Source organism: Pongo abelii, chromosome 8 (assembly GCF_028885655.2).
Source record: "Pongo abelii isolate AG06213 chromosome 8, NHGRI_mPonAbe1-v2.0_pri, whole genome shotgun sequence".
Classification (NCBI taxonomy): Eukaryota; Metazoa; Chordata; class Mammalia; order Primates; family Hominidae; genus Pongo; species Pongo abelii.
In genome coordinates, this window is record NC_071993.2 from 117,204,662 (window position 1) to 117,348,840 (window position 144,179).

General features: G+C 40.2%; 2 protein-coding genes and 1 long non-coding RNA gene across 8 annotated transcripts; 1 reads left to right on the forward strand and 2 right to left on the reverse strand.

Moving 5' to 3' along the window:
• The first annotated feature begins 23,815 nt into the window (after positions 1-23,815).
• MXI1 (MAX interactor 1, dimerization protein) lies at positions 23,816-101,662 on the forward strand. Of its 5 annotated transcripts, none has more exons than XM_024253624.3 (6): positions 23,816-24,307; positions 44,308-44,440; positions 60,961-60,990; positions 94,185-94,299; positions 94,924-95,095; positions 99,862-101,662. In XM_024253624.3, the coding sequence occupies exons 1-6, from the start codon at positions 24,034-24,036 to the stop codon at positions 100,023-100,025; spliced, it is 888 nt and encodes a 295-aa protein (XP_024109392.1). In that variant the 5' UTR covers positions 23,816-24,033; the 3' UTR covers positions 100,026-101,662. The 5 variants fall into 5 exon arrangements, with proteins under 5 accessions (XP_024109392.1, XP_024109396.1, XP_063583810.1 ...); XM_024253628.3 differs by lacking the exon at positions 23,816-24,307 and adding an exon at positions 42,230-42,518; XM_063727740.1 differs by lacking the exon at positions 23,816-24,307 and adding an exon at positions 43,163-43,218.
• On the reverse strand, positions 37,058-38,418 carry LOC129048349 (uncharacterized). Of its 2 annotated transcripts, none has more exons than XR_008510620.1 (3): positions 38,344-38,418; positions 37,715-37,811; positions 37,058-37,395 (listed from the first exon to the last, which is right to left on the reverse strand). It is a non-coding gene; the product is annotated as an uncharacterized LOC129048349 (long non-coding RNA). The 2 variants fall into 2 exon arrangements; XR_008510618.2 differs by having other exon boundaries at positions 38,134-38,384.
• Positions 101,663-108,183: 6,521 nt separating the features above from the next.
• SMNDC1 (survival motor neuron domain containing 1) lies at positions 108,184-120,098 on the reverse strand (the record flags this gene model as incomplete). The annotated part of the gene is given in 6 exon segments (NM_001133349.1): positions 108,184-109,416; positions 110,361-110,514; positions 112,701-112,862; positions 113,782-113,924; positions 118,603-118,722; positions 119,883-120,098. Coding segments are annotated over 5 exon segments (717 nt in total). The 3' UTR covers positions 108,184-109,278.
• Positions 120,099-144,179: the final 24,081 nt, after the last annotated feature.

Here is a 144,179-nt window from a genome sequence, read left to right on the forward strand (position 1 = left end):
TGGTGCAGACAAGTACCATGTGCTAGATTCTGTTTCTGGGCAGACACTGGGTCTCTGCCACATGGCCACCTCATTTTTGGTTAGGCCTGGAAAAGAGAAAACAACAAGGGGAACCAAAACCACTGCTGCACTGGGAAAATGTGAATGGGAACCAGGGGGGAGAGCTCCAGGCCCCAGTACACATGAAAGAGAGAACTTCAACCGAAGACAACAGTGCGCAGAAAAGAGAGCTCCTGCCTCGTGTGTGTGTGTGTGTGTGTGTGTGTGTGTGTGTGCGCGTGTGTGTGTGTATGTTTTAGCTGCAGCCAATATTTTATGAAAATGCCGTTAAGGTGAATATAAGCAAATATAAAAATAAGTAAATAAAAAGTAAATTAAACATACAGTGATAACTATTAGAATATAAGAAAGTTATACTGAATAAGTATATTATACCAAACATTTGTGTTAGAGGAACTTTATACAACGCTAATGCATTTTTTTCTTTTTAAAAATTTATATCACAGTAAGATAACTGTAGCTTGTTTTTGGGCAAGAGGCTACCCATGTTGAAGTGGAATAAGGTATATTTTGACACATATATATATATATTCAGCACCTATGAATGGAGGACACAGTTGTGTCTTCCAAGGATAATTTTGATTCTTTCTTTCTTTTTATTTCTTGCCCTATTTTTAAGTAATCTTTTTATTTTGATATAATTGTAGACCTTGTCTACCCTTTACCCAGTTCTCTAATCCTGCAAAGCTGTCATACAATACCACAACCAGGATATTGACACTTCGTACAGTTAAGATACAGAATATTTCCATCACAAGGATTCCTCACGTTGACCTTTTACAGCCACACCTACTTCTCTTCTGCATCCATCCCCTCTATAATGCCTGACAGCCACTAATCTGTTCTTAATCTCTATAATTTTATCATTTCTTTTCTTTTCTTTTTTAACTTTAAGTTCTGAGATACACATGCAGAACGTGAAGGTTTGTTACATAGGTGTACATGTGCCATGGTGGTTTGCTGCACCTATCAACCCGTCATCTAGGTTTTAAGCCCCACATGCATTAGGTATTTGTCCTAATGCTCTCCCTCCCCTTGCCCCCAACCCCTGACAGGCCCCAGTGTGTGATGTTCCCCTCCCTGTGTCCATGTGTTCTCATTGTTCAACTCCCACTTTTGCGTGAGAATATGCGGTGTTTGGTTTTCTGTTCCTGTGTTAGTTTGCTGAGAATGCTGGCTTCTAGCTTCATCCATGTCCCTGCAAAGGACATGAACTCATTGTTTTATGGCTGCATAGTATTTCAGGGTGTGTATGTGCCACATTTTATTGAGCCAGTCTATCATTGATGGGCATTTGGGTTGGTTCCAAGTCTTTGCTATTGTAAATAGTGCTGCAATAAACACACGTGTGCATTTGTCTTTATAGGAGAATGATTTATAACCCTTTGGGTATATATCCTGTAATGGGATTGCTGAGTCAGATGGTATTTCTGATTATATAGAAATGGAATCATGTAGTGTGTAACCTTTTGGGATTAGCTTTTTCTTTTCAGTGCAATTCCTTTGAGATTCATCCAAAAGGTTGTTTGTTTCAGTATTTCATTCCTGTTTAGTGCTGACTAGTATCTCATGGTATGGATGTACCAGTTCGTTTAACCATTCACCTGTTGAAGGACATTTGGGTTGTTTCCAGTTTTTGGTGATTACAGATAAAGCCACTGTAAACGTTCATTTACAGATCTTTGTATGAACACAAGTTTTTCTTCCTCTTGGTTAAATGGCCAAAACTACAATTGCCAGGTCATGTGATTGTTGGATATTTAGTTTTTAAAGAAACTGCCGGCCGGGCACGGTGGCTCATGCCTGTAATCCCAGCACTTTGGGAGGCAGAGGCGGGCGGATCACGAGGTCAGGAGATCAAGACCATCCTGGCTAACACGGTGAAATCCTGTCTCTACTAAAAATCCAAAAAAAAAAAAAAAAAAAAAAAAAAAATTAGCTGGGCGTGGTGGTGGGCGACTGTAGTCCCAGTTACTCGGGAGGCTGAGGCAGGAGAATGGCGTGAACCCGGGAGGTGGAGCTTTGCAGTGAGCCGAGATAGTGCCACTGCACTCCGGCCTGGGTGACAGAGTGAGACTCCATCTCAAAAACAAAAAGAAAGTGCCAAACTGTTTTACCAAGTGACTGTACCATTTTACATTCCTACCAGCAGTGTATGAAGGATTCCATTTCCCCACATCCTCATCAGCATTTGATGTCACTTTGTTTTATTTTAGCTATTTTGATAGGCATATGATGGCTATCTCACTGTGGTTTTAATTTGTGTTGAACATCTTTTCATGTGTTTATTTGCCAACTGTATACCTTCTTTTCTGAAATGTTTCTTCACATCTTTTGCCTATATGCTAGTTGGATTGTTTGCTTTTTTTTTTTTTTTTAACTGTTGGGGTTAGAGAGATGTTTATACATTGCAGATACTAGTCCTTTGTCAGATATGTGGTTTGCGAATCTTTTCTCTCAGTCTGTAGCTGGTCTTTTCATCCTCTTAACAGGATCTTTCATACAGGAAATACTTTTAATTTTGATGGAACTCAATTTATCAGTTTTTCCTTTTAGGAATCATGCTTTTTATGTCGTCTATGAACTCTTTGCCTAGCCCTAGATCCTAAAAGTTTTCTCCTATATTTGTTTCTAGAAGTTTTATATTTTTATGTTTTACTTATAAGTCAGTGATCCATTTGAGTTAATTTTTATAAAACGTATGAGACTTAAGTTGAGGTTTCCTCTCTTTTTTTTTTCTTCCTATAATGCCCAATTGCTCCAGCACCATTTATTGAAAAAGCTATCCTGGGAGGGCCAGTTTCATTTTAAAAAGTATTTTTATACTTTTAGAGAACCACTAGAATTTCTATATATATACCGAAGTTTTAAAGAAAAGTCTATCTTTCCTCCATTGAATTGCATTTGCACCTTTGTAAAAAATCAGTTGAGCATATTTGTTGGTCTATTTCTAGATTCTTTACTGTCTTATTAATCTACATGTCTATTCATATGCCAATACCACACAGTTTTGATTACTCTGTGTGTGTGCATAAAATACTTGATTTTCTTTTTTTTTTCTTTTTTTCTTTTTTTTTTGGAGACAGAGTCTCACTCTGTTGCCCAGGCTGGAGTGAAGTGGCGCAATCTCGGCTCACTGCAACATCTGCCTTCCGGGTTCAAGCGATTCTCCTGCTTCAGCCGCCGAAGAAGCTGGGACTACAGGCACCACCTTCGGCTAATTTTTGTATTTTTAGTAGAGACAAGATTTCACCCTGTTGGCTAGGCTGCTCTGCAACTCCTGAGGTCAAGTGATCTGCCGGGCTCAGCCTCCCAAAGTGCTGGGATTATAGGCATAAGCTGCCGCGCCTGGCCAATTTTCAAGATTTTCTTTTTCTTTCTTTCTTTCTTTTCTTTTCTTTTCTTTTCTTTTTTCTTTTTTTTTTTTTTTTTTGAGACAGAGTCTCGCTCTGTCGCCCAGGCTGGAGTGCAGTGGTGCGATTTTGGCTCACTGCAAGCTCCGCCTCTTGGGTTTACGCCATTCTCCTGCCTCAGCCTCTCGAGCAGCTGGGACTACAGGCGCCCACCACCACGCCCGGCTAATTTTTTGTATTCTTAGTAGAGACGGGGTTTCACCATGTTAGCCAGGATGGTCTGGATCTCCTGACCTCGTGATCTGCCCACCTCAGCCTCCCAAAGTGCTGGGATTACAGGCGTGAGCCACCTGGCCCGGCCAAGATTTTCAAGATTTACTATATATAACAAAGGAAACCAAAAGTGTTGTTGTGCAGGAGAGCTGTGAATGTGAAACATAGGTGGTGGCTACTGGTTCCAGTATGCATGTGTATATGTGTGTCTATATACATACATATATAAATGTGCATAGTCATGTACCATATAACATTTTGGTCAACCATGGACTGCATATATGATGGTGGTGCCATAAAATTATAATACTGTGTTTTTACAGTAACTTTTCTATGTTTAGATACACAAATATTTACCATTATGTTACAATTACCTACAATATTCAGTACTGTAACAGTCTGTACAGGTTTATAGCTTAGGAGCAATAGGCTGTACCATATAGCCTAGGTGTGTAGTAGGCTATAATATCTAGGATTGTGTACGTGCACTCTATGATGTTCACACTATTATGAAATTGCCTTATGACTCATTTCTCAGAAAGTATTTCTGTCGTTAAGTGACACATGACTATATATATATATATATATATATATATACACATACACACAAAGTCTTAAAATCTGGAAATCAAGTAGATTGATACCCATCACTTTATACTTTTTAATTCAAAATTGTTTTAGCTATTCTAATTCATTTACCTTTCCATATAAATTTTAGAATAATTTTGTTTATATCTACAAAAAATCTTTCCAGGATTTTGATAGGAAATGCATTAAATATGTGTCTCATTTTAGGAAGAATTGACATTTTTACTATGTTGAGTCTTCCAATCCGTTAACATGGTATGTTTCTCATTTATTTAGATTACCTTTGATATCTTTCATCAGCATTGTGTCATATTCACCATACTAGTCCGGAACTGTTTGTTGTTTTATACCTAAGCATTTCTCTAAAGAAAAAATTTGTCAATTTTATTGATTTTTTTCAAAGAAACAACTCTTTATTTTGTAGATTTTCTCTATATTTTGTATTCTAAATTTTTATTTCTACCCTTTATTATTTCCTTCCTACTGCTTGCTTTGGGTTATTTTGTTCTTCTTTTTCTAGGTTTGTGAGGTGAGAGCTTGTTGATTTCAGACTTTCCTCTTTCCTAATTTATTCATTTAGAGCTATAAACTTCCTTCAGTACTGTTTTAGCTTCTCCTCACAAATTTTGATATATTGCATTTGAATATTCATTCAGTTCAATGTATTTTTAAATTTCCCTTGTGTCTTCCTCTTTGATCCATGGATTATATGGAAGTGCGTTGTTTAGTTTGCAAATGTTTGAAGATTTTCCTGTTATCTTTCTATTATTAGTTTCTAGTTTTATTCTATGATAGTTGAAGAACACACTTTGTAGGATTTTATTATTTTGTATTTGTTGAACTTTTTTGCAGCCCAGAATATGATCTACCTTGGTATCTCTCATGGCCACTTGAAAAGAATGTGTATCCTGCTAGAGTTGGGTAAAGTGTTGAATAAATGTTAATTAGATCATCTTTGTTGAAGAGGCTACTGAATTCTTCTATATATACTTACTGATTTTCTGTCTAGCTGTTCCATCAATTATTGAGATAAGATTACTGTGATCTACAAGTATAATATTGAATTTATCTATATTTCTTTTCAGTTTTAGCTTTATGTATTTTGCAGCTCTGTTGTTTGGTACATGTACATTTAGGACTGATATGTCTTCCTTGTGTATTGACTTCTTTATTATTATATTCTGCTCTGTCTCTTGTGTTTTTTATCCTCTGAAGTATACTTTATCTGATATTCAAATAGCCGTATCTGCTTTTCATTGATTAATACTTGCATGATATATCTGTTTTCATCTTTTTACTGTCAACCTGCTTATAGTGTTACATTTGAAGTGAGGTGGTTTGTTTTTTGTTTTTTTTGAGACAGGGTTTCACTCTGTTGCTGAGGCTGGAGTGCAGTGGCATGCACTCAGCTCACTGCAGCCTCCACCTTCCAGGTTCAAGAAATTCTTCCACTTCAGCCTCCTGAGTAGCTGGGACTACAGGCGTGTGCCACCATACCTGTCTAATTTTTGTATTTTTTGTAGAGACTGGGTTTCACCATGTTGCCCAGGCTGATCTCAAACTCCTGAGCTCAAGCAATTGGCCTGCTTAGGCCTCTTAAAGTGCTGGGATTACAGGCATGAGCCACCACGCCCAGCCTGAAGTGTTTCTTGTAGACAGCAAGTTTGGTCATGTTTTTAAATCCATTCTGTCAATCTCTATCTTTTAATTAGTGTGTTATACAATTTATATCTAATGTAATTCATGATGTGTTAGACTTAATTCTGCCATTTTATTTTTTGTTTTTTGTTTGTTCTGTTTTCTGTTTGTTTTTCATTTTTTAGAATTTTATTTTGATTTCTCTACAGTATTTTTGAGAATATCTCTTTGTGTAGCTTTTTATGGAGTCTTATTACAGTCTACTCATATCATCACTTTACCAGTTCATATGAAGCAAAGTACCCTTACCTCTCTTTACTTATCTTTATCCTCCTCCATTCTTTGCCATCTTCCATATATACCATATAGTTAAGAGAATTACATATCCTGTGATATAATTATCTTAACTATTTCCTCTACATACATTTAGAGCAATGTCAGACAGTTTTATTTTCTTTCACCATCAAAATATAATTTTAAAAATTCAAGAGGAGAAGGAAAGTCTAGTATATCTACATGTATTTTCACTTACCATGTTCTTTCTTCCTGATGTTTCAAAGTTCCTTTTTTAAAAAAAATTATTTACTTTCTTGTTTAGAGAACTTTTTAAGCCATTCATTTAGGGTATGTCTGCTGGTGACAAATTCTCTTAGCTTTCCTCATCTAAGATGTTTCATCTTAGATGATATTTTCATCTAAGAAGGATATTTCTTATCCTTCATCCCTGAAGGATATTTTCAGTAGGCATAGGATTCTCAAGTGACAGCTCTTTCAGCACTTGAAAAAGATTGTGCCACTTCCTTCTGGCCTGTATGGTTTTGATGAGAAACATACTCTCATTTGAATTGTTTTTCCCTACAGATAAAGTATAATTTTTCTCTAGTTACTTTCAAGAGTTTGTCATTAGTTTTCAGAAGCTTAGTTTATGGTTATCTTGGAATCAGAAGCTTAGTTTAATTATGGTGTATCTTGGAATGAATCTTTTTGGATTAACCCTGTTTGGGGTTCACTAAGCTACTTGAATCTGTAGGTTTATGTCTCTTGACAAATTTGGGAAGTTCTCAATCATTATTTCTTCAAACACTTTTCCAGCCTTGCTGTCTTTCTCCTCTCATTCTGGAACTCCAGTGATAGGAATGTTAAATCATTTATTATAGTTCCATAAGGCTCTGCTCATTTTTTTCAGTCTATTTTTCTCTCAATTGTTCAGTTGAATAATTTCATTGTTCTGTTTTCCAGCTCCATTTTTCCTTCTTCTGTCTCCTCCCTTCTGCTGTTAAACCTATCTACTGAACTTTTTACTTTTGTTATTGTACTTTTTAGTTCTACAATTTCCATTTGGTTCTTCTTTATATCTTCTTTTTTTTTTTTTTTTTGCTGAGACTTTCTATTTATTCATATATTTCAAGTATGTTTGTAATTATTCATTGAAGCATTTTATCGTAGCTATTTCTCTTTCATCTAAGCATTGTCATCTATTTTTAAAATTATTTTTTAAATTGACAAACACAAGTTGTATACATTTATAATGTGCAACATGTTGTTCTGTATATATGTGTATATACACAATATGTATATATTGTGGGATGACTAAATCAAGTGAACTAACATATTCATTACCTCATATATTTATCATCTTTTGTGGTGAGAACACATGAAATTTACTCTCTTAGCAATTTTCAAGTATACAGTACATTGCTATTAACTATAAGCACCATGTTGTAAATTGATTTATTGAATTTATTCTTCCTGTCTAACTGAAAATTTATTTTTTTTGAGACACAGTCTTGCTCTGTTGCCCAGGCTGGAGTGCAGTGGCACGATTTTGGCTCACTGCAACCTCCGCCTCCCTGGTTCAAGCGATTCTTGTGCCTCAGCCTCCCATGTAGCTGGGATTACAGGTGTGCACCACCATGCCCTGCTAATTCTTATATTTTTGGTAGAGACAGGGTTTCACCATGTTGTCCAGGCTAGTCTCGAACTCCTGACCTAAGGTGATCTGCCTGCCTTGGCCTCCCAAAATGCTGGGATTACAGAGGTGAGCCACTATGCCCAGCCCTAACAGAAATTTTATCCTTTAGCCAACATCTCCTCAATTCTCCCTCCTGCTCCTGTCATCTTTCAATTGTCTTTTTTATTTGGTTCGAGATCTTGCTGGTTCATAGAATGACGAATGATTTTTTTATGGAAACCTGGAAATTTTCCTGTTACGTTATAAGGCTCTGCATTTTATTTAGACCTTCTGTTTCATGTGGCTTTCTCTAACACCACCACGGGTGGGGGAAGAAAAGGTACTGCCTTGTTATTGCTAGGTGGAGATAGAAGTCCAAGTTCCCTTGTTGGTCTCCATGGACACTCGAGGGGGCGCTTTGTTAAATTGTGCAGGAATGGGAGCGCCTCTGTGGTCACCACTGAACCACAGTGGGGAGGGCCCTTATTACCAGCTGGTAAGATTGAAGGTCATGGCCCCCTATTCTGCCTTCTCTGACATCATTCTTGTGGAGGAGTTTCGAAGGCGTGTTACAGCCTGGCTAGGGTGAAAGTTGAGGCTCCCCACTTGGCCTTTTCTGGTGAGAGTGTGGGTGGGGTCACACTTTCTCTATGATACTTGGCTGCAGTAGAGTGGTTATTATCTAAAAGTTTTTGTCCTGCTAGGCTGTCCCTTTCCTGGTCCTTTGGCTAGAGAGAATAGGCTTTTGTTGAGACTGTTTTTGCCTCTGCACTTTTTGGTGTGTCCAGGTTACTGGCTTCTTCAGCTCCAAGCCTGGCACATATGAGGCAAAAATAAAATCCAGAGAATTAATCACTGTGTTGTTCCTAGGCTTCTGAGATCTCTGGGCAGTCTTCCTTTCTCTCTCCACCTTTTAGAGTTGTCTTATGCTTGTTTTATATATAATGTCTAAGGTTTGGGGTTGCGCTTAGGTGGAATAGAGAAAAGTATGTCTACCCCTTCTTTTTGAAAGTGGAAATTCTTTCTGCCCCATTTTTACTTACACCTCTTAACCGAAGCAAAAGCCCACTAAAATTTCAGTATCATTCCAACTTTCAGCATAACTCATCAACATTTTTAAGCGATCAAAATCCTTTGCTAATAGAACGTCTCCATGAGATATTTTGGGCCCATCTTTCCAGAGAGCTAATCAGGCCTGAGTTATTCAAGTATCCTTTCTGGGTAAATCTGTTATCACAGTAAAATTAACCCCATCAAAGGATGTTAAATCTCCATAGTTCAAAGAGGGAAGATAGTTTTACATTCCGAATGGCTGTCCTAAAAACACCAAAATGCCCAGCTGTTGGGTCTTGCTTTACCACGTCAAAACTCCGACTGGTGGCTGGTGATGTCCCCAAATTAAGTATCTGCAGCCCACATCCCACTTTTTAGATTTGATCTCCTGGAGATGTGGCCTAAATTCCTATTATGTTTCTTTCAGCAAGGCAAGTGACCAAAATCAAATCAGAAACAAATCTCTGAATATTATTAATAAAGAAATTTCCTTTGAACTAGAGTCTTTTTAACTGTGTTTCCCAGAGATTTCCTGTGCAGCTTCAAAAGGAGTTCATGCCTACTTTGATTAGGACTTTATCTCAAATCCTAATGGAGACAGGCGTTTTCTCAGAATATCCATAAGCATGAATGTTAGCCAGTTATATAGCCTTGTAAAAAAAAAGCAACATAACCTCTCCTTGGGATCCACACTAATAAAATGATTTTCTTCATTAGAGGTGAGAGGCAGCTATTTATCCAGCTCTGAACCCTGTGGCAGGAAAACTTCTGGAAACCCAGAGAACTTTTCTGTTGGTACCATGTTTGCTCTTAGGTTCGTCCTGATGTTGAACAAACATGGACAAAATGCTGTGTGTTGCAAACAGATAATATATTTTCTTTTATTTCACTATTATTTTAGTTATTTGGGGATTTGGAGAAAGAGGATGGGGTGGGGGTTGGTTAATGGAGACAGATGGCCAATGCAATTATCACTTGAAAAACAGGTTTGTCCTTCAAAAATGACAACAGTGGACTCTCAATGGCAGGTGAAATTTGAAAAAGGATTAGGAAAGGATTACCTAAGAGAAAAAGAACAGGTGCATCCAGGGTGCTCCAGTGAGTGGGGAGGGTGAATGACACCCTCAAAATAGTCCTTTTGCATTTCAGTTCTATTTGTACTCTGGACTTTGACAATGATCAGTGCTGGGTGAGTTTGGGCTCATCTTAAAGATGGGCAAAAGACAGAATGAGCAAAGAAGTTTCCCTCCATTCTTTGAAAGGAAAACAGAACTTAAAGATCATATGTTGTACTTTTGGCCGGACGCGGTGGCTCACACCTGTAATCCCAGCACTTTGGGAGGCCGAGGTGGGCGGATCACGAGGTCAGGAGATCAAGACCATCCTGGCTAACACGGTGAAACCCTGTCTCTACTAAAAAATACAAAAAAATTAGCCGGGCATGGTGGCGGATGCTTGTAATCCCAGCTACTGAGGAGGCTGAGGCAGGAGAATGGCGTGAACCCGGGAGGCGGAGCTTGCAGTGAGCTGAGATTGCGCCACTGCACTCCAGCCTGGGCCACAGAGCAAGACTCCTCTTAAAAAAAAAAAAAAAAAAAGATCATATGTTGTACTTTTTAGTGAAACAGATGTACAGATGTACCTGAGGAAAAGGCAGGAAACCCACAACTTTCAAAGCTCTCCACTCGGCGTGAGCCCCAGTTCTCCTCTTCGCAACCCTGGAAATAGGTAGGGAAAGAATATTAATTATCTGGGGAAGGTGGCTGTAAAGTCAAGGCAAGAATTTCTATAAGGGAGCTTATCAAGGAGTATTATGGATGGAAGTGATCATCTGGCCCATACTCATTAAACAGATGAAGAGACTGAACCATAAGCGATGCAATGACCTGCCTAAGGTCATGACAAGTTATTGGCAAAGTCACAGCTGGAAATCAGGGAATCAGGTCCCTTTTATCCACCCCAGCCCTTTTTATGCTATGAGTAATGCTATTTTGGCTAGGCACGGTGGCTCAAGCTTATAATCCCACCACTTTAGGAGGATGAGGAAGGAGGATTGCTTGAGCCCAGGAATTTGAGACCAGCCTGGGCAGCAACATAGTGAGACCCTGTCTCTACAATAAATAAATAAATAAATAAATACGTGGGTGTGTGTGTGGGTGTGTGTGTGTGTGTGTGTGTGTGTGTGTATCCAGGAAGAATGGTGGCTTGCATCTGTAGTTCCAGCTACTTAGGAGGCTGAGGCAGGAGGATTACTTGAGCCCAGGAGTTTGAGGCTGCAGTGAACTATAATTGTGCCATTGCATTCTAGCCTGGGCAACAGAGTAAGACCCTGTCTCAAAAAAATTTTTTTTAAAAAGAGTAATACTATCTTAACAGGCTTGGCCCATGTCTTTCCCTTAAAAGCTGAAAGATGGGAACAGAGGGTTCTGAGCCTACATTCTGTTCAGCAGAGGGACTCCTTGAGGAGCTCCAGGTTTTATAGTACTGCACTCCCACCTGCAGTACCAATGGCCCCTGCTCTCCTGCTACTGCCAGATGTTGAGAGAGGGGGATCTGTAGGGGACCTCTGGGAAAGATAACAGCAATAAAATAATAACAACTACTTATTGAGTGCCTTGTCCATGCCAGACACTGGGCTAAGTAGGCATTTTACAGGCGTTATCTCATTTGATTCTCATGATAATCCTGTGAGGCAAGTATAATTATCATTCCCATTTTGCAGATGAAAAACTGAGGTTCAAAGGGGTTATGTAACTTGCCCAAGCTTATATACCCCCAAAGTAATTGACAGAAATAGAATTTGCACCTATCTCTGTCTGGCTCCAAACTTCAAGCTTTGGACCCTGTGTTGTGTGACTTCTCAAGGCGGACTTCACTCTGAGCTCCCCAAGTCACAGGAGAAATTTGGGTGGCTGCTTAACTCACATACACAAAGGAAATGAAATTTGACATATACTGGCTTTGCTGTTTCTGGATGGAGGTGGTTAGTGGGAAGGTTGATGTCTCTGGAGGGCACTGAGCTCCCTAGAGATGGTACTGGGCACTCTGGTGTGACCTTGAAAACACGATGGCTGCACAGTCCAGCTCCACTCTGACTGTGGCTGACTTGATCTCTGGGATGTGGCCCAGCAGAGCTCCCTGAAGGTAGAACTTTGGGTAGGTGACGTTTGTCACATGTCTCCATTCCTTTCCTACTTAAGGGTTGCCCACTCTGGGCCAAACCCCATTTTCCCTCCTATGATCTCAAAGATTTTAGCTCCCTTCTATCAGTGATTCCCAAGCACAGCTGCCCACTAGAATAACCTAGGAAGCCTTTTAAAATTGTTAGTATCTGGACCGCATTTCAAGAGATTCTGATTTAATTATTCTCAGTTGTTTCCCAATTACGGTTGCCAGATAATATATAGGATGCTCAGTTAAATTTTAATTTCAAATGACAACGAGTAATTTTTAGCATAAATATGTCACAAATATTACATGGACCATATTTATACTAAAACATGATTTGTTGTTTATCACAGATTTAAATTAACTGGGCATCCTGTATTTTCACTAGAAAAATTTGGCAATCCTATCCCCAAGTGATTCTGATGTACAGGCACAGGCTGAGAATCTGCCATATGCGATCCACAGTCCTTGCAAATGCACTTTTGCATTACTCTCCACTTCACAACCTCTGGCCGGGGCAGCAAATACATGCATTTTCTTAGGGTCTTCTGTGGGTAATGGCCTAGTGTCTGCCCTCTAACTCAGCAGTGGGGCTGATCACGTGAAGGGGAAGACAGACACCGTGAGAGGTCACCGTGGGTGCTCATGGGAAGTTGGTAATGTCTGATAAATAACTGGAGGTGCTGCCTACTCCCTGGGCTGGTCCTGTGTGGAGTTCTCAGTAATTAAACAATGCTTATTGGGTAGCTACCCTATGCATGATGCTTGCTAGGCCATGCAGGGGATGCTGTGGATGCTCTAGAAGAACTCAGCCTGGGAAGGGAGAATCCGAGTTTCCTTTACTAGAAATTTTAATCTACAATCTAATGAGGATTAGATTAGAACAAGTACCCCTTTATGCACATAAACCCAATTAGTAAGATTGCATACACTTATACCCAACCAACAGGTGCCTGGACAGAACTGAATGAAGATACGTGCATTGCAAACAGGAAGAAGGAATGTCTTGCCATTTCAGGATGGAGACCAAGAAGAGCTTCAGCTCTACCACTTACTAGCTATGCCATCTGGGTCATAGTATTTATTTTTCTTCAGTCTCCATGTCTTCATCTGTAAAATGGGAATGATGATAATAGGTCATGGAGAGATTATGAAGGTGAAATGAAACTGCATGGAGTATGGGTGCTGGAATACCAGCACACCTTAGAGACGCTGCACTTTTGGGGTTTTGATTCCAGACCACCTTCATAAAACAATTATCACAATAAAGCCGCTTACATGAATTTTTTGGTTTCCCAGTGTACATAGAAGTTATGTTTACATTATACTGTATTTTATTAAGTGTACAATAGCATTATGTCTAAAAAATAAATGCACAAACCTTAATTAAAAATACTTCATTGTGGCCAGGCACAGTGGCTCACACCTGTAATCCCAGCATTTTAGGAGGTCGAGGTAGGCAGATCACCTGAGGTCAGGAGTTAAAGACCAGCCTGGCCAACATGGCAAAGCCCCGTCTTTACTAAAAATACAAAAATTAGCCAGGCTTGGTGGTGTACACCTGTAGTCCCAGCTACTCGTGAGGCTGAGGCAGGAGAATCACTTAAACCCAGGAGCAGGAGGTTGCAGTGAGATCATGACCCTGCACTCCAGCCTGGGCAATAGAATGAGATTCTGCCTCAAAAATAAGTAAATAAATAAAAATAAATAAAATAAAATAAAAAAGAAAGAAACTCTATTGCTAAAAAATTCTAACAATCATCTAAGCCTTCAGGGAGTCATAATCTTTTTGCGGATGGAGGGTCTTGCTTTGATGTTGATGGTTGCTGACTGATCAGGGTGGAGTGGCTGTGGTAATTCCTTAAAATAAGGCAACAACAAAGTTTGTTGCATTGATTGACTCTTCCTTTCACAAAATATTTTTCTGTTGTATGTGATGCTGTTTGATTGCACTTTACCCACAGTAGAAATTCTTTCAAAATTGGAGTCAATCCTCTTAAACCCTGCCATGGCTTTTTCAACTAAGTTTATGTAATATTCTAAATTCTTTGTTGTCATTTCATTATTGTTCACAGCATCTTCACCAGCAGTAGTTTCACTCTCAAGAAACCACTTTCTTTGCTCATCCAGAAGAAGCAACTCCTCATCTGTTCAAGTTTGATCATGAGATTGCAGCAATTCAGTCACATCTTCAGGCTCCACTTCTAATTCTAGTTCCTTCGCTATTTCCACCACATCTACAGTTACTTCCTTCACTGAAGTCTTGAACCCCTCAAAGTCATTCATGAGGATTAGAATCAACTTCTTCCAAACTCCTGTTCATGTTGATATTTTGACCTCTTTTTATGAATCACAAATACTCTTAATAGAGTGTAGAATGGTGAATCCTTTACAGCAGGTTTTCAATTTACTTTGCCCAGATCCATCAGAAGAATCATGATCAGTGGCAGATACAAGCTTATGAAATAATTTCTGAAATAATGATTTGAAAGTTGAAATTACTCCTTGATCCATGCGCTGAAGAGTAGATGTTGTATTAGCAGGCATGAAAATAAGTTTAATCTCCTTGTACATCTCCATCAGAGCTCTTGGATAACCAGGTGTATTGTCAATGAGCAGCAATATTTTGAAAGGAATCTTTTTTCTTTTCTGAGCAATAGGTCTCAACAGTGGGCTTAAAAATATACAGTAAACAGATGTGCTGTTATCCAGGCTTTATTGTTTCATTTACAGAGCACAGGCATAGAGATTTAGCATAATTCTTAAGTTCCCTAGAATTTTCAGAATAGTAAATGAGCACTGGATTCAACTTAAAGTCACCAGCTGCACTAGCTCATCAGCCTCTATCTAGACAGTCAGCCCGGCTTTTGAAGCTTTGAAGCCAGGTATTGACTTGTTCTCTTTATGACTTATTTAACTATGAGAGTCCTAGATGGCATCTTCTTCCAATAGATGGCTGTTTCATCCACATTGAAAATCTGTTGTTTCATGTAGCCACCTTTATCCATTATTTTAACTGGATCTTCTCAATAACTTGCTGCAACTTCTACGTATTATGGAGATGGCTATGTTATTATGGAGATGGCTTCTTTCCTTAAATTCATGAACCAGTCTTTGCTAGCTTCCAACTTTTCTTCTGCAGCTTCGTCACTCCTGTTAGCCTTTATAGAATCGAATAGAGTTAGGGCTGCTTTGCTTAAGGAAATGTTCTGACTGGTTTGATCTTCTATCCAGACCACTAAAAACTTTCTCCATAGCACCCATAAAGCTGTTTCACTTTCTTATTATTCACATGTTCACTGGAGTAGCACCTTTAATTTCCTTCAATAACTTTTCATTTGCATTTACAACTTGGCTAACTGGTGCAAGAGGCCTAGCTTTCAACCTATGTAGGCTTTGTCACTAAGGTTAATCATTTCTAGCTTTTAGTTTAAAGTGAGATACATGTGACTCTTCCTTTCACTTGAACACTTACTTGCCATTGTAGGGTTATTAATTGGTCTACTTTTAATATTGTTGTGTCTCAGGTAATAGGGAGGCCCCGGAAGAAGGAAAGAAATGAGGGAATAGCTGGTCCGCGGAGCAGTCAGAACACACACAACATTTATTGATAAAGTTTGTCATCTTTTGTGGGTGTGGTTCTTGGTGCCCCAAAAATTACAATAGTAAAATCAAAGATCACTGACCACAGATCACCATAACAGATATAATAATTTTTGAAAATTTGAAATATTTTGAGAATTACCAAAATGTGACACAGAAACACAAAGCGAGCACATGCTGTTGGAAAAATGGTGCCAATAGACTTGCTCAATGCAGGACTGGCACACATTTTCAATTTGTGAAAAATGCAGGGTCTTGGGAATGCAATAAAGTAAAGCACAATAAAATGAGATGTGCCTGTATTAAGCATGCTATAAATATTAGCTCTTACAATGACAGCATCTCTAAGACAATATGGGACAATATTACCCATATTTATAATGCACTCAAAAGTGTCCATGTCCAAAGAATTTAAGAATAAAGCTACCAAGAGAAGACCTTTTCTTTAACACCAGTTTAGTCTAGGATTTGATAGAGCCTAAATCTTTGAAGACTGTGAAACGTGACACAGGAAATGGAGAAGAATTTCCCAATTCTAGTCTCCCTGTTTGGTATTTTCTACTAAATTTTACTTTCACAATGATGCAATAAGTATCAAAAGTCTAGAGCGGGTTCTTGCAACTGTATGCCAACATGTTATTCTCATGTGCCTGCCTGTCTGGGATGGGTGTTTTTAGGGTGTAGTTATATGGAAATAGCCTCTGATTATGTTTCTGACTTTTCCAGGTAGGTTATAATTTCAGACAGTTGTTTTGACGTGACTCTTTGGCAAGGCACACATATCTGTGAGATCTTCAGAACTCTGAATTAGAATGACATGAAAAATTTTAAATTATTATAATACATGATGTAGTGTGTCTTGATACTGTTTTGTTTTGTTTTGTTTGAGATAGAGTTTCACTCTTGTCACCCATGCTGGAGTGCAATGGCATGATCTTGGCTCACTGCAACCTCCGCCTCAGCCTCCCGAGTAGCTGGGATTACAGGCATGCACCACCATGACTGGCTGATTTTGTATTTTTAGTAGAAATGGGGGGTTTCACCATATTGACCAGGCCGGTCTCGAACTCCCGACCTCAGGTGATCCTCCCATCTAAGCCTCCCAAAGTGCTCGGATTATAGGCTTGAGCCACCATGCCTGGCCTTGGTACTGTTGTAACAAGCAAAGGGGTCAGCTGTATGCAAACAAAAGTTAATTTCCAGTATAAGCAAGGAGAAAGAAAAGGAAAACATGAAATCAAACAATTCCTCACTTTTATGACTATTTCTGCAGTGTGCGGAGAGGATATAGTCGTCTTTCTGTATAAATCCTGCTACTCAGGCCCTACTCTGAGTTTACATTTCATTGTCTGAAAGACACAGCACTTAAGGGGCCTGTTTTTGTATATACATCTGCATATGTATGCCTGGGTATGAAATAAGTCCTGTGAGGGTGGAAGGTTTTGGCTGTTTGCTCACTGCTGTGTCCCTTCACCTAGAAGAAGCCTGGCACACAGGAGACTCTCAACATCCTCTGATGGAATGAATTAACGTGTATGTAGAGTATGTGCTCCTGGATCTGTTATCCCTGATAAACATACTAACTTCAGTGCTCATCAGCTTTTTCACCCATGAGAACTATGCTTTGGATAAGGAAAGAGAGAGGGACAATTTATAAGCTATAGGTAGGAGAGACAGAAAAAAGAGAAAGAGAAAACAGACTCCAGAGGTGAGGACAGGGTGGGTGGTAGGCAGGTGTCCAGGCAGAAGGTCAGGAACTAGAAGCAGCAGATTTTGTATATCCGCCAATGTTGGGTGGGAGGCTGTCTTCCAGATTATTCAGTCCAGGGGTTTCTAGGCCCCTAGACTAGGAACGAGGCTTCTTCAACTTTTCTTTCTTTTTTTTTTCTTTCCAAAAAAGAACCAATGGGAAGCAGTCTTTTCCAGAGATGAGGGTGATTGGGTGACCTAAAATGCCAATCTTTTTGCCTTGGGCTAGAATTTTACCAGCTCGATGTGGTCACAATAGTTCTCCCATGCTGTTCCAAATACTTCTGGGCAGTGACATCCCAGTCTGCGATTTATGAATATAAGAGAGATGAATTAATGAAGCTTTCTGGAATGGTGGAGAGAGGTAGACTCTGTGGCAATGGAATACTCCCTTCATCAGCGAGGACGCCGAGGCACCAGATGATGAGATTGTTTATTCAAAATTACACAGTAGTTCAGTAGAAGAGTTGGCCCAAAGCCTTGGTCTTCTAATTTCTTCTCCCATCTTCTTGTCATTTTTGGTTTTTTTTCCCTAAAAATCTTCCAGGACTCTTGTAGCCTGATTCTATCCTGACATGCACACCATTGTTTTTTGTTTTTTGTTTTTTGAGACGGAGTCTCGCTCTTTCGCCCAGGCTGGAGTGCGGTGACGTGATCTTGGCTCACTGCAAGCTCTGCCTCCCGGGTTCAAGCAATTCTCCTGCCTCACCCTCCTGAGTAGCTGGGATTATAGGCGTGCACCACTGTGCCTGGCTAATTTTTTTGTATTTTTAGTAGAGATGGGGTTTCACCATCTTGGCCAGGCTGATCTCAAACCCCTGACCTTGTGATCTGCCCGCCTCGGCCTCCCAGAGTGCTGGGATTACAGGCATGAGCCATCGTGCCCAGCCACGCACACTACTCTTTATAGTTTCAAAAGTTTCTTCATATATACCCCTTCAGCAAGGCAAGCATTGTTCTTCCCACTTTGTCGATGATAACACAGATTATCTGAGAGGTTAAGTGACTTACACAAGTTCAGCTAGCTGATAATCAGGAGGAAAACCCTTTGCCACTTGCAAACTACTTTGCCCCTTCATCTCTTGATGCCTAATATTTTACCATTATAATTTTATTCCTGAAAGCTTAAGGCACTCGTCATCTTTAATTCCAAATGCCTCCAGGGAAAGTCATATTTAAGCTAGTCAGTCACTGATACCTGCCACTTTAATGTACATAAATTTAGAAACTTTTGCTGAATTAATTAAAAAATATGGAGATGTTAAAGAACTGGGGCCTGAAAGACTGAGAAGACACTCTAGAATGGGGGAGATGTGAGAAAAGCTCCATCTGACTTCTAATTTAGTCTCAGGCCACTGCCTTCACCGCCTGGTGATTTCTGAAAATTCTCCATTAGAGGCATCTTATAACACAGGAGATGCATCTTGTCACCAGATCTGTCACCAGCAGTAAGGACAGGGGAAAGGGCAGCTGAGTCTCTGCACTTTTTTGTAATGGAACCTCAACCATCTGGCTCAATGGGTTTCTGGCTTCTCCACGGAGACAGCATTTAGATATTTAAACTTTAATATGAGTGACTCAGGAATAGTTTTGCAGACAGCATCAAATGCCTCTTCTCACCACTGGAACAAGAAGCCATGAACGGCCAGCACCGAGGCTCTGACCAGCAGGGAAGGGCACTCATGCCTTTGACCCGTGACCTAAGCCCCAGTATTATGCCATGCATGTGCTAGGTGCCAGGGCCTGGCGATGCTAGGAGGAGCAAGGCGTGCTTCCTGCCCTTGATGAGCTCATAGTCTAATGAGCCCTCTAAGTACTGGGTGTTGGACAGGAGAAGCCCAGGAGTCTGCTGAACCAGGAAGAGGCTGCCAGACTCACAGTTCTGGGAGAAAGGAGGGCAGAGTCCAGGAGAGCTGAGATAATGCCTCCAGGAGCAGGTGACACCCAGTGAACTCCACTGTAGGGCGGAGGCTACTTATCCCCTGCCCATGTCTATACCCACTGGTGAGTGTGTGGGTGGTCGGGGGGGGTTATGGGCAGTGGTTAGAGGAGGGCTGGTCAGCGCTTTTAGGCCATGGCAGAGACAGAGTCTCACAGTTCTCCTTGTTCCTACCATTCTGCTTGTGTCTTACAGTTCCTAACCCTCTATTCTTGGGCTTTCTATGGGGCCACTCCTTTCTAACAAATGAAAGCAAGAGTCAGGCCCCCAAGGAGAAGGAGCTGTGAGCCAGTTCCTCATCTCACTGCCAGATGATTCCTTTCCAAAAGGGAAAGGTACCCAGGAAAACTGTGGCTGGGAAAGCTCTGACAATTAGGACTCAGGTGACAAGGGAGGGGACAGAAGAGCACTTCATGGTGTTTGCCAAGTCTGAGTACAAAGACCACAGGGCAAAGAGCAAGAAAGAACCTGACTAGGACATTTTGGCAAGGTCCAAGGAGAAACTAGAAGGTGGAGGAGTGACGGATTTAGGCAGAAAAGGCTGGTGAGCGGGGAATAGATGAGGCAGGAAGAGCAAGGCTAAGGAACCCAAGAGAGCCAAAATGGTCCATGACAGAGGGAAGAGCATCCCATCCCAATGCAAGGTGGGGAGGTTTCGATGGCAACGCATCCATCGCCTTCTCAGTAATTAACCAGCCTCTGTGTACATAAAGACATAATTATAGGCCAAACAACTCCTTTGATGTAAGAGTATAGAATGTCTGCGGGGAAAGGGGCAAATAAAAGAAAGAACAATCTTGCTTTAATATACAAACAAGGTCCATGGAAAGGTATTGCCAAACAAGCAAATAAGCCAAACAAACAGATGAAAAGAATGTTGGGAAAGCAGGACCCAGGCCAACTGGGCACCCAAGATATCCCGGGCCCTCTGAGAGCATTCTAGCTGACTTCATTGGGCATTTCTGCTTTTCTTTCAAAGAGTTCACATGTGTTCTCATCAGAATGGCTGTATTCACATCCCCTACCTGTTCTATGCAGAAATTCTCAGCATTTCCAAAGGGGCCTGTTTACTTCTGGAATCAAAACCCCAAAGAAAGGGGGGTTGCAAAGGGTTTGAATGGCTCCTCCTGGGAAGCAAATCTAATCGGGAATGGAGCTGAGCTTGTAACCCAGCATCCTGGATGCCTGACCTGTGATATAACCCCTGAAACACCACTCTTTCTGTTGGGGCCAACTTTATTAGAGAAATCTGTTAATTGGGGAACGGAGGGGGAGAAGGGAGAGAGCAATGGGATGTTAATATGATTTAACACTTGATGGGCTCTGAAAACAAATAAGGAGGGGGCTTCGGGCTTTAGCTTGGCACATTCGTCGTTCCACATACGTGTTACCAAAATGAATATATGCAACTAAACTATATGCGAGACTCTGGGGGCACAGTAACACAGACTTTGTGAAACAAAAAGGCATTTCTCCTGCTTCCACTGTGTCTCTTGTGGTGCCATTGTCTGATGCTAAGAACTCACATAATAACAAAAAACAATGCCCCTATGATGGGGGGAAAACTTGATTTGGCACCAGCCGTGGTGTTTTCCATGGGAATGATGGTGGGGGCTGTGGCCGACTGTGGGAATAGTGCAAATCAGCACTTTTTTGTAGATTTTCTTCAAGCCATTGTTTATTTTGGCTTTGGTCAGATCCGTGGCCCAGCTTGAAGATTCCCACTGGGCTTTCTGAAACTCACAGACCTATGAGAGATGGAACAGGGATAAATAAATAATTACAAAACACCCTTCCCCCACCATGGCACTCATGCACGCGTGTGCCTGTCTTGGTGGTGCGTGTATGTTGCAGTACTATACATCTAACCCATGCCACCAATGGGCAATTAAAGACAAAGCAAGGTTTTCCCTGGGCTTAGCTGGTTCATTGTCTCAGTACCATCTTTCATTTGGGGCAAGAGAGATCAGAGCTGTTTCACACAAGGGCCAGTTTTTGTAAAATGGCATTGGAGAAAGCTTGTTTGAAACTGTGCATACATGAGGTCTTCCTAACATTTTTAGATGTTTACAGGCATTTGAACACAAATAACTCAGGTTGTGGTTCTCACAGAAGCAAAAAAAGTCAGTAATTGTTCTAATAATGGAAGATAAAATTTTTTTTTTTTTTTGAGATGGAGTCTGGCTCTGTCGCCCAGGCTGGAGTGCAGTGGCACTATCTCAGCTCACTGCAAGCTCCGCCTCCCAGGTTCACGCCATTCTCCTGCCTCAGCCTCCTGAGTAGCTGGGATTACAGGCGCCCGCCACCAGGCCTGGCTAATTTTTCTATTTTTTTAGTAGAGATGGGGTTTCACCATGTTAGCCAGGATGGTCTCGATCTCCTGACCTTGTGATCTGCCGGCCTCAGCCTCCCAAAGTGTTGGGATTACAGGCATGAGCCACCGCGCCCAGCCAATGGAAGATAAACTTTTATCTCCAGCACTTAGAAGGTTCTACTCTATTGTAGCTAAAGAATGCAGTGATCACCCAGGCAAAATTTGTCACAAGATGGAAAATGAGCAAAGAGTGTGTGTGGTATAATTATATTATGGTCCAAAATGGGAATACGTTGGCTTTAAAATGAGAATTGCTAATTGTTCTTCTCATATCAGCAGCACGTTATTATGTTTTTAAAAGTGCACAAAGGCTTTCTTGAAGGCTCTGGGAGGGGCCGTGCATGTATACATATTCTGTAAGTTTTATACAGAGTATTTCACAAAGAAATGTATTTTCCTTTTTTTAAAAAAAAAAAGTTTCCATGACCTGTAAGAGTTTTTTTTTTTTCTTTCTTTCTTTCTTTCTTTTCTTTTGAGACAGAGTTTCGCTTCTGTTGCCCAGGCTGGAGTGCAATGGCACAATCTCGGCTCACTGCAACCTCCGCCTCCTGGGTTCAAGAGATTCTCCTGCCTCAGCCTCCCAAGTAGCTGGGATTACAGGCATGCGCCACCACACCCGGCTAATTTTGTATTTTTGGTAGAGACAGGGTTTCTCTATGTTGGTCAGGCTGGTCGCAAACTCCCAACCTCAGGTGATCCGCCCGCTTTGGCCTCCCAAAGTGCTGGGATTACAGGCGTGAGCCACTGCGCCCGGCTATCAAAAGTTTTTATGACAATGTGTATGAAGCTGCCTCTGAGTAGGGTGGCTGCATCGCACACCTCCAGGGGGCAGCATTGTCTTTGTCCTCTATATAAATGGTTCCCCTGGAGGAAAACTCCAGGTGACCTTGCAAAGTAACCATATTTAGATGGGCTTGTCATAGAGATATTTTCCAAGGAAGTGCAGAAGAGTTTTGTTCACTACATCTTGTTCTTTTCTTAGATACAAGTTACATCAGAATAGAGGACTCAGGCTCTTGCCTGGGTCTGGATTGGAAAAAAAAGAGTTAACCATGGGCCAGAGTATGCTAAGTCAGATACAATTTAATACACAAGCATCTTATCAGACATTTCAATGATGTGGAAACTTAGGCCAAGAGAGGTTAACGGACTTGTCCAAGCTCACACAGTCTGTATGCAGCAGAGCTGGGATTTGAACCCTTTCCTATGGCACTCTAGAGCAGCCTTCAATTATCCTCTGACGCCTCCAGTACTTCCCAGGGCGGGAAAGCATCCATGATTGCTGACAGCAGTGGCAGTGAAACAATGTCAGCTGGGGTAGAGGTCTTCAGAGGCAAAAGATGGAATTCAGCTGGGGAGGGGGGTGGTTCCTGAGCTGCCACTTCTGCCTCTCAAATTAAAGGGAGCCAGGTGTGGAGGCATCCTGGTGTGAGCTTTGCACAGCTGAACCAAGGCTGGGGAGAGGAGTGTGGAGAGGGATGCTGACATCTCCTCCCACTTCTGGAAAATAACTTTGCATTTGAAGGGAGAAAGGCGTGAGTAAATCTGTAACTCGGATTTGGACGGCCTGGGATTTCATTTGGCTGTGTGAAGGCACACACAGGTGCCTGCAAGTGTGTGCGTGATTACGTATGTATGTGTGTCTGTAAGTAGAAGTGTTTGTGTTGGGGGTGGGGGGATCTTCTGGTTACACACTGGTTCCCTTCTTCCCATTTGGATTGGGGGGCTTTTATTTATTTATTTTTAAGTCATAGCAGCCACCATGTATGGGGACCTAACTATGTGCCAGGCATTGTGCTGGACACTTTTTGAGGCATTATTTTTCTGTGAAAAAAGTAGTTTGTTTTTATGCAGGTGCACCCACAGACATCAGGTATTTTGTTTCATTCCGGTTAAAACACAGTGTTCCACTCTGTGGTAAGTCTTGGGGAGAGGCAGGGAAGGCTGTGGGGACGGGCAGGGGCGGTCCCTGCCTCGCTAGTCTCCACCTTTTATTTTGACCGGTCCGATGGCGCCAGGCTCGCACTAGGACCCAGGCGCCAGAGTGCCTCCGTCTGTCCTGTAGGTTCATTCAATCTCCCATACACACAGACCCACAGCGAGACCGACACACACTCCCATACACTCACACACACAACTGCAGGCAGCGAGGCTCGGGAAGTCAGGCCGGCTCTTCGCCCCGGCGCCTTCTCCGCTCCAGCCGGCCGGGTCTCCCTGGGGCCCGGAGCTCGGCCGGGCCGCGCAGCTCCGTTAGAGGACGAGCTCGGCGGACCCCCATTCCTCCATGGGCAAACGCGGGCGGCCGCGCAAGGAGGCGCGCTGCGAGGGCACGGGGCTGGCCCCCGCCGCGCCCCCGGCTGTGCCCCCCGCCGCGGCCGCGCCCCAGCCCCCGGCCCTGCCCGAGGAGCCCGCGGGGGCCAAGCCCAGGTGCCCCTTCTCGGACATTTTCAACACCAGCGAGAAGTCGATGGAGAAGCACATCAACACTTTTCTGCAGAACGTGCAGATTCTGCTCGAGGCCGCCAGCTACCTGGAGCAGATCGAGAAAGAAAACAAAAGTAAGTTTGGGGGCCCCTGCTCTTCCTCGGCGCCCGGTTCTTTCTCGCCCACTTGGGCGACCCCTGTCGCGAGCTCGGCCCGTCCCCCCCCCCCCCACCAAACATACACATCCAGCGCTTGGCAGTAAAGCAGATGACACCGGAGAAAGGACACACACGCACAAAGCTGCTAAAGATGTAACAAAGACGGGCGAGGGGGAGAGAGGGGCCTTTCGGTGCGTCGGTCTGTCCGTCTCCGGCGGGCTGGGGCTGGGAGGATGGCCCAGCGGAGGAGCGGGGGAGTGTTGTTGTTTGCTGACAACTGAGCCGAGAGCTCATCTCTTTGAGGTCGCTTTTCTTCCTTTTTTTTTTTTTTCCGGAGCCTTCTCAGGCAGACAAGTGTTGTTTTTCTGTCGCTGGTTCCTGGGTGGGGTGGGGATTAGAAGCCGAAAAGTTGGAAACCATAGGCAGAGCTCAGAGGTTCCAGAAAGAAAACACACAGACACACACTACAACAATAACAACCAAACAGCTCTCCACGGCGTGGGCTCGGCTCTGTCTCTCTCTTTCCCTCCTACTTCGCCTTTTTCCTTCCCTCTCGCAGCAGGACTGGGCTCAGGCCATCACGTCTACGGACACAGTCCCCCTGCACCTCCGTTGCCCTGGGGTGCCACTGCCGCCCCCCCAAAGAAGGAGGCCGGCGGGGCCAAGCAACGCCAGCAGCTCGCCCCGGACACGCCGTCCTGAGCCCGGGAAACTTGGCCGTGGGGACGCGGCTAGAAGGAAACTTTGGGATCTTGGAGAAACAATAGTTGGGGAAGAAGGTTGTGGGCTGTTGTGTGCTTTTTCTTTATTTTCCGGGAGACGGCTCCTGAGTGAACGCACAGGGCAAGCAAGGCAAACGCCTTCCTGGTCGATTTCTACCTCCCCCCCAACCCGCCCACCCCCAGATTCACGTGGAGAGTAGTGCGTGGGTGGGGGTGTGCTGGGAACCCCACCCTGGCCTGGCCTCTTTTTTGTATTTATTTGTTTCATTTTTGCCACTACCAGCCAGGTCCCCCAGCTTTCCCCAGGCAGTCGACTCAGCGCCCTAACGGGGGCACGCGTGTGCAGCGTATCCAGCACGGTCCTCAGAATAATAGCTGTGAAAAGGAGGAAGGGAACTAGGCAGACAGACCGACAGATAGGGGGAAACCGGGATGTTTAATGTGTCCAAACAAGTAAGAAGATCAATGAGGCGCCAGTGTGTGTGTGTACGTGTGCGCGTGTGTGAGAGAGAGAGAGAAAGAAAGAAAGAAGAAAGGTCCCGATTGCAACGTGTCAGATCTTGCAACCTTCCCCCCACCCAACACAACAACCCTCAGACACAAAAACACCATTGCTGACCGACACCCCAGGTCTTCAGGGTTAAAGTAACCGTGTGTTGGCAGCGCAATTGTGCAGATGCTGTAAGGCCAAAACAAGATTTGTGTTGTGAGGTCGGTGGTGCGTTCTTTTCTTTCTCTTCTCGCCTGTTTTCCCGGAGTGCCTGGGTTGCGAGAAAGGCGCATCGCAGGCTATGCAGCCGAATCGCTTCGCAATTATTCATGCTGGTCGGAGGGGGATGGGGGGGAAAAGCTATGTGTGCATTTGTCTGGAGGGTAGTTTCTGAAAAGCCAGAGCTGGTGGGGAGCTGGGTGAAGACCTGGTTTTGTTTGGTGTGTTTGCTTTTGTTGCAGGGGGGAGGGGCGCGATTTCTTTAGCTACCCCCATCCCCGGCTCCCAGTTCTCTGGAGTCTGTCCCGTGGCGTTGGCTCTGACTAGGGGTACACCCCATGAGGGCACGTTGGCAGTGTGTGGCAAACCTGGCTTGCCCCCCTACCCCAGCCACCCCCCCCCTCACCAGCGAGATGTATGGAGGAGGCGGTCGGAGATTCCTCAGCGTCCCGCCCCCCACTTCGCACCCGCAGACAATCGGAGACCTCCCCCCGCCCCACCCCCCACCCCCCACCCCGCCGCCCTGGCCGCCGCCACCTCGTTGTTTACCCCGTGCCGGGGCTCCGGCGTGGCCACCAGTCACGTAAGCAGAGAGCCGGGCGCGCCGCGCTTGGGCTGCCCCGCGCGGGGCGGGCCCGTGGCGGCGTAACCGGGCTCCAGAGGCTGCTGAAGCCTAGGGGCTTCCTCCCAGCCCATCGCCCGAGGCGTCCGCCCTGCAAATCTGCCAGCCCCCGAGAGGGGTTTGGAACCTTAGCACCCAAGTCTAAGTCAACTTCATGTGCGTAATAAGTCCCTCGGCCCCGCAGCCCCCCTCCTCCGGCCGGCTCCCGGCGGGAGTATTTTTAGCTCTCTTGCCTCTTTTCGCCGCTGCTGTTTGGCTCTAAATGACGTGATGCCAACGGCCCCCAGATTTCCCCGAGAGCTTGGGGCGCCGCGCTGTGCCCAGTTTGGCTGCAGAGACCCCGCTCCAGGCCCTCGCCCCGTCCCCAACAGCTCGAACAGGCTGGGGTGACCTCCGGCAAACTCCGTGCGACCATCCGCCAGGCCCTCTGTTATCCCCCTTGCAAAGAGAAGCGGCCCACGGAGGCCACTTTATCCCACCCCCTCTCCTCCCCTCTTCTTGCCCAGTCTAGGTCTCTGGGTACGGAAAACGGCGGGCCCTACATCTGCCTCGTTTTATGGGGGGCGCTTCTTCGCGCTGGCGGCGCTCGTCGTTGTTTTCTGCTCGCTGCACACAATGCCCGCGCGTCACGGCAATCCGCGTGTGCACAGCAATAACGCGAGTCGGGGGGCGGGTCGTGCGTGCGCCCGGCTCGGGCACTGCGGGTCGCTCCGCGCGCGCGGGGCTTGTTTTGCTCCAGAGCTCAGCTTTCCGAAACGCTTACATCATTCAGTCGTTGGGGGAGGGAGAGGGATCTGGGCGTTCCGATAGGATTCCAGCATCTACCGGGTCCCTGGTTTCTGGAAGGAAGCAAGGACCCTAGCTTTTTAGTTATTATTATTGGGGGTGGGGTGGGGTAGTTTGTTGTGTACGTCTTTTTTTTTTTTTTTAGGTCACTACTGCAAAAGGGCATCGCTCGCCGACTCAGGTGCACAGCCTCCCCGCCTTCGTTTCAGCGAGTTCCCCTATAATCACTTGATCTCGGTTTCTCCGCCTTCTCCTCCTCCCCCTCCCAGCTAGAGACACATGGTTTCCACATGGAGACAAACTTCTTTCCTCCGACTGGACTTGACCTAGCTGCGTCGTTCAGCCAATTGGCAGCTCCAGCTTCTTCTGACGTCACGCGTTGCTGAGGCCGGAGGCTGGGGGGGTGGAGCCAGGCTGCAAGCCAGGAAATCTCTGGGAGCTGTAGTGCGGCCAGCTGGTCCAGTCTCTTCTTAAAGGGACTCTCTTCTCTCCGGAGATGAGTGTCGGGCCCCGATTCTCCTTTTCGGGTTCGGTGAGACCTTTCTGAGATGCACGGTGGACCCTGGTCACGAGTTAACACGTTCCGTTTTTACTGCTGTTTCCAAAGTACTTACTTGGCAGGAGCTTGCCTTATTTTCCATCGTAGCCAGAACTGCTTTTCGTTCCCTTGTTGAGGTTTCCGTACTGGTAGTGTTCACCAAGTTGTGGCCACATTGCTGAATTATTTCCAGTGGAGAGGTTGAGTTTTCTTGGAGGAGGGGTTCAAATTAAGTCACCCATTGTTGACTGTCTGCTGTGTGCAAGGCAGGGGGGATTCCCTAGGAAAGGCAGGTACATTCTCCCAAAACTCCAACTGATGTGAATCTCTATGGATCACAAACTGAAGGCCTCCAGAAATATTAATCATGAAGGCTGTGACCCTATTACCACAAGTTCAGAAATTATATGTAAATAATCTCTGACATCATCACCTATATGCATTTTGAGTCCAGTGGAAGGGTGGGAATTAAGGACTGACTAATAAGTAGAAAAAGATTTTGGAAAAGGTTAAAACTAAAAGAGAAGAAGAGATCCATAAAGGGATGTTATGTGCATAAGAGCCGACTGGCAGGTAAGTGAAAGAAGCTGTGAGAGCAGGTAAGGTCTGGAGGAGAGAAATGGCCTTCCTAGTGTCTGGGGGAGGTTGCTTTGGAGGCAACACTTAAGATAGGAAGGACGATCAGATGAGAGTAGAAAGCCATAAGGCTCCTTGGAGTGGATCACCTGGGTTTGAGGGTGGGGTGCTTTCCTAGGGGCACGGACAGCCCAAGAAACAGCCTCTTTCTCCTGGTAGGGGAAGCTGCTGTTGTGTGGTGTCATTTGGCCCCACCCTGCCTTCTGACTTAATCTCCTCTTCCTTGCCCTGAAACCTCTGTGTCTGTGCGGCAGATCCACCAGCAAGCAGGCTTCACAGTCGAACCTCTGTGCTCGACTTAGACTCTTCCACTGTCTAGAGTGCCTTCATTCTCTTACTCCCCTCGGGATATCTGTATCCTACCTTCTCTTCAAGACTTAGGTCAGTTCCCACCTCCTCCAGGAAGCTTCCCCTAGCTATTTCAGCCCATTTGGCTCTATTTCTAAAGTCATTGTACTTGAGAGAATGAAACCTTTGCAGTCACATGGAGCAGGGCCCAGCTTGCTTGCTACTCTACTGCTTATTGGCTTTGTGACTTTGGACACAACTTACTTAGCCTGAGGTTCCATTTCCTTTTTGCAAAATGGGGATAACAATAGCATGACCCTCATATAATTGTCAAACAACTCAATGAGGCACTGCGCTTAAATATTTAACGTACCCGAAATATAATAGGTGCTCAATAAATAGCAACTTCTCTGAGCTTTGATAATCAGTACCATGCACTTCTCTACTTGCTTCCTGTGTGTTAGCTTTACCTATACAAGAAGATTATTAGTAACTTAAGAGAAAAGATCACTTACAGTATTCAATGCATGTTACCCATTGCATATAGCACACCACTGGGCATACAGTAGTAGATCCTTAATATAAGTGTTTTGATTGGTTAGATTTGTCATTTACTGATAGCTGTGGCACGAGGATCAGGTTTGGAGGCCAGGGTACACATGGTAGCCTTTCCGAAGATTTGGAGACGAGTCAGAAATACTGATCTCCAACTCCCTTGGGTGGTGAGACCAATCCCTGCAAGAAGATGATAGTTCAGACCTGAAGAGCTGAGACTGCATCCTGTGAACAGCTGTGACCCTGAGAAACAAATAAGAAAGAAGGAGACTAGAGTGACTTCTGCTGAAATCGAGGGCTTTGATGGCAACTAATGTTCAAGCTGGTCACATTTTTGCATGGCAACAATCTTATGAATTCATACATTCTTCAAATGTACATTGAATGTCTACTATGTGCAGATGCTTCTTTCTGAAAACTCTGTAGGTTGAAGTATGGTGGGGGTGGAGTAGGGTATTTGTCTTTAGTGGAGTTATGTGAAGAGCATTCTTAAATCAGGCCCTATTTCCTCTGCATCCCAAATTATGTTCCCCAGATTCAACTTATTTCTTCCATTTTTAAATATGATCTCTGCTGACTGGTAAATACCAGAAGAAGGCTTTTTTGAGGATATTGTTACGGCTTTCAGAGTCACAGAGCTCCCAAGGACTGTGTGCCCTGGAAAGGAGATCCAGGGAAAGGGGACAGGGCCTTGGAAGTTAGAGAAGCTGAATTGAGCCATTCCTGGTTTGGGAGCAAAAAGGAGGCTCCATTAGCTACCAAGGCAAAACAGTAGCTGCTCATCCATCTCTCATCTCTGATCAAAACAGTCTCCCACTGACACATCCAGAAGTGGGGATTCATCTGGGGATGCCTGGGCAGAAGTCTAGAGGTGAAACTGAGGAAAATGAAGAGGGTGCCGGCATGCAGCAGCAGCAACTAATTGTATGGCATAATATCAATAATGGCTACAATTTATTGCACACTGACTATATTCCAAGTATGGGGCTATGCATTCGTTGTCTCCCCTGAGCTTCACAACGACCTTCTGATGGATGCAATTTTATTACCCCCTTTACGGAGGAGGGAACTGAGGAGCAGGGATGCCAGGTAACTTGCCCAAAGGACATATAGCTAGTAAGTGGCAGAGCTGAGTTTTGAACTTAGGCCTCTGATTCCAGAGCCTGTGCTCTTAACCATACACACATGTACTCATTTTACAGCCAAGGAATGAAGTCCAGAGAGGTGAAATGACTTACTCAAGGTCACCCAGGAACCTGAAGCAGAGCTGGTATTTGAAACACCTTGTTTATTGTCCAAGGTCTTCCTACACACACCTTGCTTAGAAAAGGTTTCGAAGTGAGGCGCTGGAGTCAGAAGAGCCAACCAGAGAGGCCTTTTTTTTTTTTTTTTTTTTTTTTTTTTTTTTGTCTTTCAGAGTTGTTCAACTCTCCTGGCCTTCACTGAAGTTTAGGGCTCCTAGGAAACACCACCCCCCTCCTGCTGCCTTTCCCAAGTCTGTCCTCTGGGCATATTAGAGGACTTGGGGCTGTTGCTATGGTACTGGGGCTAACAGCAGGTTCATCAAAAGTCGGGTCTTTTGCCTTTTGAAAAAAAAAAAAACTCAGCCCTGCAGAAGCGAATTGGCCACAAAGATTTGCATCAGTCATTGTGGCTTGTTCTGTTTTAGATCCCCCTGCCTCCCTACCCCACCCCCTCCTCCCTACCACCACCACTTTCTATAAATACAGTTGGATAAATATTGATTTAAACTGGGTTTCTGGAGGAGAAGCACATGCTTGCCCTGGCTTGGTCTTCACTTAGATACCACCAGTATGTCAGGCCTGACACACCTAACCCCCGACAGCTCTGGCTTCCAAATGTCCTGTTTTGGGGAGATGAATTGTGGTTTTGTGGCTTTTGAGTTTTTTTTTTTTTTAAAGGAGAGAAAGAAAAAGAAATAAAAAAGTAACAACCCAGCAAGAAATGGGAGTCTTCCTGCAGAATGAGGAAAGCAATTTTCAGCAGACAGAAATGGGGGAGCTTTATAGTAATATGGCCTCCTGAACCATTCTTCTCCCTTCCCATTTTTCTTTCCGCTCCACTTCAGTTGTTGTTTTTTTTTTTTTTTTTTGAGATGGAGTCTCACTCTGTTGCCCAGGCTGGAGTGCATTGGCACAATCTTGGCTCACTGCAACCTCCGCCTCCTGGGTTCAAGTGATTCTCCTGCCTCAGCCTCCCAAGTAGCTGGGACTACAGATGGTTGCCACCACACCTGGCTAATTTTTGTATTTTTAGTAGAGACGGGTTTTCACCATGCTGGCTAGGCTGGTCTTGAACTCCTGACCTTGTGATCCGCCCACCTTGGCCTCCCAAAGTGCTAGGATTACAGGCGTGAGCCACCATGCTGGGTCCAGGTTTTGTTTTTAAAGGAGGCAGGTATTAGCACAGAGCATCAGGGCCAGAAGGAGCCCCAGAGGTCACAGAGCATCCATCATCTGTACAGTCATGGAGTCTGAGACCCAGAGAGGGACACTGGCTTGCCCAAGATGACACAGCAGAGGCAGAACCAGGTCCTTCTGGGCTGTGTTCCCTCCCACCTGATATGAGAATGGGTTCCAGGTAGAGTCCCAACCTGGCCATTTGTTTAACAGGTCCAGTGCTCATAAAGTCAGCAATTTTCAAACCTGGTTTACAGATCTCAGGGTGTGTCCGGTTATTGCAAAGGTCGTTGCAACATTCTCAATAGTCTTTCAAAATGAAGCTAATTTCAATTTGCCATACTTAGAAAAATGCTGTCTTTTACATTTGGGGGGTGGGAGGCGGGAGGAGCTAGAAGGTGGTGGCAGTGATGAGGTGGCTATCCCAAGCCTTGACTGAGGAGTAGGAATTCAAGTCTTGGGGGATCCTTCTGGAGGTGGAGCTCTAGGCTCACAGTGGGGAGAGAGAAAAAAAAAGAGGGAGGGAGGATGGAAGGGAATGGGAGAGGCTTCAATTCCCTGTCCTAGGGACAGACACCTGCTCTCTGGCTCTTCTAACTTAAAGGAAGCAATTGTCTCTGATGTCATTGTACCCGAGTGGCCTGGCTAGAGGTGTTAAAGCTGTCAACAGCTGACTTGATCTTTGTGGTAAAAAATAATGGGCATTTGCCATCATCATGCTGAGCAGGAGGCTCCTTCTTTGCTTCCTCATCTTGGCAGAAGTGTGCTGGGCCCCTTGCTTATGAAATGTTTTGAAAGTTCAGGTGACCCTTGCTTTGAGCAGTACACTCCAGGGAATATATGTAAACAGAATCCTTTTTCAAAAAAATTTAGAGAAACTCTCTTGAAAAGCCCTTGTGGCAACTATTTTGGTAAGATGTGGAATTATGTTGTGAGCCATTCTCCCTAAATTTGTGTTTATTCATTCATTAATTAAACCAGTACATAAGGAGTACATACTTGCTTAATGGGAGGCACTGTGCTAGGTCTTGGAGGTAGAGTCCCTGCCCTCACGGAGTATATTATTCCAGTGCCAGGTTTTAGAGGTAGAGTTCCTGTCTTCATGGAGTGTACTATTCCACTGCCAGGTTTTAGAACTTCACTTGTCTTAAAGTGAACCCCAACAATGCAGGATGGCATTTGACTTGAGGTTTTTTGTCTTTGGTCTTTGGTTCTAGCCATCATTATAGACAGAATAAAAATTTAGCCTGGGCTTCCACAAGGAGTAGTTCCTTCCCTCCCTGTCTCCCCTATCTATGTTTAAAATGTTTTTTTTTTTTTTTTTTGGAGACAGGGTCTTGCTCTGTTACCCAGGCTGGAGTACAGTGGCACAATCTCAGCTCACTGCAACCTCTACCTCCCGGGCTCAAGTGATCCTCCTGCCTCAGCCTCCTGAGTAGCTGGGACTATAGGTGTGTGCCACCTTGCCCCACTGATTTTTTGTATTTTCTGTAGATATAAGGTTTTGCTATGTTGCCGAGGCTGGTCTCGAACTCCTGGGCTCAAGCCATCGACCCACCTCGGCCTCCAAAAGTGCTGGGATTACAGGCATGAGCCACCGTGCCCGGCCTACAATCCTTTGTGTTTTTGTGTTTGTCCTTGTAATTTCTACAGATTTTTTTTTTCTTTCACTGCCTGAGCTTAGGAAACTGTGTAAGCAACCTTGTAAATAAATACATTCCACTCTCAGTTCTTTACAGATAGGGGCCTTCTGCACTTGGAGGATTGTCCACACCAGCATTCCTCCCAAGTCCACTCTCCTGTACAACATGCTCTTGGCCACAGACCTCTAATATCCAACTCCAGTGTCTGTAAGGAAATTTAGACACAGCAAAATTAGAAAGATAAACACACTGTCCTGAGGGAGAGGGAGATTGAGAAATTCAAACTGAAGCCAATTAAAGGGGATTTGGATTACCTACTATTTGAAATTTCTTTTTCTGTGTCTTTATTGCCATTGGCAAGGATACTTGAATAAAGATGATTTGGGAGTAGGAAGGCTATTGTATTAAAGTGGAGGACATGCCCAGGGCTGCTCTGGGCAAGTGAGAGCTGGTGTGGACTTTTGTTTTTATTTCTACAGGGGCCCAGAACTACCTTATGGTGCCCATGTGTTATCTCCCTCTTACCTCCACCACAGCTTGACCGTCCTGCCATATTTCTTGGCTCCCAAGACTGTGTATGCCTTGCATACAACTTTCTTTCATTTTTTTCTACCAGTTGTACTGAGCTAAGTTTTTGTTGAACTGAGCTAAGTTCAACAAATAATTTCTAAAACCTGCCAGGGAGCCAAGCTCTGCGCTTGGTGATTCCAAAGTGAAGCATGTATGATCTCCAGTTCCAGGTCTATCTTCTAGTTCAAATGATAGACAAATAGAAATCAGTCAACAATTCTTGTCTGTCTTCTGGGAGTGTGGTAACCTGTCCTCAAGAGAGCTGCTGACAAGTGCAATGTCTTCTCTGTTTTCCAAAGGAATAGTGATAATGGCTTCCTATTATTGAGCATTTACTATGGGCCAGCACAATGCTCTGCGCTTTATATTAAATTCTCACAAACATCCAATATGCAGGTGCTATAATAACCCTCATGTTGTAGATGAGGAAAGCCTTAGCTTTAGCAAGACTAACTTTCCCAAGGCCACAGGCTAATAAATAGTGGAGTACAGACTAAAACCCCAGATTTTTCTTTCTTCCTAGAGAGACCTTAGGGCTCTGGGAAAAGCCCCGGGGAGTAAGAAATGTGCAAGAGGCAAGAATTGGAATCTGGAGGCCGGGCACAGTGGCTCACGCCTGTAATCCCAGCACTATGGGACGCCGAGGTGGGCGGATCACGAGGTCAGGAGATCGAGACCATCCTGGCTAACACGCTGAACCCCATTTCTACTAAAAATACAAAAAATTAGCCGGGCATGGTGGCGGGCGCCTGTAGTCCCAGCTACTCGGGAGGCTGAGGCAGGAGAATGGCGTGAACCCGGGAGGCGGAGCTTGCAGTGAGCCGAGATCGCGCCACTGCACTCCAGCCTGGGCGACATAGCGAGACTCCGTCTCAAAAAAAAAAGAATTGGAATCTGGAATGTTTTAAGTTAGGCTGAGGGTGCCCTTGAGGATGCCTCCCTGGAGGGACTTCCTTTTTTCCCTACTCTTGCTAGGGTAGAGAGTGGGCTGTCAGAACCTCCAGGGCCCTTTGGGCATTGACAGTGGAGCCAAATGGCTCCTTTCTCTAGACGGAGATGGTCTAGGGTGTCACTGCTTGCACCTGCAGTAGTACCTTGCCCAGCACCCCCTGGGGAACTCACCCAACCAGTAGGTCTCCTGTGGTTCTGCATACTAGGGTGTCAGGGTGTGAATCCACACCCTGTCAGGCTGTATTAGGCTTCCTGGAGGCGCCCGAGCTTGTAGGGCAACTGGGCTGGCCCATACATGGAGCCAAGGGCTTCTGCCAGGGAAGCCAGAGGAGAGAGGCAAGTGTGAGCTGCAGAGATGAGCATTAGGTCCTCGCTGCCACCGTGACAGTGTGGGCCAGCTGGTTCCAGTCAGACGATGACATAGGCCAACCTCTTCCTCTCGCTGATCCAGAGCTAGGAAACAAGGGATCTTAAATATAACTGGGTTTGGCTGGGCGTGGTGGCTCATGCCTGTAATCCCAGCACTTTGGGAGGCCGAAGTGGGTGGATCACCTGAGGTCAGGAGTTCGAGACCAGCCTGGCCAATATGGTGAAACCCCGTCTCTACTAAAAGTACAAAAATTAGCTGAGCACGGGGGTGGGTGCCTGTAATCCCAGGTACTTGGGAGGCTGAGGCAGGAGAATTGCTTGAACCCGAGAGGCAGAGCTTGCAGTGAGCCAAGGTCGTGCCACTGCACTCCAGCCTGGGAGACAGAGTGAGACTCCGTCTCAAAAAACAAAAAAACAAAAAACCCAAAATATAACTGGGTTCCTATTACTTACTTTTCAAAAGCTCTTCAATAGTTTCTTTCCTGCCTCACTTAAAATAAAATCCAAACTCCTTGTCATGGCCTTCATCATTGCCGTTCAGAGTGAGTGTGATTGGAGGATGAAGAGCCTTGGTACCCCCTGGGAGCTTGTCAGAAATGAGACTCCAGGTCTGCTGCAGCAGAATCTGCATTTGCCACAATACCCAGGTGATTTGTGTGCTCCTTGAAGTTTGAGAAGATGTCCTAAACAGTCTTTGTGATCATCCCAGAATTCCTCACCCAGCCACCTAACCTTACCCCATTTTTTATCATTTATCCCATATCCTGCTCATCACAATACACTTACTCTACTTGCTTGTCATCAGTCTGGAGGGCTAGAATATAAGCACATAGGGGACAGGGACCATAAGTAGTTTTGTTCATTATTTTATCTTTGGCATCTAGCTTAGTGCCTGGCACATAACAGATGCTTAAGGAATATTTATTGAATAAATGATTACTTTTCTGTCTTTATCTTTCTGACCTAGTGTTTCTCAACACAGGAGCTGTTGGTGTGACAGTTCTTGTACAGATTAGTTTGGAATATGGCAGGATTTAACATCCTTGGTTCCCACCCACTAAATGCCACTGGAACCCCCCCCCACCCCAGTCATTGTGACAATAAAAAAGACACTCCTACAATGTTTCTACCGCCTCCTAGTGTGATGGGATTGCCCTTGGTTGAGACCATTGCTTTAACCAATTTCGTTTGACCTTACACAATTGAACATAACATGATGTATGCTGTAGGGTCCAAGGGTCAGAAAATTCAAGTTCCAATCTGTTCATAGCCTGTGTGACCTTGGGCAAATCACCTAACCTTTCTGGGCCTTATTTGTAAAATAGGAATCTCAGAGGTGTGCTGAGGATTAAATGAACTGACTGGAGGAGCAGCACCGCGCATGTTGGCCCTAGTTATGTGGCAGCTAGTAGGCAAATGGATGCGTATTGTTCTAGGATCTAGGGACAATCCCAGCTTCCTCAAATCAAAACACTATTGCTGGAAGAGCTGGTGAGATCAGCTATGCCTTGGACAGGCAAGAGAATGGTATTTTTATTATAAGTGCTGCATCTGAGGCTGAAAGAACTCAGATACAAGGCGGCAGGAGCTGGTTGTGTGGTTTAGTGTTCAGGGCCTGGCTAGACCTAAGTGTGACCTCCACAAGTTTCTGCTGCCTGGAAAAGGGTGGTGATGCCAAGGGGTGGGGGCAGGGCAACTCGAGCCCAGCTCCTGGCAGGGGAGGGAGGGTTACCCAGGGCTTTGGCAAGAATGTGGGGCATCCTCTTAGCAGCAGGAGAAGGCCTCTGGCAGTCTTTTTTTTTTTTTTTTTTTTAGGCTTTAAAAACAAGTTACATCTCACTTTGAAAGAACAGACTATTGCAATACCGACATCTAGTAAACACAACAAAAAATACAGTTTACTTTTGCTTTCAAATATAGATGCAGAAATCCTAAACAAAAATATCAACTCTTGGAACTGAACAGTGCTTCAAAAGAGTAACACACCATGGCTGACCAGGTTATTTGCCAGATATTGCTGAAAGTCACAAAGTCTACCAGCATAAATGATTACAGGCACAAATTAAAGAATAAAATGTTGATTACACAAATGTTGAAAAGTATTTGGGAGGCATTTCTAATGAAGAAAACTACTTCGACACAACAAAGATTGTTTCCTGTGGTTGGTCTTTTAATTATAGTGGAAGGGTGAGGTTGGGCCCAAGGCTTGCGGTCATCACCAGGAGTGAAGGAGTTGACTCTGATGGCAACCTTTCCTTGGGGAAGAATGAACCATGAACAGAAAAAAACAGCATTCAGATCCTTTGGGAATGTAACTTGGTCTTGATATTTAAAGGATTGGGCCCCACGGGTTTAAAAAAGCCTGAGTTCTAACCCTTATTCCATCAGTTTGATAGATAGCTGTTGGCCTTGGGCAAGTTACCATACCTCTCTGAGCCTCAACTTTCTCAACCGAAAAATGGGGACTGTATTGAGAAACAAGCTTAATGACACAAACTTCTATGACATAAACCTTGAAATGTTATTTGGGGAAATATTCACTTGGCATGGCCCTAGCAAAATCCTCCCAAATACCTTATCAGTAGCACCCCGGTGTCACCCCAAGTGGGGTGCTCCAAAGTAAGCAAGCCACTTAGATGTGCATGTTAATTGAGTCCTGCAATGCAGATGTCTTCTTGGATCCAAGTTCATGCAAAAAAGAAGGAAAAGGACATTTGAGAGATTAACACATCCATTGTAATCACTGAAATAGGCTGCTGTAATAACGGCCATTTAATAAAATGTAAGAAGCCCTTTTCTAAGAGGGAAGAGATGGGTCAGGATGGAAGTCAAGTGCAGCTGTTTGAGCCTTTGCCAGTGGTCTGATCTCACTAGTAAAACTGGAGTTAAAAAACAACAAACTTCCAGATTCAGCCGTCTCAGATAAACACTGCCTCCCCCTGGCGTTCCCCCCACCCCATGTCCTTTCCTTTTCTCCCCAGCTTGGGCAGCACCTGAGTTGCTTGGTGCATTTCCGTGTGGTTGGGATGTCAGCCGGCAGCCCTGGCGACAGGAGCCCTGGGAGGCGGCAGCTACCTCTCGGGTTTAGCATTACGTCATCCCTTCTAGACCCAAATTTATCTCGGCTGCACACAGACCCGCAGCTCTGAGCTGCCGCTGACTTGAGGAGAGCTTACGCATGAACTTAGGCAAGGCTGACTCACTGCGCGAGGGAAAGGTTTTCTGCTGTTCTTCACGTTTCTGGGCTCTGGGGGAAGAGGAGAGGAGGAGGCTGCAGTAGTCATTTTGGGGTGGGGGATGGAAAAATGTATAACTGTTAACGGTTCTCATTTAAGAGCTTGGAGTTCACCTCCCGTGTCCCCAGTGTTGATAATTTGAAAACGCCCATCCTTAAAGATAATTGCAGAAAACAGTGCCCTACTCAGTATAACACTTTGCAGTTTCAGGGAAGTTCTCCTAAGTGCAAGGTGTCATCAACACAGTAACTTTGGACTTGTAACTTAACCTCATGGCCCCTTCCCCTCTCCCCATCTCTCCTCCCTGAAGAAAAGATACAACACATCAGCCTCTATTGTTTATGAATCTGCAATAAATCACTTGGAAATTGTCACTAAGTAAACTGTGCTGAGAAAGGACCCTTAAGAATTGAGGGCTTTGCCTGCTTCCTTCAGAAGGCAGATTGTCCCCATCCGTGGCTGTGATTGTTATAGGCCTGGGGGATTCTGGGGGACTTTTTCCATTTTCAAATGACTCCCTTGAGAGAGAGATATACTTTAGGGAGAGGACAGAACAGAGACTATGGGTAGGATTCCAGGTTCTTATGTCAGTAGACTTTGGAAGCCTTGCTTTTCCTGTTTCCCCATCTGCATTTGTAGTGCAAACTAGTTCATCGGAGCAAAAGAAAGGCTATGGCTGCCTCTGGGTTCCTCCGGGCTGAGACTGTTGCTGAGGGATGGTTTGTGGGTAGCATTACTTTCCCGTGGATAGAGCCCTAAGCTTTGTGCTGGAGAGGCCCTTATAGCTGATGTCCAAGGAAGGACTCCAGGAGGCAGGCAGTGCAGGGAAAAGGAAGTGGCACCTCAATTGCTTTTAGAAAAGGCTGGAGATTTCTGTACATGAACCAGCCCTTAATACTGCCCACCATGATCATCATCTCTCCCCTTCTTCAATGCAGGTGGCCTTTTGGTGAGTCTCGCTCTACTTTCCATGTCCTCATCTCCCTCTTGGCCATGGCTCTAGAAGAAGGGCTCTAGGTTAGTTCACCTGGAGGTCAACTGTGGAAGGCCATGCATAGGCCCCAGGCCTCTTGCATGTAGCCATCTCTTCCTAACCAGCTATGGTTCTATGACCTCTGGAATTAAAGCCATCTTGAATTCATGTATATTTTCAGTTTGTACTACTTTTCTTGATTGCCCGTCACACAAGTTTACCTCCTATTGGGAAAAGTAGAGTTGTATTTGTCCTGGACAGGCACACTTTGGGAGGCCAAGGTGGGTGAATCATGAGGTGAGGAGTTTGAGACCAGCGTGGCCAACATGGTGAAACCCTGTCTCTACAAAAATACAAAAAATTAGCTGGGTGTGGTGGCAGGCGCCTGTAACCCCAGCTACTTGGGAGGCTGTGTCAGGAGAATCGCTTAAACCCGGGAGATGGAGGTTGCAATGAGCCGAGATCGCGCCACTGCACTCCAGCTGGGGTGATAGAGTGAGATTCCAACTCAAAAAAAAAAAAAAAAAAAAAAAAAAAAAAAAATTCTACTCTCAACTAACAGATGTTCTAAATGAATGGTATTTTCTTTAAAATAATCCAGTCCCACCCCTACCCAACATGGCCCTTGTTGAGGGTGAAGGGTGGTTGTTACCAACACCCAGTGGGAAAGTCCAGATCCGAAACGACCTAGTCAACAGCTAAAAAAACAGTCCCTTTTTGAAAGCCTTTACAAAAAAAAAAAAAAAAAGTTCTTCTGTGGCTTGCGAACACCTCTCATTTTGGGTCTGCTTGCATTTGATGGAATGTCTGTTTGGTCTTAAATGTGGTGCCAAGTGTAATATTTAAAAGGACTGGCAGAATTTTGCAGCTTGTGACCTCACTGGAGATTTTGTTCACTTTACCAAAAAAAAAAAAAGAAAAAAGAAAACAAAAGGTATGAGGGAAAGGTATGTAAAAATGCAGCATGAAGCCGATACCATTTTTAAGAGGGTAAGATTTCCATCTCAAGATGGTATTTTCTGCAGGAGCCAATGGAATGACCACGGGAGGGGGAAACTCCCCCATCACCAGGCGCTTCCTGTTATTTTGGATGTGATGTCAAGCAGCAGGTTAATATAATTGGGGTGGAAAAAAGTTATGGGTATGTTTGCACGGTTCCCAGCTTGCTCCTAGAGCATTCAACAAGTACGATCCTCTTGTTCTTCCTCTCCCTAGATCCCTTGTTCCCAACTGGGGGACAGGGGAGGGATTTTGTGCCGCAGGAGACATCTGGCAATGTCTAGAGGCATTTTTGGTTGTCACACCTGAGGGGTGGTGGTGTGCTACTGGCATCTAGTGGGTAGAGGCCAGGGATGCTCCTAAACATCCTGCAAAGCATGGAAGAGAGCTCCTGCTCCAAGGAGGAATTACCCAGATCAAAATGTCAATGATGCTAAAGTTCAGAAGCCCTGGTCTAGACTTTGAGGATTTTTTAGATGGAAGACTTAGAAAGAGAGTGGCCATGAGAGCAGTCAGTGGCCTTTTTTTTGTTTGTTTTTGTTTTTTGAGACTGAGTCTTGCTCTGTTGCCCAGGCTGGAGGCTGGAGTGCAGTGGCGTGATCTCGGCTCACTGCAACCTCCACCTCCCGGGTTCAAGCGATTCTCCTGCCTCAGCCTCCCGAGTAGCTTGGATTACAGGCACCTGCCACCACGCCTGGCTAATTTTTGTATTTTTAGTAGAGACAGGGTTTCACCATGTTGGCAAAGCTGGTCTCGAACTCCTGACCTCAGGTGATCCGCCCACCTCAGCCTCCCAAAGTTCTGGGATTACAGGCGTGAGCCACCGTGCCCGGCCAGTGGTAGTCTTTTAATGTGGTCTCCGCTCTGTAACTCCCTTTTTAGCTACAGAGGAGAGCATAAGAGAAAACATCATCATCGCTTCTATTTACTGAGTGCCTAGTATATACTAAGTGCTGGAATTATTGCATTTAATTTTCGCAAAAAGCCCTACTGAATACCCAAACCTCGAGAGCAGGTCTGCGTCTGTTTCTCTCTTACTATGCAGACTAAGTCTAGTACAGTGCCTGGCACATGGCACGCCCTCAAGGCCGTGGATATGATCATATCCATTTTATACATAAGGAAAATGAGGCTGGAAGAGTTCACACAGGTCTCAGTGTAAGCAGCAGAGTCAGGATTTGAACCAAACTGTTCAGCACCAGGGAGAATTTTCTGGCGTCTAAAAGCACTAGTGAGGGACTGAGGGAGGAGAAAGTTTTAAAAAGTAAGATTAAAGAAAAAAGTAACTACTTGTCTGTGTGGAAGCTGAGGTGGAAGAAGGGCTTCATGGAAGCCCTCTCTGATGAAATCATCCCTCGTTTTTGAACAGCAATTTTGGCTTTTCCAGTTTCTGTGTGCGCTGTTGGTGCAGGTGTGTTACTCTTCTCATTTTGCAGATGAGGAAACTGAGGCACATAAGTTACATGAGAAAGTAGGAGATAGCGGACTGGAACATGATACTTCGAATAAAGAATGTCTCAACCCCTGGGCAACCGCAGGGAGTCGCTGAGAAACAAGTTTCCCCGGGAGTAGACTCCCAGCTCGCTCAAATCCTTCCCATTCCACATCGTGTCTGGAGGGAGGAAAAAAAAATTCTTCCCTCCCAGAAGCAAAGTCCCGCCACTTCTTAGTCTTCCCTAGAGACAGGAAAGGAAACCCAGCGGGACTACACCTTCCGACGACCTTTGCGAATCTTGCGGCACGCAGGCGCCCTGAAACGCCGTGCGCACTACGATTCCCGGCAGCCGCGGGCGGGTGCGGGACTACATTTCCCAGGGGGCAGAGGCAGGGGCGGGAGGGGGCGGGAGGGGGCGGGCCGCGGCGTTGCTCCCGCCCCTCCCCCGTGCTCGCGGGGAGAGGTAAACAAACCACGCGCGGGCTGCCCGCGGCACGGCGGGCGCGGCTGGGGCGGCGGAGAGCGCGCCGAGCCGCGGCCGGGCTGGCCCGCCCGCCCGTCGCACATGTTCCGGGACGGCGCCCGGCCGTAGCCGCCTGCGGCGCCTCCTGTCGGCCCGGGAAGGGAGTGCGGAGAGGCGCCGGTCGCCACCCGCGGTGCCCATGGAGCGGGTGAGGATGATCAACGTGCAGCGTCTGCTGGAGGCTGCCGAGTTTTTGGAGCGCCGGGAGCGAGGTAATGGCTGGGCGCCGCTGCTTGAGCCCGAGCGCTACTAATCTTTGTCGGGAGTGCGGTGCGGCCGGTAAGGGAGGGCACGCGTGTGAGGTGCGCGCATGAGGTGAGGTGTGCGCGCGTGAGGGTAGAGGAGCGCGCGTGAGGGTAGAGGAGCGCGCGTGTGTGGGGAGGGGCGTGTTGGGAGGGGAGCGCGCGTGTGAGGGGAGGGGCGTGTGAGGGAGGGGACGCGCGTGTGAGGAGGGGCGTGTGGGTAGGGGAGCGCGCGTGTAAGGGGGCGTGTGAGGGAGGAGCGCGCGCGCGCGAGGGGAGGGGCGTGTGAAGGAGGGGAGCGTGCGTGTGATGGGAGGAGCATGTGGGGAAGGGAGTGCGCGTGTGGGAGGGGCGCATGCTTGAGGGGAGGGGCGTATGGGGGAAGGGGCGCGCGCGTGAGGGGAGGGGCGTGAGCATGTGAGGGGAGGAGCGTGAGCATGTGAGGGGAGGGGCGTGTGAGGGGAGGGGAGGGGCGTGTGAGGGGAGGGGCGTGTGAGGGGAGGGGAGCGCGCGCGTGAGGGGAGGGGCGCGCGTGTGTGAGGGGAGGGGTGAGTGCATGTGAGGGGAGGGGTGCTAGCATGTGAGGGGAGGGGCGTACGCGTGTTGGGGGGGCGTGTGAGGGGAGGGCCATGCGTGTGTGTGAGGGCCATGCGTGTGTGTGAGGGCAGGGGTGCGCACGTTAGGGGACGGGCATGTGAGGAGAGGGGCACGCGCGTGTGAGGGGTGCGCGCGTGGGAGGGATGGTGCGCGAGGGGGGAGGGACGTGTGCGGGAGGGGCGTGCGCGTGTGGGAGGGGCGTGTGCGGGGAGGGGCGCGCGTGCGTGGGAGGCTCGCGCGCGTGAGGTGTGCGTGGGGAGGCGTGTGCTGAGATCGTGAGTGGAGGCGTGTGTGGAGAGGTCGCGCAGGTGCTGGGGGAGGTGCGAGGGTGCGCACGGAGGGTGGGGCTGTGGGTGTGCGGGGAGCGGGAAGGAGACGGGTGGAGGGAAGTTGGAGAGAGGGCGGTCAGGGGCTGGAGAGAGGGCGGTCAGGGGCTGGAGAGAGGGTGACTGTGGAGAAGCCGGGAGGGCCCCGGAGCGGGAGGGCCCCGGAGCGGGAGGGCCCCGGAGCGGGAGAGGGTGCTGGGAGATAAGAGGAAGGAGGAACGCGGATGCTGGGGGCGGGGTCAGGGGAAGAGACGAGGCCGGGAGAACACTGAGCGGGGGAAAGCCGGTGGAGAGGGGCCTCTGAATCCCTGCGGGGTGATGAGATGGGGTCCCTTTAGCGGTGGCAGCCCAAGGGGCTGTAGAGATGGGGCAGAAAGAGCAGGAACTCGGAGACTGTGGTGTCGAGAGAGAAAATGTCTAAGACGTGTTCGAAGTACACAAAAATATTGGGCTTAAAGAGACTCTTTAGAGCAGAGAGAGTTGAAAGTAAAGGGGAATTTTTGAGGCAAGCGAAATCAATGAGGTGAATGGTAACTAGTCACAAAGTTTTTGTTCTAAAGCATCTGAAATCTCAAAAAAGTGCTTGGGAGAGAAGGATTTTGTAAAGGGGGGATAAACTCTTTGGTTTAGAGGAGGTATCAAAACACCTTCCAGCTGGTGGGGTGTTACAGGATTGATGTCCAGGCGAGGGACATTAATCTTCTAACCAAAAAGAGTGGAAACAGTTCACCTCTTTTTCTGCTTTCAAAAACCTCTTACTGCAAAGACCTCAGATTTGCGGGTCAATGGATTTGGGTACTTCTTCTTACCGTATCTTTTTTTCTTGCTTTCTTCAGAGTGTGAACATGGCTACGCCTCTTCATTCCCGTCCATGCCGAGCCCCCGACTGCAGCATTCAAAGCCCCCACGGAGGTTGAGCCGGGCACAGAAACACAGCAGCGGGAGCAGCAACACCAGCACTGCCAACAGGTAGCAAGCTGGAAACGCTTAGAAGAGGGAACTGGAGGGAAGGAGCACATTTCTCCTGTAATCCCAAGTCTGAAGGAGCAGCACTTGATGGGTTCCTTTACCACTACCCTGGGGATTTGGCCGTTTTAAAATAATGAAGTCTAGAAATCATAACTTGGTTTTGCATGGAAGGAAAGGAATAGAATCTGGAAAGACAACCAAAGAAGTTCTTGCTGGGATTATTAAGATGGCTATGACTGAGAGGACAGTAAGTTGAGAGACTTGGCAGCATGTGTCCATGCTTGCAGCCACCTGCTAAAAGTAATTGTGGGCTGGCTTTCAATATTCTGGCCAAGTTTAGGACAGTCCAAGAAGATTAAAAAAAAATCAGAAATAGGTCCGGCAGGGTATAAAGCAGAATCAAGTGTTTGTAAAAGGAATAAAAATATTTAGGTAGAATTGGTAGTGAGCGGATGTGGTTATTTGTTTAAGGAGAAAAGGGAAGACCATGCTGTGAAAGTTTTGCCTCTTTAAATGATAAGATCGGATTGGTTGGTGGGCTCTTAAAGCAAAAATGAAAAAAAAAATCTGTTTATCTTTCAAGCAGAATAGATCTTTTAAAATATACTTGTCTAGATGTACTTGGAAAGGCTGGGCCTAGTGGCTCACGCCTGTAATTCCAGCACTTTGGGAGGCTGAGGTGGGAGGATTGCTTGAGCTTAGGAGTTCAAGACCAACCTGGATGACATAGTGAAACTTTGTCTCAAAAAGAGAAAAAAATAGATGTACTAAGATGTAGTTGACTTCCATTTTTGAAAACTTTTGAGTAGTATGTGGCTATCTCTTTGGTGTTTTTATTCTAGGGAGCCAGTGAATTCCTAGGATTCATCTCATGAAGTTTTCAAAAGGCCTTTCTTAACAGAAGATTAACAGATGGCTGCCTTTTCCATTGATAAGGGGAATTAAATGAGACCTTTATTTCTGTTTCCCAGGGCTTTGTCTAGAGAATATAATAAACATTCATTTTGGGGAGGACAGAGCAATCCCTGGGTAACCAAATTTCCCTGAAGGCTTTGGGGAGCTTCAGTCAGGTGGTTGGTTAGTCATTTGGGACAGCAGATTGGGACAGAATAGGGCTCTTGATTCAGAAAGCCTGAGGCTTCTACAGGTAATTGGAACTCATGAGGTTGGATCATCCCACTCTGTATTTCAGACATCACCGAGGAAAAACTAGGATTCACTTTTCTCCTTTGACTTCTCTGTAGAGCTGCATGTTTCCTTTTTTAGCTTCTTTTCATTAAGACTACTATACAGTTTTTAAACTTAATTTCTTAAGTTATAAAAATAATTAACCATAAGCTTGATATACTATCTGTGTTGTGTGTGGGTCTAGAGATTTTGTTGTAGTATGGTGTATTTGAGATGAAAATATGTAGTATGATATACAGCATTTTAAAAAATGTACATTTGCTTGCCCTTACGGTTTCAATGTTTAAGCTGTCAAGAATTAAGACCTGTTCAGGAATTTATGTATCTTTCAATCCACATAGATTAAAAAACTTTTTTTTTTTCCAACTTAGAGACGTAGGAAGAGTACACTTAGGAAACCAGACCTGGGTTCTGTCATGCTGCAAGTATTTAAGCCTTTCCTATTTTCTAGAAATTAGGTATATAATTTCAGTACATTTCCCATCCCTTACTATATTCATCTATAAAATAAGATGCATTAGAGTCTCACCAAGGTCCCTCGTTCTCCTGAACTTCTGTGACTCTGATTTATTGACAGTTTTAGAGATTGGTTACTATATTAGTAATTTAGTATGCCTCCCATCATTGCAGATGTGACATTTTTAGGAACTCAAGGATTATAGAGGCATAAATAAGATGCACATTCCTAAGTTTTATCAATTATGTTACCGGTCATTAATAAGAAACTCTTAGTCATCTGTTGACTTACGCTTTGCTCAGCTTGGGGTTTGGGCTAAGTGATGTTTCTCTTTCATGCTAGTGTCTCTGTTAGGATTCTAATATTATGTGTGGGACCACAGTGCTAATTACTGTGTTTTAGCATAGCATGTTGGAAAATTTGTAAAACTGCAAGCATGCCATATTGTTCTGATAGTGCCCAAAGGAGAGTATGTGTACATTAGACCACCTAAAACAGAAGAAGATACTTTTTTTATGGGAATATAAGTAGGAAGAGAGAGAGAGAGAGAAAAATATATATTTTAGAATATATTATCTCAAGATCCACCAGTGTGTGGGGTTTGGGCTGGGGCTTATGAGAGAGAACTAGTATGTTAAAATGACACACTAGAAATTATTTCTCCTTTGCCACTTATTTAAAGTGCCTGCTTCGTGGAAGTAAGGAGAGCTGAGATAGAGATTCCAATACTGGGGTATTTGGACAAGTGTTGGTCCATTTGAAAGAGGACACTGTAGGCTTCTTCTTAATTTTACTATTGGATTTTAATGAGATTTTATTATGCTGGTTACATAAAGCAGAAAGTTAGAAGACTTACAGAAATTTCCATGTGTTTATCATCTGAAACAAGGAAAGGAATGGAGTTCATAAGTATATATGTCTTATTTTTTCCTGATCAAAAAGCTACTAGTGTGGAAGTAGCTGTTATTTTATTACTATACATCTTGAACACTGATGTATGTTATAAAATGACAATTGTTTCTCTGACATCGTAGCATCTTTAAGATATAATGGTGATTGACTGTTTTACCACTGATATTCTTAGGTATTATATGATATGCCTAATAAAATGTTACTTTAGGCAGGGTGCAGTGGCTCACGCCTGTAATTCCAGAACTTTGGGAGGCTGAGGTAGGTGGATTGCCTGAGGTCAGGAGTTCGAGACCAGCCTGGCCAACATGATGAAACCCTGTCTCTACTAAAAATACAAAAATTAGCCAGGTGTGGTGGTGTGTGCCTGTAATCTCTGCTACTTGGGAGGCTGAGACAGGATAATTGCTGGAACTTGGGAGGCGGAGGTTGCAGTGAGCTGAGATTGCACCACTGCATTCCAGCCTGGGCAACAGAGCGATAATCCATCCTCCCCCCAAAAAAGTAACTTTATAAATTTATGCTGAAAGTTAACTCCTAATATTATAAATTCCTATTCCCCTTTCCCCCATTCCTTAAAATCTTATTTTCAAAGAAGTAAAAAGGAGAGAAAATAAATGATATAATGTGATATTACAAATATGTTCCTTGCAAATACCAGTAATTTTATCATTTGGGATCCTTCTGATAGTTGGAAGTGGCACCTATAATATATAATTGTTTTTACAATAAATGCTTGATTTTACTGTGGTCTTGGTCACAGCCTTCTGGCACACTTCCAAAAATCAACATTGCTAAGATGTTATTGCTGTTAGAGAATGTGGCTGCAATAGCTATCTGGCTTTTTGGGGAGCATCAGATTAGCTCAAATTCCAGCTTCTTTACTATTTGGTACCACAGGTGAAAAATCTCAAGGTCTGTCATCCTTAAAACTCTACTAAATAAGCCATGACTGCAGTGTAACACTGATTTCTTCCTAAATATCTTTTCAGTCGGCCTTCTTTCCTGTTACTTTCATTACTATCCTCCTAATCTCAGCTACCATCATCTCTTACCTGGATGACTGCAGTAACTTCCTACCTGGTGTCCCTGCAACTACAGTTTTTTTTTTGGTCTGGTTCTGTTGCCCAGGCTGGAGTGCAGTGGCGCGATCTCGGCTCGCTGCAAGCTCTGCCTTCCAGGTTCACGCCATTCTCCTGCCTCAGCCTCCCAAGTAGCTAGGACTACAGGTGCCCGCCACCATGCCCGGCTAATTTTTTGTATTTTTAGTAGAGACAAGGTTTCACTGTGTTAGCCAGGATGGTCTCAATCTCCTGACCTCATGATCCACCTGGCTCGGCCTCCCAAAGTGCTGGGATTATAGGTGTGACCCACCACACCTGGCCAGTTCTTATGAATTATATTGGCCAGCCTTCTTTCGATTCCTTCAGTATGCATTTTCTTCTACCTCAAGATCTTTGCATACTTTCTGTTCCCTGCGGGGAATCATTTTCCCTCCCCCTTTGTTATCTCTGTTGAATAACACTCTTCCTTCGGCTCAATCATAAGTTCCTCAGGAATGTTTCCTCATCTGCCGTAGTAGATCAGGTCTTCACATACTTCATGGCACCCCTATTTTTCCTTCATAGTGTTCATCACATTTGTAGATATACAGTTATCCAGTTGTTTCTTAAATTTGTGTCCTATTCACTGGATTAAAAACCCTGCGAGGCGGGCAGGGATTGAGTTTCTTCTGCTTAAACATTTATCCCTAGTACTTATCACAGTGCCCCGTAAATAGTATGTGTTTCTTAAAGAATGGAAGGTTTTCAAACTCCAAGTAGACTGTCTTAAATTGAGTTTCTTTTTTGTGCTGAGTACCATATTAGACTGGAAGGAAGGGTGATAAAACCCCTGCTTTGGCAAACTCTGATTACTTTGTGTTCCAAGGGATGTTAATGATACATTTGGAAAAACAGTATGTAGTATTTAAAGAATAAAAATCTCTAAACTGTCAATTCTTTTAAACAAGTAGGCTACAGAATGCTACACTTAATTTTGAAGAACATTCAGTGTCATCCTATGTCGTGAAAATAAAATAATATCAAAACTTGCATATTGAAAGAACCAGAAGTCTGTCAAATATTGGCAATAAATATTCATATGAGCCTGTGACACACACATAGTAATTGCGTTGTTTTAAGGTAATCTGAGAAGTAGTAAATAGCCAATTTATGCTTTAATTTCAAGTTGATATATTTCTTCTCTTTAGTGTCCTATGGATACTAAAGAATCTCATAAAAGCAGTATCTCAGTTCCACCTTCTAAGAATGAGGACACTAAAAAACAACTTTTCTGTTTCTTATAAGGCTTTAGTTTAATTTTTCTTAAACTATAGAATAAAGAAATGCTTTAGTCTTATTTTAGATAGAATTATTGTATTGTTATTTTTTAGCTTTGCATCCTTTTCGGCTATCTTCATGGATTTTTAGTTTTTCTGGGGAGAGGGATGGTGGTGAATTATTTTCCTAGGATAGTTACAAAGGATTTTTTCCAGTAGTAATTTGAGATGCTTTATCTTCTCTTTATTCTATGTGAACCTGTTTGTTCACAGAAGAATTGAATGAAGCCTTATTTTTATTTTTGTGTAATTTTTTTCTACTATTCTGTGTTTTTCAAATTTTTTTATATTAAAAAATAGTTTCTGGGTCTTTGTCCCATAGAAAACTCCCAAAGTTTCAGGACAAAAATGTAGATTAGTAGCAGTTAAACTCTTAATGATGTTGTTATTATTCTTAAGTATTTTCTGCATTTTGAGTGATTAACACATCCAGTGAAATGTGTTTTGTGATAGTCTGTCTTCTACCAAAATTGGCTTAAATGAAAAATTCCCAAGAATTACTTACATGCCTTATACTAAAAAAACTCAGGCTTTCCTTTAAATGCTTCCTTGAAGTGTAAGTTTGCTATTGCTGGGTTTCTTAAGGTTATATTCCTCTATGGAAGTATTGAAGGAAACTTGTATGATCATGCCTTGTAAGTCAGTAGGACAGCTGTTTCTGTTCCTAGTCTATGAAAGGCATTTTTGTCAAAATATTGAATATATGATGTAGAAGATCACAAAATGTAGAAAGGGAATTCTTCAGTACAATTCTCTGATTTATGAAGACAAAATATTATCACTCATTTTATGATTAAAGCACATGTGGCTTAGAGATGGTGATTGCTTAAGCCTTACAGCTGTAGATGATGGTTGACTTTATTGTCAAGCTGGATTTTAAGCAATATATGCATCATTGTTATAATCAGGCAGTACTGTTGACTGGAAGAAAGCTTTCTCTTCTAGATTTCTCCTTACAAATGAAAGAACATTGCCTGCTTTTGAATATAGCATGATTCTTTGTCATTTCTTCAGTAAGGACAGTTTTCTAGATACTAATCTAATCAAAGAGGTCTGATGGTATGCTTTGACAGAGTGTATTCCCAGGTCCCATTTTTAGTGTGATTTTATAGTGCTGATGAAATATAAACATGCATTTTTTGTTAGATTGTTTTTTCGTTTTGGTTTCCTACATTTTAAAACACAGTCAGTGGTACCATAATTAACAGCATTACCCATAATATCAAGCCTATTTTTTTGAAGTTGCTCCTAACTTTTATATTATTATTAATATACTCAGCTCCTCTTCATAGATGCAGGTGTTATACATCTATGGTACCACTCATTTTTCCCCCAACAGTTATTTACTGAATGTTTATTTCATGCCTGACTCTTTCTTAAAATGGAAGTCAGATGAGTTAGGAAATTGTTGATATTTTCTGTACTTTTAAAGGTTTTTTAGAGTATTGCTCTGTAATAGAGTTTGTTGTTAACAAATGAAGTAGTCTAGATAATTAGTTGTTTATCTTAATGTCTTTTTTAACTTTGAGAATATGTTTAAGAGCAATTATTTTAACCTTCAAAATTCTCTGTAGTTTCTAGTGTTGCTGCCTTACCTAAGAAGTATTATTTTACAAATAATATTTAACTTTAGAATGTATAAGATGCTTCTTAATTTCTGCTGCTACCAGGTGAACTAGTTATTTTAAATTCTTAACATTTTATAAAAGTAATATATGTATATAGTTTAAAAAGTCAATTAATACTAAATAGCTTATAAAGGAAAATAACATCCCCTTGCCCCACTTCTCTCCATCCAATTTATGCTTCCTAGAGACTACCACTTCCGAGAATTTCACAGCTTCTTCTGTTGTTTGCTTTCGTATTTCTAAATGAGAAGCTTTTCTTGCTATAGAAGGTGAGAATTTGACTGTCATACTCTTTGACTAACAGCAGATTAATATGCCAGAAATGAAGATTTTTAAAAAGTACATGAGAGCAAATATTCTCCAAAGGAATGATGTTTCCAAATTACACACTTTGTAGTACTGTTTATTATTAATCACCTACAGGAAAACATTGATATTTTACTCTCATTTCTGAGTACTTTATGGTAAATTATTGCCTCAGTTTCATGATGAGGTTTATTAGTTTAAAAAAATAAGCTTGGCCAGGCACGGTGGCTTACACCTGTAATCTCAGCACTTTGGGAGGCTCAGGCCAGCAGATCATGAGGTCAGGAGATCGAGACCATCCCAGCTAACATGGGGGAAACCCTGTCTCTACTAAAAATACAAAAAAATTAGCCAGGCATGGTGGTGGGTACCTGTAATCCCAGCTACTTGGGAGGCTGAGGCAGGAGAATGGTGTGAACCCAAGAGGCGGAGCTTGCAGTGAGCCGAGATTGCGCCACTGCACTCCAGCCTGGGCGACAGAGCAAGACTGTCTCAAAAAAATAAATAAATAAATAAATAAGCTCTATTGGCCGGGTGTGGTGGCTTATGCCTGTGTTCCCAACACTTTGGGAGGACAAGGCAGGCGGATCATGAGGTCAGGAGTTCGAGACCAGCCTGACCAAAATGGTGAAGCCTGTCTCTACTAAAACACAAAAATTACCCAGGCATGGTGGCATGCGCCAGTAATCCCAGCTACTTGGGTGGCTGAAGCAGGAGAATCACTTGAACCCGGATAGTGGAGTCTACAGTGAGTTGAGATCATGCTACTGCACTCCAGCCTGGGCAACAGAGTGAGCATCTCAAAAAAAATTTTTTTTCTCTATTTTCTTCTAGTAGTTTATAATATTAGGTTTTACATTTAGATTTAAAATTCATTTAGAATTAATTTTTGTAGAGGGTGTGAAGTAAAGGTTGAAGTTCTTTTTTTTTTTTTTGCAAATGGACATCCAGTTGTTCCAGTATCATTTGTTGAAAAAACTATATGTTATTCATTAAATGGCCTTGGCGCCTTTGTAAAAATCAGTTGACCACAGACTTGTGAGCCTTGTTTCTAGATTTTCTGTTCTGATCCTTTGATCTAAATATTCATCCTTATTCTAATGCCACACTGTCTTAATTATTATAGTTTTTCAAGAAGTTATGAAATCAGGTAATGAATGTATTCCGACTTGGTTCTTCTTTTTCAAAAGTTCCTTTGGCTATTCTAGGTCTTTTGCATTTTTGTTTTAATTAATTTATTTTTTTGAGACAGGGTTTCACTCTTTCACCCAGGCTGGAGTGCAGTGGTGTGATCATGGCCCACTGCAGCCTTAACCTTCTCGGGCTCAGGTGATTCTCCCATCGCAGCCTCCTGAGTGAGGAGCTGGGACTACAGGTGTGCACTCCCACACTCCGCTAATTTTTATATTTTTTGTAGAGATAGGCTTTCACCATGTTGCCCAGGCTGGTCTTGAACTCCTGGGCTCATGCAGTCCTCCCACCTCTACCTTCCAAAGTGTTGGGATTACAGGCGTGAGCCACTGCGCATGGCCTGCATTTTTACATAAATTTTAGAATCAGTTTGTCAGTTTCTACAACAGAGCCTGCTGGAATTTTTATTGGGATTGCATTGGATCTATAAATTAATTTGGGGAAACCCAACATGTCTTAACTATTGAATCTTCTAATTCATTAACATGAATTAATAGACATGGTATGTCTATTACTTAGATATTTTCAAATTTCAGCAGTATTTTTTAGGTTTTCAGAGTATGGGTCATACACATACTTTGTTAAATTTTTCGTTAAGTATTCTTTGATGCTATTTTAAATAGCAATTAAATTTGGCATTTTGGTTTTGTGAACTGACTTCGCTAAACTTAATTGTTCTAATAGTCTGTATATTCGTTAGGATTTTCTAAATAGACAGTAATGTTGTTTGCAAGTAAAGACATTTTTATTTCTTCCATTTCCTTCTGTGTATTTCCTTTTCTTGTTTTATTTCACTGGCTAGAACCTCTAGTACAGTGCTGGATAGAAGTGATGAGAGTGGACATTCTTGCCCTGTTCCTGATCTTATGAAAAAATGCATTCTTTGACCATTGAGTGTGACTGTAGTTTTTCTTAGATGCCTTTTAGGTTGAGTAAATTCCTTTCTTCCCTTGTTTGCTAAGAGTTTTTATCATGAATGGATGGTAAATTTTATTAAATGCTTTTTCTACATCTATTGAGGTGATACTGTCATTTTCTTTTTTATTCTGTTAATATGGAGGATTACATTGATGGATTTTTGAGTCTTAAATCTGCATTCCTGAAATAAATCCTACTTATTCATGTTGTATTTTGTACTGTTGCAGTACTGATACTAACAACGCAGAGCTAAAACAAACTTCACAGGTTTAAGGATTTAGTCCCCAACATGTCTGCCCTCACTATAGATGCCAGCCATAAGTTTAGGAGTCCTCAGGCCACTCTCACATCTGACCAACTGGCTGCAAATTCAGAGGTTCCTACAGCCCCTTCAGGTTTGATAATTTGCTAGAACTACTTATAACTCAGGAAAGTGCTACACTTTGTCTGTTTTTAGAGACAGGGTCTCAACTGTCACCCAGAGTAGAGTGCAGTGGTGAGATCAAAGCTCACTGCAACCTCAAACTCCTGGGCTCAAGGCAGTCCTTCTGCCTCAGCCTCTCAAGTAGCTAGGAGTACAGGCATGTGCTACGATGTCCAGCTGCTATGCTTATAATTGCAAGTTTTATTATAAATGATACAGATCAGGACCAGACAAATGCAGAGACACAGAGAGTGAGGTCTGGGAGGAACCTGGACACAGAGCTTCTGTGCTTTTTCCATGGAATCAGGATGCATTACCCTCCTGGCACATTTATGTGTTTACCAACCATGAAACTCACCCAAGTTTCAGGTTCCAGAGTTTTTATTGGGATATTATTACATAAGCATGATTGATTGAATCATTGGTTATATGGTTGTCAATTCCCAGTACTTCTCTCCCCTGTGTTGGGCCAGAATCAGTGACTCAAAGCCCCAACCCTCTAATCACATGGTTGGTCTTTCTGATGTGACCATCCCCTATCCTGAGTTATCTCTCCGTGGCATAAACTCAGGTGTGGTCCGAAGAGCCACCATGAATAATGAAGACACTCGTAATTACTCAGAAAATTTCAAGGTTTTAGAAGCTCTGTCCCAGGAACTAGGGTACTTTCTGTATATTATTGGGTTCAATTTGGCAATATTTTGTTAGAATTTTTGTGTCTGTGTTCATGAGAGATGTTAGTCTTTGTTTTGTTTTCTATGTAATTTGTCAGGTTTTGGTATAAGGCTAATACTGGTCTCATAAAATGATTTGCAAAATGTTCTCTCTCTCTTTATTTTTTCAAAGATTTTATGTAGGATTGGTTTTATTTATTCCTTAAATGCCTGGTAAAATTTGCTAATGAAGAACTTACAGGCCTGGAGTTTTCTTTGTGGGAAGGTTTTTTTAAAAATTATTATTTTAATCTCTTTAATAGATGAAAGGCAATTCAGAGTTTCTGTTTCTTCTTGAGTCAGTTTTGATCATTTGTATCTTTCAATAAATTTGTTCATATCATCTAAGTTATCAAATTTAGATGATGTGGACAATTATTGGCATAAAGTTGTTAATATTCTCTTATCCTTTTAATGTATGATGTATGTAGAATCTGTAATGATGTACACTCTTGATACTGTTTTTGTATTGTAATTTTTGTCTTTTATTCTTCATCAGCCTTAGAGGTAGTTTATCAATGTGTTGATTTTTTAGAGGTAGTTTATCAATGTGTTGATTTTTTAAAGTCAGCTTTCAATTTTACTGATATTCACTATTTCTCATTTTCTATGTCTTTCATTCCTGTCCTTGGTTTTTATTATATTTCTCTACTTCAGTTTCTCAACGTTAGCAGTCTTGACATTTGGGGTCAGATAATTCTGTTTTGTGCATCATAGGATGTTTAGCAGCATCCCTAGCGTCTCCTCACAAAATGCCAGTAGCCTCCTCCTGGTTGTGATAACCAGAATATCTCCAGACATTGTCAGATGTGTTGGTGGGCAAAATTGCTTACAGTTGAGAACCGTTGCTCAACTTCTTTCAGTTTAGTTTGTTCCTTTTTCTACTTTCTTAAGGTGGAATCTTGGATCATTGATTTTGGACACTACCCTCCCAACAGAAGGATTTAAAGCTAAACAGTTGTGTTTAAGCACTGCTTTAGCTACATTCAACAACTTTTGATATGTTGTGTCATTAAGTTCAGAATATTTTCTAATTTCTCTGCAATTTGTTCTTTGAACTGTGATTTATGTTCCAAATATTGGGATTTTTCTAATTAGCTTACTGTTGCTGATTTCTAATTAAATTTCATTGTGATTGGAGAACTTACTCTGTATGATTTCAGTACTTTTAGATTTGTTAAAAATCATCCTTTACAAAGCACATTTCTTTGAGATGTTTATGTAGTATGCCGAAAGATTTGTCAAGGACTTATATTAGGGTGTTTGCTATATTTGAAGTAAGAATTGATTTTTAAAGAATTCAGTTTGTATGCTATTAAAAAATTTTTTCCTGTTTACCAAAGTAAAATGTGCATACAAAAAAGCATACAAATCCTGTGTACAGCTCAATGAATTTTTACAAAAGCAAAGAAATATTTCAAATCTTAGAAGCCCTCTCCTGACTTTTCCAGTCACTGTCACCCCTTCCCCAAGGTAACTGCAATTCCAACTTTTTTTTTAATTCCAACTTTTTATGCCATAATTTAGTTTTGCCAGTTTTGAACTTTATGTGAATGGAGTTATGTAGTGTGTACTTTTTGTGTGTGTTTGGCTTTTTTCATTCAACATTATGTTGAAGTTATGTAGATTAATCCATGTTATTGCGCAATAGTTGTAGTTAGTTTATTCTCATCGCTGTGTAATATTACGTTGTATGAATATTTCACAATTTATCCATTCTACTATTGATGAATGCTTCCAGTTTGGGGCCAGTATGAATAGTTCTATACAAGCATTCTTTTGTATGTCCTTTGGTGAACATGTAAACATATATTGGCTTGTTATATGCCTGTAAGTGGAAATAGTTAGTCATAAAGTATACATATATCCAGCTTTGATATGTAAGTTTTAAGGAAAAAGGTTATTGATTATAGTTATTGTTGTGCATCCTGTTTAGATACTTGCTGTTTGTGGGCTTAGTTATTGTGGTGGTAATGGTTTTGTCATTGTTAAGAAAGAAGCAATACATTTCTTATGAGGCATTTTTTCTAAAAGTTTATAGTATTCAAATTTTACTGTTTTTAATGGTTTTTTAAAATGAGATGTACTTTTTGATGGAAACAAATGCACAAAACTACCATCTTAAAAGAAGAGTAATAATAAATAGAAGTTTTACTGTTCCACTAATCCCAGTATATTTTCAATCTCAACCCCTTTGGTATATCCTTGAGAGATACCTGCTCTACTATAGCTAAAAATTTCTGTTTTTTTTTGCCCTCTACGTATATGTGTAAGAATTGTAAGCTTTAGGATACCAGTTAGAATTTAGCTTCATAGAATATGCTCTTTTCATTGTGTGGAGGGCAACATCTGTGAGGCACTTTAGGCTTAGAAAGTAAGTTAAATGAAAATGTTAACAAAGTAGGGGTTGGCTCGTTAATTCTGCAAAATTAGAGGTCTTTTCTTTTGCTAGAAGAGAGTATTGAAATTCTGGAGTGAGGATTTTTATTTTCTTTCCACGGTGGTACTACTCTTGAGCCAAACTGTGCCATTTCGTATAGTTTCAATTCTATGGTTCATTTCTTTGACTGCCACCAAACTACACCCTAAATAATCACAAGTTTATGTATTGGAGCTATGTTGTAGTCAATGAAAAGTCACATATCTGGTTAAGGTAGTCACATTTCATAGATAATGACTCCCATTCAAATAGGGAATACATTAGGATGCCTCTCTTAAAGGGATGCTGTTTGTGAAAAAGATTACCTGTGATTCAGTGATAAAATGATAGAAATGTCTTTTTCTCTGTCATTGGAAGTTGTTAAGCGTTCAGGGTAAGGGTGTTTGAAAGGAAGACACAATTCATTAGCGTTTGCTCTCAGAGGTGCGTTTTACTGGGAGAAGAAAAGTGGGCTAACTAGATGGGTTATTCAGAACATCTCAGCCTTACACAGGGAATTTATCATAATTGAATATTTCAATGCAACATTATTGGAAGGGCTCGGCTGGACACATAGCTCAGAGAAGCAAAGAGGTTGTTTCTGAATGTGCTAGTGTATGATACATTTAATTACTTGTTTATCGCCTGTACTGTTTGGATTACTTTCTCTGTGTACGTATAATTAGGCATCTCTCTCTGTAATATACTCCTAAACCTTGTACTGTCCTCACAGCTGACTAAATGATCAAGTAGCTTCAGTCACTTATCTTTTCTTTCAGTTTCTCTTTCCATCATTATGGTTGTTGTTTGCTTATTTCCAGGCTAATTCAAAGTGTTATTGAGAACCTATCAATTTGTTGTTTCATGTAGTATAGTTAATAACGTTTTGGGTAACATAATTTTAGTCTTTTAAAAAAGTAATAAAAATACTAACAGTAGCCAGCATCTATTAAATATTTATTAGGAGCTAGATGTTTTTACATCTGTTTCTCTAATTCTCACAGTAACCTGGCCAAGGCATGTGTAATACTCCAGTTTTACAGATGAGGTAACTGTAAACCAGAGAGGTTAAATAATTTGTCCCAAAGTTACACAGCCTGTGTGAGTGACAGAGTTAATATTTAGATTCAGGACTTTCTTTCTCTAATACCATGGGTCTTTATGATCTCTCTGTGTTGTTTGACGGTTTTGCTTTGGACTTCACAACTCGACTTGTTTGCTTATCTTATCCCTTCCACTTGGAATGGCATTTCCTTAACAGTTTCAGACTCTACTAGTAGCAAATGTACCTATCATTTAAGCCTTAGACCAAATGCCACCCTTTTCTAAAGTTTTTCTTATAGTGCCATTTGGAAGTAAACTGTCTCTTTTGAGCTCCCACAATACTTTGTACCTTTCTTTGTATTATTTTGCCTTCAGTTATAATTATTGCTAAACATATCTTAATTTACCCAATGGAGACTGTCTTTGATTTCCTGTAGTGTAAGACAGCCTTGAACACTGAAGGTACTCAGTATTTGTTGACTTGATATTACAGGTAAAAACCCATCAAAATAGGAGTAAACACTATTGATGCTTTTGTAAAAAAAAATTGGAAGAACATGGCAACATGGTAATGATTTGTATATTTATGATCATTTTTGCTTCTCGTTATTTGAAAATCTTGCTAAATTTTGCTGGTGGTATAATTAAATGTGGCTTGCATTTCCTGGTTTGGTGAAAAGGTTCATAATCTTAGCTATCATTTTCTTTAAAAAAAGATAATAAAGAAATGTCTGTTTGGCAGGCAGGAAGAACCTGCTGTTTTAATTTTGTTCACAGCAGTGGGTCAGATTATGATCTTTTGGAGCTAGCTTTGATAATAGACTCAATATAATATTGGAATTCAACAATTGGTTATTGTCGAGTATATTATCTCTTGCACTGATGGCTGTCAGTGGGATTGCCAGACTGTTTAGAATAAGTTTATGGCTGTTTAGAATAAGTTTATGGCAAATAGTCTACTCTTCTCTAAATACAATGTTTCCATTTATTATTTACTGTAGTATTTTATATGTGCATTGTCTTTTTGTTTTGTTTTTAGTTTTCTTCTCAGAGAGAGGCAATTAAACCAAAACTTGCTCACCAGTGGGGGTGGGGAATCTTACTATTGATTATTTATTCAAATTTTGAATTATGTTTTTTCTTCTAAACTTCTTTAAATAGGCCTTTTCTCTCTTCTAACTTGACTGATTTACTTTAACATTTAATTCAAACAAAGATTAACAAAATTTTAAATAAACACTTTTATGGTGATAAAGGCACACTGTGGTTATAATTTATTGAATTTTGAGCTCCAAGTCTCTGTTAAACTAGGATTTCTGACTATGCTTTTATAGTTTCTTCTATCTGAATTCTTGAAACATCCTAAGACTCTATTTACTTCCCACAAAGGAGAAGTCCTTTTGTTAAGGTAATATTTTTTAAATGAATATCAGTCTTTTTCATTTCATGTCTCTTGGACTTGATGAAATTACTCATGAAGCAAAAGGTGGATAGGAGACAGTAACTCAAAGAAGTCTTTTGGCCCTTGAGCTAAGACAGTGGGTAAAATTTACACAAATTATGAGACCAAAAGCACTCTTAATTTTAAGGTTTGAGAGTCTGATTATTAAATATCCATTGAAATAATCAGATTAAAGCCATAAATATTCTTTAAGCATTTGACATTAACCAGAATCTACAAAATGATTAAAGTTTTAGTTCTAGTGACAGGAATTTAAATTCTCCTTCATAAAATTCCTGTTGTTGTTAATGTTAAGTTATTGCAAAAGTAACACATGTTAATTCTAGGGAACTAGTATAACAATTCTAATAATAGCTAACTTTAGAGTTCATTATGTTTTGCTATTTAGCATAAACCTGTTAGTACTTATAACAATCATATGAGGCAAATACTGTTATTTTTCCTATTTCATAAATGAGGAAACCGAGCACAGAGAAATGAAGGGACTTTACTGAGGCCACACAGTATTTGGACTCAGGCAGTTTGGCCTTAGAGTCTGTGCCCTTAACCTCTGTTCAGTATTGCTTCTCACTGAATGGTTAAGATTTGGGGACTGTTAAGATAGACCTGGATTTAAATCATGGCTGCCACTTTATACTCTTGGGATAGGAGTATATTTCTTGACTTCTCTGAGCTTCAGTATTCTTGTTTATAAAACAAAGGTTGTTTTAGGGATAAAATAAGATATATTAACTGCTTATCCCACTGTTCCCTGGGTGCTGTGCTTGTTCAATAGATGGTATCATTTAAAACAAATAATGAGAAACAAAATGAAAAAAAGTCGCCAAAACTAAACAATAACCGTTGCTAACATTTCGAATTATCCAGTCTTGTAAAACACGTTTCTTGATTTTATTAATATATTTTTTCTTTATATTAATATATTTTTCTTTCATGTATAACTTTTTCTTGTTTTTGTTTCACAAAATAAGGTGGGAAGACTTGGATTTGCTTGTATCACTAAGCAGTAACGCAAGGCTTTTTCAGCTTTATGCTAGCCAAAACTTTTTTTTCTCTGTTTAGAAGTGGGTAGATGGAGATAGAGGAGGACATGGAAGTACACCCACTTTTTTTTTTCCTTTTTAAATAAAAACAGGATTATGTTTAAAATTTCTTGTATAACATCTGCAGATCAACAAAATCTAGGATGCTAGAAGTAGGGAGAACATGTGCTAGTATTACTTTTATTAAAATAACAATGAAACTCCAGTTTCAGAATATTTAGAGTTGGTAACTGTGAAAATACTATATTTGAATAAACAATCCTAATGAATGTAGACTATTTCCTCTCGATGAGTGAGCTTGTAGAAGTCTGACCATGTATTGCATTGTTAAATAAATTCACTGGGTATAGCATAGCAGTAACTAATCTGTCTTTCTATATTTCTATAGCTTTAGCAACAAAGCATGGCTAATGCTTTTTTTTTTTTTTTTTCTTTTAGATCTACACACAATGAGCTGGAAAAGAATCGGTGAGTCAGTGATGAGGTGCAGCTTTCACTTATGTTTAAAAGCAAACTCACCATTTTACCTGTGAAAATAATGTAATAGTGCATATGTAGTTGTAATTTTACTTTTTAGATGTATAGCCTATTGTGAGTCTGATATATATGTATTTTCTCCAAAAAATGACTTAAATAGTAAGCTTATAGCAGCTAGAAGACGTAAATACATTTTTAAAGCTTACTTGAATTTGAGTTTTAGGTATAGCCTTTATTTCTGTCTCTGAAAATGAGTTAATTGTTACAAGCTCATGGTTTGAATGTAGTTTTGCTAAAGGGTAGGATTTCTAAAGAGTAGGTAATAAACATTACAAATTGGAGGGCATTGAATTTTTCTTTCTTTGTAATTTGTTCATTCATTCATTTATTCATGCATTCAACAACTATTTATCCAACATGAGCTGTATGTCAGTGCCAGGCAGGCAGAATGCTTTATATAGGAAATACAAGAATATAGATGATAGTTTTTGTCCTTAAGGAATTCAGAACTTTGTCAGGGAAAGACAGGTAATTAAAGTACTATATAATGTGGTAAGTATGGTAATGGAGAAGCAGAAGGTACTAGAGGGTACTGAAAGATGTTTTGGAAGGTCACCTAATGCCTTTTTGAAGGGAGTCTTGGAAAGTTCTGCAGAGGATGGTGAGTGAGCAGTGTATACTGAGGAAACTGCAAAAGATTCAGTGTGACTATAAAATATTGTAACATGAGGTAAAGCATGCCAGGTGTTGAAGAGTCTTGTCTACCATGCCCAAGAGTTTAGACTTCCTGAGACCCATAGGGAGCAGTTAAATAATTTTAAGGTGGGTTATCATATGATCAGCCTGTGTCTTGGAAATATCATTTTGGCTACAGTTTGAAGAATTGGTTGGTTGGGAGAAGGGATACCAGAGGCACAAAGATGCTTTTGTGAAGGCTATTGCAGTAATCTAGGTAAGAGATGATGGTGGCCACTGAGATAGAAGTAGACAAAGTAAAGAGTATGGAATGGAGTCAATAGAAATTGGTGATTAGTTAGCTATGGAGAGTTGAGTCTTAGATGGTATTACTGTTAATCGAGAAAAGAAATAGAAGAAGAGGACAAATTTGGAAGAGAACATAAGAATTGTAAGAGTAAAATACTTTCTTTTTGGTGTAGAGATTAGATTAATAGCAGCCAGGCATGGTGGCTCATGCTTGTAATCCCAACACTTTGGAAGGCCCAGGTGGGAGGATCGCTTGAAGCAAAGAGTTTGAGACCAGCCTGGGCAGCAAAGTGAGACGCCCTCCATCTCTACCAAAAAAATAAAAATAAATTAGCTGGTGTGGTGGCATGCAGTCCCAGCTACTCAGGAGGCTAAGGCAAGAGGATCACTTGAGCCCAGGAGTTGAAGGTTGCAGTGAGCCATGATCATGCCACTGCACTCCAACCTGTGTGACAGAGAGTGAGACCCTGTCTTAAAAAAAAAATGAGAGAGATTAGATTAATAACAAACTGAAATCATATATACCAGCTGTTTTTTACAAGTAAGATCTCATGACCTTCAACTTTTTGTCCTCCCTTTAACAAAAAATAGATTGGCTAGCCCAACTGCCTCATTGCGAGTCAGTTTAAATGTCAAATCCCCTTGAAAAGGCTTAGCATAGTTTTTCAGGCAGACTCAGTGGCTTTTACTACTTTGCACAATGCTGTGTTCTTGTCTCTTATTGTAAGGCTGAATAGGTAGCATTGTAATTATTTGTTCATATGTCTCTTTCTGCCAAATGACTATGCCCCAAATGCAAAGATACTGTTTTGTTCAATTTTGTATCTTCAGTGCCTAGCATTTGAGGCATGTATAGGAGACAATGGCTCTAGTATTGAGTGAAGGATAAAACTGGAACTCAAAGTTGAGTGGTCTAGTCAAAGACATTTTGGTAGTTAGTGGTAGAAACTCCTTCGTTTTAAATAATCTCTTTTCTGCCTTTTATTTCTGATTTATTAAAGATCTGGATGGATAAAGAAAGGACATATCTGGCTATTTGAAACATAACAAAAAAGACTAAGAAATGAAAGTTCTGAGGATCCTAAAAATAAAACCTTAAATTGAAGTTTACTCTAAATTAGATCATAGAGTGTGTTTTGGGCCCATGGATTAAATATTGATAAACATGTGGCTTTTATAGTTATTTCATTTGAATGTGGTCCTTGGGAGACCTTCATTGGAAGCCTGGCGAAAACCATTAACACTGGAGTAGGGACTCTTTTTAGTAACTATTTGGAATGGAGCTTTAAAAATCTTTGATTCAGTGATGATGAGCATTTTTTCATGTGTCTTTTGGCTGCATAAATGTCTTCTTTCGAGAAGTGTCTGTTCATATCCTTTGCCCACTTTTTGATGGGGTTGTTTTTTTCTTGTAAATTTGTTTGAGTTCATTGTAGATTCTGGATATTAGCCCTTTGTCAGATGAGTAGATTGCAAAAATTTTCTCCCATTCTGTAGGTTGCCTGTTCACTCTGATGGTAGTTTCCTTTGCTGTGCAGAAGCTCTTTAGTTTCGTTAGATCCCATTTGTCAATTTTGGCTTTTGTTGCCATTGCTTTTGGTGTTTTAGACATGAAGTCCTTGCCCATGCCTATGTCCTGAATGGTATTGCCTAGGTTTTCTTGTAGGGTTTTTATGGTTTTAGGTTTAACATTTAAGTCTTTAATCCGTCTTGAATTAATTTTTGTGTAAGGTGTAAGGAAGGGATCCAGTTTCAGCTTTCTACATATGGCTAGCCATCAGAGAAATGCAAATTAAAACCACAATGAGATACCATCTCACACCAGTTAGAATGGCGATTATTAAAAAGTCAGGAAACAACAGATGCTGGAGAGGATGTGGAGAAATAGGAATACTTTTACACTGTTGGTGGGACTGTAAACTAGTTCATCCATTGTGGAAGTCAGTGTGGTGATTCCTCAGGGATCTAGAACTAGAAATACCATTTGACCCAGCAATCCCATTACTGGGTATATACCCAAAGGATTATAAATCATGCTGCTATAAAGACACATGCACACGTATGTTTATTGCAGCACTATTCACAATAGCAAAGACTTGGAACTAAGCCAAATGTCCAACAACGATAGACTGGATTAAGAAAATGTGGCACATATATACCATGGAATACTATGCAGCCATAAAAAATGATGAGTTCATGTCCTTTATAGGGACATGGATGAAGCTGGAAACCATCATTCTCAGCAAACTATCGCAAAGACAAAAAACCAAACACCGCGTGTTCTCACTCATAGGTGGGAATTGAACAATGAGAACACATGGACACAGGAAGGGGAACATCACATACCGGGGCCTGTTGTGGGGTGGTGGAAGGGGGGAGGGATAGCATTAGGAGATATACCTAATGTTAAATGACGAGTTAATGGGTGCAGCACACCAACATGGCACATGTATACATATGTAACTAACCTGCACGTTGTGCACATGTACCCTAAAACTTAAAGTATAAAAAAAAAAATCTTTGATTCAGTTTTGTTGAATGCATTTTGCAGATTATTTCTGACTCATTGATAACCTTTTTAAAAACCCTCACAGAAGATGTGTGCATCACCCATAGTATTACTTTGGTATGCCATTATAAATTGTTTAATCTAGGATCTAGCTGTGGCATAGGTATAACACATGTGGTTTTATTACCTGGGCTGTGTGTAATCTCCAATAAAAGTCATTTGTTCCTGTTTTATTTACTTAGATATAAGACTTTCAGACTGGTTTCTTACCCTACCTTACTTCACTTAAGGCATGATTTCCTTATCATCTTCTAATAGCTTTGGAAGTGCTAATAGATATTCTTTGTTAGCCCAAAGGACTAATAAACATTGTTTATTTCTCAAATTATTTCTTCTACTCTCTCTTTACTCTTTTTCCTCCTTTCCTCTCTCTATTCCCTGAGGCTTCATTGAAAGATGATATAGAATTAACTTTTCCAAGATATATTTGTTTCTAAAAGGGATTTTTATCAACAAAAATAAAACTTGAATTTAGAATAATAATCTGTACCCTACTTCTGGGAAATTACCAGTGGTGGTCTGGCAAAAAACAAAAATACTGGTAGACTTAGGATAGGGGAGGTGGTTTAGCAAGAAGGTGGCACAGGAATATTTTTAAAATTTAAGCCTATATTGTTTTTACATTTTAAGGCCCCCATCCAGTTCTGTTTAACAGTCCTTTTTACCAAGGCATCATTTTTATTTGACGTGTTAAACAAAGAAAAGTTAATCAAGCTTTGGCATCCTTTAAAATAAATAGAATTTTGGCTTTACCTTTGATCTGCCTTTGAGTGTGATGTTATATGACGATAGTAACTCACTATCAAAAGATTAGTTTTGTCTTCGTTCTGAAAAGACATTCCTGAAGTAATTCATATTCCTTAAAATTTGCCACTTTATATAACATACTCATGTCAGAAATTGCTTTTTTCCTTTTTAGCGTGGTTCTGAAATCTTGGATATAAGCTTCTCTGAGTTAGTGTTTTTTATTGGAGCAAATGCAGTGAGATTTGGAGTAGGTGATTTTAAATTGCTGGTGAATGGCTAAGTAATTCCAGATAGCTATCTCAAACAAAGCCGTAAGATTGTTGAAGCCCTGGGGTCCGGCCTTAAGGAGATAATAGCCACCAAATGTTGAGGTTCATACTACCAGATCTCCGAGGGAAGCCTAATGGTGGAGATTTGGGTTTTGGCAGGCCCAGAGTAGTTGGTTGTGATCCACAATTACCCCAGGATTCCCATAGCCCATTAGGGAGCTCTAGGTAGTTTCAGGACTGATAGAGAAATTCAGATTTTTTTCTTGGATAGGTCTTGGGAGCTGATTTCTGCCCAAATCCTTGTTGGTTATACTGAGTATGCTCTAGATGGTTCAGAGCATTTGTTACCTATGTACCAACCCTGTCCCCCTAGGCCCACAACAGGTCATAATAGGCCTAGGAGATAGAGGGGAAGCAAAATATTTCAGATGTTCTGCATTCCTCAGGAACCTATGTGAATCATCTCATGGTAAACTTAATGAGACTTTGAGATTGAAGAATTAAGATATTACTTTGCCCATTGGCTTATCTTACAGGTTGGGTCCTTTGCCAGAGAAGACACAATTCAGTATCAGTACAGATTTTAGATTGCCTCATTGTTTTTTCATTTTCTTAATTCAAATTGCTGATGATGTTTTAGAAAGAATCAACAACTTCGGCCAGGCATGGTGGCTCATGCCTGTAATCCCAGCACTTTTGGGAGGCCGAGGCAGGTGGATTGCTTGAGGCCAGGAGTTTGAGACTAGCAGGGCCAACATGGTGAAACCCCATCTCTACTAAAAATACAAAAATTAGCCAGGCATGGTGGCGCATCCTTGTAATCCCAACTTCTTGGGAGGCTGAGGCACAAGAATTGCTTGAACCTGGGAGGTAGAGGTTGCAGTGAGCCAAGATCACACCACTGCATTCCAGCCTCAGAGACAGAGCAAGACTTTGTCAAAAAAAAAAAAAAAAAAAAGAAAAAGAAAAAAAAAAAAAAGAACAACTTTAACAGGACTCTGATGGTCAAGAACCTTAGTGCTGACTGCAGGAGAGGCCATTTAACCTTAAATAGCTGTTATTTCATCAAAACAAAATGCTTACCCTTATTATAACTTTGGCAAAGCTAGAAGGGCCAAAAGAGGACGCTGGACTAATAATGTCTTCCTAGGCAGTGGAGAAGTGGCTAAGTATTTGTTAAAAAAAAAAAAAAGAGAAGGATGTCTAGTGAGTAGTAATAGGTATTCTCCGTATAAGGACTTTCACATACTCCTGAGGGAAAATTGGAAATTAGCATTTATAGAGTTCTTACTGTGTTCCTCCACTGTTCAAGGCTATTACATAATTCTGTAAGGTAGAAAGGCAGAAAGTTTGAGTCAAAGTGTCAAAAACTGGCCATTTTATCATCATAGCTACAATTTGAAACAAGATGGATACGAACACAAAACAGTTCTAATCATGATCCTTTTTTATCATGAATATGAGAATTACGGTTAGTATCAATCTTTCTCTTCAGCAACAATTAATAAATACTGTGTGTGGCATCATGATAGATCAAATGAAGTATAAGATACCCGATTCTATTCTAGTTAAGGTTAAGGTCATTATAGTTTGGTATTTATATTTCACCTTTCAGTATCATGATCTAGTTAAGTTACCAGTAAATGTCTAGAAAGGTACACTAATAGTGTTTTTCATACTGAAAAATGAAACTCACTAGTGGTCTATGTGATCATTTAGTGAATCATTTTGAAAAAGAAATTGAAGAAAATACCAAAGTACACTGCATGAAGTAAAGTTAAATATGGAATTGTGAAACCTGTGTATACTGGATTATGATATGAAATACTGTAGGTCATAGTCAAAACCTACCACTCTGGGTAGTTAAGGAGAATGTATACTGAGCCGTGAAGAAAAGAGATAATTTGAATATAAGAAAAGAATAAGGAAAGGAGTCAGTGTGAGTAGAGCCGTGGAAGCAGGAATGTAGTTAAGCTGTGTTCAGGAAGGAGTGAGTAGACGATATTGAGTTAAATAGCAGAGTCTTATCAGATTAGTAGTGGAAGATGAGGCTGAAAAGATGGTTTGGAATTAGACTGTGGAATGTTACTGAATGCCAAGGAATTTGGATTTTATTTTATTGGCAGTGGTGAATTTTTGAGGCTTTTGAAGCAAAGAGATAGGCATGTACAAAGCATTTTAAAAAGTACAGTCTAGCTATAGAAGCAGGGAGACCAGTTTGGATGCTTTTTGAAGTAGTCCATATAGTAAAAAGATATGAGTCAGCACTCAGGTGATAGAATTGGGAACAAAAAGGAAGACAAAGGTCTAAGAAACACTATAAATAAAAAGTATTTTCTGTTAATTGGTACTACTTATTTCTTCACATAGCTGCAAAAGTTATCTTCTCTTAGTGCCTACAGCAAGGAAAAAAAAGTGATCTTCTCAAAGAATATATCAAATTGAGTCATTTCTCTGTTTACAGTCTTCCATTGGCTTCTCACTACAATTAGATAAAATCTGTGGCCTACAAAGTGCACCACTCTATCCCTTCTGTAGCTCTTCTGACATTGCTTCCTTTCTTTTCTTTAAACACAGTGTGATCATTTCCATCTTAGGGCTTTTGCACTTGCTGTTCCTTCTGCTTGGAAAGCCCTGCTCTAGTTCTTCATCATTATTTAGTTCTCAACTCTCAGGTCATCTGCTTAGAGAACAATAATCACCTCCTGGTCACACTCTATCACATTACTTTTTATGTCGCCTTAACATTTATATCTGTCTGAGTTATTTATTCATTTATGCTGTCTGACTTCTTTCACTAAAATATAAGTTTCAGGAAGGCAGGACTTTGTCTTATTTACCCTAGCACATAGCAGTCATTTAGTAAAAATTCATTGAATGAAAAAATGATATGTGATAGTAGATTTATAATCAACATGTTTTCACATTATAATGACTTCAGTGAATGAAAAGTGATGAAGATACATACTCTTGAGAGTTAAGGTGACATAATAAAAGAATTTTATAATAGGCAAATAGAAAATTTAATGAATTCTTAAAATGTAAATAAATTATATGAGAAAACTTGATAAGTAAGAACAGCTTAAAGGATTTTTACCATGCCGGAGTTTATCGTACTTTTTTAGAAGCATATGGACTCATTTAGTCCTTTAGGATATCATACAGTGCACTAAGATAAGGATAGGTAATTTTATAAAGGAGAACACTTTATCTGATGAAGTTTATGCTGTACTTGTGGGATCTTTATTCCTTTCTCATCCCATTACTTGAAAATGGTAAGCGTTTTTACAAGGAAAAGATTTATTTATACTTGTAGACAAGAGTCCTATAAAAAATTTCAAATTTTTCATATTAGAATTTTTGATGGATTAGTTCTGTTTATTCCAATTGTTTGGACACGATAATGAATGCATTTTTTTTTCTATACTGCCTATCATGTCCCCATTTTACATGGATGTTTTGAGAGAGTTATGGTTTTGGTCTGCCTTATCTTAGAACAAAACGTAAGAGTAAATCTTTATGACTGAGGGTTAGGCAGTGTTTTCTCTTGGTACATCATCAGACTAATTTAGGATTCCTTGGCAGGAAGAGCATATCTGAAATGGTTTTCATTGCCTATTTTGTGTGCTTTTAAGATATTTGTTTAAAAAGGGCATACTTTTTTTTTTACACGGTGTGCACATTCTACAAAAAAAATGTACACTTGTTAGTAGGAAAGAAACAACATTGGTTTGACAGAACTTTCTTTAAAACTCTTACCTCAACTAATAGTACTTAAGGGGTAATTTGCTTGCATTAAAGTCAGGTTGCAGGGTTAGGGAAGTCAAACTTTTATTGTAGGTTTGAAATTAACCTATAACTTCAGCTGGATTAAAAGTCTACAGTTTTAGATTGGGTCCTGTAATTTTGGAAAGTTTAGTCAAAATCCCATTTTAGCCTTGGTTTTTACTAAGATGCCAAGGGTATTAGTATGTCTCAACATGAAAATACCTTAGAGTAACTTTCTCAACCTGATAAACAGCATTAATGACAAACCCACAGCTTATGGCACTTGTAATGGTGAAAAACTGAATCCTTTCTCCCTAAGATCAGAAATAAGGATGTCAGCTTTCATGACTTATACTCAACATTGTACTGGAGATTCTACCCAGGGCAGTTAGATAAGGAAAAAAAATAAAAGGCATCCAGATTGGAAAGAAAGAAGTAAAACCATTTCTGTTTGCAGATATCATAATCTTATGTGCAGGTATACTTCATTTATTGCACTTTGCAGATACTGCATTTTTTAGCAATTGAAGGTTTGTGTCAAGCAGGAAAATTTCTAACAGCATATGTTCACTTCATGTTTCTGTGTTGTATTTTGGTGATTCTTGCAATATTTTAAACTTTATTATAATTTTATATGTTATGATCTGTGGATCTGTAATCTTCGATGTTATTATTGTAATTGTTTTAGGGTGTCACAAACCATGCCCATATAAGATGCAGACTTAATAAATGTCGTGTGTGTTCTGATGGCTTTACTGATCGGCTGTTGCCCCATCTCTCTCCCTCTTATTGTCCCTGAGACACAGCTATATTGAAATTAGGCCAATTAATAACCCTACAATGGCCACTAAGTGTTCAAGTGAAACGAAGAGTCACATGTATTTCACTTTAAATTTAAAGCTAGAAATGGTTAAGCTTAGTGGGGAAGGCATGTCAAAAGCCAGGATAGACTGAAAGCTAGATCTCTTGTGCCAAGTAGCCAAGTTGTGAATGCAAAGGGAAAGTTCTTAAAGGGAATTAAAAGTGCTACTCTGGTGAACATCCAAATATGAAAGTGAAACAGCCTTATGGGTGATATGGAGAAACTTTTAGTAGTCTGGATAGAAACCATCCAGAACATTCTCTTAAGCCAAAGCCTAATCCAGAGCAAGGCCCTAACTCTATTCAATTCTGTGAAGGCTAAGAGGGGAGGAAGCTGCAGAAGAAAAGTTGGAAGCTAGCAGAGTTTGGTTCATGAGGTTTAAGAAAAGAAGTCATCTCCATAACAAAAGTACAAAGTGAAGCAGCAGGTGCTAAGGTGGAAGCTGTAGCAAATTATTGAGAAAATCTAGCTAAAATAATCAATGAAGGTGGCAACAGATTTTCAAAGTAGATGAAACCACCATCTATTGGAAGAAGATGCCATCCAGGGCTTTCATAGCTAGAGCAGAAGTCATAGAGAAGTCAATGCCTGCTTCAAAGCTTCAAAGGCTGGGCTGTCTTAATAGGGGCTGATGGGCTGATGCAGCTGGTGACTTGAAGTTGAAGCCAGTGCGCATTTAGCATTCTGAAAATTCTAGGCCCTTAAGAATGAGGCTAAATCTCCTCTGCCTGTGCTCTGTAAATGGAACAATAAAGCCTGAATGACAGCACATTGTTTATAGCATAGTTTACTATTTGACACCTACTGTTGAGACATACTACTCAGAAATTTTTTTTAAAAAATTATTGCTCATTGACAAGACACCTGGTTACCCAAGAGCTCTGATGGAGATGTACAAGGATATTAATGTTATTTTCATGTATGCTAACACAACATCCATTCTGCAGCCCATTGGACCAAGGTGTGATTTCAACTTTCAAGTCTTACTTCAGAAATACATTTCATAAGGCTGTGTCTGCCATAGATAGTGAATCTTCTGATGGATTGGGCAAAGTAAGATGAAAATAATTACATGTGCAATAGCATCTAAAAGAATAAAATACCTAGGAATAAATGTAACCAAGAAGATGAAAGCTTTGTACACTGAAAACTATTAATACAGAATACTTTTGAAATAAATTAAGGAAGACCTAAATAGATGAAAAGGTATCCTGTGCTCATGGATTGGAAGACTTAATATTGTTAAGATGGCTGTACTCTCCAAATTGATCTATAGATTCAGTGCAAGCCCTGTGAAAGTTCCAGCTTCCTTTTTTTGCAGAAATTGACAGCTGATCATATAATTCATATGAAAATGCAAGGTACCCAGATAACCAAAACAATCTTGAAAAGAATAAAGTTGGAGAGCTTGCATTTCCTGATTTCAAATCTCACTATAAAACTACAGTAATCAAGGCAGTATGGAACTGACCAAAGAACAGACTTACTGATTAGTGGAATAGAGTTGAGCGTGTAGAAAGAATTTCCCACATTTATGGTCAACGAATTTTTAACAAGGATCACAAGACAATGTAATGTATTTTCAACAAATAGAGCTGACACAACTGGATACCTACATACAAAATAATGAGGTTGGATCCCTACCTCACACCATACACAAAACTCAAAATGGATCATAGATCTGAATTTAAGAGCTAAAACAATAAAATTCTTAGAATAAAACATAAGTGTAAATCTTTGTGATGTTGCATTAGGCATTGGTTTTTTACATATGACACCAAAAACACAACCAACAAAAGAAAAAAATAGATACATTAGAATTTATCAAAGTGAGCTGGGCGTGGTGGCTCACACCTGTAATCCCAGCACTTTGAGAGGCTGAGGTGGGTGGATCACCTGAGGTCGGGAGTTCAAGACCAGCCTGACTAACATGGAGAAACCCCATCGCTACTAAAAATACAAAATTAGCCGGGTGTGGTGGCGCATGCCTGTAATCCCAGCTACTCGGGAGGCTGAGGCAGGAGAATCGCTTGAACCAGGGCAGCAGAGGTTGCAGTGAGCTGACATTGTGCCACTGCACTCCAACCTGGGCAATAGAGTGAGACTCCATCTCAAAAAAAAAAAAAAAAAAAAAAAAAGGCCAATATACATGTGAAATGCTTAATATCAGTAGTCATTAGGGAAATGTGAATCAAAACTGTAAGACACCACTTCACAGTTACTAAGATGACCATCTAGGGTTGCTCACCAACTTTGTAGTCATCCATTCATCATACCAGTTACCACTGATCGGAGAAAGGTCTTGAAAAGTCCACTGAGTTTGCAGTTTGGCACTTAAAAACTGATAATGTCATCATCAGCTGATGGCACTGCACAGATGGCTCAACACTTTGCAATTACTTAAGACATGTAATTAACCACAGGTAAGTTTTCAATATATTATGTGGTGCCAGTATGTAATGTGGTATGAGTATTTAATAATGGAGAAAGATTAGGCTCTATTTAGCATATGAAAAGAATATACCTTTCTTTCAGCTGGAACTACCGTCTTCCAGTAATTTACCAAAATAACAAACATAAAGGGAAAGAGGAAAGACTCCTGATATATGTTCTCTGGGTTTCTTAGAAAACAGGGAATTGTTCCTTTGGCCACAGACATGTGATTCTACAAGAAAGATGATATTGTAGACATCAAAGGAATGGGTTTGTTCAAAAAGAAATGTCCACAAATGTTACCATGGCAAAATTGGAAGACTGAGCATGCTATTAGCATTGTTGTACACAAACAAGGGCAAGTTGTTTTTTTTGTTTGTTTTGTTTTTTGACACGGAGTCTCGCTCTGTTGCCCTGGCTGGAGTGCAATGGCATGATCTTGGCTCACTGCAACCTTCGTTTCCCGGGTTCAAGTGATTCTCCTACCTCAGCCTCCCAAGTAGCTGGGATTACAGCCACCTGCCACCACACCTGGCAATTTTTTTCTATTTTTAGTAGAGATGTGGTTTTGCCATGTAGGGCAAACTGGTCTCAAACTCCTGACCTGAGGTAATCCACCCGCTTTGGCCTCCCAGAGTGCTGGGATTACAGGCATGAGCCACTGCGAAGGGCAAGATTCTTACCAAGAGAATTAACATGTGTATTGAGCATATTTTTTAAGTGCTCTGAGAACTGAGGTAGCTTCATGAAATGCATGAAGGAAAATGATCAGAAAAATAAAGAAGCCAAAGAGAAAGGTTTCTGGGTTCAGCTGAAGCACCAGCCTGCTCCATCCAGAGATGCATACTTTATAAGAACCAGTGGAAAGATGCCTGAGCTGCTGGAACCTATTCCCTGTGAATTCATGGCATAATAGGTGTTTAAAAAACAAACAAACAAAAAACAAAAACAAACCCTCTGGAAAAAAAAATGGGGGAGGTATAGGTTTTAAGGATTTCTAATTAACAATGAAATCTAACAAAATTAAGACTAGATATTGAAAGAATTCACTAGTTTTATAAATTTCATTTAAGATGTAACAGAATATAACTTGATTATATTTGTTATGCCTTGAACAACAAAATTAAGAAGTATAGTTGTGGAGGAAAGGAAAAACAACATTGTCCAGTGATCAGGAAGTAGCTACTGATTCAGTTTTCTGGATTTTATTTCTGGCAAATAAAAATGGTGGTTACTTCCCATTTTTAGCCTAAACGTAGAAAACTGATACCCATACTTTTAATTATTGCAAAAGTCCTGAAGAAGACAGTTATATTCTTTGTACTTTTTTAGACAGTAGGAGTCCAGTTGCAGGGCTGAATTATAGAGGGTTACTGTAGAACACTTAAAAAGTGACTATGTCTTGGAAAGTAGGGGCCACTCATTTAATTGAATTTTCTTATGAAACTCTTAGAAAGTAGGGGACACTCATTTACTTGAATTTTCTTAGGAGCCAGATAAATATGTAAATTAACATTATCAAACAGTATGAAGAATAGTATCATTTATCAGAGAGCTATATAATTCATGTATTTTTGTATGCAAGTAAATGAATATTTTAACTGTAATTTCTATAGGGATAGGAATACTGAAAACTGTAGACCAACTAAAAATAGTTGTCAGAGGGCAGAGATGGGCACCTGTTAGAGTTAGAATTGAATGCTATATGAGATAAAGATGAAGTAATGTGCAGGTTTTAGAGATAAAATAGAGGAAATGTAGCCAGGATAAAATTACACATCTAAAATGCAGTCTGTTCAATGAAGTCATTGCAGTTGTGTCTAGATAGATTCACAGTTTCTATACTGACCTTTGTTAGAAATAGTTCATTAAGACTAAGCTTTCTTCTCCCTGACCTAGGTTACATATACAGCAAGGTGACAGAGGCTCATTCAGAGACACAGACTGAATTGTAGGAACCAAGTGTTTTTAGTACTTCAGCTATCCAGTTATTAAAGTTTAAAGCAATTCTACAACTGATGTGTGGGAAGAAATAAGATCATGAGATCTTAAAAAATAATCAGAAGTATTATAACTTGAAATTCAGCTTCTAAAATTTTGTATAGAAATAAACAAATAAGTCAGACCTTGAATAATTGACATGGTATATTATAGCGAAGTTGTGGTCGCTTTTTATGCAAGTGATTGCAGAGCGCCTAACTTAAGCTGTAACTTGTTTAAGAAAACAATTCTTCTCAAACTATGAATTTGTAATTTAAAAAAACAACAGGAAGAGTTTAATTAATAGATTTTCTTGAGATATTTTAGATGATGCAATATAAACAAATTTATATGCAGCTTTGAGGAATGTGTTTGATTCATAAACTGACTATACCTTTAGTACTGATGCTTGTAATAATTACACAGGAGAATCCTACTAGACTTTAAGGCAATATGTTATTTTGCTAAATTCTTTTGCTGCATATTGTAAAGGAATTTGTCCATTGTAAATGCTGTGATAAATATTGAAAGTTGAATAGTAAGCACAATTCAAATACTTTTTCTTAAACTCGAATCTTCTTCATTTAAAGATAATTTCTGTTCTGGTACAAATTTTGGCAATTAAAGCATGCCAAGAGGAAAATCAGTAAGAAATCTTTTTATTAGATGAGAGACTTTGTTAGTATCTTGCATTTATATTCTAAAAATGAGGAGATTCAGATTTTTTGATATATTTTAGCTGTTTTGAGGAAGAGGATAATTCTTTACTGCTTGCTTATCTTTTTCTACTTATTCTAGTAAATAATGTCAGTCCCATGACAGTGAAAGTCCCGTAAGTGTTACTAGTGAAAAACTTTAGGTCTAAACTAGGATACAGTAATGACAACAGAATTTCCTAATCTGATTACTAGCTAACCAGTTCTTTAAGACAAATTTGTTTGGAAAATAAATAATCAGCACTATGACAAACACATGACGTACTGCTTATACTCACATCTTCTAAATCAAGAAAAGTTGGAACTTAACTCATAAGTAAATGACTTCCTTGTTTTGTTGTTATTTTGGGAAAAGCCAATGGAGAAAGATAGGTTTTAATACTAAACATGATTTTGGAGCCAAATTGTCAAAAATGATACCCAGAATCCAACACAGATGGCCCTTGGGAGATATGTAATGCATTGACATGAGTATTGTACCAGAAGTCAGAAGACATAATTTTTCCTTTCATCTTTACTACTGATAGGTTGTGAATGTTGTATAAGTTAAACAACTTCTTGGGGTCTTGCTTTTTCTTGGCTATTAAAGGAGGAGCTGTAGATGATCTTTGAAATCCCTGCCTACATGTAAAGTTTCGTACAGTTATGTGAATTTTTGAGTTAAGTAATATTGGCATATTAGAAACTTAGTTGTTACTCTGCTGTTTCTGAAGCATTTTCCTTGATACAGGTGTGTGTGTGTGTGTGTGTATATATATATACACACCCACACATATACACATATATATATAACACTTGAGACACACACACACACACACACGAAATGAAAGACCAGCAGGAAAAATCAGCTTAGAATCTCACTTCATTTAAAATTTGGTACTTTGTAAATATCTAAAGATTATTATAATATATGGTACTGTAGCTATAATAAGGTTTTAATTTATAATGAAGTACTTTGATAAGTAGTAAATATTTATATAAGACTAGAATTTGCCCTAAGAAACATATATTTGTGTGTATACTACAAACACATTCCTCAAAGCTGTGTGTACATATACACACACTCATATGGATAGATACAGATACAAATTCTGAAATTTAAATGCTCAGGAACATTCAGGACCCTGTCCCTTTTGGAAAACTACTTACCACTGACTTCTAAGGAAATGTAGTTAATCTGGTAAACATTATTGTTTTATAACTTCTGGCCACTTTTTTGTATTCTCTGACAAGTTTATATTTGCTCAGGCTCCGGAAATCTGGTTTTGTGGTTGTAACTGTATTATATTGTTGTATCTCATCAGTCACTTTAATAGGCTCCAGTGATCACTGGATGGAGTGAGCCATATACCAGGAGGAAAGAGCACACTGCTCTTACACAAAACAAGGAGCACAGCTTAGCTCATCTAAAATATTTGTCTATAAACAATCTGAAGAGAAAGTAGCTACAGGTCAGTATGTTGGAATCTTTCTTCCTAACCATTTAGACAATAAAAGTAGCTTTTAAATAATGTCCTCACTGCTTTGATAATCTGCCAAGCCCCATTGCTAATTCTAGGACATGTCTACTGTTTATTTTTTTTTGCTTGCAGAGTTGCTAAGCGTTGAAAATCAGAGCTGTGCTGACTGGGTCCACTAGATAGTTACGCTGTGTTTTAATTGCAGCCTTCTATGGATTGGCCATTTTCACTTCTCGTTGTCCCCTGTAGCATTTATCATAATGACTATTCAAACCATTTTTTTTTTTTTTTTAACCCCTCCAAGAGAGTGTGAGGCAAAAGCCAAAGCTCTAGAGGTCATCAAATCATATTGTGGTTTACAGACAGGACCTTAGTTCCTCTAAAATTACGTGATAGAGATGAATGATCTTTAAGATTTCTTCTAGACTAAAAATTTCTGCTATTTCAAGTACTCAATCCCACTTTTTACTCTTAGATCTAGTTTTTGAATCAATGGCTAGGACCCATATCTCCCATCTCCTAGTGTAAAGGTATTTCCAGTATACTGTTGTGACTCTTCATTTCTCCCTTTGCTGAAAATACGGATGCCTGGTCTGAGCTTTTTCATCTTCTCCTATATTTTCTACCTTTATAACTTCAGCTCAGATTGACTATGTACTCCCCCTGCCTTTTGAACTTCTACTCATGCACAGATAGGCATGAACAAGAATAACAAAAGTATTTATAATAACAAAAATTAGAAGTAACATGAATTTCTGTTAACAGGGGAATGACTAAATAAATGATGATACACCCATACCATGTAGCAAGTAAAAAGAATGATGTAGATGTGTATATGTGTATGTGGAGAGATTTCCAAGACATATTAAATGAAAATAAGCAAATTGCAAAATGGCATTTCAATATGATCTCATTTATGTTAAAAAATAACAAAGCAAAATCACATACTGTTGGCTCTTGTATCTGTGAACTCCACATCCATGGATTCAAACGACTATGGATTGAAAATATTTGGGGGGAAAATTGCATCTATGCTAAACATATACAGACTTTTTCCCTGTGTCCTTATTCCCTAAACAATACAATATAACAACTATTTACATGGTATTCACATTGTAGTAAGTATTATAAGTAATCTAGAGATGATTTAAGGTATAGAGGAGGATGTACATAGGTTATATGCAAATATTATACCATTTTATATCAGGGACTTCAGCATTTGGGGATTTTGGTATCCCCCATTGATACTGAGGGACGATTGTATTTCTATATGTACATGTATGTGTATGTAAATGCATTGAAAAGGCACACCTCAAAAGAGATGTCAAACGAATACACTTTTGTTACTTCTGGGGAAAGGAGTGAGATTCAAGGGGAAACGATCATGTTGATTTTATTGTCATAGTTTCTGTAGTAAGAGTGCATTAATTTGTGAACTAGAAAAGATTTTTTTTGAGCGACTTCAGTACTTTAAAGTAAGATTTTAAAAAAGGCAATAGGTGTATTCCATTCATACATTTCCACAGATAATAAAGGTGGGAGAGACCTTAGAAGATCATCTAGTAGAGTACTGAAAATCTAAGTCCCTCTAAGTAATATGCTCTACCAGTCTGGTTAATGACAAAGTCAGGATGAGAAACTAGGTTTTCTGATTCGCAGACCATAGTTTTTTACACTACTTTCAAGGTACACAGCTAAGATACATAATTTTTCACAAAGCGTTTCCTGATTATCCAAACTGATCTCTGTAAATTCCTGTTTCAGATTCACTGTTTGTGTCACTTGTATGAATTTTAACCCATACTACTTTATACTGTTATTTCCTCCCTTTCTAGATCATTTATATTATTGCTAGAGCATATATATTCCATGAGGGCAGAAACTGTAACTTGCTTGTCTTTGTATCTGACACAGTGCCTTGCACTTAGTACTTAAGGTGAATTAGTAAGGAACATTTCTGTAGCAGGCTCTGCACCTTTCGTTAGATTAAGAGAAAAAAGTTGACTTTGGCCAAGTCAAATAAATAGCTGAGTCTTTTTTTGTTTTTGTCTTTGCTGGTAAAACCTGCCATGTCAAGATAGAAAATATTTTAGGAAGGCACATAGTGAGATATTTGCTACCCTGCAAATATATTCCCTTTCCAAGGAAAATAGTTTTGTTCTCCACTCCTGCTTCAAAGAGAACAGTTTGTCCCCATAGAATATTCTAGGTAATATGACCCACTTAGGAAATATGTGGTGATTGTGCTTCATAATGGGACCTCTTTGCTAAAGTTGTACCATGAGAAAATGCCTCTTGAGTGCAATGGTTTTACAGATGGAAGTACATTTTTTTCTGTATTTGAATTGGTACAGCAGACCAAGAAACTCCATTGTGACTTCAAGTTTACTATAATTAGCATAGAAGCTGTGACAGATCTTTTTTGTTAGGAAAACCTTTCCTTAGAATTTTTGGAATTTATGCAAGTATCTGGCCCTTGAGGTGTTGTTATCCTGTTCTGTCTAAATAGCTCTATAATTTGATATAGCATCTTTGTAGATTTCAGCTTGCTTTTCGAGATATACTCTTTTCTATGATTTTCATCTGCAGTTGTTTTAATCCTATTTTCCTTGTTTTTTTGTTTTTTCTCACAACTATTTAATTTGACATCATTTAAGGCCTGTAGAATTATTTACAGAAATAGAATCTTTCATGGAAGTTTCCATGATCTGCTGGAACAGTGATCTTGGACAGACGCTTAGGAAGACCCATTCCTTTTTGGAAAGCTAATGTTTATATTTTTCATAGAGACGGGGTTTCACCATGTTGGCCAGGCTGGTCTCAAACTCCTGACCTCGTGATCCGCCTGCCTTGGCCTCCCAAAGTGCTGGGATGAGCCACCACGCCTGTCCTAGTAATTGATTTTTAAATATTCTTGAGACCATAAAATTTTAAATTTCACCCAGATGAAGATTTCTTATGTAGATTAATTTACTCAGGCAAATTCCTGTTAACTTTATCGTATTATTTTCTAGATTTTAACTGGCTTTATAATTTGCCATAATAAAATTCCATTCATTTAAAATTGTAGTCAACAATGTTTTAGTTTAGTATTAGTTGAATGGAATAGAAAAAAATTGATTTGTAAACATTAGCCTGAGGCTAGTGCTGGTTAGTGCTTTATGTTAAATTTTTTTTTTTTTTTCAAATGGTGGTCCTCGACGGAGAAATGTTTTCTAGAAATGGTATGCAGAACTGTATTCTACTTCTATTTAGGATTTTTTAGTTTGGATATGGAAAAGCTGGAGCTCAAACATATGTTTGAGTTTGGCACCTTCGATTTGCAAAATGGACACATCTTTCTTGACAGGTGAAGGTTTTGGTAGAGCTCTGAGTGTGGAGGAATTAGATGCTAGTACAGGCCCAACATTGGTTAGGAATAAATAATAGTTAAGAATTGTTTACCTTTTAGCAACAGTTTTACTATATTCAATAAAGTATAATTTGGCTCCTCTCTCTGACTCTTCTTCCTCACCCTTTGCACTTTTAGATGACATAACAAGGAAATACGTTAAAACTTTAGATTTAGGGTTTGTTTCAAACTTCCTTGATTACTTGATCTTGAAAATTTAGGATTTGTTTTGAACTTCCTTTGATTATCAATCCAGGGTGACTTGCAAGTAATGGGTAATTATGCTAATATCTCTTAACAGTCTTATATACCCCAAGATGATGTTTTCTGATTTGAAATTTTTGGTGGAAATGGGAGTTCATTTGAAGTGGTATAGTTCCTGACACTGACAGAGGACTTCTAAAGATAATTACAAATCAGCTGACAAGCACTTATTAGACATTGACTGTGTGCTAGGTAATGGGAATAGGATAAAAGAAGTAGAAGTCCTGAGCCCTGCTCTGGAGGATTATAGTCTAGGTAGAAGACAAAAGATATTATAAGCTCCTATAAGCAGCATATAATTAAGTGCTAAGTTGTATGTGTTTGAGATGGGAGTTGAGGTAAACTCATAGCAGGGGGTTATCACGGGCTGAAGCTAATATGAACTGCTTAGGCACGAGTGGTTATTCCTCTGCATGATTCTCTCTTGGAGTTTGCCGTAATTGGTTTTTATCACGTTTTCAGTATGTTTAAAAGGGCTTTCAGGAGAAATACTACATCTGAGTCTCTTGCTCTTTTAATCATTATAGTTGTCACTTACTCTGGGATGAAAGTGAACTTGCAGCTTTTCAGCATGGATAAGATAGATATAGGCCTGAGAGTACATTTGGAGAATGTGATACAACCTTCTTATTAACTTATGGTTGCTTTCCTGGTATGTCTCTGATGACAGCTAAAATACAGTGTCTTTTTTTTTTTTTTTTTTTTGAGACGGAGTCTCGCTCTGTTGCCCAGGCTGGAGTGCAGTGGCATGATCTTGGCTCACTGCAACCTCTGCCTCCCGAGTTCAAGCAATTCTCCTGCTTCAGCCTCCTGAGTAGCTGGGATTAAGGGCATGTGCCACCATGCCCAGCTAATTTTTTTGTATTTTTGTAGAGACGGGGTTTCACCATGCTGGCCAGGTTGGTCTCGAACTTCTGACCTCGTGATCCGCCCACCTCGGCCTCCCAAAGTGCTGGGATTACAGGTGTGAGCCACTGTGCCCGGCCTAATACAGTGTCATTTTTAATGGCTGTGTTTTCTATGAAGGAGTGTCTACAATGGTTCTCCCTCTTTTCATGGTGGCAATGTTGGTGAATGCCCAAATGTCTTGTGAAAACAACCAAAAGCCTGAACTGGGACAGATCATTCTATCATTACCTCTGAGTAAATGAGGATACCTGAACACTAATTCCTCAGCCCTCCATAATTTCTTAGAGGTCATTCTGTTTTGGAGTACTATTGAAGATGTCAACTTTATTCTAGCAGGCCCTATATGATGAAGAGCCTACTAACTTTTGAGATCATGTATTTCACCTTGTACATTACATTTTATCTGAGTGCTTCTCATCCTTTAATAGAGAACCCCAAGCAAGATGTTTGCATGGGAAATCTTGTGCCTTTTAAAACTTTCTGCCTGCTTTAGTGCATCAACCTGTGATTATTGATTTTTAAAAATTTTAACCCATAACCTGTCTCTTATAGGCTTCCCTAAAAACTAAGGTTGATAGGCGATTTTATGCCATTACAGAAAAATCTATGTTTCATAGAATCCTTTATTTTCTGATACTTTTATCCTGAAGTAACTAGAGTAAAGCTGACCCTTTAAAATCTAAAATCAAATGAGAAGGATACAGGCTTTCTAATGTTGAAGTTTAATGGCTAAATTAAGATAAGGGAGAAACTTGGAAATTAGGAAAAGGTACACTTAGATTTCTTCATCAAAAATCATAATGACTAAAATGAGGGTGTCTATTCCCTTTGAATCTTAAAAGAGGAATTCTCAAATTAAAAAAGACAGTCTTAATACAATATGTGGTAACTATATGGGGACTTACTACCCTAATAAAAAATAGAAATAAAATCAAACCAAGTTTAGATCAGTTCTTTGATAAAATATTGCTATTGGGCTTTAGTAAGGAGATGTTAGGGTATGTTACTGTAATATATTGGTTACTGTCTTGGAGGACAGCCATCATAGTTTTTTCTGAGCCATCTGTTGGTGTCATTGTCAAAAGTGAACTCTTTGGCATTTGGACCATTGATGCAACCAAATATGTCATTTTTCTTTAGAATTGTAATGTTTGTAGGCTTTTTCCATCTTGATTCACTTTATTCCAGCCTGATTCACAATTATTCCTTTACAGAACAGCTTGTATTCGACAAAGCTGTGAAAAAAATCACTCTTTTCTAAATAAGGTTCTTTTTTTGATTAGAAATCCCATCTTTGCAGTTAAAACATTTGTAAACATAACACAATTTAGATAGAGCTGATTGACTTTTCAAGACTGCTATTTTTATAATGGAAAAGAATTTTTCTTAAAGAAGCAATTTGGTGATGGGGCCCTTAGAACTTCCTTGAAAACAGTTGGAATTTACTGCTAGCATATATTGGGTCAGATGAATGACGGAACATGGGTTTGGCTGGTTTGCAATGTTCAAGAAATATTGATATTTTTAGAAGACAATACAGAATATATGTTGGGTCTTATTTTCCAAAATGTCAAAGTATCCTTCATATGCCTTTTGTTCTGTGAGATAACAGTTGTTGGTGATCCTGAAAGATGTTTTAGAACTTTCATCCTGCAGTATCTGAAAGGAAATGTAGCCAAGATTGGAAAATTTAACCTCCATACTCTACTGGCTTCTTTAGTTGGAGTAGTGGTCAATATGTTCTTGCTGTTGGAATATACTTAGGCAGGAGAGCCACACAACCTGCCTGATGAACAACTAAAATATTGACTGGCAATGGTAACAAAATAAAACATGTTCCCCTCCGCCTGTCTCTTCCTTCTTTTCTCAAATCCCTGGAACTGTATAGATTTTTCAGGGCTGTTCTCCTGAGCTATTGATGAAACGAAAATAATAGCACTTGTGTAGCAGTCCTTAGAAAACTGTAATGGTATTGAGCTGAGGCTGGAATCATATAAAATAAATACTAGAGCTTTGATTCCTCTCTCATTTAATCTTTTCCTGGGCTTTTCTAGAGGAGAGTCAAACTAAGATTTAGACAAATATAAATAGAAGCAAGTCACACAGTGTAATGTTGCAACCCAGATATAACTTGAACCCAGTCTTTTACTTGATAAAGAGGAGATAATTGTAATTGTTGTTAATCTATCAAACACCTTTCCCTTTTCAGAAGGGTTTTAAAAAATAAAGTAGTTCTTAAGGCATGTTCACTTTCTATCTGCCTAAAAGTGCTAATCTGTAAGTGCCCTACTATAACACTGAGAAAATTTCTGCCTTATCAGAGGAGAGCATGCCCAGGATTGGTGCCAGGTGTTGTGTTATGTTAGGCTGCCTCCAAAAGTTACTCTCAAAAACTACTCTTCAGTTGGGCCCTTTGTGGTCAGGAAAAAAAAAAAAAAGCGATACAGTATAATGAAAGAGAGGTCAAAACAGTTAAGTAATTTAGAAATAAAAAGACATACCAAAACATTGATTCTCTATTATTATCAGGGACTATGGCGTATTTTAAATTCTGTGAATTTTATTTTTCCAGAGGTTGCAAATGGCCGGTAAATGCCTCAGTTATTAACAACAACAACACATACACATACACACTGGCCAACAATTCCTCTTTGTTACCCTTTTTCTACTGCAAATTTTATCTCCTCCTCACCAAAAAACAAACTGCATTTTGATTTTGGGAAAATTGTTCTAAAATGGGACTTTAAAAATAATTCCTGGCTGGCTTGACTGGATTGGCAGATGTCCAGCAATGCCAAACCATTTGCCATCTGCCAGTAGTAAGCATGGTTACCACTTTTAATCGTTTAGCTCTCTATTTCAGGTTGCTCATATTCAGTACAAATTATGAATATTCGCCTTCCAGGGATGAATTAATTCTTGGGCCAGATTGTTCCTGTTCCATTTAATAAAATGTCTTTCCTCCTACATGAATATATCCCCTTAAAATGAGCTATTATACAACTCACATCTTATTAGTAGGGCCACTTTTAAAGGTGCTTTGCTATTTTCATTTTATGCTTCTAGATGAACAGCTATATTACAAAGCATTCTTTAAATGTGCCATTTTGTGCTATGTAAGATCATTTTAATTAGAGATCAGTAACAGTATTTTGTCATTTCCCTCTTCCATCCTGGACAATAATTTGATATAATTAAAGCAATTATACTGGGCTCTGGGTGGGAACAGAGCTGTGAGAGTTAGACTTAAACTTTTGTAGAAGAGTAGACTTAATTCTTGCATTTTGTATGTAGAATTAGGTCAGTGTCTTATAGAACATTATCACTGTGTCTCAGATCTCACTTGCCAGCACGTAGGAAGTTTGTTTTGGTTTCAAAATGTACTTTACCCCATGGTGGCTGGCAGGGTACAATACTATTGACATCACTGTGTTTCAAATAGAAAGTTAACAAGTAGCTACTGTTGTGATTGCAGATTGCCTTCCCAGTCCCTGTGAGAGAATGCTTTTTCTTTTGGACAGCAACACTTCTCAGCCCCTTGGTACCATTAAATCAGCCAATGGGGGCTGCCAGAATAGAGATGAACACCAACAAAAGGCCAAAGAGTAGAAAAACTTAATAAGGCAAAAATCTTTTATCAGTTTCCAAATTGATGTGAAAGATAATTAAAAAATATTCTCTCCCATCGATGGCTAAGTTTTGACAGTAGTCCAGGTTCAGAGCCTGATCTCTCTAGACAGGAGTATCCCTTCCCTCTACCCAGACCCCTGGAAAGTTGCCAAAGGAAAATAAGCTATTTTGTATTTAGAACAAATTGCCACTGTTTTCTCCAGTGATGTAGCCCTATTTCCCAGACTTTGAAACTTGGAATACAGAAAGTTCTTGTGTGACCAAAGAAGAAATATGGTGAATGAATGATCAAGTTTTTCTTTTTAACTAAATCCTTATAAACAGATAAGAGAGGGGAAGTATGCATAGAAACTAAATTTAGCACAGAATGGATGTCAAGTGAGAAATTTCTGTTAAATCACTTTGGAGATTGGGTTCCTTGTGGGAGTTCCAGTGAAGAACAAATGCCTCTGGAACAAGATTTAATTATTATTATTTTTTCAAATAAGGCTGTCAAAAATGAAGTCTTCCTTAGACATGAATAGAGGATAATTTAAAAAAATAGTTGTTTATATGTTCTGCACTATAGTCTTCAACTTAGCAAGCAGTCCATGGATCTGGTAAGCCTATGCATACACTAGTTTCTCATTTATCACATGGGATTAAGAACTGTTGATTTAATTTTTCTCTTCTTTGCATTGTGGAATATTGCTTTTTAGACTTTCCCTTCTCATACCTTGGTTTTCTTAGCTGTTTCTTTTGTTTTCCTAGTCCTAGGCCCCTATCACTGTAAATACTTTGATAAAGTCATTCTGTTGTAAAAGCTGCAGTTCTTAAACTCTTCGCTTCACTATTAAAAAAGGTGTTGGCCGGTTGTGGTGGCTCATGCCTATAATCCTAGCACTTTGGGAGGCCGAGGCGGGCAGATTGCCTGAGCTCAGGAGTCTGAAACCACCCTGGGCAATATGGTGAAACCCCATCTCTAGTAAAATAAAAAAAAAAATTAGCCGGGCTTGGTGGCACATGCCTGTAATCCCAGCTACTCAGGAGGCTGAGGTAGGAGAATTGCTTGAGCCCGGGAGGCGGAGGTTGCAGTGAGCCGAGATCACGCCACTGCACTCCAGCTTGGGCAACAGAGTGAAACTACGTCTCAAAAAAAAAAAAAAAAAAAAGTGTTGACTCTCATCAAGAATTAGGTTGGAGACTGTTGGTTACGCTACATGTAGACATCTTTGGTGCTATGCACCTTATTAACATTTGCTCGTGACTTCAGCTGCACCAGAAAAAAAAAAAGGTTAAGAGTTCTGGCATTCATAAATAGATCTCTCACAAATTCTGGCTGGCATCTGATTATACTGTTTGGAGGTCCTAGTATTGATTGTTACCTCAACTTTGGTGAGTTAGAGAGTCCCAGAAACATCCACTAGGAGTATTACATCTCTCCTCCCCACTGTGTGCCAGTCATTCTGTTTATTTGAAAAACAGAAATGACTAAAAGTATGGATTCAGTCTCAATTGAAATACAGTGTGATTAGTATGAAATCAAGTATTATCCGAGGAAGGAGTATGGCAAGGATGATCTTGTGGAAGAAATTGTTTGGCCATGGCCTAAAAATGAGTTAGATGCCCACCAGGTGGACATTTGGAGAGAATGGCATTCCAGGTAGAGGTATTGGCAAATATAAAAGCACATTTGGTTATGGAAGAGGTTTGCAAGGGTATGAGTTATGGGAAATGAGGCTGGAAAGGTGGTAGGCAGAGGACTAAATTATAGTCTTCAAACAGGTAAAAATTATACTACTGACAACTTGAAAAATCGTTATAGCATTTAGCTCAGTGTATAATAAGGCACTATTGTTTACTGATGATAATTGTTGTTGACTGAGTGGCACTTCATGTTCTTCATATTTCTGAGTTGTAAAGACTAAATGAGATTTCAGCCTATGTGGTATCTGTGTAGTTTGAGAAAGAATATGCGACTATTTTGTCATCATTAATTTACATCTCCCTTTCCTCTCTCTTCCATATCTTCTTTCCCTTCTCCCCTGTCCCTTCTTTTTCCCTCTCCAAACCTTTGAGAGACATAATCCCAGCCATGAGTCAAAAATGATGTTCCAAAGTCCATAGTGATGTGTAGTGATTTGCTTTAGCAGTTTGAACATAGATTCCTGGAGGTCCTGGGATGTAGTACAGGTTGAGCATCCCAAGTCCAGAAATCTGAAATGCTCCAAAATCTGAAACATTTTGAGTGTCAACATGACTCTCAACAGAAATGCTCATTGGAGCATATCAGATTTAGGAATTTTGGATTTGGGATGCTCAGCTGAGTATAATGCAAATATTCCAAAATCCGAAAAAATGAGAAATCCAAAACATTTCTGGTCCTAAGCATTTCACATAAGGAGTACTCAACCTGTCTGAAATAATATGAAATTTGAAGTCTTCTTTTAAAAACACATTTTGCATTATCTGTGTTTGTTTTTATATAGAATGTTTTTCTTCCAAATTTTTGAAAAAATTATGACTTCTGGAAAGGAGAGTATAACCCTGTGGCTTCAAACATCCTCTGGCTCAGTGTTGAATACCTCTAAAGGTATATATAGCCTATGCCAAGAACTATTTCTATTTTATTGAAAGAAAGTGGTTTTAAAAAGTCTCCCAAGAATAAGTAACATGCATCTCAACCATTTTAATTCTTATTTGTATACAGATAAGCCCTTTCGTGCTGAGGCTGACAATGTGACAGAATAATTTATATTATTATATTATATATTATATGTAATTTGTAGAATTTGCAACTTTATTATACCACTTGTTAATATTTCTATTTGATTATTTTATAAGATACCAATTAAGAAGACTATTTAAGTGAAAGCTGCTGCTTTTTGAAAAGTGAGAAGAGAGTCCCAGCTATTTTCCTAAGTTTTTATTTCTGTCATCATTGAGTCCTATAACTACCACAATCAGATCTGACACTAGGGACCTGCCACTTGCCATGTTACTACCTGGGAGTTAATAGTCTGTTTATTTTCTGTGAAGTAGATCATATATGAGTTGTAGGTGAAACATACGATTATCAAATGCCATTTTGTAGAAATAGCTTGTTTAGCTTTTTTTTGTGTGTGTGTGTGTGAGATGGAGTCTCGCTCTGTCACCCTGGCTCGAGTGCAGTGATGCGATCTCGGCTCACTGCAACCTCCGCCTCCCAGGTTCAAGTGACTCTCCTGCTTCAGCCTCCCAAGTAGCTGGGACTACAGGCGCGTGCCACCATGCCCGGCTAATTTTTTGTGTTTTTAGTAGAGACGGGGTTTCACCGCGTTAGCCACGATGGTCTCGATCTCCTGACCTCATGATCCGCCTGCCTCGGCCTCCCAAAGTGCTGAGATTACAGGCATGAGCCACCATGCCTGGCCTTTGTTTAGCTTTCTTATTTCATGAACCGAATAAGCTGAACAGCAGAATATGATCATACATGTTTTAGTAAATAAAACTCGTGAACCACAATATGTTTTGATATATCAGGATCCACTTTTAATGTCATTTTTCATTAGGAAAACAGGCAGAGCAGGGTTTTTTGGCGGGGTAAATTTGCATTTTCAGAAGATTCTCAACACATTAAGTTTTAGAGACACTTTGGTATATAGAATGTGTAGGAAAAGTAGCTAGCTGCTGTCACGTGCAGGAGTGTGTGTTGGGAGTTGAGAAACCTGGCCACAAGCCACTGCAGCTTTGAAGAATGTGGCTCATGGGAGGACTCATAGTTCATTACGTAACATTCAGCAGAGAGGAAAATATAAGCACTGTCTCCATCACTTGACTTGCTTTCCATTTTGATTTAGTTACCTGGTAAAGTCTAGGTATCCTATAGTGGAAGAATGAAAGACAAGCAGGTTCCAATGAAGGACCATGCCTCCAAAGCCATCAGCCAGTGGATCGTTTGTGGGGCCAGGCAGGGGTTAGATTTATTATTGTTGGACAGGGATATTAGAGTTTTGAAAGACTACTTGAAAAACATCATCAAATGATACTCGGAGTTTGTTTCCGAAAGGGTATTCTTTCCTCTCTCTTCCCACAACAGTGTGCGCTTCCTATTATAGTTGATATACCTGTGCTTTAAAATAGCACAGCTACTAGTAGAGGCCATTTTATACCAAAATCATTTCCCTTCATGTTCTGTGGTACATCAGTTTGGCAGTAGAGGTTACAGAGTTTGAAATCAAAGGAGCATTGGTTCCTTCAGGGAAAAAACGATACCAATCTACCAAAATAAAAGCCAAACAGACTCTAATTGTTCTTTATCCCACAAGGGGCTTGCCCTTTTTGAAGGTGTGGTTAATTTTGATAGGACTCTTCTCTCTAACAGGGTTAGTGGCTGGGAATTACCTTTTCCCCTGGGCAAAACCCACTTTAAAATCTCATTTTAAAACAGAACTCAAAGTGTCTTTGAAAATAAAAGTACTTTGGGAACTCTTCATTCTGTAACCCCGTCCCTCTCAGCAAGGGGACTCCAGTTTTCTCACAGGGCACTTCCTGCTGCAGTACCTAATTCTAACTTTGTTTTACTATAACTCATGCTAAAATAGGAAAGGTTTCAGCTTTACAGTTTTTATTAGCTGTTCATGTGTTTTTAAAAAAGTATGTGTTAAATAAAAGTAAAGTAAATGTCCACCAAGGAGCTAAATTTTAAAAAATCAGTTTCCATTAAGTCTAGTTCTATAAATGTTTCAGTACCAGGTTTTTTCTACTTGCTGTTTGTCTAGTGTTCATCATAATATTCAGAACAGTAGCCTTAACTTTCCCCAACCTTCTTTCCCTTCTTTTACTAGAGGTGCAGGACCATGCCTTTCATGAATCGTTATTCTCTATGTCAGCTCTTCTCTCCCTTGGAGACTTGAAAAACATCATCATATGATACTTGCAGTTTTTTTCCTCAGTGAATAAGGTTTTTTTTTTTTTGGTGGAGTCTCGCTCTGTCACCCAGGCTGGAGTGCACTGGCGTGATCTCGGCTCACTGCAAACTCTGCCTCCCGGATTCAAGCAATTCTCCTGCCTCAGCCTCCCGACTAGCTGGGATTACAGGCACGGACCACTATGCCTGGCTAATTTTTGTATTTTTAGTAGAGATAGGGTTTCACCATGTTGGCCAGACTGGTCTCGAACTCCTGACCTCAGAAGATCCACCCACCTCGGCCTCCCAAAGTGCTGGGATTACAGGCGTGAGCTACCGCACCCAGCCTGTGAATAAGGATTTTCAAATCAAACCAAGCTTTTTTCTTCTATTGCCTGTCCTTTTTCCTTCCCCCAAAGTCTTACAGCACCCATGATTTGGCAACCTCATACAGGAGGCTCTTGAGCTACCAGTCACATGAGAATGAAGGCAAGAAAAGAAGGGACCAGATGGCATCAAAAGATACGCCTTTCTAGGTCACTGGTGGTTAAGCTTGCAATCTGGTTACCAACAGGGAGACTTACGGGGGAAAGGGTGGAGAGCAGTATCATTGAAAAGGAAGAATAATTTTGCCATACAATTGCTGTTCTAAGAATTTGCAGGAGAGAAAAAAACTTACACATTGAGGAGAATGGATTTTTCTGATTTAACTCTTTCCAGTTTACAGTTACAGGCCATCCATTGCTCTTGGAAGGGTACATTTACCTAAGTGGCATCTAAGGACATGTGGTAACTGTGTGCATTATTTGGATGGGACTCTCCCTCTTGGTCAGCTGTTCTTCAACTGCCATTAACCATTTGTTATTCTATTCTCCAAATGCCTGTTTCATTTAAATATAAAAACTTAAGGAAATGACATTTATCTTCCACAGGTACACCTCCACAAGAACAGAGGAAATAATTCACTGTTCATCTTTCATATTAGTATCGATTTTGGAGGACTGTATTTACAAAATATGAAGAATGGCATCACTGGCCTTTGTGAGATATCTCAGGGTATATTTTCTTGGTGTAAGCTGTATCTCAGAGCAGATGAATATTTGACAATAAATGTTCAGTAGTGGCTAATAAAAAATATCTTTTAGAGCATTCTGGCTTCCCTGTTCATTCAGGCATTTTTCAAACTTTGGTCTGGGTACCTCCTGGTTTGTCAGTGCATTGCAGATCCTCAGACAGCTGAAACTAGCTGATTATTTCCATATAGAATTCCAGCTCAGTTGTTTTCCCTTGAAGGAGAGAAAATAAGGCATTTAAAATTTTATGTTTAAACTTGGTCCCAGTCTATAAATTTAGGTCCTTTACTTTTTAAATTACCTAGAAGATCCTCGCTTTTTCATACACAAATTCTATATTATTCAAGTCCAAAGTCAAATTTGAACCTCTTTTACAGGTCTACCTCCTCCAATTACAATCTCTCCATTTATTCACATTCTTTCAATTTTATGTTTAAACTTGGTCCCAATCCATAAATTTAGGTCCTTTACTTTTAAAATTACCTAGGAAATCCTCACTTTTACATAGACCCAATTCAATATTCTTTAAGTCCAAAGTCAGATTTCAACCTCTTTTACAAGTCTACCTGCTCTGATTACAATCTCTCCATTTATTCAGATTCTGTTGTCCTTGATATCTGTATGACTCTTTCAGTATGGACCAAATGAAACAAAACAGTATGTTTCTTTCTGTAGTCTTGAGTGTAAACTCTTAAAGTTAACTTTTTTTTTTTTTTTTTACTTTTCCTTCTTAAGCAGGTGTCTGGAACAGTGCTGAGTATGTAAAATCCATGTAATAAATACATGGAATGATTAAAGAGAGAAAAAATTTTAATATGTTAGTTATTTTCATTCTAGGTTTTAGCAAGTATCACAAAACGGAAAATAGACCCACCTTTCTTTTCCTTGATGTGAAAGTTTACGGAATCATTTTGATTTTCCTTTCTTTTCTTTTCTTTTTTTTTTTTTTTCTTCCTGAGGCAGAGTTTCACTCTGTGGCCCAGGTGGAATGCAGTGGTACCATCTCGGCTCACTGCAACCTCCACCTGCTGGGTTCAAGTGATTGTTGTGCCTCAGCCTCCCGAGTAGCTGGGATTACAGGCATGCACCACCATGCACAGCTAACTTTTATATTTTTAGTAGAGATGAGGTTTTGCTGTGTTGGCCAGGCTGGTCTCGAACCCTTGGCCTCAGTCTGCCCACCTTGGCCTCCCAAAGTGCTGGGATTATAGGTGTGAGCCACCATGCCCAGCCCATTTTAAGTTTCTTAAAAACTAAAAAATAAAAGATAATTCTTACATATACTGAAGTTTTGGAGTTAATTTGAACAAAATTGACAAGGTATTCTTGCAGTAATGTGCTTGTTAACTTTACTAGTTTGCTTTGTTGAGTTTTTTAGAAGACTGAATTTAAAGCAGGAATGTCTATTAGTGTAGCTGCCAGTCTTTGTTTCCACGCTCCAGTCATATTATATGAGTGCAGTTATCATATGCCATAATAATCTTAATGAAGAGTTTAAAGGCACTTTTTACTCTGGTGTTTTGTTGTTGTTGCTGTTTATTTGCTTTTTTTGGTCTGCTGAGCAAGAGCACTGTGGTCACATGAGAATCCTCACCTAAGAAATTTTCCAGTTAAAAATGAAAATTTTGTTAAAGGTTCTATGCATTTGGGTAGTAAAGCAGGGGAGGTAAGTGACTTTGAAGTTGTTAAATATCATTAAGGAGAATCCATTGATATACCTTTGATTTAGGGATTCCTTGATCCACACCAGTTACGTCAGGTTTCAGCCTGGACCCAATTATTAGACCTGAGGTACTGAACTCAATAAAGAAATTGGAAATGGAAATACTGTCCGACCTTTAACTATAGTTAGGTTAGTAGGTGCTAAAAGAATCTTAATTCATCAGCCAAACCTCTGACCTCACTACCCTTAATCATCCTTGCTTGTCATGACATAATTGGCTGCTTATTGCCTTCTCCTACCTCTCTTTTCAAATTGCTAGCCTTTGAGAATTTCACTTGACATTATTTCTTGTCTATTGAGACAGAGAAAGTGCATAGTTTGGTGTGTGAATTAGCAAAACCATTTTAGTCCTCTTTCAGAAGAGAATGGAGGGTGTGTGTTTTGTTCTTGATGCAGTTAAGACAGTTACCAAAAGTTCAATTATAGGTCTTTAAGGACTAGGGGTAAACTGTGAACATATTTGTGGATTTTCTTTTCAGATATGCTATTAACTGCTGAATTACCTTACCCCTTATGAAACACAGGACCAAAGATGTGGACTAGTATTCTTTTAGGATGAAGTTAAATACTCAGAACTCTCTCATCACCATGATCATAGTTCTTTTAGGGCACAGGGAAGGTAAATCCATGAGGTTCTCTGCTAGCATTTCTAGGGGAAATTTCCTGCAACTTTCCCACAGGAAGGATAGATTAGAGAATGCAATGACTTTCAGTAAGTAATTTTTGTCACCTGTTGTCCTTGTGGATTGGAGGCAGGTAGTGAGAGAGACAGAGGAAGAGAGAAAAAGAAATAAAAATTAAGCTAACAGGCTAGCACACTTAGATAGGAAGCAGGGGATTATTTTATGGGTTATTTCTGTGGCTAGAATTGACCACAGGGCATATATTTTGTCTAACCCTACCCTAGCTGGTCACAGAATTTTGCTGTTTCTGTTGTATGGGAGTATAAGAAATCAACATTTTTATAAGTGAAAAGTGGTTGAATATCAGAAATTTCATATGGTTCAAACTAATATATAACAACATGTAACACACTGTAGGATGGCTACAGTTGTAGAGAGGCAGGGTGTGTGTGTGTGGCATGCCCACACACACGCGTGCAAGCAAGTAGAAGGTGGGAGGGGGGAAATAGAAACTTGTGAGCATTTTATACTCCCTTGGGGTACCACAGCTGAAAACCTCTCCTCTCGCCTGTGGTTTTAGTTATTCAAGATCAAATACAATTGTCCTGGTATGTTTTCACACTTCCATATTAATACAGTTTGAGACAGTTTATGGGGTGAGTTAAAAAATAAACCATCTTGACAGAGATTACCATTGGGGATAAAAATCTAAAGTGAGTGTTGTCTAAAGAGTACAACAGAAATAGCAGAGACTGAAATGCGGCCACCCCTACATTCTTTGACAGTGGAGAATTAGGGGTGTCACATCTATCCTATAGGCTGAATAAATGGAAATTATTGTTTATCTTAAAATAGGTTTTATGCTATTTCTAGTGAAATAACCAGACTGTGCTGATTTGACTTTTTGTCTTTCTTAGACGAGCTCATCTGCGCCTTTGTTTAGAACGCTTAAAAGTTCTGATTCCACTAGGACCAGACTGCACCAGGCACACAACACTTGGTTTGCTCAACAAAGCCAAAGCACACATCAAGGTGAGAATTTTTATTTTCAGATTTGCACAATTCACTCGGTTCTGGTTTAATTATTGGCACTGATTCCTATTCATATACATCAGCTAGTTCACCATACTCTCCTTAATAACTGACCTCAAGAGAAGTCTTTCTAAAAACTTATCAGCTAATCTGATGGGAACAACATAACCTGATTAAACTAAATTGTTTTGACAGCGTGGCCATTTGAAGAGCTGAGAACACTAGGAAAATAACAATTACCCTCTTCATACTCAGAAGGAAGGCAGTTGTGCCCTCTGGTGGAGATGACTTCATTTGGCTGTGTCCTTCAGTATTTTTCCATCAAATACCATACTAGAGGAAGTTTCTCCGTGGAGATTACTTTACAGACTTTTAGAAGTCCATCTTGTTCAAGTAACATAGCATTCATTACATACACACAAAAGTAAAGACAAAACTATTTTTTATTTTTAAAAATATGTATTTATATGCATTCTCATTTTGGAGGCTTTAAAAATGTATTTATATATTTTTATACACACTCATACACGTATATTCATTCCTGTTTTCTCTGCTAAAGAAGGAATCAGTTTTATTGTTTGTACTGGACTATACACAAATGTAAAAATCATTTCATCATTTCAGAAACTTGAAGAAGCTGAAAGAAAAAGCCAGCACCAGCTCGAGAATTTGGAACGAGAACAGAGATTTTTAAAGTGGCGACTGGAACAGCTGCAGGGTCCTCAGGAGATGGAGCGAATACGAATGGACAGCATTGGATCAACTATTTCTTCAGATCGTTCTGATTCAGAGCGAGGTAGGCAGCTTGCCTCTTCTCTAATGAAATACTAAGCATCTCTGTATCTGGATTTAGGGAGGGTATGTTGGGAAGCACTGTATTTGCTTTCTTTCTAGCCGACAGAGTAACATTGTAGGTTTTATGCAATCATAATATTGTCTAGCAGTGCCAGTGTGGACTATAAAACTTTGTTTTTTTTTCTTGAAAAAATATATTTATATTATAAATTATATAATGTCCCTCAATTTAGGTTTGTCTGATGTTTTCAAATGATTAGATTGAGGGTATACAGTTGGGGTAAGGAATATCACAGAAATGATGTTGTGCCTGGTGGCTCACGCCTGTAATCCCAGCACTCTGGGAGGCTGAGGTGGGCAGATCACAAGGTCAGGAGATCGAGGCCATCCTGGCTAACATGGTAAAATCCCGTCTCTACTAAAAATACAAAAAATTAGACGGGTGTGGTGGCGGGCACCTGTAGTCCTAGCTACTCGGGAGGCTGAGGCAGGAGAATGGTGTGAACCCGGGAGGTGGAGCTTGCAGTGAGCCAAGATCATGCCACTGCACTCCAGCCTGGGTGACAGAGTGAGGTTCCGTCTCAAAAAAAAAAAAAAAAAAGAAATGATGTTGTGCCCTTCTCAATCCATTGTGTCAGGAAGATACATGATGTCGAAGTTTTTACTACTGGTGATGTGAATTTTTATATGTAGATTTTAAAGTACAACACCCTTTATTTCTCTTTCCATCTATCCTAGAATATTTGTCTTTGACAGAGTTAAAGAACAGAAGTCAACCAAAAAAGAATGGTTTGAATTTTACCGATCGTTCTTCCCAAAGCTTCCACCACATCAGGCTTCATATCACATTAAAAGATCCCAGAGGTGAACACTGGTGATTTGAAGCCTTACATTTGGAGAAAAGAGCTCATGAACTCTTTAGGATTCTAAAACATGAGACAAGTGACAGAGTTTTTTTGTTGGTTTGTTTTTAGGACTCTGATTTTGTTTTTCGTTTTTGACTTTTTTAAGTGGAAATTTTCAAACATACTTAGAATAGAATAATGAACTCCTGTATACCCAGCATTCAGTTTTCATCTGTTCTTCACAACCCTCACCCTCAATATTTCTTCTGGAATGCTTTAACTCAGATCCCAGATAACATCATTTTGCCCCTAAATACTTTAGTATGTATCTTGAATAAATAGGATTTTTAAAAATGTAATTATAATGCTATTATAATACCCCACAAAATTAATAAAATCAGACAATCTTATTTAATATCATCTAATACCCAGTCTGTGATACATTTTCTCCAGTTGTCTCAAAAATGGCATTTTACCATTGGTATGTTTAAATCAGGATCCAAAGGCCACATTGCATTTTTTTGATGTGCCTTTTAAGATATTAATCTATAATAATTTTTTCTCTTCCCCCTACACCATTTTGGTAGAAACAAAAATGGATTTCTACATAACATCTCAAAAAGACTTCTTTGGCAGAGAAAACATGAAGGAATATATAGGTATAGATCTGTGTGTGTATATATGTACATATTTTTTTAAACATCAAGAGACTGAGTCATTTTTCTTACAGAATTTCCCACATCCTAGATTTGGCTGGTTGAATCCTCATGGTGTCATTTAACATGTTATGTCCTTTATATTGACTGTAAACTGGTTGGTAGATGCAGAATACTTCATAGGTGGTGCTTTGTACTTCCTGTTACATCAGTATTGTGTCTAGTTGTTGTTGCACTTTAATATTAATCAGTAGGTTCAGGTAAGGTCATTTTGATACATTTATATAAATGTATCAGCCTCTAACTTAATAGTTTTAGCAATTATTACCCTTATTTCATTGGGTGTCATAAAATAGTGATTTTCTAATTGTGTCACTCCTCTTGTATTTATTAACTGTTTTTCTCCTATAAACATTTTCTCATCAACTTTTCGGTTATCCTGAAATAAAGTTCATACAGGGAAGGTGGGATAAATGCTTGGTCTTGTTTTTTGCTTTATCAGTTTCCCAAACAGAGTTGGTATCCTAGCAGCTTCCAGAAGTAACAAGTTTTGGTTTTACTGTTTTTTGATTATATCATGAACTCATGTTTTGCTGTACTGAATGTGTTCCAATCCATTGCAGTCATCCTTTTAAATTCTTTTGAATGCTCAAACTGTCCCAGATTTGGTGAGTAGGAACCTTTCAAATAGTTTTTTCATCCTTTTTAACACAACCCTAGGAGTTCTTGTTTTTCTGTTTTGTTATTTTTCTATGTAAAAGTTTATTTTTGTGTGGCACTCAGTTTTCAAGAAAAGTCTACCAGAGGCAGTAGCAAGAACCTGAAGGACATGCTACATTTATCAGTAACAGTGAAATATAGCAGAAGTAACCCTGAATTAGGCATAGAAGAAATAACCCTGAATTAGGCATAGCAGAAATAACCCTGAATTAGGCATAGCAGAAATAACCCAGACCTTGGTGTCCCAGTCTTTCATTGCTAACTAGCAGAAACCTCTTCTTAGGTCTTTAGGTTTTAGCTGTCCTTCCTGTTACCTCCTCCTTGTACCCACCCCAACTACCTCCAAATTTCAGAGAGGAGGGTGTTATTTTCATCACTGTAGCTCTCATTTTTTTTTTAGTGTTCCCAGTGTACCTTACTTTAGTGGTACCTTACCAAGTACCATCCTTATCCTGAGCTGGCAACCTCCTTTTTGTAGTGTTACGGGGGCTTTTAGTTAACATCTGTGGTACACTTGGCTAAAGCGGTTTCTCATTTTACTTTGTTTTTTTGGGTTTTTAAAAATATTTTTTAAACATATTTTTAAATTTTATTAAAATAGAGATGGGCCTTGTTGCCCAAGTGGTCTCAAACTCCTGGGCTCAAGCAATCCTCCTGCCTTGGCTTCCCAAAGTGCTGGGATTACAGGTGTGAGCCACTGTGTTGGCCATCATTTTACTTTGTTTTGACTGAGTTCAGCATGCTCTTTTGGATAGTGTGTCTTGTTATTATCTTCTAGTTGTAGGTTGGATGAGTGTTCAGTGGTGCTGGGAAACAATGGCTTCTGAAGCAATAAGGATATAGAGCCAACATATGAATTCATAGATTATTTGGACAGCTGCCTACATTTTAAAAACATCTCTAGAATCTCTAAAACTTTTGAAGCAACAAGCCCTTTTGAAAAGTATATTCCTGGAAATAGCTTCACCCTGTCCTTTTGGCCTCACAAGAATCCACTTTTTTTTTTTTTTTTGAGAGTGTCTCGTTCTGTCGCCTAGGCTGGAGTGCAGTGGCGAGATCTTGGCTCGCTGCAACCTCCGCCTCCTGAGTTCAAGTGTTTCTGCTGCATCAGCCTCCCAAGTAGCTGGGACTATAGGTGCACACCACCATGCCCAGCTAATTTTTGTATTTTTAGTAGACACGGGGTTTCACCATATTGGTCAGGCTGGTCTTGAACTCCTGACCTCATGATCCACCTGCCGCAGCCTCCCAAAGTGCTTGGCCGCACCCGGCTGAATCCACTTTTTTTTTTTTTTTTAAAAGCAGTTGTGATTAGTGTGAACCCTTAAAAAGTCAGTGCCAAATGTGAAACAGTCAGGCTTTGAATTTGTTTTAAGGTAACTGAAAAATCCTGGGTTTCACTCTAGCTCTGATGGGAGAAAACAACTTTTTAACTCCTTTTTGTTTTTAAGATGTGTATTGATTTTTGTATATTATTGATGATTGAATATCTAGTATTTAATAATTAAGATTTTTTTTTTTAAGAGACAGGGTCTCACTCTGTCACACAGGCTGAAGTGCAGTGGTGAGACCTTGGCACACTGCAGCCTCAACCTCCTGGGCTCAAGAGTGATCCTCCCACCTTGGCCTCCCGAATAGCTGGGACTACTGGATCACCCACTATACCCAGCTAATTTTTGTGGGTTTTTTTTTTTTTTTTTGGTAGAAATGAGGTCTCACTTTGTTACCCAGGCTTGTCTCAAACTCCTGCGCTCAAGTGATCTTCCTGCCTTAGCCTCCCAAAGTGCTGGGATTATGGACATGAGCCACTGCGTCCAACAACATTATCTATTGATAGCTGAGTCAAATATGTATTTGTGGTTTTTTTTTAAATGTTTGGCTTTTAAGTCTGTATACTACCACCAAAATGGATCTCACTATAATCTGAAGACTTTTAAGTCTCAGGCCCTTATTTCAAGCTATATTTGATGCAAGAAAATTAAATCTAAGACATATACCTCAAACTCTACTTTATAATGACTTGTTTGACTGACTAGTTGAAGATCTTTATGATGAATCCTAGGAGTCTGTTGAACTATCTGTAGAATGGCACCACCAAAGGCCTGGATGGGTAAATTTTCTAGTTTGCCTATATTAAGTTTATGCTCCTGCCCACCCTTTAAGGCAACCCTGATTAATAAACAGAACTGAGAATTAGTTTGTGGTTTAATGCAAAACAGATGTTTTTAAACCACTTGGGGGTTGGGACCTTTTAATATTAAGCACTAATTCCCAAATACACCAAGTGCTTTAGGGAGGTCCAGACGGACTGGCGTCAAAGGATTTAGGAAATTTGCTGCCTAAATTAAGACCACCACTGTATATCAGACATTCCCCTTGGCAAAAAATATTCCTGTCTCTTCACCTTGTTCCTCTGTTCTCCAGAGATCACTGATGATAAGCTTGTTGTGTAACATTTCTTATACCTCTTTTTCTCATGCTGTTAGTTTTTGAAGGTGCGCTATACTCGATAATTAATGTTCTTTTTTTTTTTTGTCCTTTGGCAGAGGAGATTGAAGTGGATGTTGAAAGCACAGAGTTCTCCCATGGAGAAGTGGACAATATAAGTACCACCAGCATCAGTGACATTGATGACCACAGCAGCCTGCCGAGTATTGGGAGTGACGAGGGTTACTCCAGTGCCAGTGTCAAACTTTCATTCACTTCATAGAACCCAGCATGACATAACAGTGCAGGGCAAAATATTCACTGGGCCAATTCCATACAAACAATCTCTTAAATTGGGTTCATGATGCAGTCTCCTCTTTAAAACTAAACAAAACAAAACTATACTTGAACAAAAGGGTCAGAGGACCTGTATTTAAGCCAATACTTAGCAAAAAGTGGGGCAGAGCCTCCCAAGAACAAATATTCAGAATATTCATATTGGAAAAATCACAATTTTTAATGGCAGCAGAAAACTTGAGTGAAATTTTCTTGATTTGAGTTGATTGAAAAGAGGACATTGGAGATGCCATCCTCTTTCTCTTTTCTAGTTTGCTCATACTACATTGAGTAGACACATTTAAGGATGGGGTTATGAACCCCTTCCTGAGCTTTATGGTCCTAAAAGCAAAATAAAAACTATTCGAATGAAAAGACAAGAAAATCAGGTATTAATCTTGGATAGCTAATGAGCTATTAAAACTCAGCCTGGGACAGTTTATCATGAAGCCTGTGGATGATCAATCCTTTTTTTTTTTTTTTTTTTTGAAAAAAGCTCATTTCATGCTCTGCAAAAGGAGAGACTCCCATGAAGCCTTTTGAAAGGGATCATCATGCAGCTCAGCTTTCTGTTGGATTCCATGCTAAGCAAGCTAACCTTATCCTGCATTGTTAGCACTAGGCACCCAGCTGCCAGCTCTCCATCCTGCTGCCCTTAGGCCACATGGGAGCAGTCCATGCATGACAGCCTCTATCCTACAAGGCCTATGAGTATGGATTGGGGGGCCAAAAGGAAAAAGCTCCACGTGCCTCTGTGTCTGCGTGGGTCAGAAGAGATGTGCACGCAGATTAGCAGGCCAAGGTCTGAGCCACAGCAGCATTTTTATTTCAGATTTTGATAACTGTTTATATGTGTTGAAAACCAAAATGACATCTTTTTAAAGCTTATCCATAAAAAAAAATAGATGTCTTTTATAGTGGAAAAACACATGGGGAAAAAAATCATCTATTTTGATGCAGCATTTGATAATGATAAAACACCTCACACCTCACTCTTTATAGTACACAAAATGAATGAGGTCTGGGCTAGGTAGAAAAAGGGTCAATGCTATTTTTGTTTTTAGAATCATTACCTTTTACCAGCTTTTAACCATCTGATATCTATAGTAGACACACTATCATAGTTAACATAGTTAAGTTCAGCACTTGTCTCATTTTAATGTAAAGATTTGCTTCCATTTTCCTACAGGCAGTCTCTCTCTTCCTCACAATCCCACTGTGCAGGTGCTACTGTTACTCTTACGAATATTTTCAGTAATGTTATTTTCTTCTAAGTGAAATTTCTAGCCTGCACTTTGATGTCATGTGTTCCCTTTGTCTTTCAAACTCCAAGGTTCCCCTGTGGCCCTCTCCCTTACCCTGGGAAGGCCTCTTGGAGACCTTACCCCTGGCTGTTTGGACTTTGTATACTTTAAATAATTTAACTACCCTTAATTACTTAAAAAAAAAAAAAAAGCTTTATGATTTTCATAACTTATTGCTGATTTTAATGGATTGTTAATTTCAGTCCTGTAGTTTTATTTTATGTTTAGATAGGGCTGGGCAAGGAAAAAGAAAATAAAGACAACCATATTTAGCAGTGCAGTTGAGTTGTGTGTTAATGTTTGACTATCCCTTTGTGAGTGACATTTCAACAGCATTCACTGCTTCTATATATAGTGTACCATCTTGGTCATACATTATGCCTCAACATATACTTGTTCTTGTGCCCTTCCTTTGCCTCCAGAAGTTTTTCCTTGATTGTGCTGTTTCAGTGGAAGAAATTCTTTGAAGTAGATGAGTGAAAAACTGCATGCCTTTAGAAGCCCAGTATCAGAACTTGCTACGTTTCAGGTGCTAGGACTTAAAGAAAAACATGACAAAACAATTCATTTTTGTGGCCCAGGTAAATTATTTCTGGTTTCACTTATAATTACTACTGGCTGAGTCAAGATGTTGTCTCTCTGTTTGCTTACTCTTGATCAAGTGTGAGACAGTTTGAAGACTGTGCTACCATGGAAAGTGAATGAAGCCAGTGACTAAGCTTGTGTTTTGTTATTCTCGTGGCCTTCGCTTGCGTTATTTGGGCCTTCATTCAGATGAACTTGAGGTGCCGCCATTTTGTTGTATATGTACAGGATTATGGGCTGGAAAGCATTTGTTATAAACCTATAGTGCACATTTTAACTGCCCCCTAAATTACCCTTCCCTGGGTTTGTTTTCCTTGGGGTGGTGTAGATTGTATGCTGAGTAAGAAGTATTAATTTTTTAAAAGACAAATCAACTTTGAAGACACGAAAGTTAAAATCAGCTTTGAAGACACAAAAGTTAATTGGAAGAAATAACTGTGAACGAAGAATACCTTTCTTTTTGTACCATCCTTCTTTATGAAGGCAAAAACATGAATGGGTATCCACACCTTAAGAGGTAACTATCTCCTAAATGTCTGTTGATACCAAATCAGTATCAATGCCAAATCGAATGGCAGTTTGAATTATAATTGCCATTCCTGTTCTGCAATTTAAACAGGAGCCTGACTGGTAACTCCATATAACCTAACTGCATGTGGTTTAATGTGCTACATTAATAATAATCTTAACTGCCTCAGGTAGGACACAAAGCCATTCTCATGATCTGTTCTCTAAATAACTTTTGGGAGCATCCCTTTAGCTACACTATTATTCAAATTGCAAACAAGTCTGGAAGTTCCACTAACCTTATTTAGGGTACCCTATTTATAAACTCCTAAATAACTTTTGGGAGCATCCCTTTAGCTACACTATTATTCAAATTGCAAACAAACAAGTCTGGAAGTTCCACTAACCTTATTTAGGGTACCCTATTTATAAAACACGTGAGTGACATTTATATTAAAAGGTACAAGTAGGCCAGGCGCAATGGCTCACACCTGTAATCCCAGCACTTTGGAAGGCAGAGGTGGGCAGATCACTTGAGGTCAGGAGTTTGAAACCACCCTGGCCAACATGATGAAATTCCGTTATCCACTAAAAAAAAAAAAATACGAAAAATTATCTGGGCGTGGTGGCATGTGCGTGTAGTCCCAGCTACTCAGGAGGCTGAGGCAGGAGAATCTTGAACCTGGGAGGCAGAGGCTGCAGTGAGCTGACATCGAGCCACTGCACTCCAGCCTGGGCAACAGAGCGCGACTCCGTCTCAAAAAGGTACAGGTAAAACCTACTGTAGCGCGTTATGACTAGAGGATTCTGAAGTCACTGCAACTCAAGTTTCTGGTTAGAATAGGTATGAGAACTCCTATAGAAATGCCTTTCTAATCTCCCTGACAATGACTGCTTTTAGCGTTGTGAAGGAATTTTAAGAGGCAGTGAGGATTATTGAGGCAAAGTTCCTGACCAAAATCAGGTTCCCAGCAGTTAACCCAGAACAGTAAAATGTGGGAAAAGCAAGTGTTTTAATTACACTTTAATCCCAGTTCCAACATTGCTGACCCTAGTTAAGTTACTTAATTTCTTCATGGAGCCCTTTTCCTCCTGAAAAGCTATTATAAGTACTACCTCTATCTTGAAGAGTTGTAAGGATTTAAGCTAGTATATATAAACTACCACCCCACTCCCCGACTGCCATCTAGGAAGATGTAGCACTAAGGAAATTAAAAGGGGTGTACTTCTCTAGTTTCTCTGATGAATGCAACCTTTTAATGCATCCTTAATCCTGAATTTTAGTTACTTTGACTCCAGATCTTACAGAAAGACTGTTCCTAAATATTGGTTCACTTAAACAAAATTCCATGGTAGGTAATACTTTAATAAAGTAGTCATTTTTTTATTTCCTATAGAATTTCTTTCTTTCTGTCACCCAGGCTGTAGTGCAGTGGTGTGACCTCGGCTCACTGCAACCTCCACCTTTTGGGTTCAAGCAATTCTCCTGCCTCAGCCTCCTGAGTAGCTGGGACTATGGCATGTGCCACCACACCCGGCTAATTTTTGTATTTTTCAGTAGAGAGGGCATTTCACCATGTTGGCCAGGCTGGTCTCGAACTCCTGGCCTTATATGATCCGCCCACCTTGGCCTCCCAAAGTGCTGAGATTACAGGTGTGAGCCACCGCACCCAACCTCCTATAGAATTTCTTAAATGAAGGCTTTATAAGATTAATGTAGCATCAGTTTTAGTGATTATTTGGTCTTTCTAGAAAAAAAAAGGACTGATCTCAAGTTGAACATATTATATACTGATAATAATGTGCCCTAGGTTAGTATTTAGTGCTGACTTTGCCAAGAAAAGAGAATCAGCAGCTATCTCCTTTCCTATGTATCAGATCTAATAGGAAACTGGTTTTCTTGTGGAATATGTCAGATTGTTTTAAATAGGCAGCGTAGTTCAAAATAAATGTACTGGCTGAAAACTTCACTTCCTGTTCTGTTTTACCTTTCTATACAGTCATAAATTAGAGAAAATGGCTTTAAATGAAATTCTTTTAAGATACGGCCAACTAACTTACTGTAGTTTTGGAATTTTTTCCATATCCTCAAGCTCATAGCTCTTTGCCATGGGGAATGCTTTAAAAATCTTTATTGGTAGGGTAATAATTGAGATATTTATTTCAGATGCTCACACCAGGGCACAGAATAGCACTGTAAAAATATAACAAAACCTATAAAAGTACCTCTAAAATTATAAAAAGAGTATACTTTTAAGATCAGTCATTTCTAAATTAGTAGCTTCATCACACTTAGAAAGCTAGGTCAACTAAACCTGAGGGCGATTTTGGAGGGAAAAACTCCAGGCAAAATAATTAAAGGGATACTTACTCCTTCCTGCTACTTCTGAACAATGAACATTTGGACAGTTACCATCTATTAAAAGTGATTACTAGCCTAGCTTCAGATCTCAGGCTTCAACTCTAGTTTCCCAGGATATGGAGTCAAGTGTTTCCTCCAAGCCTGAATTCTTTGTTTCTCTGGTCAGAAATTCACTGCATCTTGCTAAAGTAAGTACAGGGCTTGAAAGGGGAAAAAACAAAAGCACATCAGTTTTACCAAGAAAGGGAAATCCTGAGCCAGCAAAACAACCATAACTTTCAGCCCCAAGTTGAGAAAGTAGCTCTTCAAACAAAATGCCAACCTTCTCTCCTAATGATTATCACCATGGCTCTTTCAGCCATATTCTTAAAAAAGACTAAGTGGAGAAACAAATTACAGTTTAATTCCAGTGACTACACTGGTTTTGTTTTAAACGAACTGGCAAGGTGTGTGGTGGAACTAAGTTTCCAGTTTTTATTGCCTGGGAACTGAAAGATTAATTAAATATCCAAAACTTCGTATTTTTAGCTAGTTCAGCTGTCAGCTACCACAAACCCCTATTATTCTCAGTTCTGCTTTACCCCAATCAAGGCCACAAAAGAACAAACTTTATATACATAAGTGAAAAGGCAGAAAAGGCAATTAACACTTCACAGAAATCTAACACCATTTTGTTTTATTTTACTTACTTTTGGCTAGGCCAAAACAAATTATTAAAATGTTCCATCTATAAAATTGATTTCTGAACCTCTTAAGATGTTTCTTAAGAACATAACTATACACATATATAGGCCTTTTAAAAGATGATTGGATAAAGGGCGTCAATTACTTGGGTTTTTCTGTTTGTTTAAAATACAGTATTACCTGTTATTTTGCCTGCTATGCTCCTCCTCTCCACTGCAGTAAAAATTCAGTTTAACTTGCAACTCAAAAATCCTAGATACAAAGAATGTTTACATTTACTGTTGAACTTGTAAATTGCCATTTATACTAATTGATTGCTTCATAGTACCATAGATACTTAATTCAGCTGATATTTATTGAATCAAGATTTTAACAAATATAAAACCTCATTGGTTTTAACAGATTTTCTTCCTTTATATTTCAATTACTACCCAAGTTAAAGCAAAAAGCTAAATCAAAGCTTTAAATTTTTTTTTGGTTGAATTTACAACTGGTAGTTTTTATCTTATAAAAATTGTAATTATAAAATTACAATCTACAGACACATGAGTCACAAAACTACAGTTTTCCTTTATGTTAACCTGATGGTCTCCTTTGCTGTTTTTAAGGCAGACAGTTGGCATTAGAATTGCATACTGGAAACAGATACACACCCTTCATTGTGACAACAAGCAATTTTTTTAAAAAAATGTGTTGCTACAGTAACTGATGCATCTTGTTTTGGTTTGACGCCTAGTCTTCATGATTAGGCTAAAAGGTAATTTTTCTTCATTTCAAAAGTCAAACTTCTATAGTTAACAAAACAGTTCTCAGATGGGGATGCACATCAGGATCACCTGCGGTGTTCGTCAAACAACATACCTTGGCCTGAATAAGTCTAAGGCTGGTCCCAGGCCCACAAATTCCTCTTTAATTTTAAACAAGCATTAGGGGTGACTTTTATTATAACCTTCACCCCCTTCCCATTAAGAAACATGCCCTAGTATACAAATTAGTTCAAACCTTTAACTAGGAATACTAAATATACCCTACAACCTTGGTAATTTGGTAACACTTCAATAATACAGTTATAATTGGATGCCTCAAATCATAAACAATGGGTATTGTTATCCATTGTAATGTGGATTGCTATTCAAGTTAAGGAAAAAATATCAGATAATTCACCACTGCCACTCTGCAAAATAATAGCAGACGCTTCTATAGTGCTTATGCTGGATCCTCTTAAGCTATTTACACATTTGAATTCAGTCCTTAAAACTGAAACAGATTTTTCCATTCTACAGCTGAGAAAAATGAATCAGAGGAATACACAGGTAATAAATGGGAATACACAGGTAATAAATGGTAATAAACAAACACTAGTCTGGTTCTAGAGTCCTTGCTGTTTTCCAGTATGCTCTGTGGCCTCCCTACATGTTAATTAAAATAGCACTTGTTACCTGTGATTACTACTAAAACTAAACATTTTATTTTCGGGAGGTTAGGACTGTTCTTTCCTTGAAATGGTAACAACAGTCAAACGTCAAGCTTTGGTAAGTTACACGCAACCATTTCTACTTAGGGGCCCAACTCAATATTTAACATTTCAGTCTGTCACAGTTTCAAAGCTTCAAGTCTCCTTTCTCAATGGGGAAAACTCTAAATTTTCTAACAAAGCTTTTTAAGGTCAAGGTTTATATTTTGTTTCAGAATATAGAGAGCTTAACTACCTTTGTAAAATACTGTGGGTATCATGCTTCTCATTGAGCATCTTCTCAAATTCAGTATCACACTGTGACAGGTAGTCTCCCCAGGAGTCCTGCCTCTTAGTTCAGAGACACAATCATCATCCTGACACTAGGATTTTCCAAAGGGCCACATCTAGATCTTTGACACAAAGGTTGCTGACTTCATTCTAAAGGTCTATTTTCAAAACTTATTTTTTTTAATAAGGTCACTTTTATTCTTTTTCTCTCTCCTACTGCAAAGTCCTCTGGGAAAACTAAGACCCTCAGGGTCAAAAGAGGGACAAGACTGTTAACAGTCCTGCCTACACGAACATCAGGTGAATTACTATTCTAATACCACCAAGGTAATCTCAACAACCATTTTCTGGGGTCACACAATGACACCAAATTTCTTCCCAGTGCTTTCTAATTCAAAGGATTCTCTTGCAATCCATCAAGGCTACTCTTGGTAAGCTCTTAAGATGTTACAATAACCAACTATATTTTATTTAGAAATTTACAGGCTTCAACAAACCCTTTTTCTACTGCTGTTTGTGCCTTTCTGTCCTACCCTGTGGCCACGAATTATATGAAGAAAAAACAGTGACCCTCCTGGGTTGAGAGGGGTGGGTGTGGAAGGGAGAGATGAAGAATTCTACCTACCACTGTCCTAAGTTTCAATTTATAAAAAAAATTAAAATTCATGAAATAAAAACTTATTTTCCCCTTCCACCAAAAATCTACAAACACCCATTAAAATGAGGACATCCTATAAACACATGCCTGGTTTGCCCTTTAAGATCCAATTGCTTCTAATGGAAGGAATACTTAAGGATTTACTGAATCCTCTCACACACTCAATATTCTCTTCCATGAATGCTGTGTGCAAGTACTTGGAGGTTTAATCACTTTAAGTGCTGACAGCTAAAGACTTTACCCTTTTGTTAACACACCCTGGAGATTTTAAAAACACTTTATTTAATAAAAGTTAAACATACAAAACTGAAATAACACACATCCTAAAAATTACCTTCTTCCATTAATAGGAAGACCCTTTTCTATGCATGTATTTGGCTTAAACTCAACTCAGGATAACTGTGATGTTCACTTACACCAACAAATGCAGACAACTTGATCTAATTAACAAAAATTACAAACAGCTAAATGAACATAATATACAGGGAAATTATGGTCAGATTAATGCGCAAGAAATACAAGAAATTTTTAATGATGAAATATTCAGTATTCTTGTTCATTAATTTAGCCTTGTGTTTTTACAAAAATAGTATCTACACTGTATACAGGGCTATACATCAGCTTTTTGTTCTCCCATATAAACATTACACATCCAAAACATGGTACCACTGCCGTAAATGGAAAAAACAACAGGAAAAAAGCAAACATACAAAAAACAAAAACACCTTAGAAAAGGGAGCTCATCCTAAGGTTTCTTACATAAAACAGAGTACATAAAAATAAAACAGCTAGATCAATTTTAGAGATGGCCTAATAGGCCTGGGAAACAAGTTATTGAGGAAAAACCTCAAAACAAACTTTGCCATTTACAAATTTATCTTTAAGCTTAACTGAACGACAGCTAAGTTTTAAAGTTGAAAGTAAGAAAAATGAAAAGATCTCTTTTAGCAGGTTGGTGTTTTTGCCTTGGTGTTCCAATGAATTGCTAGAGTATGTGTCAAGTTCAAAGCATCTGAAAATTTCAAGTTACAGCTTACAAAAAGTACATACCATAGGTTAAGTAGGCGCCTGATATTAGGAAGATCAATAATTCATCTAAGTGCTGTATGAAACAGCATCTACAAAAGTTGCTTTATTCAACAAACTTTGAGGGAACCGTGGTACTGATAATGAGAAAAGTTAAATGAATAGCAGTTATCAAATGCAATTTCTTCACGTCTCATTCTACTGAAGTCAACCAATGACGACAATGGTATCTTGCTTACTAATCTAACAAATAATTTACCTTTAGAAAAATATAAGGATAAAAAGGTAAATGTAAAGCCCTGCAGAGATGAAATCCAACAGTTTTTCTGATTATTGAGGCATCAAATGCCTGACATTGTATTTAGAGGTATCTTGATATTGTGTCATAGGTTTATCAGCAATTCCACAGGTTCCTACTCCAACTTTGCCAGTCACACTCTCAGGTGAAGCAAAAATACTCCTCTTTACCTAAGGGAAAGAAAACAGAAATAATTCCTGATTAGTGTTGGAAAAAATTAAAAATTTCAAATTTTAAGTAATGTTAAAATATATTCTGGTTTCAATGTTTAAAAGAAGAAAAACATACTGCCTTTGTTTAGTGTTAAAAAATGGGTACAGAAGTGGTCCCATGCTGGAAGCCATTTACTCTAACTTCTAAGTTGTGGAAAATATCATTACATTTACTAATACTCATAACACTTGCCTTCTGATACCTCAACATTTTAGTTTTGTAAACGCAAATCCTAACTTCAGCTGTGAGCTAGCCATTTTAGCATGATTAAAGCTCTGGCTGTATTGTGGTTTACTGTGTGGGGCCTGTTATGATAGCTAAATTGTGAAGTCCCTTGGCCTTTGTCACAAAATAAACATCTTTATGAAAAGGAAGCACTCTTTCCAGAAGCCATGTCCATCAATGGAAGGGCTACCTTGATGGCAGTGAAGAGTAACACATGGGTGAAAGTCAAGTTATCCTTATTCTCAACTTCCTATATGAATGCTACAGTTATTTTCTACCCAACACACACAAGATAAGTGTATCAAGGGAAACTGAATGCACTTTTAAATAAAATCTACCAGTGATGCCCAGCATGAAGGCATGTTAACAAAGCAGACAGAGTTAAGCACACTGCCTCTAAGTAGCAACTATTTTTTCAAATATTAGTTTATAGAAGGAAAAGAACATAGACCTTTTGTAATTCCTGATATAAATTCTCTCATTTGTAATATTTTTACTGCAGAGACAATGGCTAACATTTTTCAATAAGTTAAATTGAGCATCAACAAGGATTCTGAATACAAAATCTGAGTTAATCATACTTTACAAAAAATCTACATCTCTTTTCATTTTAAAGTTATTTTAATGACAGTTGCATTTCTCAAATTTACAAAGTGTCATAAAAAGATTTACCAACCTGGCCTTTTTTGTTTTTAGAATAGGCTCTGTTGTTGAATTGTTGCCATTTCACTTTCTGGTCCTCTCTTTCCTGCTCAAGTTCTTTTATTCTCTGAGCTTTTTTCAAAGCTTTCTTCTTTTTATATTCACGCTGCTGGGCAATCATTTCTTTTCTGCATGAAAAAAAGTTAAATGTCAACTGTTAAGACTTATACAAGAATGACTTCCTTGAAGACACCGGCAGTGCAAAAAAAAAAAAAAAATCTAATAAACATATACAATGGTCTATGAATAAAAAGTACTAACTCATTAAAATCAGTACCAGTCACCCAGAATTGCTAAGAAATGTTTTTTTAAAAAACAGCATCCTTGGAAGCTTTCAAACATAACTTATCTATTTACCCATATAAGGTAAATATTTCAACTATGACTTTTTTTTTTTTTTGTGACAAAGTCTTGTTCTGTCGCCCAGACTGGAGTTGGAGTACAGTGGCACAATCTTGGCTCACTGCAACCTCCACCTCCTGGGTTCAGGAGATTCTTGTGCCTCACCCTCCCGAGTAGCTGGGACTACAGACCAGGCACGTGCCACCATGCCCAGCTAACTTTTGTATTTTTAGTAGAGATAGGGTTTCGCCACGTTGGCCAGAATGGTCTTTAACTCCTGGCCTCAAGTGATCCACCTGCCTTGGCCTCCCAAAGTGTTGGGATTACAGGCATGAGCCACTGTGCCCAGCCTCAACTATGAGTATTTTACTTTTGTATAGCTGTTGCCAGTTGTTTTAGGAATAAGTAAGAGTTTCAGTATTAATGGGTATCTAAGCCTTCATCTACTTCCAAACAGACATAGTTAACAAGTGCAGCATTTAGAAAAAATGTATGAAGAGATTCAATGCAGATAAAATATTTTACCTACATTGGAAGAATGCAGCAGCACAAACAGAAATCATAGCTAACAATTCTCACCAAAACAAAACACCTGGGGGTTTCAAAAACATTCTAAATAGGATTCTAAATAGGATCAGAGCCTAAAACCCCCAATAATTTCTGCTCAGTTAACACTGACTTCTCACCAAAAGGATGAAAAAAAAGGTCTTTAAGAGGGGCAATATCTAGACTCCCCGGTACCATATTACCACCATGAAGCTATGGCTTTTTACACAGATGACAAAGACAGAAAAAAATATATATATACATTGTTCTAGAATTTTATTTTATTGGGATGCTTACATTAATATATAATTTTTGCATATTCAAATATAAATATGTAGCAACTTAAGTTTCAAAAACTCTTGACAAATCAAAAGACTATGTTGTGGCAAATATGCAGAAGTTCACCAAAATATTGTTAATTCTGCCTCTTACTTTTCAAAACTGCATAGTTCCCCATTCCCATTGCTACTCCCTGGGTTCAGGCCATCATCTTATACCTGGATCACAGCAGTAGTTGCCTCTCCCTACTGACAGTGATCATTCTAAAGCTCAAATGTGATCACATCATATCCCCTCTATTTAAAATGTTATCAGTGGCTTACAAGCTCTTTATGTTCTGGACTTTACCTCTCTAACGTCTTCTCAGACCACCCACCTTCCAAGCCCCAAGTTTTTACCACAGGGATTTGTTACTTTTACGTGCTCACCTCCCCCCTTTAAAAAAAATTTACTAAGCTCTTACACTACATGTAAAGAACTGTTACAAGCTTTACTAACACTTATCATTTGAATCCTCACAACCCAATAATGTACTGCCCCTATCTTACAGATGAGGACAACAGAGTTAAACAGCTTCTCCAAGGTCATAATGCTCATTAATAACGAAGAATTCAAGATCAGATCAACATCATACCGCCTTGTAGCTTTGTACTTGGCTATCTCTTATTCTTTTCAAATCTCAGTTTAGATGTCATTTTCTCAAAGAAATCTGCCCTAATAATAAAAGTGGAGGCTGAGTACCTCGTTTCCTTACAGTACCTGTTATAGCTCCTTTGTAATGTTTACACTCTTACTATTAAAGCACTTCATTAATGATGAGTTTTCTTCTCTAAATATAAACTCAGTTGGGGCAAGGCCCGAGGTGGTCTCCTGTGGTATAGCCCCAGTACCTGGCTTATAAAATATGCTGGGAAGATGTTCACTGTACATAGTTATCTTCTTAATATTTACTGAAGCCTAAATGGGAATCAAAATTATCTTCACTTTACTTAGGCACACTTACACAATGTTGACCCTTTGTTGCTATCTCCAAAACAACAGTAAAACAGTATTACAACTTTCTTATGCATAGATTCTCTCTGCAGACTACTTCAAGTATCCAAATGGGGAAGATTGCACCTAAAATGGAAAAGTCAAAGTCACTTACTTTGACATGGGTTTGTTGCCACTGTCTTCCTTTGCCTTCCTTCCTTCTTCTACAGGCTTGAGGTTCAACAGTGGAGTCACTTCAGCATTGCCATAACCAGCAAAGGTGATTGCAGCGGTGCCATTTTCTTCATCTATCTCCTCAATCTCCGCTTCATAACACCTGTAAAGATATCATGGCTGTAAGCAGGTGAGTAAAGGTTTAGTACTCAGCCTACAAGACTTATACTGTAGTGATAAAATTATTACATGTGTCTATAATGAAACTTCTATAATCAAATGGTTGTTTCAGCAAAGAGGATACAAAAGAGTGGTTGAAGTTAGTTATCTGCTATCAAAAAAGGACATCCTAATCATAATATTGCTGGGAAAGTCTCTTACATGTACCTACTCAACGTGCTTTAATGTCTTTGAGAATAGAGGTTTCTTTTCTTCTCTTTTTTGAGACAGAGTCTCACTGTCGCCCAGGCTGGAGTGCAGTAGTGCAATCTCGGCTCACTTCAACCTCCGCCTCCCAGGTTCAAACAATTCTCATACCTCAATCTCCCAAGTAGTTGAGATTACAGGCACACGCCACCACACTTGACTGATTTTTGTATTTTTAGTAGAGATGGGGTTTCACCATGTTGGTCAGGCTGCTCTCCAACTCCTGACCTCAAGCGATCTGCCCGCCTCAGCCGCCCAAAGTGCTGAGATTACAGGCATGAGCCACCACACCCAGCAAAAAGATATTTCTTATAGGAATGATGTTAGTGTATGCTCTTCACAGAATTCTCAGAAAAACCAACCATTCACTCAATGTTCAATTTGAGAAAATAATTTAGATTATTTTAGAAAACACCCATTCATTGTCCTGTTTTTCTTTCCTCTAGAATCCCAGCCATTCTTCTCCCCGAAACTTAATCTAAAGCTAAAACTAAACTGTATTAATGGCAACCACCAAGAATCAAATTGGCTCTATAAATCATACTGCCTAGTAGAAGTCAAGATTAAAATAGGGTAGTTAAAACTGAATAAAAACTTCTTACCATTGATTTTTATTATTTCATGTTATAGTTAGAGTTTTTTTTTTCTACACTTACTGTCCATCTTCACTCCAGATTGCCATACACTTGTCTCCTACTTTCCATGAATGAGTAGGTTGAGTGGAAGCAAAACTGTCTGAACTTGCAAGAGTCTCAGAAGGTTGAGTTGACAGAAGGTCTTTGGTTAGTTCTATAACTTCCTAAAAAAGAAAAACAAAAACTACAACATTATTTTTATAATTCTCATTGCCAACTTTGTTTCTGATGACAGCTTTCATACTGTACATTAAGTACTCTACATATATTTCATTTGCAGTTCGTAACACTTTTAAACAAGTACTGTGATTATCCCCATGTAGAAACTGATACAGTATTTTCTACGAGTTAAGTGGTAGAGCTGTGACTTAAGCCCATATAGTTGCCTTTCAACTTAACCACAAATACTAATGAAAATATAAGACTTGAGCTTATACCATGCATTATTTCTAAGTGCCTATTTTAGCTGAATAGATCTCTCTAAAGATGAGAAAGTCAAGTATGAGGGACTGAATTACTCTTATTGTAACATATATTTAATGCAACTGTACTGTTTTATAGGGCATTACTCAGCAGTATTAACTGCCAAGCAATCCCAAAACACTTTAAGCAGCTTTATTAGTAACAAAAATGTTCCTACTTATACGTATCTCGACTAAAATACTACAGGCAATGTAAAAGAAACCAGTGGTCTTCCTATTCAATTATTGTAAAACTCACCCCATCTAGGTAAGCAAATTACCAGGTTAGATTTTAAATGTTCCATACCTTAATGTTAAGCACATTAGCACAGCTTCATTTAAAAGGGGGGAAAAAAAAGGTAACACACACAGGCAATGCCTTTCTGTGTGGCAAATATTTTTTTCTAATTCAGGCTTACATTTACTGGCTTCATTCAAAGATGTTTGGTGTAGGGATGGCTAAAAAATTGAGAATAGTACAAGCTGACAGATTCTGCTACCTGTCTACTATATTTTTACTCTAATGAAGATCCACACTATGCATCTTATCTGATCTAAGAACTTGCATAGCTGTTCACCCACTGTTGCATTTAAAACATCATACTGTGTGTTTGGGGAGAAAAATTAACAAAGTTAAACTATGTACTGAGTTTCTTCTAGTTCCCACTGAGGTTTCATAATAGTAATTTTGATTCCAGTAGCCAAGAAAGTTAAATATTACCTCTCTCCTAAAGATTCTAAATCTTTCTGGCTATTTCCGAAAAAACTAATATTTGAGTCTTAAATCTCTTGAAGAAAGGTTAGTTTTATAAATAAATAAATAGAATGCTTAGGTTTGAGTTAAAAATTTAGTAGGAATAATATCTCTAAGTTTTATTAGTTGCCAACTAGCCATTAATTAGATCTTTTTAATTAGATAGTCCTTTGCAAATAAAGCAAAGAACCTTCCAAATAACTAGATCAAGTAGTACACAAAAGAAGAGTAAATTATCTGGTCTTATTTTTAACCACTTTTAGGGGTAGGAATGTAATCCGATAAGCCTGACTCAAGAGCCCACACAAATCTCTATCATTAATACTTCCAGATCCACCTAGGGATCATTTAACTTAAGCACAGACATGAATTCTGCACTTGTAGGTTTCAGATTTAGAACTCTATTTCTTTTAGGACAGAACTATTTTCCAAATATATTTTGTTAAAGAAATATATTTCATCAAAGAAAAGGGTCCTGAAAAGCTGTGCATATTAGTGAATTCAGAGGCCTGTGCTGAAATGACCCTTTTTAGAAAAAATCCAGAGCATTTACTCCTAATGTCCTTTAACTTTGCCATGGTTTTACATAACCCTCCCAACAAACTATGAAGAACCTTCTAAATTTCTATTCTTCACATGTGCGTATGGACCAAAGTATTAGAAAAACTATTTTATGTATGAGGGGGTTCTTGAAGGTACATACCATTAATTACTTTTCCTCCCTCAAGTCTGAGTTCTGAAACTGCTCCTTCATCGACAGATGGGCAGCAGTTACAGTAATCGGCAATTCCAGGAAGCATCAGGTGTTGTGATCTACATATCAGCAGGTCAAATGGGGTGCACTCAAGCACTCTGCTTACTGAAGGAAGGCGTTTCGGGGATGCAGAGAGCCACTGTAATATATGAGACAAGTGACTTGACCCCTGCCTCCTTTAGAACCAGCTTATTCAGCAAAACAGCCTAATAAATTGACTATCTGTGATTATCATAGACTGCCCGGGGAGCTAGTCAGCTAGCTAGCCTGGATTTTATCACACCCACTTTTTTAAGTGAAAAAAGGCAGGCAGGACTTTAGTAGATTATTTTGCTGCCTGCTGAATAACTTTAGTCTCTATGAAAGACAGTACATGAAAGAGATAAACATGGAAACCTTACTGGCAAAATGAAGTCATTGAAAAGATGCAGAAAAAGCATTTTGTCATAAATCAAAGGGCAAACAAATTAATAACCAGGATAAGGAGCTAATTCTATAGAGGAACACAAGAAATTAGAAACCATATGATGGTCAAAAAATATTAATATGAGGAAGCCACAAAATCAGTCTGAACAGACTTCTCACCAAATATAACAGGCTGAATTAAATACCCATAGCACGAGATACATCCCAGAAGGCAGAGAAGGAAAAAAGAGGGGAATGAGGGGGGGAACCCCACAGCAAAATAGAAGCTATTAAGTGTAGTCTCAATGGAGACAACAATTACTGGGTGGAAGCATATAGCCAAATACTTTTCAGAGTATTACCTCATCTTAAAAGATCGTTTCCATTTTTGAGTAGTTTTCAATTCAAAACAGACCTTATCTAGTGACCAAAATGAAATTTCTAATGATAGAATAAAATGGGAAGAAACTCTGATCAAGACTGGTCAGGAAAAACATTCTGTTATTACTATCTGAAGTATTAGAACTTGCACTTCTAAATCCTTGCCATCCAATATGGTAGTCACGTGTGGCTAATTAAGTTATATTAAAAACTCAGCTCCTAAGTAAACCTAGCTGTATTTCAAATATCCAACCAAATGTGGCTAGTGGCTATGGTACCGAATAGCAGATATAGAACATTCCATCATCACAGAAAGTTCTACTGGACAGTGCTGTTTTAAATGGTTATAGAAAAGAGGATACTTTACAGAAAAATGATTTCCAGGTCATTATTTACTGAACCCCCGCAGGCAAGCCTTTTAGGGGCTTACTACAATGTTTATCACAATGGTTTCCCCCTACAGTACTTTCCACTACGATGACCATGACATGGTAAGGCAGTTCTGCTCAAACCCTAATGATGAATTACTCTAGAAATATTAAAAAGACCTGATGATAACGCTATTTCTAACTCCACCCCCAACTTCCCCAACCCAACCAGTTCAACAAATACCCCTCCTCCCACTGCCCAAGAAGCAATATACAAAACATTGGCACCCAGTGTTTTCTTTTCCTAAAAAAGGACTGCTTAAGTTGGTAAAGGTAGTCGAGGCATCTCTCTTTGGGGCAAACAGAAAGCACTTTACAGAGTGTAAGAAAATAAGAGGTCAGTGTGCCTCTGTTGCCTCATCTTCAATGTATACTCACAACATGTGAGCAAATCAAATGGACAGGTGGCAAACCACTGGGTTATTTTTCACTTAAGGGCCTGGGAGTGGGAGAAATTGCTCCCAAAACATCTTTTTCATATTGACCGGCACCCTGAAGCCCAAAGGCCTAGCTTCTACGTATCGAAGAAGTAGAAGGTCTTGTTCATATTGAAATTATCCCAGATAGTTTGTGTGTGTTTAAAAATAACATACTACTGCAATTTTATTCTAAATCTAGAACTTGAAAGTATTCAACTCATCTTAATTACACCCAGATAAGCAGTTCCAGAATCCCAAATCTGGAACCTATTTCAGTTAAGTTTGTTTGCAGTTCTGATATCCCTAAAATAGTAATAGTTTTAACGGGCAGTGGGATAATAAAGGGAGGGAATGAATTTTTAGACCGGATACAGATTTGAGTTTAGTACTCAATCGGTAAAGCAATCTCTAATCAAAACACCCTTGAAACTTTTTAAAAATCAGGTTCAGAATTTAAAGGAAGCTCTTAAAAATCATATATATTTGCAAATTATATATGGCATTTTTCTAATCAGTCTGGTGTCCTGAGAAACAAAAGGTATTTACTATGATGGCTCTGTTTGTCTTGAAATCCCAGTGCAGGTTTTTAAAAAAAGGTTTCATTATCTACTAAACTCCCCCATGACAAAGATCTCCTTTTCACCACATAGTTCAATTTCCACAAGTGTCAACAACTTTACTCTAAAACCTAGCCTTAAGTCTGAACATCTATGTAACAATTATACAGAGCACTTGTCTCTCTTTAGGCATTTTTGTGGTTTGTTTTCCATACAACATGTAACCCACTAGTTTTGGGGGAAAAAAAAAGGCACGCATTTTCAAAGAATCTTGTGGTATTAAAAAGAATCTTAAGGTTCTATTTTTCTCCTTCAATCTTTGCTACTTTTTGAACTAAATTTCATTTGCCAGGTCTTAAAAACTAAAAGCGTTTTTCATTGTGAAGTTACATGTACCTCTCGTCTTGAAAATTTGACAGACTTGGAAATTTCTATCAACTTTAGTTTTTAAAAATTATGTAAGCACACAAGATTTATATAACAAAGAACAATATTTCATTCACTCTGATGTACAGAAACCTGAGAACTGGGGAAGCAATCCTACTTCTACAAGCCACAGTACCTACAGAATTTACATATATACATAGGGTGGGGTGTAACCCCTCAAAAGGCGCTTTGGGTACTTAGGGATTCAAGCAATAATTTGAAAAACAGAAAAACTACAATTGTCTACCCATACTTACTTGTAAATCTTTCTTCAATTTTAGCAAATCTTCATTTTCTCCATTTCCAGATAATGCAGCTTCAACTTGCTGGAGCTGAGCTTTGTAGCTTGCCAGCTGCTTTGCTAAATCCTCTGACATCTGGGGAAAATGAAAAGGGTTAGACCATGAAAACTAAACCAAAAATCAAGGCATAAAAAACTAACTTCCCTGTCTGCCTGAATTACCAGTTTTTGCCTCCAACTCCTTTTAACACTGCAGCCTAATTTACCACCATTACCTTTACTCTCAGTTTAGACTTCAGCTAAACTACAAACTTAAAGGCAACAGATTCTGAGGATTAAAAACTTGAGATACATTCCATACTTTAAAAAAGCATACAGATACAAAGAAATTTCTAATTTTCTTTTAACTCCTATCCACAGGGTAGGTGCTGAATTCGGCTCAATAATCAGTTATCTTTTTAAAAAGCACTACTCTGTTGGAAAAGTCGAAACTTTCAAAAACCATCCAAATACTTATTTTTAAGCACTAAAGTACGCTTCCAAAGCCAAACAAGTGCGTTTTTAAATTAACTACACAAACTACAATCTTTACTTGAACTATTCAATTAAGAGTGTATTTAAAAGTGCCTCTCCAGAACAAAAATCTTTCGCCCAGTCGCTTAAATATTTATCGGTGCATTATCTTCAGCAAAAAGAACAGCACAGGTACACTCCCATTTAGGCATTCTAAGGAATGTGCCTTTCGCCAAATCCAGCTCACTCATTTTCCTGAAAATAAGATACCAATTAACCCTTTTTGATGGTTTATAAGCAAATGTACGACGTTTCCGAGGACCCTTCTCTTTCGTAAAATTCCCGTCCAACCAAAGGCTGGGAGCCTGGAAAGGCCCCCTAAGAGTTACAGCGACCCAGGCTGCTCTCCTCCCCGCCACACAGCACCTCAAAGCCCGCCACAACTCGATCATTCGGACCTGGAAATCCACACGCCAGCTCCAGGACCACCGCCGGAGCCCCCCGCCGCGCTCCAACAGGCAAGCTCCACAGGGAGCCGCGCGGCGCCCAGCCCCACCCGACCCAGTACCCTGCGGGCCGTGTTTGCCGCCGCCGCATGGAGGCCAGCGCCAGCCGGGCCGCCGAGGCTCAGCTCTGGCTGAGAAACGGCCGTGGCTCCGGGCTCCAGGGCCAGCGCCTGGGCGTCTCCGGCGAGGCGGGCTCCTCGGCCTTGGGCCTCCGCTTCACCTCGGGAGGGACCCGGGCCCGGCCAGGCCTCACTCTCTCCCTCAGGGGGGTTGTTACCTTGTGTGGGGCTGGGGGCGGGGCGGCGGGAAGGGGTCGGGGCAAATGAGCCCAGTGGTAGTGGCGGCGGCAGCAGCAGCAGTAGCAGTAGCAGGAAAATCACCGCGACGACAGCAAGGCGACTCGGTCTGTAAAGGAAAAACTCGGTCAGCGGCGAGGGGGAGGAAAGGAAAGCCGGGGACTGGAAGGAGGAAAAGACAGAGACGGTGAAGTCTCGCGAGAAATACAAACTCTCGCGCGAGGTCGCTCGACTCACGTGACTCCGCGGGCCCTCTAGCCTGTCCCTGGCTGTTAGGGACGCGAAGTAGGCGGGGCCTAGGAAGGAAATGGCGTAGCTGGGCTTCGCCAGGCGCGGAATGTAGGTTATCTTCCTGGAGTTCCGGCTAGGAATTTTTGGAAATGCGAATTCTCAAGCCCCACCCCAGACCTCCTGAATGCAGAGACTCTTGTTTTAATAAGCCCACCAGATGATACCAATGTCCGCTGACGTTTGAGAACCACTGCTTTTCGGGGGCGGTGGTGGTGGGTGGAGGGGGGATGTTGGTGGGGGCTCGCCTTACGTTGCCCTGGCTGGTCTCCAACTCCTGGGCTCAAGCTGTCCTCCCGCATCGGCGTCCCAAAATGCTAGGATTACAGGCGTGAGCCACCGCACCCAGCCTGAGAACCACTTCTTTATATGATACAAGCCTTAGTAGCAACAGAAAGCTAATTAAATCGTGACAGAAATAACCTATTGGAGAGGAGATTGATTTCTTTAAAATCTATTTTGCTAAAACCTACTTGGTTTTAATTTAGTTGGGTTAATCTCGCCTGATAGGGAACAACGTCTAAGTTAGTCTAGAATGGTAAAGAGTGGTAGGAATACTGACATTTGTGTTCGAAAAGAACTGCCCCTTGTGTATGTTTGTAATAATACATATGCTTTCTGGACGGATACACAAACCTGCTCAGAGGTTTGGAGTGGAAGCCAAATGTTTTATTGATTACCCTCTTTGCTGTTTACCCTTTTTCCTTTTCTTCTTTTTTTTTTTAAACCATATGTATATAATTTTATTTCAATTAAAAAAGCAATAAAGGCCTGAGACACAAAGTTTTATATAGATGCCAGGAAGCAACCTTTCCTGGGAGGTTGGGAGTTTGTTGCTGGATCCATAAAAAGGCCCACTTCTCGCGGATCACCTGAGGTCAGGAGTTCGAGACCAGCCTAACCACATGGAGAAACCCCGTTTCTACTAAAAATACAAAAAAAAAAAAAAAAAATGCTGGGCATGTTGTGTTGGTGCATGCCTGTAATCTCAGCTGCTCGGGTGGCTGAGGCAGGAGAATCGCTTGAACCTGGGAGGTGGAGGTTGCGGTGAGCCGAGATCACGTCATTGCACTCCAGCCTGGGCAGCAAGAGTGAAACTCCGTCTCAAAAAAAAAAAAAAAAAAAAGGCCCACTTCTCAGATGGGCTCTTTCGAACTGTGCCAACATCTTTAGTTCCTAGTTTTCTTTTCAGGGAGTCTTCCCTTTTGTTCTGTACATACACACACATAACCCTTGCAGTGAGTCAGATAACCCGTATAGATGGAAACTAGGTCGGGTTTGTGAGTGTGAAAGATTGAAATTGCAGCAGAGGGCAGCAGTGTGTAGCTAGAATTAAGAGGGAAGACAAAACAGAAAGCATGTGCTTTTAAATAAAGAAGAGATTCGTTTAAAATAAAATGTAGTTTTAGAGAACTTCTGTTATTGTAATTGTGTGTTTTAAGAACCGATGCGAGGAGGAACTTCCTTGAATATAAAGTCAACCTTATTGTGTAAAAATCTCTTGAATGAGAACTTTTCCTGAACTCCATAGATCAGAAAATAGGGAAATATTCATTATAAGTTCCATTATAGATTTCTATACCGTCTTAATAATTTTTTCAGGATTGTTTTTATCTATGCAACATTCATTTATAAAGAAAAGCTATATTGAATTTTAATTTTCACAAAGAAATAACAGTTCGTATGTGCCAGATACCATTCTAAGCACTTTACACATGTTCATTTAATTTTCACAATTGTATGCGGTGTTGCTCCAGACAAAACTGGAGCAGACAAAACTAAGAGCAATACTTCAAATAGGCTTTCTGAATTACTATTTCCTTTGAAGTGTCAAAATTTTCTTTCAGTGTCTGATTTTTCTTAAAACATTTGCGTTCAAACTTAATCATGTTTATTAAAAAAAAAACAGTATCTTAAACCTTTAGTTTTGAAACGTGATATTTATTTTATTGAAAGACAGTAAATAAATAAAATGTAAAGGCTCCAAATTGTCATCAGAATATACAGCTATTTCCTTTCTACTAAAGAAAATTAAAGTATGGCATGATGGCACCCAGCTACTTGGAAGGCTGAGATGGGAGTCCAGAAGTTTGAGGCTGCAGCACACTCTTGACTGTGCCTGTGAATAGCCACTGCACTCCAGCTTGGGCAACACAGTGAGATCCTGTCACAAATTTTAAAAAATTAATTTTTTTTTAGATGGATTCTCCCTCTGTCACCCGGGCTGGAGTGTAGTGGTGCGGTCTCAGCTCACTGCAACCTCCACCTCCCTGGTTCAAGCAATTCCCCTGCCTCAGCCTCCCAAGTAGCTGGGATTACAGATGTGTGCCACCACGCCTGGCTAATTTTTTTGTATTTTTAGTAGAAATGGGGTTTCACCATGTTCGCCAGACTGGTCTCGAACTCCTGACCTCAGGCAATCCGCCCGCCTTGGCCTCCCAAAGTGCTGAGATTACAGGTTTGAGCCACAGCGCCTGGCCTAAATTAAAAAAAAAAAATTTAAGTATAGCTCTTTGGAAATGTGCCAGCCCACTGTAAAGCAGAAGAATATGCAATAAAGTAATACATGTTGGTCAAATAGGTTTTTTTTTTTTTTTTTGAGACTGGGTCTTACTCTGTTGCCCAGGCTGGAGTGTAGTGGTGTAATCTCAGCTCGTTGCAACCTCTGCCTCCCAGACTCAAGCAAACCTCCTGCCTCAGCCTCCCTACTAGCTGGGACTACAGGCACACGCCACCATGCCAGGCTGATTTTTGTATTATTTGTTTTTTGCTAGAGACAGAGTTTCGCTATGTTGCCTGGGTTGGTCTCAAACTCCTGGGCTCAAGTGATCTGCCCACCTTGTCCTCCCAAAGTGCTGGGATTACAGGGTGAGCCACCTCCCTGGGGCAGAGACTGCATTCTTTATCTCAGCTTTTATTGTATCATTTCCTGACTAAAAGTAGCCCCAGATTTGGCCGTGTTTTTTTCTATCTTGACAAAATGCCAAAGGTGATGAATTAGAGTTGTGTACGTAATCATAGTAATTGTTTTATGTTCCTTTCTTTAGTCCTGATAAGTGATTTGAATCTTTGCATAATTTGCTGCAGGACAAGCTACTTGCCTTTTTGTGCTTATTGAGTGTTTTTGGATACAGTGCATGGAACACATATATCCTGGGATGAAGCTTAGGTGGCATCATCCATTTGAAGTTGATGGATAACAACCTGAAAACGGTGTTGGTCAGCGCAGGTCTTCAGATGTTCATCAGTCATAGCAATCCTGAATTGTTTGCTTAAATTTGTATTGCACTGCTAGCCTTAGGATGTGCATTTTCAATTATTCTGTGTTTTACACATACCATTGAGGAACAGAAGACTGTACCACTAAAAAACAAAAATATGCCACTAAAAACAGAAAACGAGAATTTCTTCAGGTTGAAAAAGATTATAGTCTAAGGCTTTACAGGATAAGAAATGTCAGGTTTTTGTTTGTTTGTTTGTTTGTTTTTGAGATGGAGTCTCTCTCTGTCGCCCAGGCTGGAGTGCAGTGGCACAATCTCGGCTCACTACAACCTCCACCTCCTGGGTTCAAGCGATTCTCCTGTCTCAGCCTCCTGAGTAGCTTGGATTACAGGCATTTGCCACCATGCCTGGCTAATTTTTATACTTTTAGTAGAGACGGAGTTTCACCATGTTGGCCAGGCTGGTCTCGAACTCCTGACCTCAGGTGATCCACCCCCACCTCAGCCTCCCAAAGTGCTGGGATTACAGGCATGAGCCACCGGGCCTAGCCAGAAATGGCAGTTCTTTTTTTTTTTTGAAACAAGTCTCGCTCTGTCGCCCAGGCTGGAGTGCAGTGGCGCAGTCTTGGCTCACTGCAACCTCTGCCTGCCAGGTTCAAACAATTCTCCTGCCTCAGCCTCCCAAGTAGCTGGGACTATAGGCGTGTGCCACCATGCCCAGCTAATTTTGTTTTGTATTTTTAGTAGAGACAGGGTTTCACCATGCTGGCCAGGCTGGTCTCAAACTCCTGACCTCTGATCCGCCCGCCTCGGCCTCCCAAAGTGCTGGGATTATAGGCGTGAGCCACCACGCCTGGCCCTGAAATGGCAGTTCTTTACTACTTATTTAGAAGTGGTGCTTAATAGTACTCCAACCATACATTCTTAGTGGTTTATATTCTGAGAGCAAAAAGAACGAAAACAAGCAAAAGCCCTCAAACACCACAGATTTATTGCCAGTAGTGGTATTGGTAATGTAATTTTGAAACTCAGGCCTACTATAAAACAAACAAGAAATTTATTAGTAGAAACTCTAAGAGGAAAGAAATACAAATATCCTTTTTGTATTTCTAAAAGAAGATCCACCTTCTTTTATATTTGTACTTCTTTCCTCTCATAGTGAGAAAAACTGATGTTAAAACCTCTGATGTTAAATTGAATTAGAATTTTTCATATGTATGTTTCTTAGAAGCAGTGTCACCCCACCTCTAGAGAATGCCCACAGCTTGATATCTAAATACCAATCCCCACTAAAAGGAAACAATGTTTCTTAGAGAAATGGCTAATTTCCGGTTTCAGGCGCATAAAGTACAAAAAAAGAAAGTTAAGCCTGAAATACCTTACCAGAAATCATGGAAGTGCCCCAAAATGAATAAGGTCAACTTAAAAGCCCACAGAGCCCAGCTCAAGTGGGCTCCACTAGCCAAATATGAGTCAATTTGGCCACTAAAAATAATAATAATTAATAGATCATCAAAGCCTTCAATACATTTTAAAAATCTATTAAGTCCAGAGTGATACTCAAAGAGTTTGGGAAGGGAGTTTCTCTTTAAAGAAGAATGCCAGCCAATTCATATAAATAAAATGACGGAATCAGAAAAATCACCATTTGCAATTCCCAATAATTCAGGCAAGTATCATCAAGAGAAGCTAAAACCCATCTGGTGAAGGGAGGTAGGGAAAAGGAGGATGTTGGCGTAATGTCAAAGTATCACACATACATACAAAGTATCCCCACAGACTATCCAATAATTACAAAGCTGAAATATACCTTACTATGATGAAATTCAGCTGTCACCAACTTAACCCAGAGATCAAGTTTAGCACCGCTAATTGTGGAACAACCTGATTTTATATGCCTCTTGATTTGATGCAACATGAAGCACTAATAGCATTACCTGTGAAGGAAGGTTGCCAAAAATGCTTAACCTGAATACAATCAAGCTTATTGACCCAACTTCCAGTATACAAGAAATAGGGGCATAAAGGAACAAGTAAATTGAGCATGAGGGAAGAATTACATCCAGAATATGGGACATTCTATAAGAAAACACCTAAATTCTTCCAAAGGTCAGTGACATTGAAAAGTGTGGGAACTGTTCTAGATTAAGAGGTAAACAGATGTAACAAGTGTAATGGATAAATCTTGATCTTGGTTTCGAAAAACAAAGCTGTAAAAAAATTTAGGGATCACTGGAAAATTTAAATATGGACTCAATATTAGATTATATTAAATTATTGCTAATTTTATTAGATGTAAAAACTATTTTATGGCTTCTTAGGAGAATGTCCTATACTGACTATAGAATTATCCTATAGAAGTGATTGTTTCAAGTTTTTCAAAATGAACAGTATAGATAGACTGGCTAAAACGACTTTTAGAATAGTTTTGGGAGGTGTGTACGTGTGTGTTTGGGGATGATGGGGAAGAGCAGAAGATAGTTGCAGGGAACTCTGGGCATTAGCAATAGCTTAACAAGCTCAGAAGTAATACAGGAGATTACAAAAGCATTGTCAGAAACAAAAGACAATAGAAAGCCAGATGGGTCAATGTTTAGCAGGAAAGATGTGGGCAGTGGAGGCTGTAGCAGTCACCAGGAGCTCTTTGAAGGGCAGGAAGGAAAGCATGATTAATGTGAAAGAATTACTTTGACTTCCCCACATGCAGGAGAGTCCAGTGGGTCTTGCCTTCTGATGTTGTGATGGGAATTTTCTTTTCATTTTTTGGCCCTGTTTAACTTTCTCATATAGCAGCTCCAGCAGCAGTCTTAAGACAGTCTTTTAAACTAGGAATTAATTGGATTCGTTTGCATCACAGCCCCTGAAAGTACCCTTCTTATCTGGATATTCCCCACCCCATATTCATGTCACTTACAGATCATTTATCTTAGAAAAGAGGAATGGGGTGAAATAGTCTACATTATTTGTATTGCACAGTGGATAATAGAGCAATCTTTTAATGAAGGTTGCTTAAACTGAACAAACGTGAGTGGCAGGGGATGTACATTCCCAAATGTAGACAGGAAAAAATAAGGCAGTTAACTTGACTTTTTCCAAAAAACCAAAATGAATCCCAGAGTTTTGCCCCATGAAGACTAGTGGGCATAATTTGACATAGTCACATTTAGCCATTTTGTTGATATGTCAGCAGTTGAAAAACCCCAAAAAACTACACAATGGAGACCTTAATGCTCAAAGATTCCATTAGGTGGCAGTCAGGATACAGGAATCTTTTGATGTCTGATTTCTCCGCCTCCTCCCCCCACTTCCTCCAGCCTTAGCGAAGGAATATTGCCAGGTAGCGTGGCGGGGAGAGAGGAGTTAGGGAAAAACACACACCCCCAAAAAACTATGGCTCGCAGTATCCAAATGATGAAGAACAGCAAGTTTTCTGTGCTCAACTTCCATTTTGGTTCTAATATATATGTTTTTCTTTGGCCTTGCTGTGATTCTTTCCTTTATAAATTCTTCTATATCTAAAGCCGTTTATAGACCACTTGTAATGCTGTTTACATCTCTGTGTTATTAGTCTTAGAGCATAAGTAGGAAGTGTGGCTCATTTTGTTAAAGACCTGTAAAAGTTCAAGGGACTTTTGTAGTGACACCCTCATCCTCTGTGATTATTGCTCATGAAAGGCTCCTTGTGGTCCTGGTTGGCTTTGTACATTGGGTTTCATGGGGAAAGGACTCTAAGATTTCTGTGTGAGAGGTAAAGTTTTGGAGAGTGTCCTTGGGAACATCACCTGTGAGGGATGATGGGCAGGACTGGACAGAGGAAGAAGGTGAACTGTTATGTGCTTGCAATAGGGACCTTAATCTGTCCTATAGAAGCTCTGGAACTGGGATGGCCCTTCTGTATCTGAGATGCCCCTGTCCCTTAAGTCAAGGGGCCAGGGCTTTATGTTCACTCATCATCAATTGACCAGCCAACAGATGGGGGCTATCCCTGTGAAAGGGGCTAAGAGCAATTCAGCTAAGAGCTGTCAGCTACTAGCACTCCCAACTGCTAGGAAGATGAGTACCTCAGTCCTAAAGAGGGAATCTGGGAAGCATACCATAACATCTGCTACACAGAGGAAAAAGGCATACTTTCTGAGTATCACCCCTATTTTTGGTGTCTCTGACATTGTCTCTCTTGCCAAAGCTACCCATATTAGAGATCATGAAACATCACCTTCTCATCTTGTTTCCCTTGGATTAAAACTAATGGAGAAATGCCTCAGCACTTCCTGCAGATGATATGTTTACTTCAAATTGATTTCTGATATATATATATATTTTATGCTGTAGGAGAGTTTGCTTATGCAGAAGCATCTCAGGTACAAAGATTAAGCATTTCCTCTGTTGCAGAATACTCCAAAATATTTTGGCACAATTGGTGATGATTTACTCCATTTCATCAAAAAGCCATTAGAGTGAGTTTTATAAAAAGAGAAAGAAAAGGAAGAATAAATGATATTTTCTGAAAATAGCCTATTTGCAGATAGTAAATGTATGATTGGCTAGAAAGAAGATTTTAAATTGATATTTTTGCCTGACCTTGGCTTTTATTGTATTTCGTGACACTGATGCTCTTCCTAATTTTTTTTTCTAGTTTTAGCTGAAGAAATAACTTTCCTCCCTTATGGTCATTTAACTAGTTTTAAAGACCCTCTGAAAGTCTTTTGGACGTATTCCCTTTCCTCTATCCCCTGCGTTGCAAACCAGGCTGTCATCATTTCTCGCTTCGTCTAATGCAATAGCCTAAGAATGAATTCCTTCCTGAGACGCATCCTACACTCTTGGTTATCAGATTGATCTTCTGGAAACACCAATCCTAGCACGGCCACACCTACTCATTGAAATCCTTTATTAGCCCAACATATAAGGCCATTGGTGATGCTGTCACAGCCTTAGCACTGGCACACACTCCGTATGTAAACCTGCCCTGCCTTTTCATGCATTACTGCCTTTGCTCCAAGTGTCTGCTTTACCTCACATGCCTTTCCCCACTTCCCTGCCTGGAAGAATGCCTTTAAAGACCCAGTTTTTTTGTTTGTTTTTGTTTTTGTTTTGTTTTGTTTTGTTTGTTTTTGGTACAGAGTCTCACTCTGTCACCCAGGTTGGAGTGCAGTAGCCCGATCTCAACTCACTGCAATCTCCAAACCTCCACCTCCTGGGTTCAAGTGATTCTCCTGCCTCAGCTTCCCGAGTAGCTGGGACTACAGGCGCCCGCCACCACGCCTGGCTAATATTTTTTTTTGTGTTTTTAGTAGAGATGGGGTTTCGCCATGTTGGCCAAGCTGGTCTCAAACTCCTGACCTCAGCCTCCCAAAGTGCTGGGATTACGGGCATGAGCCACCACGCCCCACCAAAAGACCCAATTCTAATGGGCATTGGTGACAACTCACCAGCTTTCATGAGTAGAGCTCCTTGCTTCTCTTTTCTGCCCCCTTAGTCTTTTTATATTTGTTAAGAGAACCCTGGACTACTGGGTTTAGAACTGGGAGCCTTGAGACATTATATCCAAGGGGGTAGGGGGTATTCACACCCTGTTCTTTGCATCTTCAGCACCTGGCGAGATGAGCCTCCTTGATAACATGACTGTTTAGTTGGACTACATTTGATCTCCTTGAGAACACAGAGAAAGTATATTTTTGGTATCAGTGAACACTATATTTGGCTTTGGCAAATATTCTAAAGATTTCTTGTAATTGGTGTTATAATATTTCTCTGACACTTGGACACATGTTATCAATTTCTTCATAAGTTTGTTACTATAGTAAAAAGTAAGGAGTGAATGTTTTAGGCATTTTCATTACGGAAAGAACTTTTGATTAATCCTAATGATAGCATGTTTTTTACAGGCTATTGGAAGTGATTTTTACATTCATGTGTGCTGGTAAGGATATAGATATGAAAAATGAGAGCTGTAATAGCAGCTTGGTTATGAGCAATTTAATCCACATAGCTCTGGTCTATTTTTTTCACCATTACTGGCTGCCCAAGTTTGATGCTTTCTCTACAGGCAACATTAAGTAGAACCAATTAACCTGGCTTTCAGTAGAAGAACAATATTCATGTAACTGAGACAAGAAAGTAGCTTTGATGTATAGATACATGTGGCCATTGATCTTGTGGCTTATGAAAGTATTGAACATGTTCTTTGTGTCTTATCTGGAAAAAAAATGAAGATAACATATTTCCCTATATCCTCATAAGACGAACAAATGGATGTGAATATAATAGCTGTTTCTAACAGTTTCTGTGCCACATTTAATGGTCATGGGCTTTTTGGGGTGTTGATGTTCTGTTTTGACTAATTAGTTTTTTCTTCACATCACTCTCAAAACTATTTTACTATCAAAGGAAGATATGTCAACATTCCTTTTTTTTTGAGACAGAGTTTCGCTCTTGTTGCCCAGGCTGGAGTGCAATGGCATAATCTCAGCTTACCTCAACCTCTGCCTCCTGGGTTCAAGCAATTCTCCTGCCTTAGCCTCCCGAGTAGCTGGGATTACAGGCATGTGCCACCACACCCGGCTAATTTTGTATTTTTAGTAGAGATGGGGTTTCTCCATGTTGGTGAGGCTGGTCTCGAACCCCTGACAGCAGGTGATTTGCCTGCCTCGGCCCCCCAAAGTGCTGGCATTACAGGTGTCAACCACTGTGCTCAGCCCTCTTTTTTTTTTTTTTTTTTGAGATGAGGTCTCACTCTATTGCCCAGGCTGGAATGCATTAGCACAATCATGGCTCAGTGCAACCTCCATCGCCAGGGCTCAAGCAGTCCTCGCACCTCAGCCTCCCGAGTAGCTGGGACCACAGGTGCATGCCATCGTGCCTGGCTAATTTTTTGTATTTTTGGTGGAGATGGGGTTTTGCCATGTTGCCCAGGCTGGTCTTGAGACTCCTGAGCTCAAACAGTTCACCCAATTCAGCCTCCCAAAGTGCTGAGATTACAGGCATGAGCCACCACGCCCGGCCCCATGTCAACATTCTTAATGAGCAGGTGAGACAGCACCCTGGATGGGAATCTGTAGTTCTAGTATGGATTCTGCCTCTCACTAGCTGTGAGACCTTCTGCAGAGAGACCTTAATTTCAGTGGGCCTCCATTTCCTTACTTATATTTATTTTTCTCCCCACATTTAAAATTTGTTTTTATTTTACCTAAAATTACAAGAATAGTTTATTCCCAACCTACTTTACCTTATTGCCTTATGTAGGATATCACCCCATAAACATTTTTTATTGGTATAACACTTAAATGTAATACAGATAAAGAGATAGATGTTTTAACTGTATACATTTATTTATTATCTTTAAAAAATAATTTCAGACTTTATTAAATGTAGTTTTAAACACTTTTAAAAATGAAGACATTTAACCAACAGTAGGAATTTAAAAAAGTTGTTAGCAAGTTTTTTCTGGACATATGTCATTTTTTTTTACATAATAAGGTCATTTAGACAAATTAGTTTGTGTGCACATCACATTCATAAAGTGAAATACCTAGTTTTGTGGAATTAGTCACTTCTGATACTGTTAATATTTAATGAATTCAACCTAGGACATATTTAATCAAAATACAAAATTGTTACTTCTTTTATAACTACTGTATCTAAATCTCCTTATAAAATATTTATATGAAAGCTATAGATGAAGATTTTCCTTCCATGGTCAATTGACCACCAGTTATCTATTAATTTTCTTTAATGAAACTTCCCACAATTTGAAAAATTTTAATGGCTTTAAATATAAAATATAAATATATAATTATAAAGACAATATATACTATATATAATACAATGGTTTAAAATATAAATGTAAAGATACCTTTTGTAGGCATAATTTCAATATAATTTTATATATTATACTTTAATATACTTTTTCTCCTTCCATTAACTAAGACATTATCCATGAATACTCTTGCTTATATTTCTTTGCAGCCTAAGACTCTGTGATTCCTAACTGTACAGGAAGTCATAAAATTTGACATACAGTCTGCCCTGATGAATCCAGTCCATAGACAATTACTCAATCCTATCCCAATCTCTCCTTCCTCAAGTTTCTACTGCAGTATTTCAGAGCTACACAGTCTAATGCTTATTAGTCCTCTGATGGTAAGTTCTAGTAAGGCAGGGTTCCGTGTATGAAATCCTACCTCATCCCCCTCCCCTCAACCCCAGCCAACTCCCAGGTCTAGGCATTTGGTGTGGACTCAGTTAATACAAGGTGATGGAAGGTGGAATCTCAGGAACTCTACAGCTATATCTAAGAGTTGTCCTCCCCTTTCATTTTACAGAGAAAAGAAAGATCATTTGGCAAGAATTTCCTAAGATACCTTCCCCCTCCAGCACATACACCTTCAGGTTTTAGTCATCCTTGAAAATATTGAAAAAATATGACTATATTAAAATGTAAATCATGTATACAAAGACATTCTTAAAAAGTTAAAGACAAGCCACAGACCATGAGAAGTTACTTGTGATAAAGAATTAGTAGCCATAATAATAATAATTTAAAAAATCCTATGTATCATTTAGAAAATAGATAAATAACCTAATGGAAAAATGAAAAGTAGAAGAAAGAAGGAAAGTAGGAGGTTATCTAAACAAACAATTTACAAAAGAAAGAACCCCCAATGGCAGATAACATATGAAAAATACTCAAACTTATGAATAATCAGGGATATATCCACAAAAACTGTAGCCCCTCAAGTAGGAGAAAATGTTAAAGTCTGAAAAGAAAACACTCAGCAAATGGTAACACTCATACACGACTAGTGGAACTACATATTGTCATACCCACTGTGGAGGCCAATTTGGCATTATCTAGTAAGGGTAAGGTGGGTACTCCTGTAGCCAGCAATTCTGTTCTTAGAGAAGCTCTTGGATATGTAATAAGGAGACACATAAAACTGATTACAGCTTTAATTTTAAAAATGAAAACTTTAAAACAAAACCTGAATGCCCATCAACAGGAAACTGCTGGGAAAAGTGTGGTATATTTATTCACTGGAGTATTGGATAAATATTTTATGAAATGAAAAAAAGACAAATGAACTAGAGGTACAAATATCAACATGGATAAATCTCAAAAAAATGTTAAGCAACAACAAAAAAAGAAAATTTCAGTACAATATGTATAGTTGGAGACCATTTATACAAATTTTAAAGTCATGGAAAAATATTTCATATTGTTTATGAGAACACATCGGTAGCAGAGTATAAGACCATGATGAAAATGAAAAATATCAACTTCAGGATAGCAGTTGTCTCCGGGGAAGAAGGAGGGGCATTGGGGTACTACAGAAAGCTTTTCACTATGTCTGTAATATTTTATTTCTTCGATATATGATGTGTCATATGTTTAAAAAGCAGAGAAATCAAGATCTCATAAGAGTCCTCATGGCATATTTATTTAAAAATACGTAAGTTTTAAAGGCCACTTTTGTAAATTTTAGAAAAAGGCGATATGAGAGAGGGGCAGGGAAGTGCTGGGTAGAGAAGGGTGAGGTCCCTGGTGAGGGCTCCACCTTCAGGACTGTGCCCAGGGACCTAAGTGAAGACAAGCATTCCTGGTTTCCTGCCCAAATGTTGCATTTTTCCAAGACCACCCTGGCCCGCCACACCCCGCATCGTGTGCCCACAAAAACTCAAAGATCCTAGCGGGCCCACACACAAGCGGCTGGATGCCAAGAGGATCAGAGGAGAAGAGGAGCACACCGACAGACACCAGCAGACGCTGGCAGGCCATCGATGACAGGACAATGTGGAATTTGGTGGGGGGATGCGGTTGGAAGAGTCCGGCCAACTGGAAGACAGGGGACAGGAGAAGACAGCCTTCCCACACCATCTTCCCCCGGCCTCCCCATCCATCTCACTGAGGGCTATTTCCACCACTCAATAAAAAACCTTGCACCCATCCTCCAAGCCCACATGTGACCCAATTTTTCCGATATACTAAGGCAAGAACCCGGGATACAGAAATCCTCTGTCTTTGCAATAAGGCAGAGGGTCTAATTGAGCTGATTAACACAAGCCACCTGCAGATAGCAAAACTGAAAGAGTGCACTGTAACACACGCCCACTGGGGCTTTGGGAGCTGTACACACTTAACCCTAGATGCTGCCATGGGGTCGAAGCCCAAAAGCACTCCCCATGACCTGCCTGTTTGCATGTTTCTGCTAGGGGTTTGAGCAGCAGGACACCAAAAAAGCAAGCCACAGCCCTGTCACATGCCTTGCAAAGGGGATAAGGGAAAACTCCTCTCATTTCAAAAGTACCCCCTCCCTTCAGCAAATGTGATGCCACAGAGACATGTTTAGATATTATGTGAGTAAGGATGCCTCTTCCTCTAGGTAGACACAGCCCCACATCAGGGCTTATAGCTTGGAGAGCAGAATGCTCCTCTCTGCCAGGGATCCACATACAGGACATGACCGATATAACCATATGTAGCAGCCCTGACTCTGTATCAAAGAAACCCTTCTTCCCCTCCTTTCTTGCATCTCAGAGTCAAAGGGAGAAGTCTCCTTGCTCTTGTCCAAGGGAAACAGCTCCAGCTGGGCTAAGCTTCTCTCTCCCCAAATTTCCTCTCTCATCATTCCCTCATTCCTGCAGCTTCAGCCTTGCTTCCCTTCTAGCCCCTTTTCCTAGCCTTTGACCCTATGTTTCTATTTGCTGCCACTTCATAGCCCATTGTAGTCTTCCACCGTATCACTGAAATGACTGTCATACACAAAGTCATCAAAACCCTCCTAACTCTCAGAGAGCCACTCTGCCAATCACTTCATCTTTGCAATATTTGACACCTTCCTTATGAAAATTCCTCTTGTGAGGCCAGGCGCGGTGGCTCACACCTATAATCCCAGTACTTTGGGAAGCTGAGGCGGGCGGATCGCGAGGTCAGGAGATCGAAACCATCCTGGCTAACACGGTGAGACCCCATCTCTACTAAAAAAAATACAAAAAATTAGCCGGGCGTGGTGGCGGGCGCCTGTAGTCCCAGCTACTCCGGAGGCTGAGGCAAGAGAATGGCGTGAACCTGGGAGGCGGAGCTTGCAGTGAGCCGAGATTGCGCCACTGCACTTCAGCCTGGGCGACAGAGCGAGACTCCGTCTCAACAACAACAACAAAAAAAGCGGGGGGGTGGAAAGAAAACTCCTCTTGTGGCTTCTGTGACATTATTCTTTCCTGGATTTTCTCCCTTTGGCTGATGGAACTCTTTGTTTTTATAGGCTGTTGTTCTACCACACGGCTTGTAAATATTAGTGTTGCTTCCTTACCCAGGTTTTCATCTCACTTTGATTCAAGTAGTTTCAACATTCATTTAACAACTATTTATTGAACACCTACTCTATACCATGCTCTTTGCTCAGTGTTTGGGAGAAAGCAGTGAAAAGGCCCTGCTTTTGCAGACCTTATATGGTAGTGAGGGGAGACAGACAGCAACAATTTAAAAAGCAGATACTAGTTATGTGAAGATAAGTGCTATGGGGAAAAGCAAAGGAGAGCAAGGAGATAGGTAGTGCAAAGGAGGGAAGGAGTTGTATTTGTTTTATAGCAAACGGTCAGGAAAGCCTAATTGAAAAGTTGACTTTGGGGCTGAGACCTGAAGGGAGTGAGAATTGTGAACCATGTGGATACCTGGTGGAAGATCATTCCATGCAGGGGGAACAGCAAGTGGAAAGACCCTGAGTTGGGCATGTTCCCGTTTTGAATATGTTGAATTTGAAAGGCCTATTATTTATTCAAGTGGAAATGTCAAGGCAGTTGGAAATATATTCAGACCTGGGGAGGAGCAGGTTGGCGGGAGGTAGGAATGAGAGAGAGAATCAGGAGTTTAATTAATTTGTGCTAGATGAAGCATATGGTGTCTATCAGTGATCAACACATAGCTATAAAGTGGTTACTTGAATCTATTCAATAAATATTTATTAAACACCTGGAATTCCATCTCTGTTAATAGCAGGTAGTTCATATTGGATCAGCCCTTCTGCAAATAACAATTATAAACTCTGGAGGAAAAAAATTGACCTAAAGGCATTACAGAGTGACCAAACTAGAAACCAGAGGATAATTTACAATTGGAAGAAGGAAATGGTGCTGGATGAGTTTGCTTTTTTTTTTTCCCTAATGAATTTTTGCCTGAGGACAGGCCTCAGTCAGCTCTGTGATGGGATAGTTAGAATTTGGATAGAAATATACAATTTTGAGGAATTGGAAGTCAGACCTTGAGGTTATCACAGCTATTGCAACAACTGGGAAATTGTTGTGGTGGTGGGTATCCTAAAAAGGAGAGAGCCACAGAAGAGAAGACAAAAATTCTGTGTATAAACTTTCCCCAAATCTCTGACTGTCCTCCAGATTATACACATAAAGGGCAGACCTCAAATAGCCTAGCTAATGACAAAAGAACTGAACGGACATTTTAACTCTTGCCCATTATACGAGAGAAAGAGTTTGAGGTTTTAGTATAGCCAAGTTAACTGTTTTGTAAAACAAAAAATTAAAAGCTTTCCAGAGGAACATAACAGAAACCATGATCTCTATAATGTATAATTTACCATGTGCAGGTCACAATCCAAAATTACTGGACAATCAAAGAAAACAGAAAAACATGGCCTATATTCAAAAGAAAAGGCAATCAATAGAGATTGAATCTAAGATGATGTAAAAGCTTGAATGAGGATACAATTATTTTAACTATTGTAAACTATTTTAACTCTGCTCAAGGACATAAACAAATATATGCTCATAATGAACGAATAGAGAGGAAACCTCAGCAGAGGGGCAGAAACTACAAAAATGAACTAATAGAAGATTCTAGAAGTAAAAAATACAACATCTAAAATTAAAAATTCACTCAATGCACTTGACAGAAGATTAGAAATGGCAGATCAAAATCAATGAGCTTGAAGATAGACCAACAGACATTATCAGAACAGAAGATAAAAGAGAAAAAAAAGATTGAAGAAAAATTAAGAGCTTCAGTGACCTCTGGGTCAACACAGAAAATTCTAACATAGGCATACTTGTAATCCTTAATGAAGAGAAAATAATACAGAAAATGTATTAGAAAATAGTGGCTGAGACTGGGTGCAGTGGCTCATGCCTATAATCCCAACACTTTGGGAGGCTAAGGCAGGAGGATTGCTTGAACCCAGGAGTTCAAGACCAGCTTGGTAAACATAGAGAGACCCCATCTCTATTAAATAAAAATTAAAAAACTAGCCAAGTGTGGTGGTGCACGCCCATAGTCTAAGCTACTCAGGAGGCTGAGGCAAGAGGATCGCTTGAGCAGAAGGTTGAGGCTACAGTGAGTTATGATCACACCACTGTACTCCAGCCTGGGCAACAGAGTAAGACCCTTTCTCAACAAACAAACAAACAAACCAGCAAAAAAAGAAAACAGACCAGGCACGGTGGCTCATGCCTGTAATCCCAGCACTTTGGAAGGCTGAGATGTGTGGATCACTTGGGGCCAGGAGTTTGAGACCAGTCTGGCCAACATGGTGAAACTCCATCTCTATTAAAAATTGAACATTTAGCTGGGTGTGATGGCATGCACCAGTAGTCCCAGCTATTTAGGAGGCTGAGGCAAGAAAGTTGCTTGAAGCTGGGAGGCAGAGGTTGCAGTGAGTTGAGACTGCACCATCGCACTCCAGCCTGAATGACAGATCAAGACTCTGTATCAAAAAAGAAAAAATAAGAAAATAGCGGCTGAAGTTTTTCCAAATTTGGTGAAAGACATAAAGTTACATATCCAAGAATCTTAGTAAACCCCAAGCAGGATAAATACAAAGAAAAGCATACTTTGGAACATTTCACTCAAACTGCTGAAAGTGAAAGAAGCCAGAGACATTTTTGCACACATGTCCAAAATGGAATTTATCCTCTTCCCTCCGAAGTTGCTCCTCTTCTTATATTTACTTTTTCAGGAAATGATGCTACCTGCTGCATTCTACAAGAGAGAACCCTGGAGCCCCTCTGAACTCATTCTTCTCCTTTCTTTTCTGACTTCAGTGGGACACCAACTCCATCTACTATGTCATTACATAGCTCAAGCCTCTTTCCTTTCTCACAGCTGCTGTCTTAGTACAATTCCATATTTATAGCCTGGGAGTCTCCTAAATTGTCATCCTGATCTCTTCTCTTTCTGCTGCCAGAATGGTTATTTTAAGCCCTAATTCTGACCTTGTCACTTTCCAGTTTAAAATCTTCCAGTGATTTTCCATCCCTTTGGAAACAGAATTTCTATACTGTAGCATATTGCTTCAAGATCTGGGTCCTGATGTCATCTCTAGCCTTAGCTATGCCAAATCACTTGGAGGTCTCCAAATGAGCCACAGTGTCACACCTCTGTGGTTTGCCAATGTTGGTATTTTTTAGTGGAAGTTTAGTCTCTTGTTTCTGAGGCTAATCTGTACTCATCCTTCAATCATCAACTCAAGGGTCATCTTCTCTTGGAAAACATCCCTGACCCCTTTCCCTAGGTGGAACTGGATGCCCCCTGCTCATCCTGCATAGTGCTATGGTATCTGTGCTCCTTTACCTCTATTATATCTGGTGTTCCATTGTACTCTTGCCATTGATTTTCCTTTAGCATCAGGTCTTATTCATCTGTAGATCTCCAGAACATGGCAAATAGCTGGGGCTCAATGTTTGTTGAATGAGCAAATGGCTGAGTGAAACAGAGTTTGAATTGATTCCCTATATGGAGCCTATCTATTTCTCAGGCAGTAAATTCTTCTTCTGTCATGATAAACCTCCCCAAATAAGATTATCCAGGTGAGAAAACCAGCAAAGAACCTGAGGCAAAGGCCCAAGGAGAGGAACTTTGTACACAAGCTTAGGTAAGGGACAGTGAGGCAACTGGGCTTATTTTTCCACCAAGGAGATGCATCAGGCTAAGCAATTCACGTGTAACTTTGGTCACTAGCACATGAGTAGACCAGCAATAAGCTTAAACTAGGAGAGTGATCTTTTTCAATGAAACTGTTTTGGACTCTTTTCTGCTGTAGGTAAGAGACTACCCTTCTTTGCTTTTTATACCACTTTTTGTGGACTAGTACTCATGTCCATCACTCATATCCCTAGGATTCTTCCTTCTAACTCTTAAGCAACTCATTTGCCAAAACAAAGCCCAAATTTCTCCAAAATATTGTCTTTTGTTTGCAATCATTTTCAGCTCATCAGCATGATTGATTTTATGTCCACTCTGAATGGAAGGCCACAGAGTTGACACCCAGGAAAATGATTCTCACTCAACTTACAGACCGGCTTAAACCAGGAAAAATGGGACCTGCAGAAAGATCTGGCTGTCCCAGACAAATGGGCATGAGTCAGGTTTAGCTCTGTCAGGAGGCCTCTCTGCCGCTGCATCACTGCCACATCAGCTGCCCTCCTGCACATTCCTGCTCTTGCCTCTTGTCTTCTGGAGCTGGTTGAGCATAGGCCCGGGGACCTAGTGAGTCAGCTCACTGTGCCAGTCCCCTCCTCTGTGACCTGGTGCTTTTCTTTCCATCCTTTCTTTCCTTTCGATCGTCCTCCCAGATGATAACATTTCTCTTATAAAGATTATATTATGACCATATTTGAAAGATTTGTACATATTTTGTTTATTTTCATTGCTGGAGCTAATTACCACACTAGTGCTTTCTGTAGATATCTCTTGACTATCCCAGAATTCTTATCCTGAGCCCACTTAATAGATAACTTAGGTGGGAGTCCTGAGACCTGGGAGAGGCAATATACCTCCAATGTCCAGCCCAAGCCATATACTGAACATCTGTTGCCAACTCTCTTTGTACCCCCAAGAAACTCCTTTCACATGAGGGAAACCCTTTCATGGTTTACTAAAAAGCAATTTAGAAGTAGCAGAAGGACCATCAACAAAGGTAAGTCAAAGAAGGAAAATAAGTTGTCAAGAACAGTGAGCAATGATAGAGCTCAAAAACATCAGACCACATATTTCTTTTTTTTTTGAGATGGAGTTTCACTCTGGTTGCCCAGGCTGGAGTGCAATGGCGTGATCTCGGCTCACTGCAACTTGCGCCTCCCGGGTTAAGGTGATTCTCCTGCCTCAAACTTCCGGTAGCTGGGATTACAGGCATGCGCCACCATGCCCCGCTAATTTTGTATTTTTAGTAGAGCCTGTTGGTCAGGCTGGTCTTGAACTCCCATTGACCACATATTTCTATGCTTGGGGTTTATCCTTCAAAGTGAGTGGGTGACATTTGTCCCAGACCAACACTGAATGATTCACTTTCTGTGCTATCAGCAAACAACCAAGCCTCTGCCTGGTAGTTAACAAACTCACCGAAGGAAACGCTATTCTGAATCTGTCACTAATTGAATTTTTAAATGTAATCCAATTGCCAGCCAATTTACAAACTTCCTCTGTATTCTCCAGGTTGTTTCCAGCCTTCCTCCTAATCACTTTTGCAGCCTGGCTGGATTTGATCAGGTTTATCTTTGTTTGCTTTGAGAAGGAATTGAAATGCCTCCTTCTCTAAGAAGATGATTGTATAGCCCTTGCACAATTTGGTTAGGGCACAGAGGTGATCTCATAGGGTTTTTCCACTCGGTGTATTTGATTTTAAAAACATAAATATGTGAAAGCCCCAATGTTGCCTCTTAAAATCCCCTTTGTGTTCAAAGAGGAAGTTTGGTGAACAGTTTCAGCAAAGTATCAGGAATATCAGATAGCATTGATTCACCGAGTTCTGGAAACAAACCTCAGCTTCTCCAGTCATTGGCTCATGATAAGAAAACTTCCCTTCCCACAAACTAATATGACAAAAAATGGAGATCAGCCTGTCCTCTGATAAAGATGACACATGAATTTGACGAGTGTTCCATCTTTTTTTACCCCAGCTCATGCTGTGCCCTTCTGGCTACATCATTGCCCTTGCTTCTCTACACAAAAGTCTTCTTCATTCTCACTCGTGCCCAGTAACCTTCACCAACATTCTGTCCTGTGGGGAGCTCTTCTTCCCCTGAACAACTCTGGCTTCTATGTAAAAATCTCTTAACATACACATACAGTATAGACTTTCCAAGGCAGGGACTCTGCTGAATTCTTATTTGCACACCTGTGGGATAAGCTACTTAGCTCACAGCCCTGGTGTGCAATGCAGGCTGGGCATCACAACTACCCATATAGCTTTTAAGAACTACAAATGTCTAGGTTGGGGGCAGTGGCTCACTCTGTAATCCCAGTGGAGGCCGAGGTGGGAGGACTGCTTGAGCCCAGGAATTTAAAACCAGCCTAGACAACATAGTGAGACCCCATCTCTACAAAATAAAAAATTTAAAAAATTAGCCAGGCATGGTGGCATGCACCTGTGGTCCCAGCTACTCGGGAGGCTGAGGTGGGAGGATTGCTTGAGCCCAGGAGTTTGAGGCTACAGTGAGCCATGTTCACACCACTGCACTCCAGCCTGAGTGACACAGTAAGACCCCAACTCAAACAGCAACAGCAACAACAACAACAACAACAACAAATAAACTACAAATGTCCAGGCCCCACTCTGGACCTTCTGAATCAAAATCACTCCACAGGTGACTCTGACTTGCTGCTGAAATGAGAACCACTAGCTTACCATCATTGGAAGGATTAAACGAGTTAACATATAGACAGACATTTTTTAAACTATAGACTTTCATGACAAATGCTAGTTATGATTTGTAGTGAATGCTACAGTTGCCCTCCACCCCATCCAACCCCTCTAACTCCTCCTCCCTTTCTCAAAGGTTCTGTTCAGAGGGTCATTCCTCCTCCACGCACCCCCGTCGCTTCAGGGAAGCTGACCCCGCCTTCAGTGTCAGGTGAGGGGCTGATTTGTCTGAGCCTAAATCCATGATTCAGGAGTGGGGATGTGACTGGCCATTGAGACCCAGAAGGACTGCTGGAGGCTTCTGGGAAGAGTTTCCCTCACTTTGGGAAGCTTTGCTCTCCTGTCATGATTCTAGTTGTTACTGACGGCCATTCTGGGACCTTTCTCTCTCTCTTTCCTCTCTCCTTTCCCCAAAGGTAACAGGGCTTAGGATAATGCTGTGAAAACACCTTGGTCTTTGACAGTGGATGGAGCAACCCTGAGCTGATCTCAATTTGGATTTCCATTTCTGTGCACCAGGAAATGCCTCATTGTTTAAGGCAGCTCTGTTACTTGTGCCTGAAATATCTTCCTGGCTACATTTGCTTTTAATTCCTTCTCACGTATCACCTGACACAATGCCCTCTTTAGTAAATTCTTCAATAAGCATTTGTTGAATGAATGAATGACTTCATCGTCATTCTGTGTCTAGACTTGCTGGGTACTGGAGATACAGTAGCAACTAAAAGAAGTCCCTTTCCTTATGGATTTTATATTCTGGTGGGAATAAAACTGCACTTGTGGGTCAGGTTAGCAGCTTCTCTAGAGAAATAAACTTTATGTTTCTAGTTGTACAAATAGATGGTTCAACCCACATTAGGGGTTAGAATGGTAACACTTGTGCTAAAGAATCACTGCTTAGGAGTTCACCTGACCACCAGAGTGACTTTCTGCAGCTAAAGAAAAAGTAAATGACAAGAAGAATCATGAAGAATACTTTGTCCCTAAGTTTATGACTCAGAGGAAAAACTACAGGGCTCTTGTTCCCAGATCTCAACCCCAGAGCATAAGACAGGTCCTCGATTGCAAAAGACAAAGTGAGAAGTAACAATCTGAAAGATTCAGGAAAACTCGATTTTAACAAATGAATGAAACTGGAAGAAGGGGAAACTGACGACCTACTGAATGTTAATATTTGAGTCAGTGCAAAGTATCATGAGAGGTAGGGATCAGCTTATCTCTAGGTCTTCTGTCTGCAAGAAAGCAGGCAAAGGGAGGATGCTTCCAACTTGCAGATTGTCCAGTGCAGCTTAAGCTGAGGGACAGCGTTTCTTCTTTATTTTTGTATAGGATAGCCTCTTTTTCAAGATTGCCTTAGATGTATTCTTTGCACAAATGTTGGGATGATCCCATAACTTCTCTGGGGAAGTCAACGCTAGCTAGGGAGGCTACATTCACCACTCAGATTAAGGAAAGAGTCACCTGGCAAGTAAAATGATTGAAATGAAGAAATGTTTGGGGCAGCAACAGGCCTGGTGATTCAGCTGGGCTGGCCAGAGAGCAAATTCTAAGGGGTAGGATAGGAGGGGAAGCAGTCCAGCAACCTGAGGTAGGGGCCAAATTCAGGAAGATTAGTGATAATGCAAGGCAAAGGTAAACACGCTAGACCTGGAAGATGAGTGCTTCATGGAGCCGGGCTCAGGAACTTTAAGCCTGGACACTTGGGGAGCAAGAGGTAAGGACTTTGACCCTAAGATCCTGAGGTTAGGTCTTAGTAATAAAACTCAGCACCAGCTGACAGAAAGGACACTGACAAGGGGTGTGCCCTTCAAGGGTAGGAGGAGTCCTACAGGCTTTGTGAGATATGGCACACAGTCAGTGCTGTGTAAACGTTAAAAGGGTGAATGAAGTCACTAGGCTGGGCTGTGCGATGGCAGCAATCAGACTGTTTTTCATCCTTAAGCTCTAAAACTATTGGTTCTTCTGGAACTGGCAAAAGTTTCAGTAACATGCTTTAGTTTCCCAAAACAGATAATTGAGATAGTTTTTGTTTCGTTTTTGCCCAACCTGCTTCTATTCCCCTGGAGATAGCATTGCAGTTTTCTTTGGGGGACCGCGCCTCCTCTGCCCTCAAACCATGCAGCTCAGGTAATGCCCTGTTTAGTAAATGCTTCAGTAAGCATTTATTGAATGAATGAAAAAATTTGGCCGGGCGCGGTGGCTTACCCCTGTAATCCCAGCACTTTGGGAGGCCGAGGCGGGCAGATCACGAGGTCAGGAGATGGAGACCATCCTGGCTAACACGGTGAAACCCCGTCTCTACTAAAAATACAAAAAATTAGTCGGGCGTGGTGGTGGGCGCCTGTAGTTCCAGCTACTCGAGAGGCTGAAGCAGAATGGCATGAACCCGGGAGGTGGAGCTTGCAGTGAGCCGAGATCGTGCCACTGCACTCCAGCCTGGGCTACAGAGCGAGACTCCATCCCCCCCAAAAAAAAAAAAGACTTCATTGTCATTGAATGCCTAGACTTATCGAGTACTGGAGATAAAGTAGTAACTAAACCAAGTCCTTGCCCTTATGGATTTTATATTCTGCTGGGAATAAAACTGTACTTCTGGGTCAGGTTAGCAGCTTCTCTAGAGAAATAAGCTTTATGTTTCTAGTTGTACAAATAGATCGGTTCAACCAACAAAAGTGGTTCAAATGGGAACCCTTGTGCCAAAGGATCACTGCCAACCATGCTCTCCTATCTGGGAGTGGGCAAGTGGCTTGGCTAATTAGCATATTCCATTCCTCTAGATACTGTGATTAGTTCGGGGATGGGCACATGATCTACGTTGTTCCAATGGAAGTTAATTCTGAGACTTTTGCTAGAACTACTGAGAAGGGGCCAGTTTTTCTCTGCTGAGGTTGCTGAGCTATACAATGTAAAATATAAACCCAGAATTGGCAGGAGTCACTGCATGGAGCTGGCCTGGCAGCAAATGGAACCAACTCAGAAAAAAGCATAGCTGGGGAAGTAGGGGATAGATTGAAAGACAATAATTCTGGTGACATAATTTGAGTTTCTGGTACCAGCTGTGCCTGAAGAGAGGCCTACTACTGGTCTTCTCTATGACTATTGCTTAAGCCAGCCTGAATTGGGTTTC

Bases quoted from the DNA above. Each gene is read 5' to 3' on its own strand.
- MXI1 (XM_024253624.3), top strand. From the start codon at position 24,034: ATGGGCAAACGCGGGCGGCCGCGCAAGGAGGCGCGCTGCGAGGGCACG. The intron at 24,308-44,307 runs GTAAGTTTGGGG...TGCTTTCTTCAG, and splicing joins GATCGAGAAAGAAAACAAAA to AGTGTGAACATGGCTACGCC. The intron at 44,441-60,960 runs GTAGCAAGCTGG...TTTTTCTTTTAG, and splicing joins AACACCAGCACTGCCAACAG to ATCTACACACAATGAGCTGG.